The sequence below is a fragment of the Antechinus flavipes genome, chromosome 5, assembly GCF_016432865.1.
Source record: "Antechinus flavipes isolate AdamAnt ecotype Samford, QLD, Australia chromosome 5, AdamAnt_v2, whole genome shotgun sequence".
In the NCBI taxonomy this organism is placed as follows: Eukaryota; Metazoa; Chordata; class Mammalia; order Dasyuromorphia; family Dasyuridae; genus Antechinus; species Antechinus flavipes.
In genome coordinates, this window is record NC_067402.1 from 88635791 (window position 1) to 88779969 (window position 144179).

The following is a 144179-nucleotide window of genomic DNA, read 5'->3' on the forward strand; positions in this document are numbered from 1 at the left end:
GAAAAAAAAATTATATTTGATGCTTCCACTTCCTTATACTGATAGTCAAGTTACCTGGCTTTTGACTCCACCATTCAATGAAGATGCTCTTGGCAATGTTACTGATAATATTGCTAAAATTAATCCTTCTCTCAAACTTCATTCTACTTGACCTTCATAAAGTTTTCCATTCTACAAACTACATACTACAGTCAAATAGAAACAGGGGCCACTAAGCCATACATACACAATTTTGAAATGTAATGTTTTCTTTTATTGTATTTTTATTTGTTTTGTCAAATATTTCTATTCACATTTTAATCTGGTTTCACAAGCCAGGATTTGACAGCTCTGCTGCATAGTACCCCTGCTTCTTTGACTTTCTTAAATCACTTTGACTTCCATCCCACCATTCTTTCCTGGTTTTCTTTCTAATTCCTCTATCTTTGCAAGATTTTCATTCATTTTCAACACCCTAAATGTAGGTGTCCCACAAAGCTCTTTCCTCGAGTTTCTCTCTTTACATTATCTTCCCTGATAATCTATCTGTTCCCATGGATTCAATTTTCACCTCTGTGCAGGTAACACACACACACACACACACACACGTGTGTGTGTTTATGTACATATGTAATTTCTCTCCAGAACTACAATCCCCCTCCACTAATTGCCTGTTGGACATCTCCACCTATATATCTCATCACCATCTCAATACAGTGTGACCAAAATGGAACTCATCATGTGAGGCAGTGATAAATGTGATAAATGGTTAGAGCATTGAGTCCACTATAAGAAAAACAAATTCAAATGCTACCTCAGGTACTTACTAAGGCAAGTCATTTATCTTCTGCCTCAGTTTCCTCAATTGCAAAATTGGCAATAATAGCACTTATCCACAGGTTGTTGTGAAGATCAAATGTGATATTTGCAAAGTAATTAAGTCCAGTGCTTTATAAATAATGGGATCTTAACATCCATTCCTTTATCTCTCCTTCTTTCCTATTCCATCCATCCATTTCATTTCTTTTGATGACACCTCCATACTTCCACTGACTTGGATTCACAATCATGGAATCATCCTAAAATCTTCCTGTACCTCAATCACCATAACCAATCAATTGCTGGGTCTCACACACAACATTTCTCCCATTCATTCCTTTCTCTCAGTACACATAGTTCAGGTATTTTTCCCCTCTTATTTGGACAATTATAATAATTCTCTGTTGTCCTAATTGATTCTCCACATTGCTGCCAAAATAATATTCCTTAGGCAGCAATATCACTGTTATTCCCCTGCTAAAAATCTCTTTACGTTCCCTATTATCTGAAATATAAATTTCTCAGCATGGCATTTAGAGTCCTCAAGAATCTAACACCAATCTATTTCTAGGCTTACTTCATATTGCTATTGTTGCACAGTCATTTTCGGTTGTATCCAACTCTTCATGACCCTATTTTGAGGTTTTCTTGACAAAAATAGTGGAATGGTTAGTCATTTCCTTCTCTAGCTCATTTTACATATGAGAAGACTGAGACATACAGGGTTAAATGTACGTGCCCAGGGTCAAATAGCCAGTAAGTATTTGAAGCCACATTTGAACTTATGATGAGGAATCTTCCTGACTCCAGACCCAGCACTTTACCCACTGCACCACCCAGTTAGCCTAATTCATCTTACTCCAATTAAAGTATCCATTGAACCAGAATAGCTGCCCATTAATTTGACATTCCATCTCCCAACTCCACAATTTTACACAAGCTTAATAAATGCTTTCCAAACTGCAGTAGCTATCTCCCATACCTGGACATATTCAATTCCTCCTCTTCAAATAACTTCTTTTAAGACAGCTCAAATGTCACCTTCTCCTCCAAATCTTTTAATATTCTCTCCCTCCTCAGAATTATGTGGTATTGATTTACCTCTGAACTAGCTGTATTTCACCAATAGAATATAAGTTCTTGGAGGATATGCTTGATGCTGTGTCTTGCAAATAGTAGACAATAAATGTTTGTTGAATCAAATGCCCATCCCAAGGTATAGATTTTTCAGCCTTAATAAAAAGGCTGTTATACTGGAATGAGCCCTGTACTTGGTTTCCAAAGATCTGTATTTCAAATAAGAGTTCTGATTTACTATTTCAATGACCTCTAGCAAACTAACCTTTCTGAACTTTAGTTTCTACATCTGTTAAAATATGAATGTTATGTTAAGTGATGACCAAGGTACTTTTCAGTCCTTAATTTTATGATTATATCTGACTTAACAAGTGAGACTGCTATCATTGTCAGTTATGGTACTGATATAATTATTTTTTCCTCCAATATTCATGCTCTAAGTAAAAGACATTGCAGATAAATTTTAACATTGTAAAATAATTTTCAATTAAGTGGAGAGCTATTTAATAGATAAATATTCTTAATGAGGCTTTCTAGTGGTTTTAAATAAAATGTGCACTCAATCACTCTCATATGTCGCTTTGGCACACCCTGTTTTTTACAAATGAGAAAAGAAAGTGATCATAAAAAATGAATTAATCAGGAGGAGTCAAGATGGTGGAGGAGCATGAAAAAGTATAGCTGAAATTCCTGTAACTCAACTCTGGCAAAAAGATAGAGAAAATATACCAGACTAATCTTGACCAGGCAATCTCAGAAAACAAAACTTAGTGAATCATATTTCCAGTCCACTTCAGCACAGAAAAAAACAAGACCTCTATGGCTACAAGGGATAGGGTCTGAACAATAGTGCACAGTAATGGTGACTTGCAACTTAAAGGAATTGAAAGACATCTGAGATTGTACATCAAGGCAAGATGATATCCAGATTCATAGAGACTGAAAAAAAAATAAAAGAAAATGTGAGGTATCATACAGAAAAACAGATGACCTGGAAAATAGATTGAGGGAAGAAAATTTATACCTCTACAACCATCAGGAAACAGTCTATTTGGGATGCAGGATCTAGAAGGACATTCAAATCATATTCAGTTTGTTATCTTTCTGATCAGTTGAAGGAATAAGAAGGTTTAAAATGGTTATTCCCAAACATAGTACTTTTCCTTTTTCAGTTTAACCAAATGCTACAAAACACAAAGAGCAAGTCAAGGATATGTGATTCACTAGGTAAGTTTATCAATGGCATTTTCATCAGCAATTTGGATAAAAACATAATTGGCAAGTTAATCAAATTTGTAGATGGTACAAAATTGACAGTGGGTTGCTAAAAATAACAGCTTCGTTTGCTTTCAAAGTGACCTGGAATATAGCACATTTCCACATCATACACATGCACACATAAAATCTTCATTTGATGTTCAGGGCTCATTATAACCTGCCCTCCTCCCTACTTTTCTAGTCTTCTTACATCTTATATATCCCCATCATAAGCTCTGTGACCCAGTGATTTTGACTTCCTTGATCCAATCTGGACATTTTGACCAGCTTGTCCTCCCTATCTGGAATGTTCTCCTTCATTATTTCCTCTACTTCCTGGTTTCCCTAGATTCCCTCAAGTTCCAGCTAAAATTTGGCTTCAAAAGGAAGCCTTTCTTAATCTCTGTAATTGTAGTACCTTCTCTCTGTTGATTAATTCAAATTTATCCTGGATATAGCTTATTTATATTTGGCTTTCTGCATGCTATCACCCCCATTTGATTGTGAACTATTTGAAAGGAGGAACTATTTGAGAATCTTTTTTTTTTGGTATCCCTAGCACTTAGAATAGTGCCTGAAACATTGTTATGGTGGTTGTATAGTTTTGTCTGACTCTTCATGACACTATTTGGGATTTTCTTGACAGAGATACTGGACAGTTTGCGTTTCCTTCTCTAGCTTATCTTACAGATAAGAAAACTGGCCAATAGGGTTAAGTGATCTGGCCCGAATCACACTACTAATAAATGTCTGAGGTTTAAACTCAGGAAGATGAGTCTTCTTATCTCCAGCACTCTATTCACTGTGGCACCTAGCTACTTTTCTTCATCTCTCTCCCTTGCCAGTTGCCTATTAATACAGAAGGCACTTTTTAAATATTTATTGAATGATTGCAAAGTGCTTTGCAAACCTCATTTGCTCCCCACAACAATCTTATAATGTAAAAAAAAAAGTCTATTAAAATATTTATTTTTAAATTTTTTTTCAAAGACAAAGAACCCCAATCTAGAAGATAATATTTCTGACGTACTCTGTCTTGGTCAGAATATATCTTTAGTAAAATAAATTATTATGAATACCACATTTGATAAGGGATGTTGATAGGCTGAAAAACACTCTGAACAGGAAAGTGAATGCCACTAAATTGTGATGAAGTAGAATCAATTGGAGGAACTAGAAGTGATGATTATGAATTGAAGCATATTTGGAAAAACTATGAGAGATATCCTCAAGTATCTGGGGTAAAATCATGTGGAAGTGAGATTAGATTTATTCTGTTTGGCCAGAGAGTATCACTAGGAGCAATGGGTAGAAGTTACAAAAAGACAAATTTAGACTTGAATACAAGAAAAACTTTATAATAATTACAGCAATCTAAAACTGGAATGGGCTACCTGAAGTAGTAATGGACTGTCTCTGATTACAAAATCTAGCTGACCACCTATTAGGTTTACTGTAGATGAGGAATGGTTAGAACTAAAGAGAATCTAAGAATCTTTTCAATTCAGATACTGATAGAGTAATGAATCACTCCAGTTCAGCCAATACTTAATTGTGTAGAGCTACTGTACTGTGAGAAAGAAAGAAATCAGCTGTCTCATTTACAGCAATGGGGAAATTGAGAAAGGACAGCTGTAAAGGGAAAGATTATGAGCTAAATTCTCAAACTCTCAGTTTCTGATGTTGTTGGGATAGTTTTATTGTTTCCAAAAAGTATATGTTCCATTTTTCACACTTAAAGAACAAGGCCAAATATTTCATAAAGAAGGAAATAGCTACCCAGTATGGTATTGATACAATGTCTATTACAGTAAAACAAAAGTGAATATAAATTATATAAGAAAAATGAAATAAAATGCAAGTCTGTGAACCTATCCAAAATATCACAAATTAAAAACATACCTTTTGCACATGCGCACAAAATTTTTAAAGTTAGCACTCTATTTTAAGAAAATCATAAAATTATTATTAACACTTTATAAAGAAAATCTGATGAAAGATGAGAACTGAAAAGTCATCTAGCCCAAAATTCTCCTGGGTGTGGGAATTTCCCCAATAAGCTCACTGGATACATAGCCAACTATTCCTCACCTATATAATTCCAGGAATGGAAATGTCATTACTTAACAAAGCAGCCTATTTCATTTTTAGAAAGTTTGTTCTGCAATTTAAAAAATAAGCTGTAAATATCCCCATATATGAATGATACCTATGAGTGGACACACACACACACACACACACACACACACACACACAAACATTTGTAAAGATGTTAACAGCTTTTATTATAATAGTGCAATGTCGTATTCATCCAGTACTCATCAACATCAAAATGTTGTCTTCTATAAAACAGCTTCAGAAATTTCAAACAAAAAAACTAAAATAAATATCAGTTGCAATAATTCTTTACAACACTGTTAAGTATTTCAATTTCATATTACTCCAAACAAATCATAACATTCTCTAGCAGATGTGTAGCAAACATTTTTGTCCAATTTTGTCTTTTTGTCCACAAAGACACTGGCACATGCCTTACAATGAAAAACTCTTTAGAATAGAACTCCATGACAGAAATAGGGACTCGTGCTCATAACTCATCATTCAGTTGTACCAAATACCATAAAATACAAAATGATATGAAATATAAACATCAATTTGTATTGTAATTTTTATTTACAAAAATAGGGTGTGGGAGAAAAGGTTTACATCCCCATTTCCTTTCTAGAGGAAAGAAGATTGCCATTATATCATTTCTCTAACAATTACTTTAAATAATATTTACCCTTTCTCAGAAAATGAGATTTACCTTTTAACTAAAAGCCCACATTTAGGAAGGAAGGATTAGGTAGGCTTAAAACAGTCAGGACATCAATGGCTTTCCTTGAAATGATTTTGGATTGTATGTAGATTCAGTGCTTCATCAACTTTGTGATCCAAGCACTACCATAGTTTATGGACATAAACATCTGATCATATCACTATTTACAGCAAACTTGTATCTTCTGTTTTCAAAGGACACTTCTTGACCTAAAAGAGACTACCTGAATTACTTTTTTTCAAAAGGCAAACACTATGACATAACTCCAAAGACAGGATTGTGACGACAAATGCTAGGGCCATATTCTTCGTAGTCTTTCTTGGTGTGGCAAACTTGAAAGAATTCCGGCTAAGAAAAACAAAAATAAGTTCAGATTACAGACATGCTTCAATAAATAAAATGAATAACTAAAGTAATAACTAAAGTAAATCCAAGTATTTGATCAGGAATAATTTATTCACATGCTTCTCTTTCCCCTTATTACTGTTGTTATTAAAAGCTTTTACTTACAGAATCTATAATACATAATATAATGAGTTTCACAACAAAACTGTTTGATACATAGTGTCAGAATTATTCCCATTTTATAGATGATAAAACTAAGACTCAGGGTAAATCTGAAAAAACACAATTTATTAAGTAACAGAGCTGGGACTAGAATCCAGATCTTATAACTTCAAGTACAAATCCACTACATGGATTCTTTAGAATATTTCACTTTTTTTACTTTTTAGCAGCTTCACCAGATGATGGCTGAAACAAATGGAAAGGAAATCTGCTTGATGCTTGCAGCTTTGATTCACAAAATGATTGAAACTAATAATTAACATGAGATTTTTATATCATTAATGGATTTCATCTAAGCTTTCCCTGTTCCCTAATTAATAAGCATATCAAAAGCTGACTAAGCGAAGGTCATTAATGGCATGACTCATTTTTATGGAGTACAAAGTCAATTATATAAATACACAATTTGAACATTTTCAGAAGCATACTGACAAAATATATTTAAAATCATAAAAGTTAGCATGGAATTTTTAAAAAGCATCTTTCAAATATACTTACAGTGGATGCAAGCATGGAGCCTCCAAACCATACAGCATAGCGCTGCATATGGTGTGTTATAACTTGAACTTCTACAGGCTTAGGCTAGAAAATAAAATATAAAACATTTAGTTCAAACACTATCATTTTTACTCCAATGACCCAAAAGATAGTTCAGTCTGAAAACAAAAAAGTCTGGTCCCTAGTTTGTGTTCCCTTTTTCCTATTACAAGGCGCAATTTTTACCATTATAAAGTAATATTTCTTAGCCATATCTATTTTCAGAACCTTCTTCTTACTCTCTAATGCTGAATAAATTTAAAGAAACTAGTCCTCTGGGTTGTAAACTTAGGCTTTCTCTCCAAAACTCTGACCAATTGAAAATGTAAAAAATTAAATCTAACTGAATTGACTGGATGTAAAATCACTGAATAATATTGCCTCAAACAAGCAGAGAAAATTAAATTCTAAGTGTCATTATGTTCTTATTCCTATAAGTTTTTAATTACAGGTAGTATGTAAGATGGACAGCATTTAAAAGAGGACAAACAGGATGATTGAAAAAGTGTCCAGATCATGCCATGTAAAAATAGTGAAGGAAATAGAGACATTAGTTTAGAGGAGAGAAGACTTAGTGAGACCATAATACTTGTTTTTAAATCTATGAATGGATGTCATAGAAAAAAAGGATCAGATTTGTTCATTTGGCCTATAAGCGTAGAATTAAGAAAAATTAATGGAAGCTGCAGAAAGACAACTCATTATTAGAAAATTTAGGTTTCATGTCAGAAAAACGCTCTAAGAATTAGAGCTATACAGAAATGGAATGGGCTGCCTCAAGACTTCACTAGAAATATTCAAAGGGAAGCATACTGGGGCATGCTATGAAAAGAATTTTTGTTCAGGTATGGAATCAAGTGGATGGCCTCTGAGGTCCTTTCTGATGTATATGTATTTCTTCCTAAGACCAGTAGTTCCAGTCAAAATCTCAAAGAAAGATACTAGAAAGTTATGAAGCATATCTTTGAGAAATACATTCTAATTCCCAGATTATTCTAATTTAAGAGAGTATTCTTAAAGGACTATATATTGTATGAATCTCCTTAGGATATTAGTCATTATCACTACATGCTTGCTATCCCTCAATATAAAAAGGGAATTGCCTTCAAATATGGGTCAGTGACAGCATAAAATTGTTGTTGCTGCATCACTTGATATATCGCTCTTAACTGCATACTTGGAATACATTCAGACAACAAACCTCTGAATGCAATTTCACACTGAGAGTCGGAAAATGATAAAGACTTGTTTTTATTTCACGCTACTAAGCCAAGATTTTTCAGCTTCATGTTATAAGGTAAGAATCACTTATTTTCAACACAGACATTCTACTTATCATACATATAATTCTTATTTTGAACTACCTTTATCCTTCCACCACTGAGCTCCTCACTAAGTTTCAATCTGGCATCCACCACTCTTTTCAAATCTCTCTGCAGTCGACGTCCAAAGTCTCTGAACATTGTGGATCCTCCTGAGAGAACAACATTCTAAAAGGGCAAAAAGAAAAGAGGAAGTCTTCATTTAGAGTAAAATAAATGTTTATTGGGACAAATATAAATTGCTGTAAAATAAATATCGCTACTTGTCTCCCCTCAAAAACAACAACAACAAAAAAAAAAAAATGAACCATTTCATTGAATAGCATGCCTTAAAATTCTATAAAAGAATGTTCATTAGATTCAAAGCTAATGTCTAATTTAAACTAATTTTACACCCCACAAATGTAAATCTAGTTTATCTTCAGAAGCTGCAGGGGCATAGTAGTTAGAAAGCTGGCCTTGGAATAAGAAAGACTTAAATTCAAATCTATCTCTGACACGTACTGGTTCTTTGATCCTGAGTAAGTCCCTTAACTTCTCAGTTAACTATACAACTGGGCAATTCTTTAGAACTAAAAATTGTAAGTTACTAACTTGTAGTAATGGAATTTCTTTCACCTAGGAGTTCTTATACCAAGTCATAGGTATAGTCATCTCCCTAATACTTGTAATACTTTCTGCCATTTAAATTAGATAAAAATTTCCAAGGTGTCACACATCATACAAACTTGCAATATCTTTACACTATGAAACCAAAACAAACCACTAAAATGGATATGTAAATCCTTGTAGTCATTAAAAAATATATGGTCAAATCTAATGGGCACTTAAGATAGGCTGTTCTATATAATCACTGAAAAATTCTCCTCCTGTAGGAAGCAAGAATTATGAATCCCAGAACAACTTTAAAGTTCATTTCAGATTTTGATAATAATGTTCTCCCTATATCATATGATAGCATATTATGGAATGCTCTAATTCTCAGCACTTCTCATTTCATCAGACTTCTAAGTTCATTGTTCTCCTAAAACTGGACTTGTTATCACATTTTACTGGACATGATAAGCTAATAAAGTAACAGTGCTAACCATGAAAAAATATATACTATATGTAGCAGAGTTGCTCTGGGGTGATAAAATTATGTGAAAAAGAAGCAGTCCTATATATTAAATGGAATTTAATGTAGAAAAGTTATTTGACCTCTTTCTTTGACTGAACTACATGTTTCTCTTGAATATAAGTCTGAAAAAGATTTTATTCTTACCATATCTTTATGCCTGTGCCTATGTGTACAGTTTTAAAAGCATTTTTATAAAAAGAAAGCATTGACATTTGGGGAAGAAAAACTCTACAACTGCACAATGGCTCTTTCACTTAAAATCAAATCATCAGTAATTCATGATGTTCAAAACTTTTATTACCAGTTGTCATAGGTTTCCTGACTGTTTGCAATGGTTCATATTACAATAAAAATTTAAAAATCTGTCACAAAGTATTCTTTTGTGGAAAAAATAGAAAAGAAAAGAAATTAATCAGTTCTAAAGAAAAATAAATATGAAATGAGTAAATTTAAAATTTTTAAATGTTTCAGATATTTCTAAAATATGTACTTACATTTTTCTCAAACAAATTACTAAAGGGAGGTTAAAAAACATTTTTAAGTAAATCTATAGGGTGATGAATATGTTTATCAGAAAGATTGACACTTGAATTGTTTTTAATGGTACTTCTTGTTTTTACATCCCCTTTCCAAAAAGCAATCTTGAAACAAAAAAATTTTTAAAGGGGGGAGAGGGAAGGAAAAGTTTAGTAAAACTAACCAATACATTTACCCAATCTAATAAGATATATAATGTTCTTCATCCACAATGTTTTATACTACTTCTGCAAAGAGGAGAGGAAAGTTGTTTCCATTTACACTGTTATAGTATAGATAAAAGATAGTTAGAGTTAGAGACAGAAATATTCCTGGTCTGCTTATTTTACTTTGCAGCAGTTTGTATGTCTTCCCACATTTTTCTTTATTGTTTACATTCAAAATATAATCTTCCATTCCATTCATATACCACAATTTATTAAGCCATTCCTCAATTAATGGACTTTTGCTTTTGTTTCCAGTTCTTTGCTATTATATAACAAACTGCTTTAAAATTTTGGTGTATTGGGGACCTTATGTTTATTTCTGACAACTTTAGTCAAATATGATTGGCAATGGAATCTCTGAGTCAAATGATATAGACATTTTAGTCACTATCTTGTTATAATTCCAAAACTTATTTCCAGAATGCTTAAACTAATTCAACATTTTGCCAACAATGAATAAATACACTGTCTTTTACAATCCCTCCAATGATGCTATAGAGTTTTTGATTAATTACAGGAAAACTGAAACTGAAATAGAGTAAAAATAAAAATAGGACTAAGAGTTTTTCTATAAGAATTTAATTGACTTGCAACAATATCTCATATGAGGATAGTAATCTAATCCTTATCTTATACTCCCCACTATCCCCCATTACCTCAAAGAAAGATAGTAAGAAAACTAAAGTTCTAGAGACTTTTGTTTAGAGTAAAAATTAAATCAGTATATAGCTATTTCTAGAATAAAAATTGTAACCCATAGTTTTATAATATTATAGTTAAATAGCATCTTACATGTAAAACTACATTTGATCTTCAAAATAATTATGTAAATAGTGAGAGCATTTTCATCTCCATGCTATACCTGAGTAAAATAAAGTTCAAAAGGGCTGAGTTACTAGTAAGGGAAGGAGAAGTTATGCCTTGTATTACCAAATTAGTAGTTTTCCAGTCCAGCACAACATTCTAAATAGTACCCTACTGATCTGAAAGATTAAATGCACCTTTTTTCATGGAAAAATTTAGATGGTGTTAATCATCATTAAGAATATCCTGTTAATATAATGAGATCAATTCTAGGCATGTTTAATTTTAGGCACTAACAATACATATTAGTGAGGGTACCTTACAAATAACAAAAAAATAATTGCCTGGAGAGAAGGGAAAAGGTCAGCATTGAAGATTTTTACATTTAAACTCTTTATTGTCATCAAAAAGAAGTGTCTTTGGAAATATAATGGGCCTTTGCATGAATTACATTTCACTAATAAGGCAAAATTATGCCATATTCACAAAGCAATCAGCTTCTTGACTAGTAGAGGGAAAATGTCATCTGTCTCAAAGAAAAGCTAAAATTTTGGTATTTTTAAAAAATAACTAGAAAGCTAAAAAATGGGAAAGTGGTAGACAAAAATGATCACAAATACACATTTTCAAACACCACAAATGTCATTCAGAATATAAAATCTAAAGCATTAGCAAAACAGACATTGAAATTTGTATGAAAGGATATTTATGAGGCAGCTATATGGCTGAGTGAATAAATTTACAGAGTTAGAATAAAGAAGACCTGAGTTCAAATCTGTCTCAGATGTTACTAGCTATCTCATCCTGAGCAAGTAATTTAACTATTGTTTCAGTTTCTTCATCTGTAAAAGGGAGATATCAATGGTCCCTGCCCCCAGGGCTATTATAAGAATATATTTGTAAAGTGCTTTACAAACCTTAAAGCTATATAAATACTATCTATCATATAAATACTATATAATATCTAAATGACAGAAATTATTATTCTCAATTCCAAGAGGTAAATTTACAAGGCAGATCTTATTTGTAAGAGTTCATTAAGTATTTCCTAATGAGGATTAGTTGCTTATGCACTATTATTAATTCACTATTACACTCTCAGAACTGATATAATGAAACAGCTAACATATAGCTAGCTAACATCACAGGTTTCTCTTGTTGAGTATTGTAGAAGATCAAACACATAAGATCAAACAAAAAGATGCTCACACTGGTCCTCTGTACATTGCTCAAACAATAGAAGTCATGAAAAAGGCATATACAAAGCTCTTTGTGTACAGTGGCAAAAGACTCTGGGGAGGTATGGGAAAGGAAAAGGGAAAAAAAAAAAAAAAAAAAAAGGCAGAAGGGTGGGGGAGGAGATAGAGGGTAAGAATAAGGAAGTAGAGAGATAGGGAGGGAAGGAATGAAAGCATTCTGACTTGGGCCCAGGTCAGAGGCAGGCAGGACTTTCTCCTTATAGTCCATTCTAGACCTTCACCTCCCTTTTTATAAAGGGGGTGGAAGAAATCTCTAGAACCAGCATTAACGTTCTCAGAAGCACCAATCTGCTCATTTTTCTTTTCTTTTTTTTTCATTTTTTCAATTACATGTAAAGATATTTTTCAACATTCATTTTTGTTAAGATTTTGAGTTCCAAATTTTTTTCTCCCTTCCTTCCCTCCCCTCTTCTCAAATATAGCAAGTAATCTTATATAGATTATACATGTACACTGATGTTAAATATATTTCAATATTTATCATGGTGTGAAAAAAACCACAAGAAAGAAAAAACAAACAAAAAAAGGTGAAAATAGTATGCTTTGATTTGCATTCAGTCTCTTTCTCCCTCTGGAGGTGGATGTCATTTTTTATTCCAAATGTACTGGAACTGTCTTTACACTCCACATTGTTTAAAAGAACTAAGTCTATCACAGTTGGTCATAAATAATTTTGCAGTATACAATGTTCTGCTCTCTTCATTCAGCATCAGTTCATGTAAATCTTTCCAGTCCACTCATTTTTCTAAGTGAAATCTTAAGTAAATCCTGAGTTCAAGATTTAGATTTAGCTGGAAGAGTTACTAGGATCATTCATAAAACTAAACTTCCTAAGTACCCCCCCCCTTTTAATTTTCTATGACAGACTTCCAGAGTAACCTTTCTAACTAGTGAAATATTCCAAGTCAGAGGGGAGAGCTAAAGTAAAGCTAGAGGCATCATTCTCCCACCCTCATGATCAGAGGTGCTTACACTAATACTTCTCATTTTTAAAAAATGAATCAGCAAAAAAGAAAGACCCTCAACTATAGAAACTTACTATGGGAATAGTGAAGACCAGGACAATAAAGTAACAAGAACTTCTTCTACCCCAAAAAGTAATGTAAAATGGTTCCCTTACCCAGAAAGAATTTACAGAATTTACAAGAATTTAAAAAAAACTTAAAAAGCAAATGACAGACATTGAGGAAAAACTAAGAAAAGAAATTAAAAGCATCCAAGAAAAACAAGAAGACAGAACTAACTTTTTGAAAATTAGAATTGAGCAAGGAGAAACCAGTGAAGTCATAAGAAACCATGGAATAACAAAACAGAATATAAAGAATGATAAAACAGAACACAATGTGAAACATCTTATAAGAAAAAAAAAACAGATTTGGAGAACAGATCAAGAAGAGAAAATATAAGAAAAACTGGACTCCAGTTTTCAACTCCAGCTGTGACCAAAAAAAGAACCTTGACACAACAATATAATGAATAATCCAAGAAAACTGTCCTGGGAGGCAGCTAGGTAGTGCAGTGAATAGAGCACCAGCCCTGAAGTCAGGAGGACCTCAGTTCAAATCTGGTCTCAAATACTTAACACTTCATATCTGTGTGGCCCTGGGAAAGTCACTTAACCCCAATTGCCTCAGCAAAAAAAAAAAAGAAAGAAAGAAAGAAAAGAATAGAAAATTGTCCTGGAATGATAGATCTGAGAAAAAAAATAGAAATAGGAATATTACTGCCAAATTTCAAGACCCCCCAAATGAAAGAGAAAACTTTACAAGACGCAAGAAAAAAAATTCAAATACATTAGAGCAACAATTAGGACTTAATTAACAATTAGCAGCCATAATAAAAGGCTACAGGTCCTGAAATCCTATACATCAGCAATCAAAAGAACTAAGCCCACAGCCAAAAATATCCAGCAAAATTATCCATAATATGGAACAAAGAAAATTGACATTCACCACTACACACCTTTCAGAGTGGCTAAGATGACAGGAAAAGATATAATAAATGTTGGATGGAATGTGGGAAAACTGGGACATTAATGCATTGTTGGTGAAGTTGTAAACTGATCCAACCATTCTGGAAAGCAATCTGGAACTAAGCCCAAAGAGCTATCAAACTGTGCGTACCTTTTGACCCAGCAGTGTCTCTACTGGATCTGTATCTGAAAGAGGTCATAAAAAAGGAAAAAGGACCCACATGTGCAAAAATACTTGTAGCAACCCTTTTTGTGGTGGCAAAAATCTGGAAACTGAGTGGATGCCCATCAATTGAAGAATGGCTGAATAAATTATGGTATATGAATGTTATGAAATATTATTGTTCTATAAAAAAATGACCAACAGGACGATTTCAGAAAATCCTGGAGAGACTTACACAAATTGATGCTGAGTGAAATGAGCAGAACCAGGAGATCATTATATACAGAGAAATAAGGTATGTCATTTGAATATTGTCCTAAGAAAATATTTACTTATTTTTCATTATAGAAATAATTTAAAATTAGCCATATGCTTCATTAGACTAATAATCTATGTCCTATAGATATAGATTAATCTTAAAAAGTAAAACTACTGTTTTATCTTGAAACACTATTCTCACACTTGGGCAAAAAACCTGGGAAAAATATTTGCATTTAATTCCATATCTTTCTTTTTGGTTATTTCTTCCCTTGAGAAATGTACTTTAAGATGCCTAAATAAACAAAAAAAAAGTCTGTGATAAAAATTTGTATAATTATCAAAATAACTTTTCAACCAATCACTGGAGTTTATATTCAAAATGTCTTCCCAATAGTATATCTAAGTGACATAATCTGTTGAACTTATAGTCATTTAAACTGAAGGGTGAGACAACTACAAATAAATAGACCAAGTGGATTCTACCCCTCCTTCCTTCACTCCTTCTTACACCTGGTTTCTCCTATGATATTTTCTATTGTTTAATCTATTCATAAAGAGTATAATTAATAAATTTTTGGAATGAAAAGTCATTCTCTCAACCATGTCATTTTCTCTTATGAAATTTGATTAGATGAAGACAATAACACTATTTGTCATATTGAAAAATTGTTTGGAGTAGGAAAAGTTGGGAGCCTGACAATTGACTTTGTTGTAGATGGCCTCTTCATTTGTCTCCTGACAGAATAAAATTCTGGCCTAGAGGAATAGGATTGGAGCCTAGTAAATTATGTTCCTTTCTGTTATGTAAAACTCTATTGTGTTTTAAATTTAAGAGAAAAGAGAAAATTTAGGGAGGTTATTTCTAAATTAGGATATGCAGAGTAGCAGGCAAGTTTGAATATCCAACCAATCAATTAAAAAGCATTTATTAAGCATTTACTATGTTCTAGGTATCAGAAATACAAAAACAAAAGTCAAACAATCCCTATTTTCAAGGACTATACACTTCAACATAGAAATAACATGTGTATACCTAAGGATGAACAGAATAAATTTCATAAAAATACAAGGTAGTTGGAGAGGGAAGACATGCAGTTTGTGGGATCAGTTAGGGTTTTATGTGAGGTTATTTGAGCTGAATCTTAAGAGGAATTAGTGATCCTATGAGATGGAGATGAAAAATGAATGTATTTCAGGTATGAAACCATGTGTGAGAAGCAGAAATAATGCCAGTTTGGCTAGAATGCCAAATGTGGATTTCAGCATGATATGTACTAAGGTTAAAAAGATAGGTTGAAGTTAGGGTGAAAAAGGCAATAAAAGTTACAAGAGTTTATATTTTATACTAGAGGCAATATGGAGACATTGTAGTTTACTGGCTAGGAAAGGGATATGGGTCAAATCTGTGTTTAAAGAAAATCACTTTGGCAACTATGTAAAGGATGCACTGGAGTGTGACAGACTTGAGGCAGAGATAATAATCTATCTAAATTTTTTTAATTAAAATTTTTGTTTCATGTTTATGATTTCCAATAAAGAAGGGTTCAATCTTCCCAAGTAGCTTTTTCATTAGCAAACCATTTGATATCTATCATATACTCAAAGAAAAGTTAATATTTTATATGTATAGAAAGAGGAAGAGAAAGAAGAAAGGAGAGGAAGGAACAAAGAGAGAGAAAGAGATAGAGACAGCCAGAAACAGAGAGACAGAGAGAGAGAATGAGAATGAATAATATTTGATGGTGGTGTAACAGTTCTGAGTAAATTCTCAGGATCCAAGCCTAAAGAATGCAGTGACCCATTATACTATGCACTGGTTAGATGACATAAAGAATATTGGTATTCATCATTTAAGAGGAATACTGGTGAACTAAAGTAAATTCAGAGAATGAATTGTGAAGGATGGGAGAAGGAAAGGGAGGCCCATAGGGGATGGTTTGATGAACTGAGATGTTTAGCCTGGAAAAGAAAGAAAATAAGGGGACAAAAATGCTAACTTGAAATATCTGAACACCTGCCATGTAGGAGAGGGATTAGACTTATTCTGTATAGCTCCAAAAGACAGAGCTATGGCCACATTATTCCACTACTCAAAAACTATCACTAGCTCCCGATTATCTACACCAAATGAAGTTAAAATTCTTTAGTTTTATAGAAGAGTATGACTCTGATCACTCTTTCTAAATTTGCCCTTATTCATTTTCACATATTTTATACTACAATCAAATTGTTGTATTCATCATCCTCAAAATATATTCTATATCTCACTCCACTTAAATATAATGTTTATTTCAGCACACTGAGTTATTTCCAAACCACATCTATTCTAATGACTAATTTTTTTCTTGTAGTAAAGTTTTTAGTAAATAATAAATCAAAGAAGTAAGTGTATGAAGCAAAATTATATAAGATGTTCCAAAAGCTCTAGTGCATTTTTAAGCTATTAAAACTTAATTATCAAGCTATTAAAGCTTAAAACTACCCTAAGACTTTTAGGACATCTTGTGTAATTATCAATGTAACTTTTCCAACAATCACTGGTTATTATAAAATAATAATTTTAGGAAGCATTCAGAATCCCCTCCAATAGTATATTTAGAAAGCAAAATCTATTGAACCATGACTAAAATGTTCTCTTTAAGGAGTGCTATGGCAGTTACAAAGGTTACTTCTACTAAACAATTTATAAGCTAACTTTCATAAAATAAAATATAAGAGTAATAGTAAGTGTTTACATTGCACACAGATGACTTGGAGATCAAGGAGCTATTAGAATGTGTAACTTGGTCACCAATTTCAACAGTATAAGGGCAGGGAGAGCTCATAGAATCATAGCTATAGAGCTGGGGGAAGAGGAAAGATCATTCTGAAAGTCTCCTAGTCCAAGCTCCTCATTTTACAGAGTAGAAAACTGAAGTCCAGCAAAGGGAAATAGTTTACTCACGGTCAAACAGTTGTTAAGTGCTGAACTCAGAAATAGAGCCAGATTCTCTGATTCTATTTCCAACTCTGGTTCCATTGTATCATAATGACTGTCTAAAATGCACCTGCATGCTGGATGAATGAAAAGGTACCCATAAAACGCAGGACAGAAATACTCAACCTCACAGTACTTCCAGGCTAATCTACACATCAAAACGGTGGTCCAGAGAAAAGGACAAGCTTGTGATCTTCCTAGACCATACTGGAAAGAACTACATGTAGAAATTTTACCACACAATTCATGATAAAGAAAGGCAAAGGTAGAAGATATAGTGAGGGTAGCTTACCTCTTGTAAAATCCATCCATTCCCACAGACAATATGTGGACCATTAAATGTGTAAATTAGAACCCACAGGATCACAAATGACTGACATGAGACTGAAAATTCATTCTGACAGTAATATAAACACTAAGGTTCATCATAAGGACAAATTCTCCAACCTCATATTCAGTGAGGGCCTCTAATTTTTTTATGCAAACACTTATCTTGTGACTATAGTAACTCTTCTACTCTACCCCAATTGTTCTCAACTAATCATAATGGAATATTTCTTCCTGCAACCTTGCCTTTGATCATTCTGTCTTGATTGCCTTTTTAAAGGAAAGAGGGGGAAAGCAATGCAGCAGAATACTTGTTTTAAGACTTGGCTCAAAACCAACTTCACCATGCAATCTTCTCAGTTAGACTGGTCTTTTCCAGTGCTTAAGTCCTACAAAATCTACCATTTGTATTAGGGATGCTGAACTGTGAATCAAGAACAAAATACTGAGGGGAAAAAAATCAATGAAAAGTGAATCATATCTAAAGAGTTCTAGATTTGGAGTCAGATGATCTGGGTTTAAATACTAATTCTGTCACTTAATACACAGATGTTCTCAGGTAAATTACTTAAACACTTACTAGACTTACTAGAGCATTAGTTTCTTCATCTGTAAAAAAGGGTATTGACATAGATGACTTTTAATGTTTCTTCTTCTAAATCACAGATTTAGATCATTTTACTAATTAGGAAAAGGATTACTACCCTAACCAACTTATGCCCCCACTCAAATCATCCACAGTTCCAATTTTAAAAATAATTTCCTAAGACCACTGAAAGAATATTAAAACAATACAGTATAATATCATCTAAATGGAACCCCATAAAAACTTATTTCATTCATAATGAAACAATTATCCTGAATTATTTCTTTTATAGCTCTTTCTACAATAAATGTCTACTTAACTAATTATTCAAGTATGAAGAAGACAAAGCTCCATTAGGAATTTCTAAGTTTGAAAACACCTAGAACATTATCATGAAAAAAAAAAATGGGGAGAAGGAGATATCCCAAGCTAGTTTTTTCTAAAAATAATTTAATTTAAACTGTATGTGGTCTTCCATCATATAAAATTTTTACAATCAGTATACCTTTTAGGTCATAGTAATGAATTCCATCAATAGTCCCATTAAAAATATTTTTCCAATGTTTAATGTTAATCCCTCTAACAAATGTGCTGAAGATTCTGACTTGAAATCTACTGATATTCAAATAATTATTTAATTAATAAAACATTTTGCCAGAAAGTATTTATTTTACAAACTATGTAATCAGAGATTCATTTAATTAATTAAAAATAGACATTAAATACAGTTCATCCAATTCATTTAAAGAGACATTAAATACATTCTCATTTGTCACATCAAGTTAAAAAGAAATATAAATCCTTGAAATAAAAAAATAACTCTTTACTTAAAGCAGAATATCAAAAGTAAGCAAACAATAACATACAATTCAAAAACATGAATTTTATATAAAGTCAATATAAAATTTTTAAATAATATATGTAAAAGTGCTTTAAAATTATAAAGGATTAAATAAAGTAGTACTATTACTCAAGTGATTATGGATAATGATAGAAACAATACTATTCCATGTGTGGATATTTTATTTTCAATTTGATCTTGGAACCATGAATAAAGTTCTAAGTATTTTCATTGTCATAACTGTCATAATAGGAAATCCCCACACAATTTGACACCAGTGACATCTTTGAGAAGTATATGGATGAAATGAAAAGGCTGTTAAAATCAGCTTTGTGATTTGTTGCTATAAAAATTATTCAGGTCCATCTGGCAATGGATATTTCACTAGGGTATGATTACATTATTCAATACTTAAATGAAAAATATTTGTTATTTTTCATAAAAGTGATAATATTAATGATTTAGCATCAACACTACTTACATTTTACAACTATTTGATTTGTATAGAGTTATTTATTCTCTGAAACCTTTTTCCAATTCCCCTTACACATATATGTAAGAGAGCTGGTCTAAGCAAAGAAAGGAACCAGTAGGCATAGAATACAGTGAAGTTTTACAGCTCCCATATGAAGCAACTGTAAGTTTATATCCTTATTAATTCAATTTTATCATCACTGAAGCAAGCCAGCCAGAGACATTATAAGCATGTGATGCTGCTCAAAGACATACAGAAATTTTACAGCAGTCAACATCTCCAAATTGCTAAATGAAGACAGACCAGGACTTTGAACCCAAAAACTCTTATGGATAGGTGACATGGTAACTATATCTGTATGTGTTATAGTCCCCACCTCCTCAAGTAACTATAGCTTATGAAGACACCCCTGCCCCAAAAAATGTTGACCCTAAAGCACTGTCAAATGATTCAACATCAGAAACAGATATAATTTCATCAGGGGAAACAATTTTAAAGATGTATTAACTATCAAGTGTTCATGGGTAGACTGAGCTAATATAATAAAAATGACAATTCTACCTAAATTAATCTAATTAATTCAGTGCCATACCAATCAAACTGCCAAAAAATTACTTTACAGAGCTAGAAAAAATAATAACTAAATTCATCTAGAAGAAGAAAAGGTCAAGAATTTCAAGGGAATTAATGAAGAAAATGCAAATGAAAGTGGCCTGCTGTACCAGACCTAACACTATACTACAAAGCAGCTGTCATCAAAATCATTTGGTACTGACTAAGAAATAAAGTATTGGTTCATAAGACACAGTAGTCAAATAATTATAGTAATCTACTATCTGATAAACTCAAAGAATTCAGATTCTGGGATAAGAACTCACTACTTGACAAAAATTGCTGGGGAAATTGGAAAATAGTATGGCAGAAATTAGGCACTGACCAACACCTAACATCCTACACCACAATAAGGTCAAAATGGGTTCATGATTTAGATAAAATAATGCTATAAGCAAATTAAGAGAACAAGGGATAGTCTACTTCTCAGATCTGTGGAGAAAGAAGGAATTTTTGGCCAAAGACCTAGATGACATTATGAAATACAAAATGGATAACTTTGATTATATTAAATTAAAAGTTTTTAGACAAACAAAACCAATGCAGCCAACATTAGAAAACTGGGGGGGGGGGGAGGGGAAGACTATACATCTAAGACCTCTGATAAAAGCCTCATTTCTAAAATATATAGAGAATTGACACAAATTTATAAGAATACAAGCCATTCTCAACTGTTAAATGCTCAAAGGATATGAACAGATAATTTTCTGATGAAGAAATTAAAGTCATTTCTAGTCATATGAAAAAATGTTCAAAATCACTATTGATTAGAGAAATGCAAATTAAGATGACTCTGAGGTATCACTACATACCTCCTAGATTAGCTAAGATGATAGGAAAAGATAATGATAAATGCTGGAGAAGATGTGGGAAAACTAGGACACTAATACATTGTTGATGGAGTTGTGAAATGATCCACCCTTCTGGAGAGCAATCTGGAACTAAACCCAAAGAGCTATCAAACTGTGCGTACCCTTTGACCCAGCAGTGCCGATTACTGGGAGTGCATCCCAAAGAGATCATGAAAAAAGGGAAAAGGACCCACATGTGCAAAAATGTTTGTAGTAGTCCTTTTTGTGGTGGCAAGAAACTGGAAACTGAGTAGATGCCTATCATTTAGAAAGTGACTAAATGAGTTATGGTGAATGTTATGGGATATTAGTGTTCTATAAGAAATGATTAGCACAATAATTTCAAAAAGCCCTGGAGAGACTTATAATGCTAAGTGAAGTAAACAGAGCCAAGAGAACATTGTACACAGCAACAAGGAGATTATGTGATGATCAACTGTGATGGATGTGGCTTTTTTCATCAGTGAGATGATTCAGGCCAATTCTAATAGATTTGTGATGGAGAGAGCCATCTGCATCCAGAGAGAGAACTATGGGGACTGAATGCGGATCACAACTTAATATTTTCACCTTTTTGTTGTTGTTATTGTTTGCTTATTTTTTTCTTTCTCATTTTTCCTCTTTTGATCTGATTTTTCTTGTGCAGCATGATAAATGTGGAAATATCTATGGAAGAATTGCACGTGTTTAATATATATTGGATTATTTGCTGTCTAGGGAAGGAAATGGGGTAGGGAGGGAGAAAAATTTGGAACACAAGGTTTCGCAAAAGTGAATATTGAAAACTATCTTTGCATGTATTTTGAAAATACAAAGCCTATTAAAAAAAAAGATATATTACCATCTGTTTTTCTGCCACAACTTATGGGCCATGGAATCTTTCCATTTGACTTGTATCTTTTCTACAGTGTGCCTTCTATTAGAATGTGAGCTTCTTGACAGGTAGGTCCTTCACCATCTTTCTATTTGTATTTACAATTCTTTGCCCATGGTAAATGCTTAATAAATGTTCTTTCTTTCATTCATTCTTTTTGTCACAAAAGTTACTTATCTATAGAGACCTACAAATTTATACCACTCTCTTCTGTTTTTTGAATATGTGAGAAATCAGAAGAGAAACAGAGTAGAGGGTTTATTATGGCTCCTACACTATTAGCAATAATATTAAACACCCCTTACAGTAAAATTCAGATTCAGAAGCATCTATTTATTATCCTATGTTAAGGAGGAAGAGCACTATAAAAAAATAACTAAGAGTTAGCTGAACTATAAAACTAAATACACAGTTATCCCCCATAACACAACTTTCCCCATAGCAGTTTCAATATATTGCAGATCAACATAAAAAAATTAAATGAGAATTTTTAATGAGTTTTGAAGAAGCTGCAGACTATAACATATGAAGCCCAGATGATGACACAGAGCCTATGGCCAAATACCTAACCCAAATTTTACAATAAGGTACTATAAACATACCATTGAAGAAAAAGAAAAAACAATTCAGACTTTTCTCTGATACAAAGGCAAAGTCAAAAAGTTTTATGCAGATTTTCCAGATCATATCATTTACCTTTACAGTGTGGAAGGGATAGCTGTAAATACTTTTTAAATGGATCTAAATCTATCAAGGACAAAAAATACTTTTAATAGACAAAGATCCCATCATATGTTTCAAAATGAATTTTTTATTAGGTCAAGTGCCATTGCTCAAGGATCTATTAACATTTACTAAATCCTAGAAATAATCTTTCTGCAAAATATGAAATACAACAAGAATTAGGATCCTTTAAATTAATGATCCGACTACTAAGATTATAAATTTTAAAGATATTAACAAAAGAGAGGAAAGACTTATCTGTACAAAAATATACATGGACCTATACAAAAATTGACCATATATTAGGACATAAAGACCTCAAAATTAAATGCAGGAAGGCAGAAATAGTAAATGCTTTCTTTTCAGATCACAATGCAATAAAAACTACATTCAACAAAAACTTAGGTGTAAACAGACCAAAAAGTAATTGGAAACTAAATAATCTCATCTTAAAGAATGATTGGGTAAAACAGCAAATTATAGACACAATTAATAATTTCACTCAAGATAATGACAATGGTGAGACATCATACCAAAATTTATGGGATGCATCCAAAGTGGTAATAAGGGGAAATTTTATATCCTTAGAGGCTTACTTGAATAAAATAGAGAAAGAGAAGATCAATGAATTGGGCCTGCAACTTAAAAAGCTAGAAAAAGACCAAATTAAAAACCCCCAATCAATTACTAAACTTGAAATTCTAAAATTAAAAGGAGAAATTAATAATATGGAAAGTAAAAAAACTATTGAATTAATAAATAAAACTAAAAGTTGATTTTATGAAAAAACCAATAAAATTGATAAACCTTTGGTAAATCTGATTAGAAAAAGGAGAGAGCAAAAATATACATGGCAGCTTAATTCTGTACTAAAAAAAAAGATGAATGTAATATAAATGTCTAATGATTGAGGAACAATTAGACAAGTGCTAATACATCAATCAAATAGTATATGTTAGTATGATAAATTTAAAATATTTAGAATATGAAGAATTACATGAAATAATACAAATGAAAAAGCAAAAATCAAAACATAAAAATTGCTGGTATATAAAATAAGGTCAACAACAAACTTCAAAAAAGTATGTAAGAAAATATTTTTTAAATAATGATGAAGCACTTATAGAGCTCCTACCACAAGCCCTTTACAAGTATTATCCCACTAGAGACTCATAACTACCTAAGAGGTAGATGCTATTATTCTGAGACAAAGGTTGCACAAGTCCTAAGTATCTGAGGTCACATCTGAGTTCAGCTCTTCCTGAGACCCAAAGATCTCTCTCCTATGCCAGCTGGCTGCTGCCTCCTGATTTCCCTCAAGCTAAAATCCCACCTTCCACAGAGGTGTCTGTAATTCTTCTTCATCCCAGCGCTGTACCTCTTTGTATTGCTTCCAGTTTATCCTACATGTACAGTATTTGTACACACTGTTGGCATGAGGCCTCTTTCATTAGGCTGTGAGCTCTTGCAGAGGCTGTCTTTGCCATTTTTTTGGTATCCTTAGCACTTTGCACAGTTGTCGTAAGCATTTAATAAATGCTTGCTGATTCACTATTTTCTACAACCTAAACTGATTTTTTTCAATTTCCTCTTAATGATCTTTTTATTTGTGCTGCTGTGGTTATTGTATATATATTGTTGTATTAGTTTTGATCATTTCATTCTTCAGTAATTCATATAAATCCTCTCATATTTCCCTGAATTCCTTATATGTATCATTTCTTAGAGCCCAAAACTATACTATTACAGTCAAAGGTTTTTCATCAGTCCCCCAAACAATAGATACTCACTTTGTTTATAATTCTTTGTTCCCACAGGATATATTCTAAAATATTCTGATCCTGGGTCTTTCGACTGCTTTAGCATATATGCCTAATAAGAGAATCTCTTCTTACAAATGGTAAGCTTCATGAGGGCATTTAAGTTCAATACCACACCTTCTAGCATAAAGTTCTACAAACAGCAGGAGCTCAAGAAATGCTAATTAAATTTAGGTATTTTTCAAAAGCAAGATTATGATATCACATAGTATAGTACCTTCATATAGCAGACACACAAGTTAGTCTCTTCTTAGCTTTTCAATATTCTCACACTTTGCTCTCCCTTCCCCCAACAGACTCTATAATCCAACGAAACAAGTCTATTTGCTATCCCTCAAACACAAAGCTATTTCTCCTTTTTCCTACCTTTGTCCTATCTGTCCATTGTTCCTGGACAATGCTTTCCCTCCTCATCTCTGCTTCTTGACATCAACGGCTCCCTCAATACTCATTTCAATTGCAGGAGGTCTTCCCAATCCCTCCTATAACTTAAGCATTCCCCTTTCAGATTACCTTTTATCTCTTATAACTCTTGTGTGTGTACCTATTTACCTACATGTCATCTCCTCCATTAGTATGTAAGCTCTTTGAAGACAGGAATTGGTTTTATCCTGGCTTCTTTCAAGTCTCAGCTAAAATTCTACCTTCCAAGGAAATCTTTCCTACTCCTATTCTAGAGCTTTCACTTTTCTTATTATTTCCAAATTATCTTACATATAATTTGTTTGTACATAATTATGGACATGTAGTCTCCCCTATTAGATTGAGAACTCCTTGAGAACAGAGACTATCTGCTGCCTTTCTTTTGTTTATTTATTATTTTTAATACACATTTCTTTATGAATCTTGTTGGGAGAAAAAAATCAGAACAAAAGGGAAAGACCATGAGAGAATTTAAAAAAAAACAAAAACAGAAAAAAGAAGTGAACATAGCATGTGTCGATTTACTTCCATAGTCCTTTTTCTGCATGCAGATGGCATTTTCTATCCAAAGTTTATTGAAATTACCTTGGATTGCTGAACCACTGAGAACGAAGTCTTTCATGACTGATCATCACCCAATCTTGCTGTTATTGTGTTCAACATATTCCTGGCTCTGTTTGTTTCACTGAGCATCAAGTCATGTAAATTTTTCCAGGCCTTTCTAAAATCAGTTTGTTCATTATTTTTTATAAAATAGTAATATTCCATTACCTTCATATACCACAACTTAATTCCTCAATTGAGGGGTATCTATTCATTTTCCAATTCTTTGCTACCACAAAAAGATCTGCTACAAACATTTTTGCACTTGTGAGTCTTCTCCCCTCCTTTATGATTTCCTTGGGATACAGACCCAGTAGTGTGCCCTTTTTTTTTATCTCTAGTGTTTAGCAGTTCCAGGCAAGTAGTAGACACTTATTGACTAAGTGACTTAATAAATGTTTGTTGATTAACTGATTGATTGAACTGAAAAACATGGAATGCTAGAAATATAAGTTCCTTTGCTTTCTTCTGTTACTTCACGTATATATCACAAAAAGACTAAATTTTAAATAGGAAAAATGAGAGGGAAAAAAATTTAATAGATAAATCAAATAATTAGAACTCAAGAGAATAAGATTCCATTAGCAACTTTGAAAGTATATGTATGTTACTATAACAATACCAAAATATACTTCATTTGAAGAGCATCATACCTAAAATTTTAAGGTTATAATCTAATACAGGAAGATGATTGTGACACCTGGGTTAGCTCCCTGTTGCTCTCAGGATCAGTCAGAGTGAGGATCAGCAAAAGTTCTTGATCTGTAGGGAGAGAAGTAAAGGAGACAGACAAACCTCCATGAGGCTTGCCACCAACCTCCTCTCTCCTTGTTGTCCTCCTCCAAAGTGACTCTGGTCTGTATTACTCTACCCCCCTAATGCCTCCTACAATTATCTGTATACACCAAAAGACTGAGCCAGCACAGAATAGTGAGAAGGGCCATTTTCCAAGCATATGCTAATAGAGTATTGTCCAATAGGTAATTAGTCTTAAGTGCTCAGTTGTCTGATTCCAGTGCACATATTTAGAGTTTCAACCCTTTACAGATGATAATGTAGAAAAAGTAATGTTTTTGATCCCTTATGTTGCTTTCTCCTATCAAAAATAAAATCCAAATTGAAAACTCCTGGCCAGAAATGAAAAGATAAAGAGTAAAAAAACTAATTGATTTCTTGGTTATGCTTAAATCCATAAATATTTCTTCATAGCCTTTATAATTAACCAGAAGCAGCATGGTATTGCATGAAGAAAATTGGAGTTAGAGTCAAAAAAAAAAAAAAAACTAGTTTCAAACTCTAGTTTTTCCATTAACTATCTCTATGACTAAATATCTCCAAAGTCCCTCAAGCTCTAAAGGGGAAGAACTAGGAAAATAGAAGGGACAGAGTTAAAATGGGTTAAGAAGGATAAAACAACTTAAAAGTTTGTTCAGGAAAAGACAGAAAATCAGCCTTCATTAATAAGCACAGTACCTAAGAGAAAAACACACTCTCTTAGCTAGTCTGAAGAAACTAAGGTTAAAAAATAAAAGAGAAAAACAAAAGAAAATGGAATCTGAAGCAGATTCATATGTGACTGGATTAAGAGTAAGATCCTTACTGATGAAGTGAACAATGATATATATTTTTTATAAACTGGATTAGCAAAGAAGCTTTAATCTGCCCCATTTCCAACCAAAGTCAATGCACTCCTACTCGGTCAGCCTTGTAGCCCCCTACTTTCACAGTTCACATAGTGCAGACACTTAGTATACTACAGCTCAGAATTCCCAGGTTCAAATTATCCCCCAGATTAAGCCTCCCCAGAAGCAGAAATTATAAATGTGTGCCATCACTGCTGTTCACACCACTGTTTTAAGAACGAGACTTAAAAGAACAGGGGAAAAAATTATTTGAACATTTCAATTTGGCTCAAGAGTTTACAAAAAGTAGAAGGTAGAAAAGCTACAGGAATCTAAACCCCTGTGTTACATGGCTAAAATGTTAGCTCAAATGAGTCCAAAACTTAACTCATTCTTCCTAGTTGAGAAGTTAAACTAGGAGCCATCATAGAGAGCAGAGCCTGAAAGATCTGAGTTCAAAAAACAGACAAAGATCCTAATGAGCTATACAATCCTGGTCACTTGACCTATATCTGTCTCAGTTTCCTCATCTGTAAAATGTGGATCACACTACCTCCCAGGGTTATTGTATGTACAAAATGATATAATATTTGTAATTTCCCCCTGCCATCTCAATTTGCTCATCTATATTAGAAATAACAGTATTTTACAGGATTGTTATGAGGATAAAATGGATTCATTTATGTAAAGAAATATACAAACTTTTAAATACATATGAATTGAAGTCAGAAGGCTTCAGCTTAAATCCTGGCTCTTCAGTTTATTATCTATATATCCTTAAAAACTATATAAGATGTAGTTGTTATCAAATCACTGATCCACCACTGAAATGTTAGGAAATGATACGTAAAAGAGTGCTCTGTCAAGATTCTTTTGAGTACTTTTGTTAACAAGACCACTAGTAAGTGAATCTGCCTAATATTGACTTCTATTAATTATTAGATAACATTACAAAGTAAATTAATTTGAATTCTAAAAAAGTAATCTCATGCAAGCCAATAATCCAATAATGAATAATTAAAATACTCCTGTGTTTTATACGTAAAAGGGACATAATATATATTTGAAAATGACATTCCATGTGATATATGAGTCCTTAGAGTAATAGTAAGATAAGAGCTTAAGGTTCAAAACAATAACATTGTTCTAAATAGAGCACTTTAAGGTTTACCTTCTTTCAGGTTTTTTGATTCTCACAAAAACTCTGTGGTATGGATACCAGAGATATTATTGTTATTGTTATTATTATTATTTTGCAGAGGCAATTGGGTTTAAGTAACTTGCCCACGGTCACACAGCTAGGAAGTGTTAAGTGTCTGAGGCCAAATTTGAACTCAGGTCCTCCTGACTTCAAGGCTGGTGCCACCTAGCTGGCCCACAGAGGTATTCTTTATCCACTTTTTTAAAGATAGGAAAACTCAAGTTCTGAGAGGTTATATGACCTCTTCAAGGTCACACAACTAATTAGTGTGAGAGGTAGGATTCAAACTCAGGTCTCCTATGAAACCCGTATTCTTTCCATTACACCACTTCTGCTAGGTCATACGTAAAATTTAGAAAAGTGATCTACTATTTTTAAAAAATAGCAAAATAGGTATTCCAATAACAACTATTTCAAATGGGACACTGAAAGACTAAGCAAGATAATTTTTATACTACAAAGATCATTTCTAATAAAAGCATTACATAGATCCTGATAGATTACTGTGGAGGAAAGAAAATTGATTCAGGAGATATAATAAAAAGCAAACTATACTTACCATTATTATTGAGTTTAGTTTTTAAAAGCCATCAGTATGATAGAAATTAATATCTAATAAGATATAAATGCTTGGATAATAAGAGATCCAATAATTATACGGTATTAAATTTCAGTTTAACTTTAGTGACTCCAATCTTGCTTTCATTCTAGAGAACTCTTAGTTTGGCAAACACATAGTGCCATCTACCTTCCATTCAGTATAATTGTAACTACTTCACAATTACTTATAAAAATCAAGATTTCATAGAAAATCTCTCTTTCTCCCTAGCTTTCCAAATTCCAGGCTCATATCACATGGAATATCTATTTCAACGAATATATATTATGTGCCTTTTATGTATAAAACATGGGAGTATTTTAATTATTCATTCCATTCACCATAAATTGAAATGTTTCTATTAGAACCTTCAACCAATGAAATGAAGAATTGGGAAATAGACCATCAAGAAGGCCAGTACCCCTGGACCAATAAGGTATTCATGCATCTTAAAGCACAATAAAGTCAATTTTACTAAAAAGAAAGGAAATAAATGTGAGAAATACTGAACAGGTATACAAGATGTGATTTAGTAATTCATTAGATATAGAGTTGGGAGGAGTCAGAAATGGCACAAAGATTTCAAGCTTGGATGTTAGAAGGGACAATGATGCCATTGAGGAGAGAGGAATAACACGATTTAGAAAAAGCTCATGAGTTTAATATGTTAACTCTGATGTGCTAAGGGATTTCAGCTGAAAGTGCATAACACAGAATCAGAAAGTCAGGAAAAAATCAAGACTGAAGAAAACTGTTGGTGCCAACTGCTTTTACTTATGGTTGAAGCAGTGAGAGTAGGTCATGTAACCCAGGGACAATGCAGAGAAAAAAGAGAAGTTTGAGACAGAACAATGGGAAGAGAAAAAGTGAAACAAGCAGAGCTCATACAGGAGCTCAGAAAAGTAGCAGGAGATCCAATACTGCATCACAAAAGTCCAAGGGAGAAACTCTGAAGAAGGAAGGGGAAAATCAATAATGTTAAATGTAAAAGAAAGTTCAAGAAGAATTAGGCCTAAAACAAGACTCTTGAATTTAGTGAGTAGGAGATCACCAATTGTTAAAAGTACCATCACTATCACTATAATGAAACACTTGAGAAAACAATTTCGATCCCTGCTCTCACTAGATTTCTACAACTTATCTATAGTAATCAAAATACAAAGGGTATCCTGCCACCTTTACTCTTTATGTCTATTTGTGCGTCTCCATTTCCCCAACTTGCATTCATGTCAGAAAGCTAGGACTTCCTGGAGAGGTGGTTGCTACTACTACCCTCAGCAATCTAGGGGTAATCCTGGTAAATGGCATCAATCTTAAGCCCCCACCATTATGTTTACCACTAACAAACAGTCCAGATCATTCATGAACTCTTAACAAAACTATGTACTTAAAAGGCAAAATAAGGACAAAAATTATATAATATTCCACTTATAAATCCTGAGTGTACTCATCTACCAAAGAATAAACTGTCTGTAAAGGACAGTGGATATGAAGCAAGTTTTATGGCAGAGGAGTACAAGGAACATACATGGTTTCTACTTCTTCTTTATTTCTTCTTTTTCTTCTCAGGAAAATCTTCACCAAGTTCCTTGACAGGCGTAGGTCTACACTGGACCAGTCTGTAGTGGCTGCTCTACTCCAAAGCTGGGCTGCTCTCCCTGCTGCTTACCTGTTCTGGTACTGTAGAGCCATGTCATTCTATCTGGAATGAATCTCTCTGCTGCCAGGTTAATGCTGTAGTCATCCATAAAGGCAGCCTACGATTTTCCGCAGTTTCTCCAGTTCTGTTGCCTTAACTAGGCTCTCAAGAGTCTCTACTTCCTAAGCATCAGGTGGAAGGCAGATCATAGCCTTTCTTTTACTAAACTCTAGAGGTTTTTTTGACCCACCTTCTTTTGATTCATGGCTGAATTCCTTCAGTAAAAGAACTTACCCTAGCTTACGCTGCTTATCCAATATATTCCCAAATTCTCATCTGGGTTTACATATGGCTTCCCTAACCAGGAAATATCCATCTACCCATTATTCAAAAAACAAAATAGTTCTGGAATTCAGGGTTCTTCAGTTTTTAAGTTCAAAATTTTCTAGTGGCTTACTTAAGGTTCTTCACATGCAAGTCATAAAACTGTTTTTGTCTTTTCCGTTTCCATCAGCAAACTGAATTTGAAAGGAGAGTTTCCTTAGAAATATTCACGCGTGTATATATGGTATCTGGTTACTATTAGCAAATAAAAAGAATTTTTTTACTACAGCCTTTATTTACCCATCAGAACAAATTTTTTTTTAAGTTTTTACTGTTTTTCATTAATTTTTTAAAATCTTTCTTAAGAATCATCAACAAATTAATTGACAAGTATTAAATCCCTACTCAGTTATCAAGCATTGGACATACAAATGCAAACACTGAAACAATTTCATACTACAATATATTTCAGTTATGTGTTATTACTGTTGTACCAAATCTTTGTTCAAGGTTCTCTCCTAAATGACTCATTAGCTCCTTGTTACTTCCTATTTAACTAAGATCAATCTGCTTTACACAAGGCAAAAGGTTTATCATTACATGTTCACTTTTGGCTCAAAATCTTCCAATCCTTTTTACCAAATTACAACTCTTTTTTCAAATCCCAGCTCAAGTTTTACTTTTTTCCATGAAGTTTCTTCAGACTTTGTCCACTCAGTTCCAGTTATTCCAACACCACAGAACAGTTCTTAAGTATTTCTTTCTGTACAATGTAAATGAATTTTATATATGTTTTATTCCTATTATATGTAACAGATTAGAACTGTGTTAGATGACTGTTCTCATTACATCATCAATCTCATTTGTCATGTTGAGAACAGAACACTCTCATTACTACAAAGTCCTCAAGGGAAAGGGCAATGTCTACTATTCATTGCAACTATGTATTAAGATAATAGGCTGTTCAATAACAGGTTAAAATTCTGACTCTTAAGGCCTGGAGAGAATTACATGATCTGATGCTAAGTGAAATGAGCAGAACCAGGAGATCATTGTGATGCAATTAGTGGCAGTACAAAGCGTTGTGGGAATCCCCTTTTATGGTCAGAGGCACAGGTCCAACGTAAAAGAATTCACAGACCTGAAATATTAATGGCAAAAAAGGAAGTTTTATTGGCACTGAAATGTCAGCTTTGCTAGGAAGGCAGACTTCTTTCGGAGTGGCAAAGTCCTGGGAGGGAAATAGAGGCTAGCACTGAGAAGAGAATGTCTTGCGGGCAAAAGTCCTAGTAGGCAGCTGTGCCAAGAGGTCCCTTGGCAAAAGCCTATTTCTACTCTGGATTTCTGCAAAGAAAGGAGTTTAAAATTGCCTTTTTTTATAAGAGATCTGAGACTGGGGTTTCAATTGAATGAGATTGCTTCAATGTTGTCACTGCCCCCAAAGCCTAGATTTCCAGTTGAATGAGACCACTTAAGTTCCAGCTACTATGAGTGGCCCTGGACTAATTTTTAACTCAATAGAGAATGCAGCTAGTCATCACTAAGATAAGAATGAAGCCACTTTATCTTGATTCCCTGGACAGGCCCCTCCAAAGGGAGAATTTCTTAGAGTTCACACCCATGGCTTCTCCCCCATAATCAGGGAGAACAGTTTCAGGGTTTCCCCCCATCAATTGTACACAGCAATAGCAAGATTATATGATGATCGATTCTGATGAACGTGGCTCTTTTTAACATTGAGATGATTCAGGCTAGTTCCAATGATCTTGTGATGAGAGCCATCTGCACCCAGAGAGAGAATGGGGGACTGAGTGTGGGTCACAACATAGAATTTTCACTTCTTTTGTTGTTGTTTGCATGATATTTTATTTTCTTTCTCATTTTTTTTTCCTTTTGGATCTAATTCTTCTTGTGCAGCAAGATAATTTTACAAATATGTATGCCTATATTGGATTTACATATATATTTTATCATGTTTAACATATACTGGATTAATGGCCATCTAGGGGAGAGGGTGAGGGCAGTCTCCATACTGTCACATTATGGACTAAAGGAACTATATTATAAGTAACACAAGACATTTTCCAATGAATTAAATGCAAGTTCTGAGGAGAAAAAGTTTATGATCAACATTTAAATGTGGATAGGCACCTGATGGGGGTGAACCCTGAAACTGTCCAAACTCTCCTCGGAAAGAGGCCCACCCTTCAGGGCAGTTAAGTGGTCTCATTCAATTGGAGATTGTGGCCAGGAACACAACTGAATCCTGTATTGAGTTGAAGATTAGTCCAGAACCACTCCGAGTAGCTTAAATTCCCAAGATAAGTACTCTTTTCAAATGGAGATCTGAGGGGGAGAGGGGGGAAAGGGAGGGAACATTGTCAACAATGACTCCCAATTAAGTAATCTCGTTCAATTTTGAATTGAATTGAAGCCCCAGACAGCTAATAAAAAACAACTCTGAACCTGAATTTTCACATAAACAGGATTGTGTTTGCCAAGGAAGCTGTCTTCTTAGTAAGCTGTCCTGCCAGGACTTTTTGGTGAAGATAATCTCTTCTCAGTGTTAATCTTTGCTATCTTCCTAATGGGCCCTTGCCAACTAAGAAATCTGTCTTCCTAGCTAGCTGGCCTCTCAGTGCCAATAAAACCCTTTTTGCCACACAGATTTCAGGTTTATGAATGCTTTTGGAAGGGACCTGTGCCTCAGACCAGAGAGGATTTCCCACCCAAATTCTCACACCTCATCACAACTATCACTAACCTCATCATTTGCGTCTTATCACAACTTCATTTCATTTGGAATACTATTGAAAAAAAATTTTCTTTAATGGTATATGCTTCAACCTCACACAAATTCTGCCTTTGTCACCTGCTTGGAAAGCATAGTTTAAATTAAGTACTGAAACACAGAATTATAGGATTCATCACTTAGTCTTAGTATGGAGCAAACAACTCATAGGATTTGTAAAGCCTTTATTGATGGGACCCTGAATATTGTTTTGGACCAAGAGAACAATTCTTTCATTGTTCCCTGAGGCAAGCAGGCAGAAGATTCTGATAGAGATCAGTTTAGCTCCATGGTCTCAGCCTTTGGAAAGGTGGAGACCCACCCTCTGTAGAGGTGCAAACCCACCCTCTGTAGAGGTTTGGAGTAGTCTCACCTTGCCATGTCCTGTCAGGAATTCCAATCATGTCCTTGAAACTAAAATTTCACTATAAGACCGCTTATGGCCCATGACTTTGCTGCTACCTTCCTCTGGACCAATCATGGCACTCTGCCTCATGGTGTCTTTCTTTTTAATCCCTCACCCCCATGCCACAAGGTATCTCCCCTAATAACTCCACTAGGCTTCCCAACCCCACTTCTCTTCCTTACAGCTAACTGACTCTCAGATTGCTGAGTCCCTTTCAGGATTTAGCCTACCAGCTAAGGGTATGCCCCAACTTCATGCTCTCTTTCTCAAGTTCTACTGAGGAACTTGTCTTTTATCCGCTCTCCCACTCTATTTCATATTTATCATGCCCAGTGTCTACTGTATCCCTTCATTTTATCTGTAACCTATTTCCTCTAAATATACTTTTTGCCAAAGAGAATGGCCATTGTGAATTCTTCACATGACTGAACCCCAACTTTTGGTGCCTGCCATCATTTGGTGACAAACCCCACACCATAGTTCACATCATTTATTACCTCAGTTTAAATTAGGTAACTATGAGATCTATCCCAGCAAACATTAAAAAAAGAAGTATAGCTAAAAACTACTTGTCAGAACTTTCTCCTTTTACTTGACTATAATATTTACTTAATCTTCCTATTATAAGTTTTAAAAGAATTACTACAGAAAGAAATGTAGGAAGAAAACACTACAAGAATATCACTTATTCAAAAATCCGATTAGGGACAAAGAAACTAATAATTATTGTCTAATTCTAATATAAGCAAAAGCTTATAACACTATAAAAATACAAGTTCAAATTATATTTAGAATACATAGGAAAATTGTAGAAAACCTAATTATTAATTTTACCTTTTAGTTACATGTGTATGCTCATAATCCAATTTAAAATACAACTTTTCAGACAAAACAATGTTCCTTATTTGCTATGCTAAATAATTTCCAAATACAAAAGTCCTTCTCCATTTTGACTTCATTTACTGTAACAGGTAACTAGATAGTAAAGTGGATAGAAAGCTGGACATTGAGATAAAAAGATCTGAATTCAAATTTTTCCTAAGGAGTATTTATATTTATATATATATATATAATATAAATGAATTATATATATTTATGTTTTCCAAGATATACCATAGTTCTGCTAGAACTGTTAAGTGATTGTTTACTCTGTTTTCTGTTATTCTGATTACTCCAATTTCCTCAAGGAAGAGAGATAATTGGTTTTCCTAGGCAAGTGACATTTAACCTCTATTAGTCTATCTTTTCATCTGTAACATGAGAATAATAGCACTTACCTAAAAAGAGTTCTTATGAAATATTTATAAAATGTTTAAAGTGTTATATAAAATGAGCTAGTATTATTACATTATTCCCCCAAAAAAATTATATTCTTTAATTATAAGGATGATAATCTACTGATTATCAATCCACTTAAAAAGTGAGTGATTAATTTTTCTTTTTTTTTTCTTTCTCGTGGTTTTTCCCTTTTGATCTGATTTTTCTTGCACAACATGACAGATATGGAAATTGTTTAAAAGAATTGCACATATGGAGCAGCTAGGTGGCACAGTGGATAGAGCATCAGTCCTGAAGTCAGGAGGATCTGAGTTCAAACCTGGTCTCAGATACTTAACACTTCCTGTCTGTGTGACCCTGGGCAAGTCACTTAATCCCAACTGCTTCAGCAAAAACAACCCCAAAAAAATTTGCACATATGTAACCTATATCAAAAATTGCTTGTTGACTTGGGGAAGGGGAAGGAGAGAAAAAAAATTTGAATACAAGTCTAATAAAAATGAATGTTGAACTATTTGTACATGTACTTGGAAAAATAAAATATTATTTTTAAAGACTGAATGATTAATTTTGTCGGTAAAAATACTTCTTAATTGAATTAGTCAAACAAAACAGAGTATGAACAGGGCCCATATAGATCTTTGAATCAATCAGTGTCCATGTATAAGAGATTTGTTGTTAAGATATAAGCATATATTTGAAAGAAAGAAACTATCTCAGGAGAACTTAATATGGAGATTCTATATATCTGGATTCAAGAGGATAGAGCAAGCATGACATTTTAGTACACCTTTGAAAAGCTAAGGTAGGATTGGCCTGTGGCAGATAAGACATCTATCAAGGACAGTCCATTCTAATGGCATGTCAGAGCAAAAGCCCCAGGATAAAGGAAATCCTCTTTAAAGGCTGTTTTTTGACTTAACTTTCCTTACCAATATCTACTTATTTACAGACACTGTAATAGAATCTGCTGTTTTATTTCCCAAACATTTCCAGTAAAGTCAACCTCAAAAAGGCCAAGGCTTAACTAAGAATTAAATATAAATATAAAATTAGGCAGAGAGCCCAACTTTTGCCTAACCATTTGGAATTTTCCTAACTAGAATTCAAAGTAATTGTGGCTGAACTTAGAACTTTCTAGAACTTTCTACCTTAAAATAAATTCCCTAAACTGAAAAAGGAAACATATGGATCTCAGGAGCAATTAAATCACCTCCTGAGCTTAAAACAAGTTCATTATTGTAACCAAGTGTTATATAAGATTAATAGTTTTAATGATATTTAGCATTTATATTTGTAAACATCCTAATAATTTCCATCTTTAACTCTCCTCCTGAAACCAAAGCATGTTACCAAGTAGCTTTTACCTTATACAGTGGACGACGAACATCAATGGGACAGTTCTGAATAACTTCATCAACTACATCTGAAATGGACTCCATGAAATCTGGATTAGCAAACTAAAAAACGAATATAAGAAAAATTTCATTATTGTTTCAGAAAAAATAAAAGAACAAAAAAAATTCTCAAGAAAAGTACTGAATGTTAGGAAGAGAATGGATGAAACATAAAATTAAGCCTTAATTATATATGAGCAATGTAAATAAAAAGTTGGCTTCCTCAAAGGATAAAATATGGGAATTTAGTACAGAATTTAAAAAGAGAGATCAACAATGAATCATGAATAAGTAATGAATCACCCTAATAAGAGAAATTAAAATATAAGTAACCTGAATAGCTAACATTTTTTATAGTATTTGTGGAGTATTAATATTATAAAACAATCACTAAAACTGTGTCCAATAAAAGACTAGTGCAAAACTAGGTTAATAGGCTAAGAATTTTTTTTTCATTTTAGAGAGAAGCATTTTTAAATAGAAAAGCATCAATGTGGTAGAATTAGCATTAGCAAGAGAGGCAGTGTGTAGGAAAGGACAGAGGTGTGAAAATGAAGTCAAGATCAGAGTTCAAAATATTATCTCACAAATATCCTAATTTTCTATTCCTAGATAAAATACCTTTCTCAACTTCTACTTCCTTATCTGTAAAATGGATATGAATTAACAAGCTTGAGCCATTCCCCAACTGACAAATGATCAAGGATATATGAACAGAAGGTTTTCAGAGGAAAAAATCAAAAATATCAAAAAAAAATGAGAAATGCAAATTAAAACAAGTCTGAGTTGTATATCAAATTAGTTAAGATGACAGGGAAGAAAAATGACAAATATTGGAGGGGATGTAAAAAAATAGGCTTGTTAATTGCACCATTACTAATGGAGTTAGGAACTAGTGCAACCATGCTGAAAAACAATCTGAAACTATGTACAAAAAGATTTATAACACTGTACATACCTTTTGATCCAGAATACCACCACTAGAACTATTGGGATAGCTAGTTGGTGTAGTAAATAGAGTACCAGTCCTGAAGTCAGGAGGACTTGAGTTCTAATCTGGCCTCAGACACTTAACACTTCCTAGCTGTGTGACCCTGGGCAAGTCACTTAACCCCAATTGTCTCAGCCACACAAAAAAAGAAGAAAAAGAAATCAAAGATAAACAAAAAGAACCTTATGTACAAAAATATTTACAACAGCTCTTTTAGGGAGGATGACAAAAAATTAGAAACTGAAAGGATATCCATCAATTGGAAAATGGCTGAACAAGTTATAGTATATGAATGTGATGGAATGCAATTCTGCTCTAAGAAATGATAAAGGGGATGGTTTCTGAAAAATCAAGGAAGATTCATATGAATTCATGCAAAATTAAATGAGCAGAACTAAAAATAATCTATGTAGCAACAGTAGTATTGTTAAGGATAATCCACTGTGAAAAGTTTATTAACTCATAATCCACAATAATTTCAAAGGATTTATGATGTAAAGTACTATAAACTTCCAGATAGAAAACTGACAGGTTCAGAGTACAATCTTAAACATTTTTTCTTTTTTTTTTCCCTTTTCCTTCAATACTCCTTTGTTCCTCAAACATGGTTAATATAGAATTATGTTTTGCCTGGCTTCATATATGTGATGGGTATTGTATTTTCTTGTCTTCTCGATGAGTGGAAAAGAAATTGGAGGTTGGGAGAGACTTGGGACTTGAAAAGAAAAGAAAATTGAATTTTTAAAAAATCAATCAACATGCTTTATTAAATGCCCAGTATGTTCAAGGCACTGTGTCAGGTTTAGAGAATAGACCCTAGGGACACAAAGACAAAGACAAAACAGAATGTGCTTCAGGGTCTTGTCCTGGATCCTGTTCTCTTCCCTCTTAAACTTCTTAACTCTCTAAACCCTCTTATCAGTGATCTCATCAGGTCTCATGCATTCAATAATAATTTTTAAGCAGATAATTCCAAAATCCATGTATACAGCCTTTCTCTCATTTCTCTCTCCTCATTTGCATTCCTGAAGATCCAATTGCCTTCTGGACATCTCCAACTTGATGCTTTATAAGTATCTCAAACTCAATTATGTTCAAAATCAAATGTGTCATCTTTCCCCCTAAACCCAATCCTCCTCCAAACTTTCCTATTTCTGGCAACACAATCATTTTTCTAGTCACCCACTCTTTCAAGAAAGAGTAATCTATTCTTCACTATCCCACATGACTTTATCATCACACCCACTACCAAGTCTTGTCAATCCCACCTCTTCACCATTTTTTAAATCTCTCTATTCACATCACAACCATTCTAGTTTTCTCCTAAACGATTGTAGTAGTCTCTTAATTGGCTCCCAGCTTCCAAACTCTGCCCTAACTAATCCATTTTCCACCCAGGATGACAGAACAGGAAGTAACCAGCTTAAGGCCCATCTAACCTAGCCCCTTCATTTTACAAATGAGGAAATGTAGTGCAGAGAAGTAAAATGACTGGTCCATGGTTACACAGGCAGTAAGTGACAGAGCTGGGATTCAAACCCAGGTTCCTCTCGAATGCCATGCTCCTTACACTATATCACAAATCTGATCATACTATAATCTTACTCAAGAAGATTTAATGGCTCCCCAATATTTCTGGAATAAAAGACAAAATCTGTCACTTAAGATTCTTCCCAACCTGGCTTCAGATCACTCATTTACATATTATTCTCTCTCCAGTATTCGATATTCTAGCAAAACTGGCCAGAACTCCTGCTCTCATGCTTTTACATAGGCCATTCCCCCATGGCTGGAATGTTCTTTTTATCATGCCCAGGAGGAACTGGCCTGCTGTGGTAAGGGGTGACTACTATCTGAGGCAAACCTCATCCATGGTTCACTTCACACCCTATTCACCCTATATTTATCTCCTCCATAGCCTTTCCAACCTACCTTACTACTGCATCTATTTTCCTCTCCTACTCCCCATACATTCCACTCTTTTCTAGAAACACGAATCAACTTTGCCTTTGTATATTTCAGAACCAAAGTGCCCTTCCCAGATCACGATTCTCTTATGTGTGTCGTCTCCCTTATTAGAATGTAAGCTGTTTGAGACTAAGGGCTGTCTCTGTTTTTTGTATTTATATTCCCAATAATTAAACAAATTATATCCCATTGTTTAAACAAATTATATCCCATTGTTTAAACAAATTAGGGAGCCGAAAGGATCACAAAAGATAAAATGGACAATTTTGATTCTATAAAATATTAGTTTTTAAACAAAACCACTATCAAACCAGAAGAAAAATAAGTCAGTGAGAAAAATCTTTGTAGCAAGTTTTTATGACAAAAGTCTCATTTCTAATATATGTAGGAAACTGACTCAAATTTATAAGAGTATTGATAAATGGTCAAAGGATATGATTAGGTACTCTATTTTTCAGTAATGCTGGCCTACTTAAAAGTTCCTTGGATGTATCACTGCATTTCCCATCTCCACTATACTTGGCTGTCCTTCATGCCTGAAATGTCCTCCCAATGCCTCTACCTTCTCTGGCTTCCCTCAAGATTCAGTTCAAATCCTGCTTTCTGTAGTCAGTCCAGATCCTGGTATCTTGACCTCTCAAAACCTCTTCTATTCATTCTGTATCTATTTTCTATGTACCTAGTTATTTTCATGTAGTTTCCTTCATTAGAATGCTTTTTTTTATCTCTCTTAGTATCACCAGCACTTAGCATAGTACCTGATATATGGTAAGTACTTAATAATTACTTATTGGCAGGCTGACTTACCGGGAGTATCAGGAAAGACCCTCAAGCAAAAAGTGGTGTTTTAGTTGAATTTTGAAGAAACTCCAAGGGGCAGAAGTGAGGAGGGAAAACATCCCAGGCATGGAATGCCAAGATATGGAAATAGAAAATGGACCATCACATGTAAGGAACAGCAAGAAAGCTAGTTTAACTGGATTGTAGAGTACCCAGAAGGGAATATTGTATAATAAATTACAAAAAGATGGGACCAGGTTTTCATAATCTGACTAAATGCAAATAGAGGAATTTATATTTGGTGCTAAAGATAATAGGAAGCCTTTGGTATTTGAGGAAGGGGATAATGACATGATCAGCACTTCATTCTAGGAAACTTACTTTGTTGGTGATACCTACACTGCCTATCTCACAAGGTTATTAAAATAATGTATGTGAAAAAAATGCTATATATTATAAATTATGACACATGTATAGCATATTCTATTAAGAGATGACATTTCTATAGCCTTTTAAGGTTTATTCATAACTTTCTTCCCAGCAATTCTATTATTTTGTAGATGAAGAGATACTCAGAATAATAAAATGACTTGCCTACGAATACATAATTAAGTGCTGGTCAGAACTAGAATGCAGATTTCCTGATTCTTAGACTACTGTTCTCTTCACTGTGGTAGATGTGTGTAAGTTTGAGGAGATTTTGCATATGTGGGTATAACAAAGCCTTCACCAGATACTCAATTTTCTCCATTTGACACTGTTGAACACCTCTCTTTGCACAGTAGATGGTGCTATTGCTCCAAATAACAACCTACAGCTCATACAAAAAATTCTTACCTCTGGATGAAAGAAAATTTCAGGTCCAAGGAATCTTTCATAGCCAACATCTATAATAAATTTCTTCTGGTTGATTGCATTGATGCCTGTGTATTGTTTGATCCACTTTCGTGAGTCTATATCGTACTTAGCAAATTCTTTAACTATGTCAGGGCAGATATAACAGTACTTCTCCTGTATAAAATATGAAGATCACCAGACATTAAGGACTAAAGTATAGTCCAATCAAAAATTATAATATCATTATGCAGCAACCAAATCTCTAACATGCAACCTATGACTGACAAAAAATCAAAGGCTATAATTATCACCATCTATTGTGTTTAAAAATATTCCTTACAGTAATTTATCCAGTTCATAGGAATAACAGTCTGATATTCAACCAGCAAACTTTATGATAGCAAATGTCCTTTGATTTGTAGCTTGACCCTACTGCAATTTGTAACTTAGTTATCATTTCAACTTTAGTTTAATGCCTCTGCCCATCTGAGAATGCTGCCATGGAATTTGATATCATTTCAAAGTACTGTTTCAACTATCCACATTACTGTGTCTCACTTTAGCTTCCCACACATCAAATGTTTAGATATCACACTGTCATCGATTTTTCATATGGCAACAAGCATTCCTTCCATGATGAAGACTGGCTAGAATCCACGGTTTCTTTGTTGGTGGTCTTGTCTGTTCGCTGTCATTCACAGAGGGCACCAATCAAACTATGACAGGTATAACACCTACAGCATGAGTATATCTGGATATACCCTCGGCTTGATGTGGATTTTAGTGACAGTATTTTTTTATCATTTAATATGAAATTATGTTTTAAACATTAATTATATGGTGAGAGGTATGAAAAATTGGTCTTAATTATTTGTTTATAAATTTACCTGATTCTAATGCTGCATACCCTATCAATCATAATCTATAAGTGTTACTTTTAAGGGTGTTCTTCCCTTCTTTTCTCTATTATAATGAAAGACTTAGAAGGCATAAATAAAATTTTAATTTAAAAACAGAACAAAATATATGCAACACTACCACAGACATACATTCTAAGAGTATTCCTAATCTCAGAGGCCTCTCCATCTCCTCCCCAGAAAAACCCCTTACAAATTCCAAAAATTATAAACTCTGTCAATTTGTCCAACTCCCCAGATATTCATTCCCATGGCAAAATCAGTTTGGGAACCATAATATGAGCGTAGAGGTAGCAGGTTCAAAATAAAACATAAGAATTTTAATGAATTTAATTATTTTTTTTATTTTTTTTTCTCCTAAAGATTAAGCGAAATTATTATTTGAGCCACATTTTAAAACAATTGTGAAAGTGAAATCCACATTATACTTTATTTACTCTTCTAGCATAAATAAATATGGTGAATTTTCTTTTCAGTTAAATACTGAATGCAACTTGTTTTCTACCTGAGGATAAGGGCTATTTTACTTTCTAATTTGTATCTCCAGTACCTAAGCACAGTGCCTTCAATTTAATTAGTAGGAGCTAAAAAATTCTGTCAATAATAATTTAATAAGTACTTTCTATATGGCAAGCAAGTGGATATAAAGGCAAAAGACAGTCTGTCTCTTCAAGGAGTTCATAGTTTAATGAGGAAAACATGAAAACAACTGTGTAAAACAAGGTATATCTTTGGAGATTATCAACAGAAGGAAGAAAGTGCCCTGAAGGGGAATCAGGAAAGGTTTCCTGAAGGTGGAATTTTAGCAGAGTGCTGAAAAAAGGGTGGTGGTAGGTTGGGGTCCAAGCCGTGACAAATCAGAATTAAGAGATGGAAAATTAAGGTAGCCAATGTCACTAGGCTACAGGATTTAAGTGAGAGGAGAGACTACAGGGAAGAAGTAAAGTGTAAGACTAGAAAAGTACAAGGGGACCAGATGGCACAAGGGAGAGAGGGCTGGACATGAAGTCAGGAAGACTCATTTTCCTAAGTTCAAATCTATCCTCAGCCTTTTAATAGCTATGTGACCTTGAATATGCCTCATCTTCCCCATCTGAAAAATGAGCTGGAAAAGGAAATGGAATTATTATGCCTGAGAGCCCTAAAAGAAATTTCAAATATCCTATAGGAACCAAGAAGAATTTTCACTCCTCTGAAGTTAAACCAAACTCTTACAGATGGGTCAAGAACAGAGGAGCCTCTTGGTGAGAGAGGGAGAGAATGAGTGCCCCACTATCTATGGGTCCATGCCAATTTGAAACACTTGATATCCAATTGAGCTCGGAACAGAGAGTATCCTTAATAGGATGGGAAGAGGGTTAAGACTCTCAAGAGAAAAATGGTGACAGTAAGAGAACAATTAGCAGCCTCTATAAACTCAGATATCCTGGTCCAGACAAATTATGTTTTCTGGTACTGAAAGACCACAGATTATGGATTTAGAACTGGAAGGGATTTTAGAGGTCATCCAGGCCAATTGATTCACTTTACAGATAAGGAAATAAAGGTCTCTGAGATTAAATGACTTAATTTTTTTCTCTCTCTTTTTTTTTTTTTAACCATAAGTATTTATTCTTTCTCTCATCTTTCCCCAAGTAGGAAAAAGCAAACAAAGCAAACTGAAGCAAAACAAAACAAAAAAACTGATATGCTGAAATGAAAAGATTGTATCAACTATCATATCACCTACTACTGCCTTACAACTCTTGGTAGCATTGTGCAACAGTTTTTCAGAAGGTTTCTGCTGAAGTTTGGTTTTATTTTTATTTTTATTAAGTAACAAAGAAATGAGAAATGAGAGAAATAATAGTCATAATATAACTAGCAATTTGGTGTTCCTGCTCTGAAGGGAATAGCGTGCCACTTCTGACTGCCCAAACTCCTTGCAGACTTTATGGACCAGCACTAAAAAATGATCATTATTACATTTCCAACCTAGTAGCCAACACTTCTGAGATCTCCCGGCTAGAAACCACTCAAGAAAGCAGACTCTTGCCTTTAGAATAAGAATAGAAATAAATGTCTTTCTATCAACTCCTTCTTACTGAGGAGCAATTGCCTAAAGGCCCAAGAAGACTCCACCCAGAAGCCAAACCTCTAGGGATATTGATTATCTTGTTGATCAATGATTATGAAATTTCCAGTTGGCCATAATCTCTCCACCCTGGTAATTTTGAATCCCCAGCTGTCATTATTCAAATTCATCCCTCTTTGATTGCTCTATTATTGTCATTTCTCACAAACCCAACCTCTCATTCCCTTATAGTATCTTGCTCAAAACCTATCCACTCTTTTTCCATTGTTCTGAAATGTGCACTCTTCATAGTGTAAAAATCTTTATCTTTCCTACTCCTTTTATCTTCAGGCTTACACTGAGACTTAGTTTTATCCTGAATAACACAGCTTCTTTGGTTGTTCCAAGTATCGTACTGGTTGTTCCAGTATTTTCTCTCATTCCTCCCGATTCACTGATTGAGATGGAATTGGAAATATTCTTCGCTCCCCTTTGTCACTTCCAAGCTCTTCTGTCATCATAATTCAATAACTTCTTATTTGAGGTTCATTCAACCCATAGCTATCCCCCAATCAAAATTCTGTTAACTGTTGTCTACTGGCTTCCAGGATATTTCCCCCTTTTTTTTCCCTCAAAGAGCTCAATGTCTGGCTCTCTTTTTTAACTAATGCCCTCATACTAAGAGATTTCAACATAGTATTAATATTCCCTCAAATACCCTAACCTCCAAGTTCCTTAATTTATTCATTTCTTATGACCTACTTTTTTTCAGACACACAGTGAGATGATCACAGCCCTGATCTTGCCATCATTCCATTAATACACTATTTTTATGTTTATGAACTCTGAAATTTCTTTATCTGATCTCACTCTTATCATTCCACCTTTCCGTCTGCCTCTCAACTCTAAACCCTGTTTTTTGTCCTCACAATAACTTTTATCTCTTGACTTCTCTTTTTTTTCTCAAGTCCTTTCTGACCCCTTGGTAAACCAGTTAATTCTATATACACTGTAGTCTTCTCTTGAGTTTCTTGCCCCTTGTTCTATGACTGGTCTTGCCCTGACAAGCCTCAGCCTTGGATAACTCCTACCATCTGCTTCCCTCATTTCTATTTGTGGTGTTGAATGAAGCTGGAGAAAATCATGAGTTTGTTTACTGGTTCTGCTACAGGTTTATGTTCTAAAACCTTTTTTTTTTTTAAATAATAAATAGCTTTTTATTTTTGAAATATATATAAAGAGGGTTAGCTAGATGGTGCAATTAGATAGAGTACCAGTCCTGAAGTCAAGGAGACCTCAGTTCAAATCTGGCCTCAGATATTTAACACTTCCTAGCTGATGTGACCCTGGGCAAGTCACTTAACCCCAACTGCCTCAGCAAAAGAAAAAAAAAGAAAGAAAAGAAATATATTCAAAGATAGCTTTTAACATTCACCCTTGCAAACCTTGTGTTCCAAATTTTTTCTCCCTCTTTTCCCCTAATCCCCCTACCCTAGACAGCAAGTAATTCAATATATATCAAACATATGGAATTCTTCAAACTTATTTCCACATTTATCATGCTGCACAAGAAAAACCAGATCAAAAAGAAAAACAAAATGAAAAAGAAAACAAAAAGCAAGAAAACAACAACAAAATTGGTGAAAATACTATGTTGTGATCCACACTCAGTTCTCACAGTCCTCTCTCTGGGTACAGATGGTTCTTTCCATCACAAGTCCATTGGAAATGGCCTGAATCATCTCATCGCTGAAAAGAGCCACGTCTATCAGAATTGATCATTGTATAATCTTGCTGTTGCCAGGTACAATATTCACTTGGTTCTACTCACTTCACTTAGCATCAGTTCATGTAAGTCTCTCCAGGCCTTTCTGAAATCATTCTGCTGATCATTTCTTATAGATATGTTCTAAATCTTACTTGGGACCTCATTGCTGCAAGGCAATTTCTTTTACACCTCCTTTTTGAATCTTGGTCCCACTTACCACAGCAATATCTATTAAACTTTCCATTCCTCCTCCAACTCTAATATAATTGGAGGGCTGAACTCATCTCTCTCTCTAGGACAAGACAGCCAACTTAAAAACAAAAACAAACTTTAAAAAATCCAAAAGAGGTGTGGAGTTCCCCTACCAAAAAAGGAATTAAGTAATTGGAGTTGATTACTCAACATTTCTAGACAAATAGGAAAACATTGTGCCCAGAAATACATAAAAAGCTTAAGCAAATTGTTTGAACTCATCTCACACAGTAAAAGAACTAGTCTAGATTCACTCAACATTTTTTTAATGGGCATATATAATTTTCCAAACTGTGGTCTAGACAAATTTCCAGTCACCAGTATATTCTTTTTAAAAATTCAATTTTATTTTATTTTTATTTCCAAATTCACTTCCTTCTACTTCCACTTCCTCCACATATTCAGAACTAGATAAACAACACCCATTTTTTAAAAATAACATCAAACAAAACCAATTTTTGCATAAGCCCCGTCTAAAATATATATATATACACATATACATATATGCATATATATCTTATCACCCTATGTATACATATATATATGCTTATATATATGTATATCCTTATACATTGTACATGTGTATGTGTGAGCACCCCAAGTCTATCACCTATCAGAAGGTAGATAGTATGTTTCATACTGAGTCTTCTGGAACTATGGTTGGTTATTGTGTTAAGTTCCTAAGTTTTTCAGTTACTTTTCTTTAGAATATTATTGTTGTAGAAATTGTTTTTCTATTTCTGTTCACTTCACTTTGTATTAGTTCATACAAGTCTTCCTAGATTTTTCTAAAATCATTCCCTTCAACATTTCTTATGCATAATAGTATTCTATCACACACACACACACACATACACACACACACACACACCCATTACTTGTTCAGCCCTTCGTTCAATTTCCAGTTCTTTGCCCAGAAAGAGAACAGGTACCAGTGTTTTAGAGATACAATATCCATACTTCTTATGACAATTTTCATATTCATAATGCATATAAAAACAAAGAGGTAATTCATACTTAAGCATTCAATAATGCAAAAGTTATCTCAAAAAAACTGGTAAGAAATAACAGAAAATACACTGGACAGTTAATTATCCAATTATTAAATTTTGGAATTCTTTTAAATGCTAATTTTTCTTTAGTGCATCCCTGCAAGGACATCCAGAAGGATGACCTCCAATAGTCACCCAAATATTCTCCACCGTATAGTACATCCTCTAGGCTCCCTCCCCAAGGATGTTTGTTACTCCCAGGTTCTATAGAATAGGCTGTGGTTCTGTTAATACAATAGTTCATTGATCCCCAATCAGTGTGTACCCCTTAGCAAAGAGTCAGTAGATATAATTAGCAGCAGAATTCATTAAAATGGCATGGTAAGAATAGTAGTTACAAAACATTCCCTCTACACTGAACAAATTCTTCCATTTATATATCCATTGTCCATGAGAAGAGTAGTTACAGAGTAAAAAGACAATGACAAATGCAGAAATAACTGCATCTTGGGACTCCATAACTGCAGAACCTAGAATCCTTTCTTTCCTCAAGCCTCATCCAGAGCCTAACTCTGGATCACCAAGACTGGCATTCTCTTAACTCCGCAGCCAACTACCTTCTCTGCTGCAAGAGGATCCACTCCAGGAAGCTGCTTGTCTTTCTAAACATTTGTCCATCTAGAGTGTGTGTTTCTGCTTCCCAGTGGATATAGTCTCTTCCTACTGGTCAAGTGCTTTGCTTTAAAAGCTACATGGCTAAATCCCCCAAAATTTCTGAATTCATCCAGAGCTTAACTATTAAAGTTCTCCAACAGTAGGTGTTTTTGCTTGTCCAATGAAGTTGCTCCCTTTAATTACATCAAGAAAAAGTTGGACATTATAAAGGAAATCTTCAGGCGTTAGCACATTAATATCTCATTACCTATATTAGTTAATCTTTAGTTTCTATGACTTCATAAACTTAGGAGGAACTAGGAATCCCCTCTCATACCATTTCTGATCGCTCTTCTTCGTGGAATGTGTCACACTTCTACCTATTTTTTCTATGAATTCTTTCAAATCTGCTCTTCCAAAATTCTGGATTTATGTCAACTATATTTGACTTTCTTTTTCTCTATCACCAATTCTAAATAAAAATTATCCCCTGGTTCCCATAATTTTTACACAAGCAACCATGGAACTCTCCCATTCACATGGAATTTCCAAAAACACAGTTTGAGAAATTTAGGAAATTATATTTACCCTTTTTCATTTATATTCTTAGTAACATCCCATGCTTTTTTCTCCTCAAGAATAACCCTACTTTTGCTAATGGTGGATCAATAGCTGTTTAATATTAATTCATACCCAGGGACTAACTGCCATAATAACCACCTGTATTTGAATAATTTCATTTTGGGACTTTTTTTTGAGGAGCTAAGACAAAAGAAACAAAAATTAAAGATTAGGATATGCCAATATCTAAAGTCCCTTCCAGCTTAAGCTTCCTTTCTCAACTCCAACAATTATTCTTCTACCTTTGTTATGAATGAAAAAAAAAATATTTAAAGGACTTCTTGTATTTTTAAATAAGAAAAATTGGATACCATATAAATTAGTATTTTTCTTTAAAACTATTTTTAGTTTTTTTGGTTTTTTCCCTTCCAAATAAAAGCTTTATTTTCAAAATACATGCAAAGATAATTTTCAACACTCACCCTTGTAAAGCCTTGTGTTTAAAACTATTTTTATCTTTTTTTAGCTATCTAAAAATGTGATACCTTTAAAAAAGTCAGTCAGCTAGAAAAATATCACACACTGGAATGCCAGCCTTACAATTAATTAGATATTTCATTTAACCGAGAGTTGACAAAAAAAACTATTTTCTTCAAACCTTATTATAAAAAGATTTTCTAAAATGTTGTGACTTTCTATTCCTTACTTAATAATGAAGTCCAATGAACATAATCAATTCTTTTTGCAATGAATGTCAACACTGATTATTTTTGTATAAGAGTGGAAATGCAGCAATTATGCAATATGGTAGAACATGTACTGACTCCAGAACTATTCTGAAAGTAAAAATACTATGTTGAACTAAATTCATGTCAGTTTTTTTTTCCATTTGTCTTTTTCCTAAAATGTGCTGAAAAAAATCCTAATGAATTGAAAGTTATAACTTCATTAGGACTCATGTAGGTCAAGTTCCAATATGTGTGTTCTTATTCATACTAATGATTACAGTGTCCTGCTTCAAACTTACACTACTAATTTTAGATCCTTAATTTGATTTTTATTTAACACTCTAAAAGAATTCTTTTTAACTTCAGTTTAACCTGGAAAGAAAACCATGTAAAGTATAGAAAACTGACCTACAAGCCAAGAAGACCTGAATTCAAGTCCTATATCTTTAACGACTATCTCTATGACTCTCAGAAAATCACTTAAACTCTTTAATTCTTTTACCCTCATTTTAAAGCTTTTACTTTTAAATGTACTTAAGAATGGTGATAAATTCATCTATATATTACTTTCAATTCTTCCTCCTCCCCATTCTTTATTATTTCCATTAATAAGATTGACATTTGTGTAGCATACTTGCTTATTCCACCCTCTTAGGGCTAAGGGGTAGTAAGGGATAGGGAGGAGGGAGAGACAAGGCTAGAGCTTAGGATTCAGACCTCTGAGATACAGTTCAGAGAAGTTTAAGGTTACTAACTGTTGTATTTCAGCTTCACAGAGGCCAACAATATTATTTCTGCTTCACAATGATTTAAAGTTTTTTTTCCCCCCCTGGTCTAGCCTGGAACCCTGACCACTATTTTAAAAAATTGCTATAGAAAATCTATTTTGAATTCCAAACAACAGACTGAAAAATAAAATTTTAGAATACATGCCACCCCTAAATTCATTACTGCTTATAGTTACTAAAAAATTGAAAATATAAGAGAGGCATAATTCAGAAGGAAAAATTATAAACCCCCAAAAACCCAAAACCCATCTCTCTCATCCCCAAACTGATCAATTTTACATTAATTTTACCTTAATGGCTTTTGCTGTCTCCAGTGATTGCTCAGGAGGAATTCCCACCTCCCTCTCCCTTAGGAGCTGTTGAATGAAATATGTAATATCTCTACCTGCAATAGGGATGTGTTTGATGCAGCTTCCAATTACATAACCTTCTGCCTAAGAGAGAAGAAATGGCTTGGTTAAAAAAAAATCTTTTTAAAGTTCTTCTATTCAGTATAGTTTAGTTTACTTAGTCATTAATCATTTACTAAACTCCCACTATGTGCAAAGTATTATATTAGGTGACTTAAAAATTACCTTATAAAAATTATTTTATAATCAAAACTGTCAATAACCTGAGAAGCCATTAAAAAAATACTTCCATTATGGATATTTAAACAAAAATTATGTGAGACATTCCATTACTTACAAGATAAAATATCCAACAAATACAAATTTTTTTCTCATTAAAAATAAAACTGTTCTGCTTATAAAATGTTAATTCAATTGACTGAACACCTACTGCTGATTATACTTGATATAGTTGAAAAGCCACTAGATTTAGGAAAAATCCTGGGTTCTATATGCTAACTAAAACTTACTACTTATTCTACCTTTCTGAGATTCAGTTTCTTCTGCTATAAAAATGGAATAGTAGTACTTAAATTATCTAATTCACAAGGTTATTTCAGGAATCAAATGAGATATGATATGATAAAGCTTTATAAATTATAAATTATTATAGAAATATGAGCAGTTATTAATAATAATAAAACTGATAACTGTTATCATTCAAAAGTAAATAACCCCAAGTACTAAGAAACAATATGTTTTCTATTTAAAACAATGAGTCAATGTTACCTTAAGCTTTTTTTGGTTGTTTTTTTTTTTCCCAATCATGTCTGACTCTTCATATCATTTGGGGTTTTCTTGGCAAAAATACTGGAATAGTTTGCCATTTCCTTCCCTAGCTCATTTCACAGATGAGAAAACTGAGGTAAGCAGGGTTAAATGATATGCCCAGGGTCCCACAGCCCCATTTCAACTCAGTTCTTCTGACTCCTTGCCCAACACTCTATCCAATGTGCCCCCCAATTGCCCAATTTACCTTAACAAAAGTGGTCCCACACTTAAAAAGATTCCCTAGGCACCATATTGTGCTATCTACATATGGGAACTATTATCTATAAAACCATGAGAAAAAAGTAAGACATTAAACCTCACAATGCATTAACAAAAGTTCCTCAATTTTTGAATACTACTGCTTACAAGAATCCTAGTAGTAGCCAGTGCTGATTCCAAAACAGTAGCATTAGCAGTAATCCAAAATTAGTACCAGAAAAATCAGAAAAATACAAAGGCATCTCTCCAATAAGAGTTCAAGTTTAAATAATGTTAGATGGGGAAATATTTAAAGTGTCTCCACATTGCTCAGAGAAACTTAACCAATAATAGATATCTGGAAGAATCCATGAATTTGAATTTTTAAAAAACCTTTATTTTCACTCACCTCTGATTTTCTTTGTAATACTGTGTATTTTATTTTAAAGGGGCAGAATCAAGATGGTGGAGTATAGGCCAGGACCCAGCTGAACTGTCCTACCAATTCCCTCCAAACAACTTTAAAATAATGCCTAAAATCAAATATTGGAGTGGCAGAACCAACAGAAGTTAAAGTTCAGAGGGTGACAATCATCCAGCCTAAGACAATTTAGAAGGTCTGCAGGAGAGGTTGGTATAGGCCCGGAGTACAACAGGAGCATTAGTAGTAGGCCACAACAGCAGCAGCAACAGCAGCTTCAGGAAATCTCAGCCCAAAGGAGAGAAGGAGTTTGGACAATTAGTCAGAAAAAGCTTAAAGAGGACCCTTTGTTGCACTGGATACAACCAGTACTCATTGGCAACTCAACTGCCCTTAAGCAGTTCTAGGTCACAGTTCCCAGTGGAAAGGAGTGCTAACACTTGCAGCTCCAGTGGAACAGGGACCATGACACAGACTGGAGGCATGATGACAACATATCTTCCCAGAAGACACCACTTTGGAAGCAATGAAAATTTAACTAGTTCTAATTCTAGAACTAGTTCTGAAAACAGCAGCATGAAAAAGCTTGATTCTTGACACAATGCTTCCCCACACTCAAGGTGAACACAGCCTAACTTTAACATAAAGTTCAAAGTTAAGAAACAAACTGGAAAAATGAGAAAACCACAAAAAAATTAATTTGACTAAAGAAAGCTACTAAGGTGACAAGAAAGATCTAGACATAAATTTAGAAGACAACAATGTGAAAACAGTTACAAAGCAAACCCTCAAAGAAAAATGTTAATCAGGCCCAACAAGAATTCCTGGAAGACTTAAAGAAAGCAGTAAGATTGAGAGAAGAAAAATTGGAAAAAGAAATGAGGATAATGTAAGAAAATTATTTTTTAAAAAAACAGTTAAGAACTTAATAAAAGAGGTACAAACACCCCCCAAAAAAAAATTTTTAATACTACAAAAATCAGAATTGATCAAATGGTAAAAGAGGCATAAAAATTTACTGAGGAAAAGAACTTCTTAAAAAGCAGAATTGATCAAATGAAAAAAAGCACAAAAGTTCACTAAATAAAATAATTTCTTAAAAAGTAGGATTGAGCAAGTGGAAACCACTGATTCCATGAGAATTTAGGAAACAATTAAACAAAGTTAATAGAATGAAAAAAAATTAAAGAATGTAAACTATATTGTTGGAAAAATAACAGACTTGGAATATTGATTGAGGAACAATAAATTAAGAATTACTGAACTATCTAAAAGCCATGATCAAAAAAAGGTGGGGGGAGGGTCTAGACATGATATTTCAAGAAACTATAAAAGAAAACAGTGCCTGTATCAAATACAGATAAAATAGAAATTGAAAGAATTCACCATTTAATTTAGTGAAAACCCAGAGAAATATTTTAGCCAAATTCCAAAGCTCCCAGGTCAAGAAGAAAATACTACATTTAGAAACAATTCAAATATCATGAAGCCACAGTCAAGATCCCTCAAGATTTAGCAGCTCTCATGTAAATGGAACAGAGAAAATCTGGAAGGAAGAGGAAACTAGGATAACAACAAAGAAAACCTGCCTAGCAAAACTGAGTATAATCCTTCAGGGAAAATGGACATTTAATGAAATAAAGTATTTTCAAATATTCCTGATGAAAAGACTAGAGATGACAGAAAATTTGACGTTCAAACAGAAGACTCAAGAGAAGAACAAAAAGATAAGTATGAAAGAATAATCATAATGGACTCAATAAACTGTTTAAATTCCTGTATAAGAAGATGATACATGTAACTTCTAAGAATGTTATCATTATTAGGACAATTAGGAGACGCCTACATACAGGGCATAGGTGTAAGTTGATTTTATTAGGATGATCTCCAAAAAAAAAAATAGAAAACATGGGATGAGAAAGAGGGATGCATTAGAAGAAAGGGGAAGGGAGAGATAGAATGGGGAAATTTTTTTTCCACACAAAAAAGCAGAAATGAAGGGATAGGGGGAGAGCCAAGCAATGCTTGAACTTCACTCTCATCAAAACTATCTCCAAGAGGGAAAAAAATATATACAAAGACATAAACGTGTATATTTATATATTTCACACTAAATTGAGTATAGAGATATATTTACCTAATAGGGAAACAAAGGTAAGAGGATAAAAGATATTGCGGGTGGGGAGGAAAATGAGAAAGGAAGAAAGGAAATGTTGAGGATGAGTAAAAAAAAAAAAGGATGGATTAAAGGAGGGTGGTCAAAAGCTAAACAGACTATTGAAGAGAGACAGGAAAAAAACAGAGAAGGATAAACAGAAGAAAATAGAATGGAGGTAAGTTAATGATCATGCACAGTTGGTAATATTAATTGTGAATGTGAATGGAATGAGCCAACCTGTAAAATAGAAGCAGGAAGCACAACTGATTAGAAACCAGAATACAGCAATATGTTGTATACAAAAGACACACTTAAAAATAAAGATACACACAGAGTTAAAATAAAGAGCTGGACCAGACTCTATTATGCTTCAACTAAAGTTTAAAAAAAAAAAAAAAGGGCAAGGATAATAATCATTTTCTCAGACAAAGAAAAAGCAAAAATAAATCTAATTAAAAGAGATAATCAAGGACACTACATTTTGTTTAAAAAAAAAAAAGTACCATGGACAATGAAGTAAATATAAAAAAATTTTTCAGCAAGTTTCTCTAATAAAGTCCTCATTTCTCAAATATATAGGGAACGAAGTCAAATTTTTAAAAATAAGAGTCATTTCCCCAATTGATAAATGGACAAAATATATGAACAGACAGTTTTCAGAAGAAGAAATTAAAGCTACCTGTGATTATATTAAAAATTCTCTAAATTATGATTAAAAAGAAAAAAGCAAAATATAACAACCCTGAGATCTATCAGAGATGACAAATGCTGAGGAAATGAAGAAAAATAAGTAAACTCATTTATAAGTTTATAAATTGATGATGAAGTAATGAACTAGTTCAAATATTCTGAAGAACAGTCTGGAACTAAAACCGTGCATACTTTTTAATCCAGTAATACTTCAAAGGGATCCCAAAATGAATAATACTCCTAAGTCAATACCCCAAAGATATTAAAAAAAAAAAAAGACCTATATGTACAAAAATATTTATAGCAGCGCTTTATGTTGTGGCAAAGAATTAGACATTGAGAGGGGTGTTCATCAATTGGGGAAGATCTGAACAAGCTATGGTATATGATTGTGATGGAATACTATTGTGCTATAGGAAATGAGAGGATTACTTTCAGAAAAACACAAAACCTGTATGAACTTATAAAAAGTGATATAAGAAGAACCAGGACATCATTGTGCCTAATAACAGCATTGTTGAAAGACTAAGCTGCTTTGATCAATACAATAATCCAAGATAATGCCAAAGGATTCATGATGAAAAAATGCTATACTCCTCCAGAGAGAGAAGATTTAGTGCAAAGTGAAGAATAATTTTCTAATTCTTATTTTGTTTGCTTTTTTTACAATATGGCTAATATGGAAATGTGTTTTTCATGATTTCACATGTACTGTTGATATATATATATATATATATATATATATATATATATATATATATTTGCCTTTTCAGTGGGTGAAAAAAGTAGGGAAAGAATCTAGAACTCTAAACTTAAAAAGAAAAAAGTTAAAAATAAAAAGTATAATAAATTTTAAAACTGAAAAACAAAACAAAACAAAAAATACCTTATTTTGGGAAAAAGACCATAGGCTTCACCAAACAGCCAAAGAAGGTTATGACACAGAAAAGGTGAAGGGTCTCTGTACTAAACATTCTGAAGACTTGATACCATTAGGTAAATGCTAAATGTAAATGATTACAAAAAACTGTTAAAGGATCTAAAATGTTAGCAACTTTCTAATATCAAAATTGTTAGTTGTAATGTCTACACACTAACATATTAACAAATATATTCTTAATAATTATCAATATTAATATATATTTACATAAATATTAAAAAACCAGAATGACCACAGAACAAAATTAACAGAAAAAAATTTAATCAGTATAATTTTTTAGATTTTAGAGCCTAGGATAAAAATATGATATAACACATTAAATAATTCCTTGACAATTTCTAGATAATTCCTTCAAGATTCCTTGGGGGGAAGGAGGGGGAGTGTATTTTTTATTGCTTATAAGGAAGCCAAGGAACAAAGAGTAACACTCTCTGAATGTCCCCTATCACCTGCCCCTCCTTTGGCTTCAATAATATTTTGTAGGAATCACAGATCAAGAAATCAGAAAAACAGCCCAAACCTTGACCTGGCGCGCACACATACACACACACAAATCTATGTTTGGTCACAGCCATGTAGTTAGTAAAGGTCTATAAAAAGGATTGAGGAGCTTTTTGATGTATTTAAAAATTTTCACATTCCATGACTATTTCCTTAAAGGAATAAATGGAAAAAATCAAAGCAAAATTTATACTTTTATCTTTAAGTTTTATAATACTCACTGTGGACTAATTAGAGAACCTAGAGACTTTAAACCAACTTTAGGGATCTCTGTTCTATTATTTAAGGAAAAAATAACTATCAAAACCACTAGTAATTTTATGTGCAGTGACTTATAGCTAAGAAAATTTTTAGTTTTCTTTTATGTTATTACTCTCTGTATCTTAAAATATTTGGATAAATTGAAAAAAATACATTATTATATAAAGCAACCAATTAAATCTTTCTACTTTTTTGAGTAGACAAAAAAGAAAAACAATTATAAAATGACCAAAGCCTACTTTTGCCCCCAAACCTATATTCAAAGGGCATACCTTTAATTTCTTGAAATCACATAAAAAACAATGGTTTTCTTTAGTGAAAACCCTGGGAGTTTAAGGTTTGGAGCCTAAATATCCTAAACCACCATGAGAGACATTTATCATCATAAAGCTGTCAAGATGACAAAGTATCATCCTATCTTTACCACAAACCAGAGTTTTATATGATTCTTACTACTTTTTTTCTTTTTTTTTTCTTTGTGCATAAGGAGAGTACAGGGATGATAGGACAATAAATAGGTGGGCCAGAGAAGATAGGATCTGGTAATATTCACATTTTAATTTCACTGTTTAAGAAAATTTCAAGTATGGAAATTGCTTCAAAGAAGATGAAAAATTCCTAGAAAATATAGTCTTAAAACAATTGACTAGAATCAGTGAAAGGTTGTGACTTGCCCAAGATTACAAATCTAATGGGAATGATAGGCTATCTATCTTTTAGTCTTCCTGAATCTACTACACCATGCTGCCTTCCTTTTGAGTATTTTAGGATTAAAGGAAGAAGAAAAAAGTTAAAAAAAAAAAAAAAACAAACAAACAAACAAACCCTTAGCATTTAAAGAAGTATTTATCAATTGTGGAAAGAATGAACAAATTCTGTAAATGAGTATAATTATTAACCAGTATAAAATCACAAAAGAGATCATTTTGGAGAACTCTGAATATTATTTACTAAGTAAAAAAGGTAAAAAATTAACTAAGAGAACAATAAACACAAAATAACATCTTAAATGAAAAAAAAAAGAAAGATTTTAAGAACTTTGTTTAATGCAAAAATCACCCAAAGTCTCTAGAAGATCCTCAATGAAGGATATTACTCTTCTGACAGAACTATGATAGACTGAAGATATAGGAAAAGAAACAAACATTTTTTGGACATAGCCATTTTATAGATTCATTTTGCTTAACTATTTTTATGAGTTACAAGGATTTGGATTTTTTTGGTTTTTATTTGGGGAAAAACGGAAACAAATATAAAGAACTATACAGATAAACAGGTCAGGTTTTAAGTAATGTGGAATTCAATATAATTTTTTAAATATGCAAGTGGTATTAAATGGAGATTCAAAATTTCATATATTATCTTGGTGTTTTGTTGTATATGTGAAAATGTTCTTTCTTTAGTGGTTGAGAATTTTTGTAAAGAGTGCTACCATAAACAAATAAAAGACATCTGAAAAAATATCTTTCATTTTAAGGAAAATTTAGTGAGGTTTTTCCCCCAATTTCTCCTCCTACCCCAATCAAAGAGCCTATTTACCAATATTAGAACAAATTAGAACAATGTGCTTACCACTGGGATGACATGAGTTACTCCATCCCCACTGTCAATGACTATTCCTGTCAAGGTGCGCTCACCAACTTGCCGAGATGTCCAAGATGCTGCTAAAGCTAATACTGCCTAAAATAATGAAAGAAAAATTAGTGGATTATGAGGAAGAGAAAAAAGCATGCTTAACCTGCTTTTCCCCAAGAGTAGTCAGAAGTAGTTTCTCCTGTGATAGCAGTACTATCAAAGTCTCTTTCCTTTCTTTATCGCTCTCTTCCTCAAAATCTCAGTTCAAATTCAGTCAATAACATCCTGATCAAATAATGATATTATTTATCATGGACCCAGCTTTCAATAAATGCAAGATCAAAAATTCTACAATTTGTACAACATCCTTCACCACATTCTTTACAGATGAAATTTATACACAGAAACGCAACAGACAGAAAAATCTTTTTCTCTTGCTTTACTACAGAATGAGAGAACATCAAGTGTAATTTAATCTAATGTTCTAAATTTTAATCATCATATCTAACATAAAATCAAAAATAAATACAAGTTAGAAAAATGGACTAAAAGACTCCCCCCATAAAATAAACATGAGTTTTCTTGGTTTTAGGATTTCCAAGAAATAACAAAAAGAAAAAATAAAAACTATACAACGTAAACCAACATAGAAAAAAAATCTATCAGCATTTTACAGCATTTGTAGTTGCAATGATTTTGATAGGAGAAAAAATAAGGAGCACCTTTGTCTTGGTGCACATAACTAAATACTATACTTCCCTGCTTTCACTAAGACAAAGTTGGACAAAGAAAGATAATATGCCATCAAAAGGTACAACAACAGAGTGAAATGTTCCAGAAAGTATAATTTATAGGATATGTTTACGAAGAAAGTCCAACACTTTTACACTTTTCTTCTACACTGAAGATAGACAAAAAAAAAAAATCTTCTAATAATGACACTTTGAAATTCCCCATATTTTAGCAGTCTGTTACACAGCTAAGAAGATTTAAGATAACAAAGAATACATTTTTTTTACCTGAACTGCAATGTATAGTCCTGGCACATTAAATGATTCAAACATGATTTCTGCAAGGTATTCTCTATTTTCTGGTGTGTTCAGTGGAGGTTCTGTCTGTAAAAGAATCACTTTAATCACTTCCAAATCTCATACAATTAAAGTAATAAAATTTTAGAACTAGAATAGTAACTTTAAAGTGACTATCACTTTCTCAATATAAATGAATGGCTTAAGTAATTTAACTATGAGCTAATCTCCCATTTGGCTACTCCAGGGATTTCTATACAGAAACTAGATTGATAGCCTATAGAATATCCCCAGAAGTAAGGTCTACTCCCTATAAATAGAATTAATTTATTTCCTGTCATAGGAGAAGTGGTAAACTTTTAAGTTATAAAGATTATTAAAGCTACATTTTAAAAAGCTAATACATAGTGATAGCCTAAAATTTCTTAGCCAAATATTGTTTTACTTTTAAGATTAATTTCACATAATGAACATACATACATATATATATGTGTATACATATTTTTTCATGTATTTGTATACACATATGAAATAGATTCTGACTACAATGACTATACTATTTATCATAATATGTTTGGTGAAAATAAGCTTCAAATAAAAAAAACTTTAAATACTCTAATTTAAGTAGAGACAGACTTCATCAACAGAAGCCTCTCATCTTAAATACAAATATGAAAATCAGAATTGGTTACAAGAAGGTAACCAAAGCTAATAACAAAAAAACAAAATCTATAATAATTTCTTTAAACTACAGAGGTTTAATTCTTCTCAGGGAAGATAAAGCAAGCATGAAGATTTGAAAAACTATAGATATTGGGCAAGAAAACTTTCCTACCAGCCAAAAGCTAACAAATTTCTACTTTAGCTGGGCTTCTAATTTAAAGTTCAGTAAGCAACTATATAGCTCAATTATATTATAATAAAGTAACAAGTAAAGGTTGGAAGGAATTAGCTAGAATTAAATTTTCATTCTCCAAGTTTAGATTCCTTAAATAAAAATTTCCCCTAGTTAAGACCCAGGCCATCAAGAAGCTTCAGACCATACCCAAAGATAAGGGAACAGCAGATAGCCAAATCTTGTGAGGACAAGGCCAAGTTATTATATTTTATAGTTTGTTTCCACCAAAAACACTGCTTAAAACTTGTAGCTCTAGCCTCTTCTACTGTCACATTTTTTTTTCTCTCCTTCATGCTGTTCATAACTCTTGGTTCTAGAAATGCTGGCTTATCATATTAAAGAGATATTTATAGACTGAAATGAATGAAATGATTAACAAATAGAGATTTAGTAAGAGAAAATCATAATGTTCATAAAGGCAATCATAAAATAATTTATTTAATATTATATTCAGAAAATTTTTAATAGTAATCAAATCTTTTAGAGGTAGCATAATGTATAGAATATTTACCTCAGAGTTCCAGTATTGCCTCTGACATTTATAAGCTATATAGCTTTGGACAAGTAATTGCCCTATGCCCTCAAGGACCTCTTTAAATCCCTAAACTGGTCAACAGCTACTAACCTATATAGACAGGGCAAATTTTCTCACTAGGGTGCTCTCCTATACTTATGAAATCTCAGGTCAACATTTTCCCTTACCTCCTCGCAAAAAGTGAGACATATTTGTGAGAATGATAATGAGAAACAAGGAACAACAATAATAACTAGAATCCACAAATAACCTCAAATTTTATTCTATCCCTTCTTATGGTTCTCCAACAAACTTAAATAGCAATGATTATACTGACTGCTTTTTTCCTATTCTTGCTTCTGCTGTTCAACACTTATACAAGGAGCAAAAGAGAAGTGATAAGAACAAAAGGAGAAATAAAAAAGGAAAAAAAGCAAGGGATTTATGAAGTAGAGGGGGAAATTGCATAAAACAGCCTAAGACTTCAAGAATAGGTTTTATTAAACTATGCATACCCTTTGATCCAGCAGTGTTACTACTGGGCTTATATCCCAAAGAGATCATAAAGAAGGAAAAGTATAAATTAGAAATTTGTGCACGAATTAAAATTAAATTAAATTATGTGAAATTAAAATATGTGCACGAATGTTTGTGGCAGCCCTCTTTGTAGTGGCCAGAAACTGGAAACTGAGTAGATGCCATCAACTGGAGAATGGCTGAATAAATTGTGGTATATGAATATTATGGAATATTATTGTTCGGAGAAATGACCAACAGGAGGATTTCAGAAAGGCTTGGAGAGACTTACACAAACTGATGCTGAATGAAACAAGCAGGGCCAGGAGACCATTATATACTTCAACAACAATACTATATGATGATCAATTCTGATGGACCTGGCCATCCTCAGCAATGAGATGAACCAAACCACTTCCAATGGAGCAATAATGAACTGAACCAGCTACACCCAGCAAAAGAACTCTGGGAGATGACTAAGAACCATTACATTGAATTCCCAACCCTAAATTTTTGTCTGCCAGCATTTTGGATTTCCTTCACAGGCTAATTGTACAATATTTCAGAGTCCGATTCTTTTTGTACAGCAAAATATGGTTTGATCATGTATATTTATTGTGTATCTAATTTATACTTTAATATATTTAATATTTACTCATCATCCTGTCATCTAGGGGAAGGGATGGGGGGAAGGAAGGGAAAAATTGGAACAAAAGGTTTGGCAATTGTCAATGCTGTAAAATTACCCATACATATAACTTGTAAATAAAAGGCTATTAAAAAAAAAAAGAGAGAGAGAGAGTAAGTTTTATTGTAATAGCCCAGGTTTTACAGGTATGACAACAACTGGCTTCCAGCTTCATTACAAATAGTAGAAGATGTCAAGAAGAAATTGTCAAACCTGAACAGATTCAGTCTTACTCTTGGGTTCAAAAGAACCATTTCTCTACTATAGGAAAGTGAAGGGTATTTAAAAAGCAGCATATATATATGTTTTAGTGGACCAAAGTTTCTAAAAGAATCAATAGTTTGATATAGGATAGTGTCCAGAAACAAGGATGAATGTTTCACACAACACCCTAATATTCTAAATCCCATATTTTAAGAAAGATTAATAGGCTAAAGAGCATGTAGAAGAAAGTGGCTAGAAGATTCAAAGGTTTCACCTCATATCATATGAGGACCAACTGCCAGAACTTGAGATTTTTAGCCCAGAAAAGACTTAAGAAATATCCAATTGTTTTGTTTTGTTTTGTTTTCTGAAGGTCTGTCAAGCAGAAAGGCTCTTAAACTTAATCCTGGTTGGCACCAAAGGGAAAACTAATTGCAACGAATAGAAGTTGCAGAGAGATACCTTTTGAATCAACCTAGGACAAGCTTCCAAACAATCAGAGTATTTTTGATAGCTAATGAATGAACTGCAAAATGAAGAGGTCTACCTCATAGAAAATTTTCAACAAAACTTGGATAACCCCTTCTCAAATATACATTTTAGGTTCAGATACTGGTAGGACTGAGGTTCTTTCCAACTCTTTGATTTTTTATTTCTATGAACAAAAAGTATTTTGAAAGCAAACTTTCTGCTACCTTTTTCTCTCTTACAATGTATATACATCATAGGTATAAGAGAATAAAAAATAGATTTAGGCCCAAAAAGCAAACTAAATACTTAGCTTAAAGATCTTTGTATTATAAAAAAGATGTTAAAAATCAGATTATCCTTAAAAAAAATCAGTGAAAATGATAATGAGCATAAAGATTTATTAATTATAGCAATATCACTATAAACATTTAATGATAAAATAAAAATGCCATAAGTTCTAACATTAGAAAATAAAAATTAAAAACTCAAACTTGAAATATCTGACAATATATCTACATGGAAAAACTACAATAATAAATTATAGGTAGAGCTAGACTTTGAATCAGAAGTCCTAGGATTCAAATTCTAGCTTCAACTTAAATGTCTAGAGAGAGCAGGTAACTTGTCCTCTCTCAGTCTGAGTCTTTTCATATAGAGAAATTAAGAAATGAATATAGATAGATTATAAATTCATTCTAGCTTCAAATCTCTTTTTTTAAGATCATGTCTCATTTTAAATATTTGGATCCTGTTACATGAACTTATATTCTGTAACATAAACATTTTTCATCATGAAGCTAATTTTATCCTCAAAAAGATATTTCATGTCAATACATAATTTTGCATATGATTGTTAGATCTTCTATTATCAAACTAAAATCCTCTCATTTCTCTGTAATTTTTTAAATTTTGTTTAAGCAAAAGGAGTCAGGAACATATTCATATCTTGACAAATTCAGTATATATATTCTGAATGAAAGATATTTTAAACAACTATTTTCAAGTACATAATAATGCATCTGATTCTAATTGTTGAAATAAATAGAACTATTATTGTAAATAAATTTTAAAACAAGATTTTAATTGTTACTCAATAAAATCTCTCATTTGCATTTTTCTGTGGGAAATATAGTGGGAAAGTATAAATTGAGAAAAACTACAACTAAGCAGGGAAGACAAGTAAACAGGGATACCAAGGAGCTTTCCCATATATTATGATATTAAAAAATACATTAATAATACAGAAATTAATAATACAGAAAATTTGATTGGTTTGAGGAAAATGTAAAAATTACAGAAAGCATAAGTTTCTATTGGGTAAGAAGGGTTTCAGGGGACATAAAACTTGACAAAAAGTGCTTTAAAATAAGCAAATTCCTAAATAAGTAAATGACTCCTTATGATAACATGGAAAATTTTTATTATAAGGGATGGGTCTAAATTTTTTTTTATTTAAAAGGGATAATTTTCTGAATAGGGAAAGAGTATATTTAGAAATTAGGATAATTTAAAAACAAAGATATAACTTTTTTAAGGTTTAAGAAAATGTGAAAAAAAATGACATCTTGCCTCAGTTTCCTTTACTGTAAAAATAGAGAAAATTCTTGTCATCCCCATTTGGATGCCCTTAAGAGGAGTTTAATATATCCTCAAAATTTCTCCAAAGTATGCTAGCTTTTTAAAATTTCATGTCATCTTAAAATTTGTACAGTTTAGCATTCATAAAAATTATTTCATTTCCCTTAATTCAAAATACTCACCATTAAAAAATAATGATCTTCAGGTTCAGCTCGAAGGTATTTAAAAATTACTTGTTCCATGAATCTTTCCATGAGATCCCAATCTTCGATTATACCATGTCTTATAGGCCACTGATGGAAGATAAAGCAAAAATATGCAAAATTTTAGTTCATATTATTGAACAATTGCCTAACAATAATTAATAGTATAAAAAGTTGTTTATGAAAGAGCCAAATGTCTATTTTATGAAAATTAAATTTATATATGAGAATATGTAAAAGTCACCAAAAACAATTTATCTTTATAACCAGATTTATTCTATCTACCTCTATGTTTTTCCTCATCTTCTCAGCACTAAGTATTATTATATAATGCAGTGACAACAGGGACTAGCATATTCCTAAGGCAAAAGCAACCCTACTCTCTTTTAAATTATTAAAGAAAATCTGTTATTTCTTCATGTTCAGCAAATATTTAAATCTATGAAGCCAATTTCACCTGCAATCATAAATAAACTCTTCAAAAGTAAGAGAAAGTGAGTTTAAATATCCCCATAACACCTAGCAGAGGTAATGTAATGATGACACTCAAATGTTTATTAATTAAATGAACCAGATAAGAATCATAATAGCATATTAGATAACAGGACATAAGATTGAAATAACATATTAAAAAGATACCTGAAAGAACACAATTCATCTTCCCCCAAAACAATGACACTTTTATCTAACTTCCCTATTTCTGATAAGGGTAACTACTATTCATCTAACAACCCAGGCTTAGAACCTCAGAGTAACCACTTCATTCTCCCTTCCTTCCACCACCATCCAATCTACTATCAAATCCTGTTCTTCACAAGTTCTATGAACTTATTACTCACATAGATCACTTCTAAGATAAATATAAATTTTTCCATTAGTCATTTAAGGTCCTTCATAATATGGTTCCAATCTATTTTTTCCATTTTTTTCATATTATTTCCCCTCACACACTCTATATTTCTATTAAACTAGCCTATTTGTTGTTTCCTGTATAAGAAATTCTCTCTTGAACCTCCTTGCCTTTGTACATGTCTAAAATGCTGTCTGGAAATGTCCTGCTCTCTTCAAAACTCAGGTTGTGTCATTTCTTCATACAAGATCTTTTCTGACCACTTCCCTCCCCTAATGGCAAGATTACTATATACATATCTTAAATTTTATATATATATATTTATGTGTGTGTGTGTATCAGTTTTCTTCCTAACAGACTGTAATTTCTGTGAGATCAGGGAATATTTGCCTGTTTTTGATTCTCCAAAACCTAATTCTTGGTACAAAGTAAGCACTTAATAAATGCTTGTCAAGCTGAATTAACTAGAAGATCTCTCAAGTCTCTCCAAGTTTTTTTTTTTTTTAACTTCTAATTTCATAGATGAAGAAATATTAAATGATTTGCCAGGGTCACACAGTTAGCAAGTGTCTCAGGAGAGATTTCAACTCCCAAAGATAAGTCTTCTGATTCCAGACTCAGAATTCTATCTGTTGTAGTACCTAGCTGCCCTTTATGTTAAATAGCATTTTAAATTCAATCCTAATAACTCTCACTGTTAACAAACCAAGAAAACATGATGGCTTAACATTAAATGAGTATACATGTGGTTGGAAAGTCTAACTCAGAAAAATTTCCATAATTTACTATCAGTTGGTAAAGGCAGGTAAAATGTAGATTAAGGAATGTTCCAGAGGAAAATGGTCTTAGGTTCCTATACTACTAATATTGTGTTGGAGATCATTAAAAAACTAAATGAAGTGTCTCAAAACCTTTGAGATAAGATCAGAATTGAAAATTTCTCTGACAAACATCAATAATAAGAGAACAAATGCATTGATGTTTAACAGAGAAATTCAAAATAATTAACTTAGGATAAAGCAAAGCAAACAAATAAAAAACACACAAGTTGGGGGAATGATTAATAAGTATTCCAAAGCATGACATGAAAAAGATAATTTTAAAATAATGTAATAATAACTAGTAGACGTAGCCATTTTTATGTACCACATACTATGTTAAGTACTTTACAATTATTATTTCTTTTGATCCTCACAACTACCCTGGGAGATAGGTGCTATTATTATCCTCACTTGACTTTACTAAGCCTCAGTTTCTTCACTATAAACTGAAAAACTAAGGAAAACAGAAGTTAAGTAACTTGCGCAGGGTCACCCAACTAATCTGAGTTCACATGTGAATTCAGGTCTTCCTGATTCCAAGCCTAGCATTCCATCCACTCTGTCACCTAGCTGTCTTACAACGAGAGATGTATAAGTACACAATATAATAAAATGGTTGTAATAAGGTAACCATTATAAATTCATTTATAAAAATTACTAATCATATGCCCTAAAACAAATATATACATATGGTAAAAAAAAAAAAAAAAAATAGTGATATAACACACCTGACTAAAATACAAGTCTATTTCTGTTTCTTAATATTACTGAAACTGTTTTTAAAAATGAAGAATGAAACCAGGCTATATAAAGAATAGAATACATATCATTAATCACCAAACATTTAAGCACTGGTCATGCACTAATTACTAAGAAAACAAAGAAATGCAAAAAACAAAAACAGTCCCTGACCTCAAGGAAGTTATTTCCTAATAGGAGAGATAACATATAAACAAATAATACTATATATATAGTCAATATATTATATATATATATATATAATAAGTAGAAAGGTAACCCACTAAACTAAATACTTGTCATGCATTTTAATCTTTTCTAGGACTCACAATCTGAGAGAGATATAGTAAACTTCAAGATAAAACACAAAGAAATAACTACATTAAAGAATTACATGATAAAATCTGTGAAAACTGCAAAAGAAATCAGGATTAATGGTCCCAGAGAATAGGGAATTTAAAAATACCCTCAAGTATATAAAATGATAATGAATAGATATTGATTAAAATATTCTAGTTTTCTACTGTAGCACTGTCATAAAACAGAATTTAAAATAGTCTATTTTGATAGCTATTCAAAAATATTTGATTCCTAAAGACTCAATCAAAAGGAATTTGATAAAGTAAAGTTTATATAAAGTCTCATATGTCACAGATTAAAAAAGAATTTGCTCATTTTTTAAAGACAAAAAAATGAAATCAGGAAAATATTTAGATATCACATAGAAATTCTACACTAGAAAAGTTACTTGTAACTGGAATGTTTTGGCAAAAGTTACTAAATAGTTTCTAAAAAGATATCTGGAGACTTAGGTAAAATAATGCCTAGAAATAAGAGTCGATCACTCACAATCACTCCTTTTCAAACCTCCAATACTCTCACCTTGCAATGATTATCCAACTCAACAAGCAAGGTGATCAAACTTCAGGTCAAAGAGTATGACTACACAAAATACTAACCACTTCAATTCTGCCAAGAATCCTCCCAGGCCAGAAACAAAACTTTAGTAGGGTAACTAATAGTTTAGAGAGGATAACTTTGAAAAGAACAAAACATTTTTCGAGAGGCTGTTGGTTATTTAACTAAGGCAGGAGTAAATATACATGATATTTCTTCAAAGTAAAAAAATGAAAAATTATTTATACACATATAAAGGAAGTATGTATTATTATGTCGGCAAATAAGCCTTCTAGAAGATGCTACTATCATTCAACCATACAGAGATATAATGTGATGTAGGGAAAGCCCTGGATTTGAAAAAAGGATTTGTATTCAAATCAGTTTGTCTAGACCAGAAAGTGAAAGAGATCTTATAAAAATCACTTAATCTGCTTAAGTCTGTTTCCTCATCTATAAAAAGAATATCGGATTAGATGACCTCTACACGGTTCCTTTCCCTCTAAGGCTATAAGCAAGCCTATGATAAACAAATATATATATATATATCAACTAGAAATCCTAGAAGCTCACAAATAGATCCATCTTGTTTAAAATTTAAATTGTATCTAGTGTATTTTTTCAAATAAAAATGAAATGGTTAGTTTTGAACTAACCACATAAATGGAATAACATGCTTCATAATCTTATTGTTAGTGTTATTTCCTAGGTGAGATATACATATTTTTAAAAATAATTATATAATAAACATTTCAAATTCCTCCCAAGATCCCCCCAAAATTACCTACCATTTGGCATCAATCATTCTCTGGTTCCCTTCCATTAATGTAATCAGGAATCAACTCCACACTTGAAATAAGTAAGCTTTTGTTTCAATTTTACCTTTGTAGCATATGTAGGTTTATCTATGGCTTCATCTCCTATGAAAAAGTCAAGGTCATCAACTCCCCTCAGTACTCGCCTTTGGGCCTGGTCAACTACTTTTGCTGACTCTCTGATAGCAATACCTTAAAACAAAAGCACAAAAATGTCTAGCATGAACATTAGTCACTTAAATGAACAAAGCAATACAATATAATTCTTAAATACAATGTGTAATTTCAATACATTACATTTCAATCATCATTCTTTTTCTTTCTCCTTACAACCAACCCCTCCTCCAAAAGAAAAATCACTCAAAAAACATGCTACAAAGAGGTTCATGAAAACCATCTGTTATTTTTAGTATAGTTCAAAAGGACTAATCCAGTCAGCTGCTATTAATGTCAACAGAAGACACACAGTTGAATCTCCCATTATTATTCTGAAAACTTCCTTGTAACAAGTAAAAGTTCCTGGGTTATAACACGTCAAGCAAGCTAGAAAATAAAAATACAAGATAAGTGAGTATTTTAAGGATAAATAAAGAGAAAAAAAATGCTTGAAAATCACCATCCATTAAGTATGATTCTGAGCAAATCCAAATCAATATAGGTTTTTAGTGTATTTCCAAAAAAACCTCTGTTTTAAAGAAGAGACCCAGACCAGCCATGTCTTCTTTTCTCTCTAGACTGTACTCCAGCCTCCCAGATTTTCTTCACAAGGTATTATACCAAGTAACTTCATATTTACTATCCAACCCCTTTTCATCTCCTTTTTATGTATTATCTTCCCCTTTTAGAGTAAAAACTTCTCGAGAACAGGACAGCTTTCTTTCTGATTATATTTGTATTCCCAGCCTTTTAAAGCACAGTGATTGTCACATAGTATGCAGTACTTAATAAATCTGCTTGCTGACTTGACCTAAACCTATGTACATGTAGAAATTTCCCATTAAAAAGAAATAAATAGCACAACTTGACAATAGTCAAGAGGGTTTTAAGCCACCAGTGATCCAAGATAAACAACAATCAAAGTACTGTACTATATAAATGCAGTTATTTATACTTTCATGACATTATTTTAAATAAGCTAATAATCCCATGCATATATATGGCAATGTATAGACACTGGGCTTCATCTCTTTGTAAAATATCTCGGGTGTAAAACAAACTGATTTAAATAAAAATGTAGCGTTTAAAACCTGCCAATCTTCTCTTCATACTACTTCCTACTCTTTCAGATTCTATTCCTGACTCTCCAGATTTTGTTCTCTATAATGTCCCAGCAGCCCTCTCAACCAGCAAAATCCCTGGTCCTCTGAATCATTTTCTGCTCCATCATAAGGAAGTACCTCGGTCAACCATTTTCACTCTTCATTCCTCTCCAAGCTTAGCTCTTGACTCTACGAATTTTATCCCATTCCATATTCCAAACCCATGTCAGTGTCCTTTTTACACCTTATCTTTCCCCATTTGAATGAAAGCTCCATGAGAGGAAGAATTATCATTTTTGTTTGCAGTTTTTGCATACTTAATGCATAGTGCATAGTACTGCCTTGACTCCATCTAGTTTCATGGCCTTATTTTACACTATGTTCCTTCATACATTAAATATTTCAAATAGTACCACCCTTGCCTTGATTTTATCTCACACTTCTCTACCTCCACATGGTCCACATACGGACATCCTTTTCCACTTTGCATGCTTCAATCCACTCCTTTTGAGGCTCAGTTTGAGAATCCTGATGATCCACAGACTTCTTATCCCCTGAACTCCCAGATGAAAAAAGCTCTCTACCAAAATTGTTCAAGAACACATTTGTTCTCTACAACATTTTACTTTACTTTATTTACCTACATGTCCTGTTCCAAATATTCCCTCTCCAATTGGGCTGGACAAATCATACTTTATTTGCCTACATGTCCTGTTCCAAATATTCCCTCTCCAATTGGGTTGGACAAAGTTTTTGTCACAATGTAGCATACTATGTAGATAATTAGTGTTTTAAATTAAGCTACAATATGAGAATTCATTTAACTGGCCCCAAACAAAAGATGTCAAATGATTTTGTAAAGTCAAAATACTCTGACTGGAAAGTATTCTAATAATATTTAATTTTAATTAATCGCTACATTTAACAATCAAGCCGATTTTGGTTTGCCATATTCCTGGGAGATTTAATTTGTGATTGTGGATTTGGGATTTGTTTGCTTGTTTTTCATACTGCCCACTATTCGGATTTAAAGATCTAAATCAAAGAGAGTGTTGTCTGAACACTAAAGATATTATCACAGAGAGAATTATTAAGTCATATTTCTATTTGTGTTCTCTGCTAGCACAAAGTACATCGAAAATCTGTTTATCCTTGCAGAATCATGCGTCTAGTGGAAAGGTTTTAATGCAAACTTCAGAAGTGCCTGACACACAGTGTCAAACTTATTCACTGTTTGCTATTACTGAGACAAATGAAATGATAATTGGATCATACTTTGAAATAACTTTACAAAACATTTTTCTAAAAAACAAATTTCCAGGGCATGAAAAAACTGCTAGGTTATCTTAAATTTTCCACTTCATCAAGGTTAACTATCCACTTAAAGGGAAAAATTGAGGGAAAACTAAAGACTTCCTGACCAAAAGGGGGGAAAAAGTACCTTAAAGTGAGATAGGAATAGGAAAATATTCTTCCTTAAAGAATAGGAAAGATGAAGAACAACAAAAATCTCCCAGCCTAATTCCCCACTTCACTATAGCCTCTAAATGTACTACTATTTCTATAGTCTTTGAGATTTAGATCTGAAAGACTGGGGAGGCAACAAGTAAGGATATATGAGTTGGACAGTGGGTTTAGTGCCTAAATTAAGGGAAACAGTAAAGTGATGCTCTGGATAGAATGCCAGGCCTAGGGTCAGGAGGACTCATCCTCATGAATTTAGACCCAGCCTCAGATACTTACTAGCTATGTGATCTTGGGCAAAAGTCACTTACCTCCGTTTGCCTCAATTTCCTCATTTATATATAATATGAGCTAGAGAAGGAAAGTAGCAAAGCATTCCAGCCTCTTTGCCAAGAAAACCCTAAATGAGATCACAAAAAGTCAACAGAACAAGAAATGACAACAAGGGATATACTAATGAGAATGGTGAAAGAAGTTAGTGCCAGAATTAGTCTAGAAAGCTGGACTGAAAAATAAGATTTAAGTCAGAAATTGGTCGGAGGGTACAGAAAACAAGAGTTATGAATGAAGAAAAGAGAACACTCAAAATTACAGGCAAATTATTGGCTAAAGTGGTCTACTGAATAAAAATCAAAAGATACATATAAACTAGTCGTTCCATTCAGTGACAAAGAACTTGTGACAGACACTAACCAACTAGAACATAAGCTCAAATTAAATTTCTCCGCTAGTATTTTGTAAAGCAGTTATTTTCAAATATTTTTGGAGACTTATCTTCATTCTAATTTAAAACAAATTTTTCGGCATATAGCTTCAATGACAAATATTTGTAAATTACATATGCATGACTGTATTATGAATTTAAAATTATAAAATATACACAAAGCCTCCATTTAGAAAAGATAAAATTAAATTAAATAATGTTTTCTGTTTTAATGTATTTAATTTAAATTTTAAAAATTAATGTGTTCTCTTTTGGACATGGAAAGTTTGAAATACCTATGGGACATTCAGTTTAAGATGTACAAAATACAGCTTTTGACAGTTATATATACATATATATATAACAACTTTTAACATAAATATATACATATATTATATATGTATGTTTTATATATATGTGCATATATATAAAACTATAATTCACAAGAGAAACTATTTACTGGATATAAAGATCTAGAAATCACATGCATAGAAATGTTAGTTGAACTCACTGGAGTTGATAAGATCACTGAATAAAATAATATAGCTGAGCAAGAACCCAAGACAGCTTGAAAAAATAGTTGGCATGACACAAAAGAATCAGAAAGAGAACAAATGGAATAATGAGGGGAAAAAAGAGAACTAGCAGAGAGCAGTATCATAAATTCAAAACAACACAGAGGTTAAAAAAAAAATTTGAAAAATGTCCTTCTAACTTCTATTTCTAAATCCCATAAATAAGAAGCTAAAAAGACCAAGAGTTCAGAAGTAGCAAATTCTCTTAAAATACATAGAACTCAATAGAAAATTTTCACGAGTTCATAAAATGGTTCTGCATCACAGATTTGATATGACAATAAAAATAAAGTTTCACCTACAAAGCCAATATATTTATTCATTAGGACACTTGCTTCTACCTCCAGAAATGCTAAGACTAATTTCTCCAAAAGATAAATTGTAATTTTCCAAAAATGACAACTGTTCAAAGAAAACAAGCACATCAATAAAATGTTGGTAGAGTTGGAATTGATCCAATTATTATAGAAATCAATTGGAACTACAAACCCCAAATTACTAAACAGTGACCCAGATATATCACTAATAGGCCTATACCCTAAAGTGATCAAAACAAAAAAGGAAAAAGGACACATATGTACAAAAATATTCATAACCACATTTTGTTATGGAAAAGAGCTAAAACCTAAGGAAAAGGGGATTAACTAGAGAATGGCAAATGACTATAATGAAATCTTACAGTGCTGTGATAAATGATGATAAGGGATAGTTTCAAAGATACCTGGGAAAGCTTATAGGAACTGATGGATAACCAGAAGAACAATTAAACAATAATAACAACACTACAAAGACAAGCAACTTTGATTAAGAACACTGAATAATTTAATGAGTAGTCATAATTCCAAAGGGCCAATGAGTGACAGACTCAAGATGTAAACTTCAATAAGCATAAACCTGCACTGGCTTTCAGAGTACCCTTTATCTTAGGACACAGCCAATGTAGGGATTATTTTTTCTGTTTATTTGTTGTTGTTGTTGTTGGGTTTTTTGCTTTTTGTTTTTGCTAAGGCAATTGGGGTTAAGTTATTTGCCCAAGATCACACAGCTAGGAAGTATGTCTGAGGTCACATTTGAACTCAAGTCCTCCTGTCTTCAAGGTTGGTGCTCTATCCACTGCACCATCTAGCTGCCCCGACTATATTTATTTGTTACAAGGGGTTTTGATTTTCTTTTTTCCTTTTCCAATGGAGGGGGAAAGGAAAGAAAGAAAAATACAAGTTATTTAATTAAAAAATAATAATGCTGAATTTTTTTTTCAATTTTTCAATGGAAGGGTCAGAATAGGGTAGTCAATAATAAAAGGAAAAAAAATCACCAAACATGTTTAAATACACAGAAGACAACAAAAGGGCAGAAATAATCAAAGACAAGCAGGACAACTTCAAAAGTTATATGCTGAATTTATTATATATTTTAAATGAAAAAACAAACTATACAAAATAGAGATTTGCAGTTTCTGGTACAATCTTCTTTTTTTGTTCTATCCTTTATTTCCAAATATAAATTCTCATTTTATTTGATGTTTTTTAAGAAATTTTTAAAAAATAAATTTAAATTTAAAAAATTAAAAAGAAGTTAACAAAATAAAATAATGTAAGGCTAGGATATCAAGCTCTTTTAAGTTAGGCTTCACAAGGGAACTGCAGCCTGGAGGATTTGCTATGGTCATGGATCTCTCATCTTCTGATCTGCAGAAATTCAGAAATTCAATTTTATCAGCTTAAAATAGATAACAGGTAACTGACAATGATACTGTGACAACCAACCTTACAAGAAATTGATTTATAAACTGAAATGGGAATTTGTTCATTTACAATAAGGATATGTCTTTCTGGTAACCAAAACATTAATATGCATTACATAAAACACATTTTCCAAGAATCCAAATAACTATGAAACCAAACTACCATTTAGATGATATGGTTAGCATGGAAGCAGAATAAAGAGAATTAAATGTTCAAAAGGGATATATTAACTCTATACTATATGAGAGTTCATTGAATTATATTTGGCCCCAGTGTAAACATGATTTTTTCCTGACTAGATCAATCAGGTTTATCACATGAGATGTCTTTTCCTTAGCTAAGCATTAACAAAATTTTGTTCTTTAACTTTTTTTTCATAATCTTTATGTCAAATGTATTTTCTCCTTTAATGTACAAAGGAGATATAATCTTCGGGGCCTCCATCTGTGAGAGTCTATACTCATCAATAAGTACTACCTTTCCAATAGCTAAACAACAATGTTGACCACTCACCCCATCATCTACAATTGTACAATGCTCTCCAGGGCCACAAGTGTTTGTAAGAAATTACCTGACTTGTGTATCATTAGTACAGGTAGCCTAGATCTAAAAATTAATATCACCTGGTAAAACCTCAAAACATAACTCTTATGTTAGCTAGAGGTCCCAGGCCCTACTATTTTGTTAGAAGTATCAAGTTAAATCTTACAGAGTTTCCTCTGATAAAAACTTCAATTAGCTCATGTTTGATCTGAACATCCACTGATGTCTTAGAAAGATGAGCAAATATCTCCTATAAATCCGCTAGGCTTTCCCATTGGCCCTCCCAATGTGTTCTCTAAACTACCATTCTTTGCCATATAGCCTACTCCTGCACCTACTCTTGAGAAAACAAGGCCTTCATTTCCAAAATATATAGAGAATTGACTCTAATCTATAAGAAATCAAACCATTTTCCAATTGATAAATGATCAAAGGATGTGAACAGACAATTCTCAGACGAAGAAATTGAAACTATTTATAGACATATGAAAATATGCTCCAAATCATTATTAATCAGAGAAATGCAAATTAAGACAACTCTGAGATACCACTACACACCTGTCAGATTGGCTAGAGTGACAGGGAAAGATAATGGGGAATGTTGGAGGGGATGTGGAAAAACAGGGCCACTGATACATTGTTGGTGGAATTGTGAACACATCCAGCCATTCTGGAGAGCAATTTGGAACTATGCTCAAAAAGTTATCAAACTGTGCATACCCTTTGATCCAGCAGTGTCTCTACTGGGCTTATACCCCAAAGAGATACTAAAGAAGGGAAAGGGACCTGTATGTGCCAAAATGTTTGTGGCAGCCTTGTTTGTAGTGGCTAGAACTGGAAAATGAAAGGATGCCCATCAATTGGAGAATGGTTGAGTAAATTGTGGTATATGAATGTTATGGAATATTATTGTTCAGTAAGGAATGACCAGCAGGATGAATACAGAGAGGACTGGCGAGACTTACATGAACTGATGCTGAGTGAAACGAGCAGAACCAGGAGATCATTATATACCTCAATAATGATATTATTTGAGGATGTATTCTGATGGAAGTGGATCTCTTCGATAAAGAGAGCTTTAATTGATCAAAGATGGACAGAAGCAGCTACACCCAAAGAAAGAACACTGGGAAATGAATATAAACTGTTTGCATTTTTGTTTTTCTTCCCGGGTTATTTATACCTTCTGAATTCAATTCTCCCTGTGCAACAAGAAAACTGTTTGGTTCTGCACACATATATTGTATCTAGGATATACTGTAACCTATTCAACACGTAAAGGACTGCTCGCCATCTGGGGGAGGGGGCAGAGGGAGGGAGGGGAAAAATCGGAACAGAAGTGAATGCAAGGGATAATGCTGTAAAAAAAAATTACCCTGGCATGCATTCTATCAATAAAAAGTTATTTTAAAAATAAAATAAATAAAATAAATAAATAAAGAGAAAACAAGGCCTTATTATTCATCTGCCTACACACTCCTCCAGATGGCCAGATAGGGTCATTCACCATGCTGCTCTGTCACAAATCTGAGCTCTAAACCATCTAGGCAACACCTGAAAGATCTATATTTATCACGGTATACAGTCTTACAGCTGTATCATCCTATATCCCCCTTATTAAAATGTGAGCTCCTTGAGGACAGAGACTATCTCCCTTTTGTAGTTTTTCCTCCAGCATTTAGCACAGAATTTGACACACAGTAAGTGCTGATAAGTATTTTTTCATTAAGTTATTCATTATTTTCTTTGCTCCCATTTAATCATTATGAACACCTAAATCTGAGCCATTTCTAGTTCTCCCATAGTAGAGATCAGTCTTTTCAGCAATCAATAATCCTCCAAAGAACATTTGGTTATATATAAAAGTTGATACCACTAGACCCAGATACCTAACACACCACTCTCCAAAAGCCCACCTTTGGAAAAAGGCAAAGGAAAAAAGAAACATAATCCTTCCCTCACCAAAGAATGTCAAGACAAGTTGTATCCTTCATCCCAAGCCTTACTTGCAAATCAAAATACATTTTTTGTTACTTACATTTTGAGTACTTCTACTTCAACATTTATCTCCAAATAATGCATTATTTAACAAACAGAATTTTAGTAAAATCTGGGCCAGTTTATCAGAATAACTAATGCTCTCCACTATATAAAGAATGGTTCTTGTTCTTTTAATTTAATTCAATTCAATATACATTTATTAAGTACTTACTATGTGCCAGGCACTAAACTACGAAGTGCTGCCACTTTACTAAGCTAATTACAAAGCCTTCCTTGCTGATTTTATCCCTAAAACAGAAAGGTCTATCTATTGTTGTTGTCACTGTTGTTACTATTGTTATTTAGTCATTTCAATCCTGTTTGAAGATTGTTGAACATTGAAATCTGTTTGGCTCTTTATGATCCATTTGAGCTTTTCTTGGCAAAGATTCTAGAATAGTTTGCCATTTCCTTCCCCAGCTCATTTTACAGATGAGGAAATTAAGGCTTACAAGATTAAGTGACTTGCCCAAGGTCACAAATAGTGTGTCTAAGTCTTCTTAACTCTAGACTTGGTACACTAGTCACTATGCCACTTAACTGGCCAGAAGGTTCTATGGGCCCTCTTAAATTTACTGACTAAATGTGTGTGTGTGTGTGTGTGTGTGTGTGTGTGTGTGTGTGTGTGTGTATGTATGTATGTAAGGACAGAGGAAGACAGAGACAGACTGAAAGAAAGAAAATGCACTAATCTGAAAGCGTAAGAGTTCCTTCAATTGGGTAAGCAGTGCAAACCAGACAAAAAGAGAATTATTTTTTAATTTAAAGTTACCAGTTCATTTCAAGAATAAATAGACAAATTTTCCAGGTCTTTTAAATAATTCTAATTGAAATTATTGATATTTCTAATTGAACCTTAATTTAATTTATAGGCTGAAGTCACAGGAACCATGATTAAGGACAACTGAAACAGAAGTAAAGAAAAATTAGGAAACTATCTCTAAAGAGTACTTATAAGATCCTAAGGGTAAATTCAGGATGATAAAGAGCAGGGGAAAATACTATTTTCTAGCCATCAAAATAATATATAGGAAAATGCAGAATTAATTAGTTCATTTGAAAACCAGTGTATTCAAAATATTTTCAGAAAATATAATCTTCATGAGTGTAAATTTTAAGTTTCTACTTACATGATGGTATAATGAATTGAGGTTCGGTGTTGCCTGCATAGCCAAGCTTGGTATACCTACAAGCACAAAATCATTGAAAGATGTTTAAAGGACAACCATTTTCACATTTCCATAGCCCTGAAATTCTAAGACTTAACTCTACAATGAAATGGATGAAATATTTGATCTCAAATTTTTAGACATTTATAAAAACCAAAAACATTATTCTACTAATTTTTAATTTTATCCTAATAAATTTTCTCATTTCACATATTTCATTATTTTGTGAATCTTCTATTAAATGAATTTATAATATTGTATCTAGTCTATGGGGCAGATAGGTGAGTAGAATGCCAGGTCTAGAATCAGAAAGATTCCTCTTCCTGAGTTCAAACCTGGCCTTAAGATACTTATGAGCTATGTAAACCCAAGCAAGTTACTTAATCCTGTGTGCCTCCGTTTGCTCATCTGTAAACCTAAATGACAACAAAATTTAATCTATTAAATGAGTCTAGAATAGACTAAAAACATTTCTTTATTACCTCACTCATTTCAGAATTACATACAAGTTTCTATTCAGAAACTCCATAAAAGAAATTAAAGGAATCTTAATGAAAATAAAATGATAATATGCTACACCTTATTCCACACACATTTGTTCAATTCAAAAGTGTGTGTATACCTCTTTTTAAATGGAACCATCTGCTAGATATAAGTTGGAAAGCAAGAAGTAAATTGGAAAGCCTCATCAGCTGTTTCCATCTTATTAGGACTTTTGCAGTTTATAGCAATACTTAACGAATTCTGGACAATGATCTGTATTCTTTACTAATGTTTGGAATGTATAAAAATTTGTCACAGAAGCCATATACGCAACTAACTATAATTAGCTCCATTTTGCAAGTTATTTCAAAATATGTTCCATTAAATTCTAAAATATGGCAGCATTATAGCCTACCCTATACATAATTTTTTAGAAAATAATAAAGGCATTCTGAGCTAAAATAGCAGAGTAGAGGTAGCATTACAGCTGAATCCTCCCAACATTCCCCTCCAAACAACTTTAAATTAACATATCAAATACAATTATGGAGCAGCAAAGTCAACAAATGGTTTTAGAGAGATATTTTTCCAGCCCAGGACACCTTAGAAAATCAGTAGAAGAGGTCTGTGACATCAGTGTGGTTGACAACAGCAGCAGAGGACTTTGAAGGCAGCTGCTCAGTTCAGAGGCAGTTAAGAGGATGAACCAAATGGTCAGAAAGAAATTACAAGGGATACTGAGCTGACACTGGGCATAGGCAATACCACTGCGGATGCAGTTTGGGATCCTACTCCAGAATGAAGAGGAAAACTTGAGGTCAGTCACAAAAGTGGCAGTAGTACTTGTGGGTTCAGCAGAGCCGAGGCTCTTGCTGAGTAAAGACCAGAGCACAGGCCAGAAGGATTCCACCCTCTCCTAAGAAAATGCCACCTGGGAAGCACCAAAAACCCTAGAACTAGCTCTGAAAATAGCATCTTGGAAAAGCCTGAAGCTTGGCACAAAGCTTCCCCATCCCCAGGTGAACCCAGCCCAACTTAACAAAAAGTTAACATAACCCGGCCCTATTTAACATAAAGTCAAATGAGCAAACAAAAAGAACTCGACCATCAGAAGCTACTATGGTGGCTAGGAAAATCAAAATGCCTCTTCAGAAGAAAATAATGTGAAAACAGCCACAAGCAAAACCTCGAAGAAAATTGCAATTTGGACACAAAATTTTCCAGAAGAGTTAAAGAAAATGATAAGAAAGGGAGAGGTAGGGAAAGACTTAGCTGCTCTGTTCAATACAATGATCCAAACCAAAGCCAAATGACTCCTAATGAAAAATTCTATCCACCTCCGAAGAATTGATGAATTCTCAGTACAAACTGAAATATATTTTTTTTATTTTCTTGCTACGTGGCTAATATGGAAATATATTTTGCATGATTTCAAAGGTATAATTGATAGTTTGTCTTTTCAGTGGATGGGGGAGGCTCATGAGGGAGAGATTTAAAACAAAAAAATGTTTTAAAAGAATGTTAAAATAAATAATATTTTCTGAAAAATAATGTGGGATTTAAATGTACTTAGTGATCCATTGTTAATAATAATTTTAAAAAGTGTTTTTAAATAAAGGTATATTAATAGGGGAAAGCAAGCTAATTCCAGTTATGAATATAGTCATCACCCCCCAATACATAGCAATCTTAGTTCTCACTTAGCATTCTAAGGTGTACATCAGTGTTAAGAGTCACACTCATTCCAAGAGTTCTATTCTTGACCTGGTCTATATAGGCAAATTAGAAGATATTAAGGAAGACAGTTCAATTCTACACCTATTCTAATCAACTTCTAAGAACATTCTACAATAAAAAAAAAAAATAGGAAGAAAGAAAATTTTGTCTCAGATAAAAGTGAATCACAATTTGGCTTAAGCAGCCAGAGTTGCCACACTTTTTAAAACAAAAAATAATGCTCTAAATCACTACTGACTAGAGAAATGAAAATTCAAATTATTTTACAGAACTAGAAAAAATAATAATAAAATTCATCTGGAAGTACAAAAGGTCAAGAATATCAAGGGAATTAATGAAAAAAATAAAATAAAAAGGATGGTGCTTAGCAGTACCAAACCTAAAACTATATAATAAAGCAGCAGTCATCAAAACCATATGGCACTGACTAAGAAATAGAGTGGTGGATCAGTGGAATAGATTAGATAAACGTGATACAATATCAAGGCCTATGGTAATTTTGATAAATCCTCAAACTCCAGCTTCTATATAAGAACTCACTATTTGACAAAAATTGCAAGGATCAAGTGGATAGAAGGAAATGAAAGGGAACTTGAAAATACCTGTTGACTCACTCAGAAGACCCAATTATTCAGCACAACAAAAATATTTCCTTGAATCACTTCACACACACACACACACACCTCAAAATAAGCAAATGAGAGATATATATATTTAGACTATTTTTACTCATACATCACTAATATCTAAGAAATGATGACAATAATATTTGTGGGGTTTTGATAATAATATTTGTGATAATGGGAGGGAAGAAGTAGGAATGAGAAACAGATTTTTGTTAAATGAAATTTTTTTTTAATTGATGACAACATAAATACATACTGTCCAGGTACAGCTGCTGCAAATTCTAGCTTCTAGAATCAAAAAGATCATCCAAACTGACCATCCAACTAGCCACTGAATTGCATAACTGCTTTGTATTAAACTACCCAGAGCAGAGCAAATGTATTCCATGACTGCTCAACAACAATATTGAAAATAAGCATTCTTACAGCATGATCAATTTATTATTTATTTACCTGTCTTTTCAAGACAAATGAAAAAATGGTCTTGTTTAAAAGAGATTAAACTGGGAAACTAAACTATGCCAAAAGGCATGAGATGGTTAATATCAATACTTAATATGTATGTACCAAATGATAATGCTACAGGAAAAGCTAAATAAGGTAGAGAGAGAAATAAACAGTATAACTCTTATAGTGCTGAACCTCTATATGCCCCATTTCTAAGATAGACAATTCTAAAAGTAATAATAACAAAAATAAAGGATCTGAATAGAATTTTAGAAGAGTTGAACATCTCAGATCTCTATAATCATAGAATGGGAAAAGAAAGAAGTACATTTACTTCCCAACTTGGAAAGGCACGTTTATAAAAACTGTACACATATCAAAGCATAAAAACCTCAAAATGCAGAAAATACCAAACATTCATTATAAGCCAAAATTCAAAAAATTATATTCAGTGGGGGAGAAAATGTTAAAGAAATAATTAAAAACTAATCAGAGACTAAGTAACTTAGTCATAAGGAATTTGGGTCAAAAAACAAATGAAAAAATCATCAAATAACTTCATCAAAGAAAATGGCAATAAGGAAACATCATATCAAAATATATGGGAACAAGTAAAAGCAGTCATTAGGGGAAACTATCTCTCTAAACATTTTCATCATATAAAAGAACAATTTGTTAGACAAGCAAATAAAAATATAAGAAAACCAACAAATGTGAAAACCCCAATTAAACACTAAAATAAAAATTTTTTAAATCAAAAAATATTATCAAAAGTGAAAGTTTTTTCTTTTTTAAGTAGCAAGGTTGAGGGTTATTTTCTTTTATTTTCATTGGGGTAAGGAAAGTTTGGAGTCAAAAAGATAAACCATAAGCTACCAATGAAATTTTACTGTTTATATTATGACTTTATTATCCCATGGTCTTCTTATATGCTGAGACCATCTTCTTTTCCATTCATCTAACACTTTATAAGATACAACCTTTGCAGCAAATTTCTTAGATAAAGGTTTCATATCTAAGATATATATGGAACTAAGTCAAATTTACAAGAATGAGCATCATTCCCCCAGATCCAAGGATATAAAGTTTTCAGAAAAGAAATACAAGTTATGAATAGCCATATGAAAAAAAAAATGCTCTAAGTCACTAATAATTAGAGGAATATAACTTAAAACAACTAATACCCATGAGAAATTAAGACAAATAAAAAGGAAGAAGAAAAATGCTAGAGTACATGGGGAAAGTAAATTATATTAAAGACACTGTTAGTGCAGGTATGAACTTGTTCAATCATTCTGGAAAACAAAAGGCTATAAAACTGTGCCAGTCCTTTGTTCATGATACTATCCCCAAAGGGATCAATGAAAAAAAGAAAAAAACACATACATACAACAATATAAGAGCTCTTTTTATAATGACAAACAACTGGAAACAGAGGGGATGTCCTGTAATGGGCTGAGGCTTGAGTTGATGCACTGAGGTCCCAAGCACATGAGGCTAAATAGTAATTGGACCATAATCTATTAATATATAAGCTTGGAGAAAGAATGGCCCCCCGCCCATTTTTTGTGCAAGTCCTGATATGTTGTATAGGAAATGACGATTTTGGTGGGTGGAGGCAGGGGAGTGGAAAAGGAAGGGGAAGGAGAGACTTTTTGCTTTTGCCATTGCAACGACTTTTCTGTTTGTTTCTCTTCTTCTTTTTGCTTTTTGCTGAGGCAGTTGGGGTTAAGTGACTTGCCCATGGTCACACAACCAGGAATTGTTAAGTGTCTAAGGCTGGATTTGAACTCAGGTTCTCCTGACTTGAGGACTGGTGCTCTACCCACTGAGCCATCTCCTCCCAAAACAAACAGAAAAGTCATTGCAATGGCAAAAGCAAAAAGTCTCTCCTTCCCCTTCCTTTTCCACTCCCCTGCCTCCACCCACCAAAATCGTCATTTCCTATACAACACATCAGGACTTGCACAAAGAGTGAGCAGGGGCCATTCTTTCTCCTAGCTTATATATTAATAGATTATGGTCCAATTACTATTTAGCCTCATGTGCTTGGGACCTCAGTGCATCAACTCAAGCCTCAGCCCATTACAATGTCCATCATCTCCAAATTGATTAAACAAGCTATGTATATAAATGTGATGAATTACTAAGGTGTCCTATAAGAAAGGAAAAGGATGATTTCAGTAAAACAGGGAAGACTTGTACAAAGTGATACAAAGCAAAAAGAGCAGGACTAGGAGAATAATTTATACAATAATAGCAATACTGTAAATATAAACAACTATTGAAGAGTTAATCTAATCAACCAGAATTCCAAAACACTAATGAAAAATGCTACTTCCAAATGGATAGCTAATGAATTCAGATTGAAATTTGAAGCACGTTTTCTTCTGTCTTTCTTTTCCTTTATTTTTTGTTTTCAATATGGCTAATGCAGGAATTTAATTTGTATTAACTATACATAGGTGTAATGGATTTGGGTTTTCTTGCTTCAACAATAGGCAGGGGAAGTAAATAATTCAGAACTGAAAATACAATAAAACTTTTAAAAAGATAATGTGTTATAAACCACTTATTCCTACTATTCAAAATAAAATGGATAACCATGCAAGTCAAAAGGATTTTATTAAGGAGTACACTTTCAAAAAACTGAATGATAGTTCACCTGAGAATAGGAAAGCTCCAAAACTTTAACAGGTTAGGTTCAAATTAGAATTTTGGCAGGCCAAACAAAAATGACAATTCCTTTTTTTGTTTGTTTTGTGGGTTTTTTTGGCCCACTGATTTAGTTCTTTATTTTTCCCCAGTTACATGTAAGAACATTTTTAACATTCATTTTTAAAACTTTGATTTCCAAATTCTCTCCCTTCCTCCTTTCCCACTCTTACTCTCTACCCCCATTGAGAAGGCAAACCATTAGATATATAATGATCCAAGACAACTCTTCAAGACTTATAATGAAAAATGCTATCCATTCTGACTGAACACAGAATGAAGCACACTTTTTTTTAAACTTTATATTTTCTTGAGGGGCTTTTTGGTTTATGTTTTCTTTAACATTACCATAGAAATGTTTGGCATGACTAAACATGTATATAATCTATATCAAATTGCTTGCTTTCTTAATGGAGGAGAGGGGATAACGATGAGAGAGGAGGAAGGGCGCTTATTTGGAACTCTCAAGTTTTAAAATGAGTATTAAAAAAAATTTTACATGTAACTGGGAAAAAAGCAAAGTATTAAATCAATGAGCCAAAAAGGAAAAAAAATTGTCATTCTTCTTTGGCCTGCCAAATTTCTGGGAGCATCCTATTCATCTTTTCTTATAACACAGTAGTGTTCCATCATAATCACGTACCACAATTTTTTCAACCATTACTCAGTTGTTGGACATTCCCTTAATGTCCAATCTGTGCTGTCCCAAAAAGAGCCACTATAAATATTTTTATATATGTAGGTCCTTTTCCTTTTTGTTTTTTAATCTCGTTTGATAGAATTACAATTCTTACAAAAGACAAAAAAAAAAAAAAAATGAGAAGCTACTTAAATATATTAAGAGAATGAAAGCTGGCAAAAAGAAGCAGTGGTACCCATGTAATAATGACAGTACAAGATTGATAGATTTTAAGTTTGCAGCAAATGAGTTATGACTGAAGTTGTCATAACTAAAAAAAAAAATCCTAGATCATGAGATATTTAAAGAGACATAGACTATACAAGGATAGTTTTATTAAATTTTTTTGTGCAATAGGCTATATAGATCAAAATCAGAATGGGCAATTGGAGAATGGTTGAGTAAATTGTGGTATATGAATGTTATGGAATACTGTTCTGTAAGGAATGACCAGCGGGGTGAATACAGAGAGGACTGGCGAGACTTACATGAACTGATGCTAAGTGAAATGAGCAGAACCAAGAGATCATTACATACCTCAACAACGATACTGTTTGAGGATGTATTCTGATGGAAGTGGTTCTCTTCGATAAAGAGAGCTAATTAAGTTTCAATTGATCAAAGATGGACAGAAGCAGCTACACCCAAAGAAAGAACACTGGGAAATGAATATAAACTGCTTGCATTTTTGGTTTTTTTTCCCAGGTTATTTATACCTTCTGAATTCAATTCTCCCTGTGCAACAAGAAAACTGTTCGGTTCTGCACACATATATTGTATCTAGGATATACTGTAACCTATTCAACATGTAAAGGACTGCTTGCCATTTGGGGGAGAAGATGAAGGGAGGGAGGGGAAAAATCGGAACAGAAGTGAATGCAAGGGATAATGCTGTAAAAAATTACCCTGGCATGGGTTCTATCAATAAAAAGTTATTTTAAAAAAATCAGAATGGGTAAACATTTTGGGGAAAAAATAGAAAATTCGGGAAGAGAAAATAAATCATTTTTAGCAATGATTTCTAATCATGATTGCCTGTAAACCTCAACTATATTGAAAATTTCTTGATCACAGAATTCATGTCTACTTTTATCTTTTTATCCCAGTGCCTAACACAAAGCTTTATACATATTAGACACTTGCCTTATAACTTAATTCAAAAGTTTATTCTTTTATAGTCCCTATATGTATGTTGAAATACAAGTTTTTCAGAGATAAATTTTTATAATATTTTTTATTTTTCAAAATATATACAAAGATAGTTTTCAACAGTCACCCTTGCAAAACCTTATGTTCCATATCCTGCCCCTCTTCTTCCCTTCCTTCTCCCCTAGAAAGCAAGTCATCCAATATAGGTTAAACATGTGCAATTCTTCTACATATATTTTCACATTTGTCATACTGAACAAGAAAAGTCAGATCAAAAAGGAAAAAGAAATGAGAAAAACAAACCAAGCAAATAACCAAAAAAAAAAAAAAAAAAGAAAAGATTATGTTGTGATCCATACTCAGTTACCACAATTCTTTCTCTGGGTGTAAATGGCTCTCTTCATCACAAGACCATTGGAACTGGCTTGAATCATCTCATTGTTGAAAAGAGCTGCGTTCATCAGAATTGATCATCATATAATCCTGTTGCCCTGTACAACGATCTCCTGGTTCTGCTCATTTCACTTAGCATCAGTTCAAGTAAGTCTCTCCAGGCCTCTCTGAAATCATCCTGCTGATCGCTTCTTATAGAACAATAATATTCCATAACATTCATATGCCATAATTTATCCAGCCATTCTCCAATTGATGGGCATTCCTTCAGTTTCCAGTTTCTGGCTGCCACAATTTTGCACATGTGGGTCCCTTTTCCTTCTTAAGATCTCTTTGGGATACAGGCCCAGTAGTAACACTGCTGGATCAAAGGGTATGTACAAAGGGTATAGCTTTTTGAGCATACTTCCAAATTACTCTCCAGAATGGCTGGATCTGTTCACAGTTCCACCAACAATGTATCAGTGAGCCAATTTCATTATCTTTTCTTGTCATCTTGGCCAATCTGAGAGGTGTGTAGTGGTATCTCAGAGTTGTCTTAATTTGTATTTCTCTGATCAATAGTTCCAATTTCCTCATCTGAAAACTGTTCATAACCTCAAAGAGATCAGTTTGATATGAATGTTTGCTTTATAAAAGGATTCATACACATGATTACTTTCAATGATAAAATCTTAACACATTTAGAATTATTCTCTTAAAATCTACTCAAGAACTTGTTAGGGACAGAACAATTATGAAAATAAGATCTCGATTCACAATGAAACATAATTGTTACTAATCATCTTTTTTTCATAGCTGTAGGAATGAAAGATTTTTAGTGTGCTATTAAAATTATGTAGCCATGGATTATATACTGGTAAACAATTACCTATCCTACAGAAAAACTGCTAAAACATTATTATTTTAAGCCAAAGAGAGGTTAAGGAAAAATTTACTGCTTAGATTAGGCAGAAAGCTCTCATCAAATAGTCCAAAATACTATTACTTCTAAATGTGAAGTTTTTAAGATATATTTTTTAAAATCTATTTTCTTACTAAGCCTTTGTTATAATTATTCAAGTGTTTTTTTTTTCTTATACAAAATCTTTAAACATGTTTGAACTCCTTGGTACCTATTATATTTCAAAGAATAAAAGTCATGGCAAAAATAGTTGACTTTCAGATTACTATTTTCAGGTTAAAGATGCTAACGGTATACTTCAGTTATGATATAGATGAAAGAAGCTTCCATTTTGATACAATATTATATTTGCAAAATTTCCCAGAGTTCTAATAAGAACTACAAAACCTGTTCTTTCAAGAAACTATGATTGAAATTATAAAAATAGTAAAAAACGTATGATGAAGTATCATATAGGAATGTAGCAAAGCTCACTGGGCTACACTTCAATCAATGCTTTCAAGAATTTCAAAAAGCAAAAATAAACAAATAAATAAATATGTAAATAAGTAAATGAATGAATGAATAAGAATTTCAAAAAGCAGTCATAAATACTAAATTGGATTTCCAAAGTTAGTTTTATTTTTCAGAAAACCATTCACAAATTCAAAAGCATTCTTTGCATCAGTTTTGTCAGACTACTTAAAATTCTTAAAACAAGATTAGCTTCATTTATCCCAAATCGAACCTTACAAACTTTTAAAAAAACATTATTTACAAGTTTTATTGAACCAAAAAAAAAAAAAATTAGGAAATTAGAAAAACAAGGAAGTAGTAATTTGTGAGCCATACAAGAAAACTAACATAATAAAATCATATCTACTCACTGAAAACTAAAACCACAAATGAGAAATCCATAGAAAGTAATGACAAGGGAACTTCATTTTGATGCTCAGATATATCTGTGACATCACTGGTATTAGATGATTCTACCAGCACAAACTAAAATTCTTTCTTTTAAGAAATTCTACTTGTCTGAATGTTTGGTAAATTTTCAAGAGGATCCACTCAAATACTTTGAAGTTCTTGCTGAAAATATTCTGTTGTGTTTTTGCTTTTTAATTTGAGTGTTACCAGTGTAGCAATAAGGCTGTCATACCATATCTTTGCTACACAAATTGGTTGGTCTCCTTTTGTGGTTATACTTGACTTTGATACATCCTTTTTACCCTGCCTTAAGATAATATGTATTACTAATTATAATAGCTTATTCTGAGCCACCATTTCATCTTTCTCTTGTACTTTAAATCATTCTGAAATCCTTTTTTTAACTTAATAAAATGAATAACCATCAACCAATAAAAATTCAGACCTTAAGCATTTAACAAGGTAGAATCAAATGAATTAAGAAAACAAAATATTTTGATTGTCCCACTTTTGGGTGTATCTCAAGTTTAACTATCTCTGGCATGTTCTTCATTCTTCTATAAAATGATTACAGACAATGTGTGCAGAGTACTGATCCTGCTAATCTCACTTTGTACTACTTTATTTCCTTGTATCTCATAATTTATTATTCTTTTTGACACAGGAATCTTCTATTACATTATCGTACCATAATTTATTCAACCTTTTTCCAAATGCTGGATATTTAGATGTTGGAGTCCAGCTCCTGTAGTGAATTAAAGGTGTGAATTTACCAGGGCCAAGTGGAAAAGTTTGAATTATGAACTCTTCAAAGTTTATTGATCACAAAGACAAATATTATACCTCAAATGCTCATAAACAATACAAAGTACATTCTTTGAAGTTCCTATGGTCTTCTCTAACAAACAAGTTCTACTGAGATATAAATGATTAAGCCCAGAGTCTTGGTTACTTAAACAGAGATGCAAATAGTTGAGATACACATCAGGATAAAGTTTATCACACCATTGTCTCAAGTATATTTCTCCCAAATGCCTTTATTCTCTATTGTGGGCTGTTTTTCCTATCCTAAGTTCAAAGGTTGACTTTAATCCAAAAAGCAGTATTTACATTTTACTTCAATCACTAGATTATTAATTTATTATATTGACAAGAAGTCTCTGCTATTTCAATAAGAAAAGGAAGTTTTGGTGAGCCAAGTTACTGTAAGATTCAAGAACCTGGAATGGATTCCCGGCCCTCTACATTTAGACTGCTAACAATTTTTTTTCACCATTACAAATAGAACAGCAATGAATATTTTTGTCAAAGATCTTGTGACAGAAGAAATATCCTAAGTGTTCTCTCCCATGCAATCTAGGCTATTTTTCCCCCTCAATTGGCATTAAATCTATCCTTGAGGCTCAAGGGACTTCAGGCCTAGGCTGTTCACCTCATTTTCTGGTCATTTAAATTTTTTTTTAAAACCCTCCCACCAGGGACTCCAGGTAGTTTCTAATGCTTGGCTGGCAGATCACCACGGTTAACTCATAGACAAGGGAGTTTCATTTAGCTATATGAACTGGATTCTTCTTGACCCATGGATATCCCTGTTGCATATTTCTGCTATAGTTAATTGTTGAATGACAGTGTCTCAATCTGTTCCAGTATTGAACATAAACTACTAGGGAGCTGACCTGAATCAGGCTCAGAATATAGTATGCTGTTCTTTCCTTTTTATGGTACTTTCAACAATAAAATCACTGGATCAAAAAGGATTACCAGGTTTTCAATCTTACTGCAAATAGCTCTATTCCTCTACAAAATATTCATATCTATATAAAGTCCCAAAAAGAAAAAAACTCCTTGGATTTTTTATATTTAACATTTCTTAATAGCATCTAACATGGATTTTTGCTCAGAAAGTACTATGTAGGTATATGTACGTATATGTATATATGTACAATATGCCACACTTTATTCTACTATTCTTCAAATTCTGGATACACAGAATGTTTTAATTTTTTGTTATTATAAATAATGAAGTCATGAACATTTGATCACAGATATGTTCTTATCTGATCCTTTTTTTCTTTTTTGAGATAGAGTCCTAGAAATGGAAAGAACTATTCAAGAACAGTTAAGATGTTTTGTGACATTAGCTATTGCTTTCCAAAATATTGTAGCAAATAAACCAACAATTTATTAAAGTACTGTTTCCCTGTAGCTCTACCCACATTATTTGATCAGAAAGTTTACAAATTTTTTATATGATTACTAGTAGTCTGTGTATTTTTCCTCATAAGTTCTTTGTATCCCCTAATCACTGCCCCACCATGGAGTATGTGTTAACTAGCCTCATAGATCATTATCACCATACAGGAAACAGCATGGTACTTGAGTTCATATCCCATCTCTTCTGTTTACTGCCTGTGTTAGCTTGAATATGTCTCTTAACGTCTCTGGTTCTGTTTCTTCATCTGTAAAAAGAGGAGTTCAGATTTAATAATCTCTAAAGACCCTTTAGTTTTAAATCTATAAGGCTATGCAATATGTGTTAATTATTTATGGATTCTGGCTATCTGACTTTACCTGATATACTTATTAAAAATATTTTTCTAATAAATTTCTTTATATTTTAAACATGATTTTATTTATATAATCAAAATCAAATACTGTCAGCAATGATGTCTATTTTTGATTGATTATACTTTGCCTCTTCAGAAATGAAAAAAAAAAAAAAATTATCTCCTTTTCCACAAAAAAAAACCTTACATTATTTATATAGTCACCTATGACTCATCTACTACTGCAGTCATTACTTAAAATGTTCTGTGAAATGTAATAGTGTAGAGTAGGGTAGAAGATATGAATCTAACCTAATTTTTTCCAATCCAACTATCCAGTTTTCCCAGCAGTTTTTATTAATAATTTTAATACCAGCTATCTGAGAATGGTCACTATACTAATCTTTTATGTTAAATATGTCACTACATTAATCCTTTATGTTACTTGAATTTCATTTCTAATAAGAGATTTAATATGGATTTTTGCTTAGTATTTTTGCTAAGAAAACTACATAGGTTCTCAAATGTGATCTAGTGCAATTTCTTCCTCACTTTAACCAATTCTGAACCTTGCAGATTGTTTCTCTGAAGCAGTGTAGATGTGTGTGTGTGTGTGTGTGTGTGTGTGTGTGTGTACATATATATGTGTATATATATATATATATATATATATATATATATGTGTATATATATATATATGTATATATATGATATGTGTACAAGAGGCAGCACAAGAAGTAGTACTGGAACAATGGGATTTGTTGACAGAAAACAATTCAAATTCAAATTCTGTAACTTACTATTTGGGGAAAAAAAATCATCTTTCTCATCCATAAAACAAGAGGATTAGATGAGGTAATTTTTGAGGTTTCTAATAGTTCTAAATACTACAATTATTGCCCTAAAGTTATACCTTATTTATCTACTCCTGGAGTAACTCAGTACACTATCTCACCACATTTCATAGTCTAGAAAAAAATGTATTTTTATTTACTTTATTTTCTCCAATTTGAATTATTCTTCTGAATAATTACAGTTATTACTGAAAAGGAGCTCTTTGGTTATTTCCAGGGCTTAAAGCAATTAAATATGAAGTCATTTTTGAACAGGCATATTTGAAGAACTTCCACAATGATAAGGAATTCTCTATTTGGACTCTGTACAGGATAAATTCAATAATACCAATGAATAGCTTTAGTAAACAATGTATCCTGCATGCCTCGCTTTATGTTACTATTCAGAGAGTCAATGAAAAAAGAAAATTATGGCACCGGAGTTAATTTAATGCACATGACCTTATAGAGCTCTACTGTTTTACCTTAATTTTTTTTTAAAGCAACTAAAAACAAACAAAATAGGATCTTATATTTTCTACACTTCAAAGTGAGTTGTATGATTGTAGAGGTATGGTCTGCTACAAAAAATAACCTTCAAAAATCTACCTATCATTTTCTTATGCTTCCAAGAATGCCCTCATGCAGAGACCATTTCCATATAAAGATCTCGATGACCATAATATGTTTAGATGAACTGCACATGTTTAATCTAGATTGGATTACTTGCTGCCTAGAGAAAGGAGGAAGGAAGGAGGGAGGGAGAAAAATATGGAATACAAGGTTTTGCAAGAGTGATTGTTGAAAACTATCTGCATGTATTTTCAAAAATATAAAGCTATATTAAAAAAAAAAAGATCTCAAGGAGGCAAGGCAGTAGGTAAGTGGGTCAGTAATTACAGTAGAGCACCTTTCCACTGTCCAGATAATCAGGAAAAAAGAAGTTTTTCTTACAGAGAGAGAGAGATGGGTTGGAGATAGAGGAAGGTGGGGAGGGGTTTAAATGTCAACAAAAACAAAACAAATTATTTTAAGAGGTAGGAAAAATCCTAACTAAAATCAGAAAAACTAAGAGTGAAATAAAATCATATAAAGGGGAAAGGGAAGGAAAAAAGGACCTTGAAACATATGAGGCTAAAAAATGGATAAAAGATTGCTCTCATAAAACTCTGGAGCAAGTTCTAGTGAGTGGCCCCTACTTGTATTCTAAGGAATGATAATGTGGGTCCATAAAAATTGTTCAGTATGAAATTATACAATAAGAGTCAAATGAAGAAGAGATTTGTAGTCATAGTTAGAAACTCCCAATTTAGGGGGATTAAGGTAACTCTGTGTAAATCAGACAACAAAAGAGATGTCTACTGCCATTAGTAACAAGAAACTCCTAAAGATATGTCAAAGTAAATTACTACTATATATTTCCAATAAGTGACATGACACAATTGATTCTGCCTGAAAAAATTGAGAAAAGTACTGCTAAAAATTATAATGCTGGATAAGAAACATGGGAACATAAAAGGGACTTTCATCATTGCTGCCCATCAAAAGTAAGATCTTCAAAAGAGAAAGAAAGATCTAAAAGTTAACATCTCCTTAGGAAGATAGAGGATAAGAATGGGATATAGATTTCTGGACCATAGCTAAAAAAAAAAAAAAAAAAAAAAAAACGGAAATGACTATATAGGGATAGCTTGCTCTAACAAGGACCAGTAAAACAGCATTGACTTTTAAATGTAATCAAAAAAATAAAAATAAAATAAAATAAATGTAATCAAAAAGATTTTAACCTAAATAGGGAAAAGGAATAGAAGGAGAAAAGGGGAGAAAGAGGAGAGACAAGGAAAGAGCAAGGGAAAAGGAGAGGAAAGGGAGAGAAACAGGGAAAGAAAGAGGGAGAAAGAGAGAGACAGAGAGAGAAGAGAGAGATAGAGACAGAGAAGAATGAAGGAGGAGAAGAAAAGAAGGAAAAGAGAGGGAAGGAGGGAAAAAGAGGGAGGAAGAAAAAGGAAAAAAGGAAAAAGGGAGGGAGGAAGAGAGAAAGAGGAAAGGAGGGCGAGAAGGAATAAGGAAGAGAAGGAAAAAGGGTGAGAGGGAGAAAGGGAAGGAGGGAGAGAGAAAAGGGGAGTGGAGAGGGAAAGAGAAGGAAGAAGAAAGGGAGGAAGAGGAGAAATAGAAAACTAAAGGCAACAATAACTTAGGATCTGTGGACTTCTTAAAGAGATATTTTAATTGTATTTTAATTGAATTTTAGTTTTATTTCTAATTCTACATATTTTGTGAATTTTAAGACATTATTCTGAGAAAGGATCCATCTTCATCAGACATCCAAATGGATTCATAACATCTAAAAAAGGTTAAGAATTCTACCATAAATTGTTAATTACCAGATAGAAAGAAAAGTGTACAAATAGTCAAAAACTCAGAACTAGCAAAATCAAGGAAAAGAAGCAGGAAAAAACAAAAAACAAAAAAGATGACTCCCGTGTCTGTAAACAAATGCACAAAATAGTCTGGTAATAGCTTGAAAGGTGTTGATAGTAACTCTTAATTCATTCCCTCCAATATTTTAATAGCTTTTTTCTACAATGTCTCTTTAACAGCAATAACATATTGATTCTTTAATTCTGCAGTATCAGGTGGATTATTCTAACTGCTGTCAACTCAACACATTTATCCATAACTGGAACGCTTCCCACAATCATGTACTTTAAGCAGAAGGTAACTTGAAGTGAACTCAAATCATTGCTGTTCAGAAATCAAAGTGTAACTTCTTTAATCTGGATATAAAAAGAATAATATGGTTACAAAAGAAAACTTTCCTTGTTTAATAGATTCAAAAAGTAATCACCCACTATTTCAGGGGAAATTAGTGAAGTAACAACTAGCCATTCTGATGTAGTCATTAACTGTAGACGCATTAGGGGAATCAACTAATACAAAAATTCATTTATAATTCTACTTGGAAATAAAAAATTTTCATTTATATTTTCTTTGCCTTATGGATTTAAAAATATGTACTGCATAGACTGGCATAGAATGGTCCTTAGGCAGTCTTAAATTCCTTCCAGTATTAAAATAAGAATTCATATATTATATGAAAATATTAATATATTCTTTTACAGGTATCTTTGATGTTGATGGTAGGCTGAAAAGAAAACTGAGAAATCATTTGAACTCTCTCTAATACATATATATGTGTATATATGTTTTCCTTCATCCAATTGTCCTCTTATTAACATATACAAGGTACAGCAGAACAGTATTTTATTCTTGAACTCAAAGGCTGAGAAAAGATCGAGTTGCCATACCAAAAAAAAAATGAAGCAAATGTAAGGTTCAATTAAAACTCATTCATCCTACAAAAATTAAAAAGTTTTAGCCTTTTTGGAAATATAATGCTAGATAGGAATTCATAAAACCCCACACTGGTTACCAGAACTGTGTGTCTATTTCAAACCCTCTGGGGAAAACTCTGACATTATTACTTCTGGGCACTAGAATAATAACTACACCAGAAACAGCTTTATTTATTCATTAAAATAATACAGATCACATCTTCTTGATTATTTTTTCTCAACAACAACAACAACAAAAACTGTAAGTAAGCAGTACAGTTTGGGTATTTGAAGCAATTACATTGAAACTATTTCTCTGGCAATAACATGCATTTCCTTTCCCACCCACCAAAAAAAATTCACATTTTGAAATTCTACTTTATCAAAAAAAAAAAAAAATAACTGGAAGTGGATAGTTAACAAGAAATTAAGACATTAAACGTCTATTAGTAGACTCTATTGCCATCTTCCATTAATGGTTTGTGATGAAAGAAGTATTACAAATCCAAAAATAAAATCAAAGTTCTCAAAAACAAATACTAATTTGTTAAAGATCTTTTACCATTGTCTTCATTCTTTCAGTCTGATCTCCACTAAAGATAATAACACTCCAAGGGAAAGTAAAAGAAAGAGAAAATCAATCATTTCTTCCCAGGAGTTTAACAATACTGACCTATATTTGTGTTTTGCATACCAAATTAACTTTTGGAAAAAAAAAAAAAACCTGCAAAAATTCCCAGTACACAATATTTCAGGGATAATTATTAATATAGATAGTATTCAAAAACACAAGTCCTAGTTTTAAAATCTAAAGAAAAATATGATCAGATTGAAACAGATTGTAGAAAATTTTATAAAAATTATGTCCCCATAAGTTGAAAGAAAGTCAAAAGGAATCAGATCTATTTAGTGACAAAAATGATTCAAAACTTCCTTAAAGTTCTTTAAATGTTTATTTAATACCAGGCTATTTTACTACAAGCCTCATTCTTACATAAGAATATAAACTGGAATTTTCAAATTACCAAATTTGAATATATTTGCATTTGAATATGTATATGAATGTCTATACATATGTACATATATGCATGTATGCATATATACATAGATATACATGTGTGTGAAAACCAAGAGAATGAGAATTTACTTTTAGTACTTCATCTGTCTAAATCAGACTATCTCAGGCAAGTAAAAATACATGAATTCCTTAGAATTTAAATGAGTTGAGTTCTTATGAACTCAAATATAGAATCTTCTTACAGTACTATTTTAGGAGAAGTAATAACACTGAAAATTAAAAAAAAAAAAAACCTAATAATATGAGCTTTCACAAATGTAGATTTCCCCAAAAATGGAATATGTCATTTTCACCCACTACATTTTAAGGTCCTCAAAAGTGTTTTAAATAAACCTAAGACAGGAGCACTGTAATAACCAACCTTTAGAGTATGTGGTTTTAATATTGGACCAAAATAGATTAGAATATGTTGTTTTAATACTGGAATTCAATGATGGAGGAAGGGAAGGAAGAATAGGGAATAGCTTGATATGTTTATGTCATTGGAAGAGTACTAGACAGGAATTATTAGGAAAAAATGTGTGGTACAATGGGAAAAATGCCAAACTTAGAGTCAGAATCTGCATAAATCCCAACTCTGTCACTGTTATCTGTGGGACCTTAATGAAGTCACTTCACTTTCAGTTTCTTCATCTGCAAAAGGAAGGACTATCACCAAATCTATTTAGGATCCTGCAGTTAGGGTAAGTTAGTGACCATATTACCCAAGATGCTTTCAGGGATATAGGAGAAGCAGAAACTGCAACTTAGTCCATAAGAGAGGAGGAAAATAAAGCACAGAAGTAACACAAGCAGAAATGATTCACACTGTTACTGAAGATTAAGGCTAGTAAATGGACAGCAATCCAATGATGACAGAACATCTTTTCTACCCAGTGAATGAACAGGACTAGTGATGGGTCACTAGATTTGGGGGTTAGGAAGAACTTTCAGTGCAGCACCCCCAAAATCTGCAGATGAGAAAATTGAGGCTGGGGAAGATAATGGCTTTCCAAGGTCAAAGTGGTAGTAAGTACCAGACCTAGATTTCTGACTCAAGTTCATTGACTACAAAATAATAGCACCTTCTCACCTTGAACAAGATGAGAAAAGAATGAGGCTAAAAGACAAGCTCTCTTTATTCCAGAGGTTCTTAATCATTTTTGTGTCATAGACTACTTCAGCAATTAGGTGAAACCTATGGACCCCTCAAAATAATGTGGTTAAATGCCCAATCAAAATACATATAATTACAAAGGAATCCAATTATATTGGGAAACAGTAATCAAAATATTAAGAAAAAAATTAAGATTCCAGGTTAAGAATCCCTTCTTTAATACTATTTGATCCATTAAGAGGTGGGAGAAAGGACACAATGTAGGCACAGTTAAATTAGGTACTATCTTACTACATTTCTGACCTAATACATTTTTTCTTTCTCTCCACGTGGTCCAGTGAATGCCCATTTCCAATGGCTATGTGAATAAAGCCTTGAATGGCATGTGTAAGAATTGGATTTTGAGGGGGGAGGGAATAATTAAGTTCCTAGATAAAAAGGGAAGTGGTTAAAAAATTGCGGGAGAGAGAGGGTTACTTTTATGCTTCCTCGTGTGTTTAGATAATCGGAAGGTATAGGACTAGGGATGGAAATGGAGATGGAGAGGACAGGGATAAAGGATAGGGGTTGGGATGGGGATGAAGGTCTACCTGAGAGAGAGAGGAGGACATGGAAACAGAGGTGAAGATGAGGACAGGGATGGGAGAGGGTGGGAATGGGGAGGGAGACGGGGGATAGGGGATAAGGGATGAGAGGCAAGGATGAGGATAGAAACAGGGATGGGGATGGGGATAAGGGAATGGGGAACGAGAATGGAGGATGCGAGAGGGGTGAGACTGGGGATGGGAACGAAAAAGGAAGGAAATGGGGGTGGAATGGAAACGGGGATGGGATGGAGGAGGGGCGGGAGACGCTGCCAAGTGAGAGTCCTGGCCCCTCACCTGACGCCTCGGGCTGCAATTCGGGGGCGAAGGACAAGGGAAAGGTGGCGCGGCGAGGTGAGGGACAGGGAGCGCAGGGAAGGCCCGGGTGACGGCGGGGGCGAAGATGGGCGAGGACGAGCGGCTCTTACCCGGTGCCACAGTCCACCACGCAAGGAGGCAGGTAGCTCGCCATGCTCGGCAGGCGCTGTCACCGCACGCACCTTGCCCCGCAGCCGGGTAGCCGACCGCCGCCGGGGATCCCAGGCAGGTTTCGCCGACAGCCTCCCCGCCCGCCGCCTGGCAAGATTCGCTCCTCTCCTCAGCCCGCCCCCTTCCTTCCCTTCCCCCCGGGGTCGAACACCCCCGAGCCGCCTAGCGCTGCCACAGGCGAGGCCGCACGGGAGCCCGGATGAATCCTGCTCGCGCCGGTACCATGTGACACTCCGCTCCGCCCCGTCCTCCCCCAGCCGCCGGGAGGTGGCCCTGCGTGAAGCCAGAATAGCCATCTTACTTGAGGGCAAGGAAAGCTCTTTGCCCGTACCTTACTGACTTCATTCATGGGAAGGATGATGGGTCTTTATAGTAATGAAGATCCCTTTTGTTTCAGGATCTTCGTAAAACAGTCATCATAAAACATTGGTATCTGCCCCAAAATATACCCACCAAAAGCCTCCTGTGTATTCCCATCTTTAATACCTCTTTTTGATGTAAGAGAGCTTCTGCCTTGAAATCAGAGATACCTGGGTTCAAACCTTGCCTGGAAAACATGCTAATTCTGTAATATAATGTATATATATTTTATTATTATTAATTATATATATATATACACATACTGTATATATCTTGCACGGTCATGGGTGTTTATATGTCGTCTCTCCAATTCGAATCGAAAATCAACAGGAGGACCCATGTTATTGTCTTTTCTAACTCCAAGGCCCTTGGCAAATAGTAAGTGAGCACTTAAAAAGTATTTGACCGACCACAGACAAGTCAATTCATTTCTCAGTGAATAAAAAAAAAAAAATCTAAGATTAAACTACTTGTGTTGCCAAACTGTCTGTGCATGGAGTTTCTACACTGGAAATTCACTTATGGAATCAAAGTTCCTAACCCACCCTCATCCCCCCCAAAAAAAAAAAAAAATCTTTCTGAAGGAAAAAAGTATTGTAACAAAAAGAGAAGTAGACAGGGGAGATATTTGCGCATGAGTATGTCCTGCTACTTACATGACTTCTAAGTCACCAAGTCAGTCTATTTCCATTTACTCAACAGTGGAATGAGGAGCTTGGATTAGGTCATCTCTAAGATTTCTAGCAGTTTTGATGGTGAATTTGAATTAATGCATCATGCTACCTAACACTTGGAGTTAGGAAGAGCTAGCACCAAATTCCTTACAGTAGCTGGATGTCCCTTAGCATTGCTGTATACTTGGAAAACTTCTCACTCTGAAAGTTCACTGTTAACCCCGCAGTTCCTTCGCATATCAATGTTATATGTGAAGCAGCTTAGACCATCAGCAAAGGTTTTGACTAGAGGCTTACCAAAAACCAACCTTGCCCACTTTACCATTGAGTATGCAGATTATTCCTTCCTATAAGAGTATTCCCACACCACATGAGTGTTCAGCAGAAAATGAGTGCTCGATTAATGATGACAATATTAATAATGAATGGATCTCTGATCTCATCCATTTCTGTACTCTCACCAAAAGGAGCAATCATAACTCCCTCGTGCTTTCTCTTTTTGTGCAACTTCTGCCGAAGTCCTACAGTAAATCTTCAGGGCTCCAGCTAGTCGGCTAGAGCAGACTCTTACTATATTAATCACTGACCTCTATTTGATGGTGTATTTTATGACAACTTGGCTCACAGTTTTTAACTGGCTATACACACAAATGTGAATCCTTAGAAATCATAATGTTCCATGATCCACAATACATGTACAATATGTGAATTGCCTGTGTGTATCTAAGCTAATCAGCACACTATATATAGCTACATATGCATACATATACTTAGCCCCTAGGTGTCACTATAGTGTCTGGCTATCTGTGTCCTTACTCCTGTCCCTCCTAAGCCAGAGTCAAAAACCTTCTGGACCATTTAGGGCAGGACTAAGTCGTCTAGTCCCCTCCTCCCTCACCATCCTTACTCCATTCTCTCTCTGTCTGTCTCTGTCTCTGTGTGTCTCCCTATCTCTGTGCCTGTGTTTGTGTGTCTCTCTGTCTGTCTCCCTGTGTGTGTGTGTGTGTGTGTGTGTGTGTGTCTCCACACAAATACACACATGGACCCATCAACTTCTTTCTCTTGCACTGAGCCATATCTGATAATTACAACCAAAAAAAATAAAAGACAAACTTGTTTAAAGGGAAGATGAGAAAAGAAGCCGCAGGTTCCTTGAAATTCTGCTTTTATGAGTATAGCTATAAAACATATAGAATAAAATAACTCAAAAATATACCCTCAGGGGGTGCCCTTGACCATCAAATCAGGAACAGAGTCCTAGCTGATATATTATGTGATATATTCAGAGCTGCCTCCCCATCACATTATCATACCAGGATTACATTTTCTGTTGTACTCAGCAAACAATGGAACAAATTCCTTATTTGAATGAATTAAGATTAATTCATTAATTAATCATTACACAGTGAAAGATTTGTAAAGGGAGTAAAAAGCTCTAAGTAGAAAAAATGTCTTGGAAAAATATAAAGGGGAGCAAAAGAGTGAAAAATGCCTCCAAACATTTGCCTTTGCAGCTTAAGGAGGTAAAATCACTCCTATTCCTGCTCCATTCTGGTTGCCAGTGATCTCTCTCTCTCTGATTGGGAAGCTGAACTCATTTTAACGATTTCTAATTTGTCTTCACCAATGGCTTGGTACCTCCACATTTCACACAATGATAAGATCTCATACTCTCTTGCTCAAACCCTGTACATTTTCAATTGTAAACTCCTTTCTCCCAGAGTACTATCCCCTTAATCACTGAAAGATTGTGGGAGATGCTAAATATAAGTATATAAGCATCATGAAAGGATAATATATTTTTTTTAATTTTTGTTATAAAAATAAGTTTGGGATAAGTGAAAATATTATTCAATTCCTCAAATGCAAGACAATTTTTTTTGGCTGTTCAAATCTAGTTCCATATAATCTGCAATGTCTGTTTAAGATGTATGTCCTGAAAACCAGTTTTATAGACTATCCATCTACCTGCTTATAATAATCTAAACAATAGGCATTCTTCATCTACTCATTCTTTCCTATGTAGATAGTTATACTGAACTTTTCTGGTTAGGAATCTCACTTGGGAGTTTCAATAGCAGGCATTCTCAACCTGAGCTCCATTTCAGGATTAGAATTTCAGGATGAGAAAAATATTATTTTTATTTCATTGATCTCTAACTGAAATTTAACATCTTCTCCAATTATTTAAAAACCTTATCTTGAGAGAGGATCCAAAGACTTCACTAAACTACCCAAGTGTTCCATGTCACAAAACAAAAAAAAAAAAAAAAAAGGCAGTTTAGAACTCCTACTCCACAGTGTTCTGATGCTTGATGAAATCAGCACAATGTCATGTGTACCAGGAGCATCTGGAAAGCCTCACTGTGTGAATCAGACATCTTCCATGATAACAGCAAATGCTTTGATGAACATATGTCTCTCTGTTTGGAGTTTCACTAGTTACCAATGATTGTCACTAATTACAATGATTCTCTAGCTTAGCTCTTCTCAGCAATGCAGTGATCCAAGACAATTCCAATAGAGTTGAGATGGAAAAAGCCACCCTCATTCAAAAAGAGAAAATTATAGAGACTGAAAGTGAATTAAAGCATAATATTTCATCCTTTTTGTTTGTTTGTTTACTTTTTCTTTCTCATGGTTTTTCCCTTGTGGTCTGATTTTTCTTGGATGACACGACAAATATGGAAATATGTTTAAAAGGACTGTACATGTATAACCCATATCAATTTGCTTGGTGTCTTGGAGATGAGATATGGGAGGGAGGGAGGGAGAAAAAAATTGGAATACATAATCTTGCAAAAATAAAGGATGAAAACTATATTTACATGTATTTGTATGACAATACTATTGAGAAAAACATTTAACTCAATAATTCTCTAAAATAAAACATGCTGCTTAACAGTTTTCAAAGTATTATAAAATCATAAAATAATTTTTTTTTAATCTTAGTGATCATGTAGTACATCCCTATAGTTTTACAGAGGAGGACACTGAAGCCTAAAGCCATGCAGCTCATTAGTGATAGAAACAGGACTGGTTTTCACATACATAATTGCATGTCATCCTCCAAACAACCCTGAAACAAATATATTAATTGTGTGTTACAGAAGAAGAAATTGAAACTCAAAAAATCTAAGTGGCTTAACCAAGATTACATAGGTATTAATAATGATGGAAATGAAACTAGAACTTGCACTTGCCATTCTACTCTGCTACTCTATGATGCTTCTTAATTATAATACAATACTGTCTTTATTTGTAAATGATGCTGCTTCCCCTGTCCTCCCAATCATAATCATTTCTTTTTTGCTCTAACCCTCTATTTGCTCCTACAAGTGCTGATCAGCTTCTTCTACTGATTAGAGAAAAGAAATTAATTTGAGAATACTTTGATGATCCTGTGCTTGAAGTATTTTAATATGTATAAGAGGCCAATAGTAGAATTCCAAACAGGCATTTTTATTTTAATTAGCAGTGGTTTAGGAACAAGAATTCATTAAGTTGACTGGCTAGCATTGACTTAATAAGGATCTTCCATAAGCTTGGCAAGAACCATGTCAACAAATGGGAAAAGTATTGTTTTTTCAAATGACTAATTATGGTTAAAGAAAAGGATCTTTTCATTCAAAAATATAAGAACCAAACAACTCAACTGACTTCATTCCAGACTGACCAAGTCTCCAGTGATAAGCAAACTGAAGTACAAGACAGCTATAAATTATAAAGTCCAGCTGAGTACTCTCCAAGAGAACATCATCTTTGAAAGCACCCATACACTGCTACATAAATGAGCTTATCACACTTCCATAGCTTTATCATACTATGTGAGAGAGATCAATGGCTTGTCAGCATCCTTGTAACATGTTTGTGCTTCTATTACATGTTTTGTTTTGGGGGTGTGTTTTTTTGTGGGGGTGAATTCTAAAACTAATGTTTGAATTTAGCTTTCAGAAAGCTAACAAATCAGCTCATTATACATAGGATACTATTATGTAGTATGCTGGGCAGCTAGGTGGCACAGTGGAGAGAGTGCCAAGCCAAAAGGTAGGAAGACATCTTCTTGAGTTCAATTCTGACCTCTGACACTAGGTCACTAACTGTGTGACTCTGGGCAAATCACTTAATCTTGTTTGCCTCATTTTCCCATCTATAAAATGAGATGGAGAAGGAAAAGACAAACCACTCCAGTATCTTTGCCAAGAAAAGCCAAATTGGGGTCATGAAGAATTGAACACAACTGAAATGACTGAACAATATATATGTATTCTACATAGTATGCTTACCTAAGTAAGCATTTAACAAATGCTTTCACTTCCTCCTTAAATTTTCCTAGAACACTTTGTACAGATCTCTCATTTGTGCCTCTCAGACTCTATCTCCTACTATATTTTTCTGTGTGCAAATATAATATTCTTCCTAGGAAAATGTTAGCTCCTTGAGGGCATAGACTAGTTCATTTTTAATTTTTGAATTCTCAATGCCCTGACTATAAATGGCACTAAGTAAATGTTTGTTGTTGGTTAAGATTTTGGTAAAATTAAAAAAAAAAAAAAAACAATCTGCCATATAAAATTGAAAAGTAAAAAAATGAGCCTTAGATATCCTCCCGTCTAATCCTATTCAGACATGAAAAGCCAGGCAATTTCCTTATGTCTATCTGAGCTGGGCCAAGAAGGAAGGAGACATCAAAAGCTAAAGTCTCCCTTCAAAAAAGGCTGAGCCACCAGCACTGAAAATCTTAAATCTTAGAGCTGTGAGCTGTAGCACTTTGTGTGTTCTCAGTTGCCATGAGGATGCATGCAAAGCTAAGTGATCTCTAAGGCAACCAAGGTCTACTCATCTAAGAAGTGGCCCTGAGCACCCCATTCTTTTCAAAGCAGTTGGCATCTAGTACTGTCAAAGGAGGGCGGAACTGTCACAGGCCACAATGCACTGTGCCAATAGCTCTCGGCAACAGTGAGGGGCAAGGATCCAATGTGCAGGATATTGTCCCATTCAATAACTCCTGAACCTTGTTTAGTGTTGGTTGAAAATCAGAGAGATAATTTAGGCCAAGAGCTACAAGGCAATGAATTGCTGAGAAAAACAAGACTTTGTCTATGTTATTTGGCCCTCAACAACATCCTTCATTAAACTCAAAACAATTCTTTAAGTCCAGGACTTACTTAAAGTGCAATTTTTACCTAAAACTAGATCAGCTACTCAGAAAATTAATTCAAAATAATTTCTCAAGCACCTCTAGTTTGCTCAGTCCTATGCCATAGAAAAAATTCCAAGTTTAGATAAATAAATCACAATGTAGAACAACTTGGGTTTACAAGTGCTTTCCTTCCCAACAAACCTAGGAAATAATTTTAAGTACTACTTTCCACTTTTTGATAGATGAGGGAATTGAGACTCCTAAAATTAAAGTCACTTACCCAGGATTATACAATTAAAGAGCATTTAGCTGGAATTCAAAGGTACATTTTCCTATCTGGAAATACAGAATTCTTTTTACTGGTAGAGTAGAAATTCTTCCTCATGGAGCTTATTGAATAAAATGAGTGTGTCATATATACACATATCAATATTGTTCAATATAATATATGAAAAGTATATTAAGTATTTACCAAGAAAATGGCAGAGTAAAAGATTGGAACCAAATCAAAATTTTCTTGCTGTTACTCCCTTCAAAATAAAAAATTCACCAAATAAGGTGAAAGAATAACACTTAAAAGGAAGAAATGGGAAGAAATTCCAACCCAATAGTCCCTGAAGGAAATTAAAAGAGGAAAAAAAAAGATATGTTTAGTCCCATACTTTTCCAGATAGCTTTTTTTTTTTTCTCCCTGGCCTTCAACCCAGATTCTGGCTTCTGGCTAGCTATGATAGCTACTGACTATAGTAGCTGGCTATGGTAGTTGCTGAATAGTTTGAAAGTAAATACAGATGATAGGAACCATCACTAAGAACCTTCACTCTAGAGTCATTATGACAAAGTGGATTGAGTATTAGATTTAAAAGGAAGAAGACAGGTTCATACACTGCTTCAGATTCTTACTAGCTTTGTGAACCTGAATATATCAGCCTTTCTGAGTCTCAGTTACTTCATTTGTAAAATGGAAATAACAATAGTATCTATTTTAAAGGATCATTGATCAACAATGAGATGATTCAAACCAGTTCCAATTGTTCAGTAATGAAGAGTCATTTACACCCAGAGAGAGGACTGGTGGAAACAGAGTGTGGACCATAACATAGCATTTTCACTTTTTTTGTTATTGTTTGCTTGCATTTTTGTTTTCCTTCTCAGGTTTTTTTTTTCTTTCTAGATCCAATTTTTCTTCTGCAACAAGATAACTGTATAAATATGTATACATATATTGGATTTAACATATATTTTAACTTATTTAATATATATTGGACTACCTGCCATCTAGGGGAGGAGGTGGGAGGAAGGAGGGAAAAATTTGGAACAAAAGGTTTTGCAAGGGTCAGTGTTGAAAGATTACCCATGCATATGTTTTGTAAATAAAAAGCTATAATAATATAAATTGTTAAAGGGTTATTGAGACGATCAAATGAGATAAAACACTCTGCAAATCTTGAAGTATTATATAAATTTGTGAGTTATTATTGTAGTCAGGAACTCTACTTTATCCACTCCATTTAAGTATGAATTTCCTTACTCTGATTAATTCAATAGCCACTGATTAAAAGAAAGATTGAAATTATCTGCTGGCAAAGACCAACCAAAGGCCTTTACCAATCATTCCTATTAGAGTTTGCTCTCAAAAGCAATTCATTTGGAGTTTTTCATCCTTCAAGAGGTAGAGAACATAACTATGAATACTCTGAAAAAATAATAGACAAAACAGAACTAAAAAAAAATGAGTCATACAAGAAAATCAGGGCAAAATAAAACAAATGTAGAAAAATTAGAATATGTTATATATCTCATTAAAAATAAATGACTTAAAAAAATAAAAAATTAAAAATGGCTTAATTCAAATAGACTTGTGATGGAGAGAGCCATCTGCGTCCAGAAAGAGAACTATGTGGATTGAATGTGGATTACAACAGAATACTTTCACCTTTTTTTGTTGCTGTTTTACTTTCTTTTTCATTTTTTTTCCATTTTGCTCTTTTTTTCTTGGGCAGCATGATAAATGTGGAATTATGTATAGAAAAATTGCACGTTTAACATATATTGGATTACTTGCTGTCTAGGGGAGAGGAGGGGGGGAAAGGAAGGAAAAAAATTTGGAACACAAAGTTTTTCAAGGGTGAATGTTGAAAATTATCTTTGCATTAATTTTGAAAATAAAAAACTATTATCAAATAAGAAAAGGAAAAAAGATCTAATCAGGAACACTATGTTTTCCTTAAAGACTCTATAAATTTTTTTAAAAAGTAATGTGAAATTTACATATAATACATGGCATTTCAAATAAATTTTTAGAGGAAAAGATAACTGAAATATAAAAAAGACTGAGACACAAAATAATTATAATAATAAGATACTTAAAGAGGCCTCTAACAGAACATAACACATAAAGCAGAAAGATAATGAAAATATTAGATGAAATTTGATAATTTAGATGGAAAAAACATATACAAATAATAAAGAATGTTGTATTCCTATTAAAAAATAATTGACCTGTAAAACAGGGCATAGAAATATATATAATATAGAAAAATCATATATATAAAATATGATATAATATATTAGAGAAATATATAATAGAAAATCATCACGCTTCCAGTAGAGCTTAAATTTTTTAAACCTTAAATAAGATATCTCAAAAAATGATAAAAGAAAATATTGTATCAGTAATTGCATCAGTAATTGGTACTGAATTGGTAAAATACTCCAATTACTTCAGATAAATATCCTTATGAAGTGTCACCTAGAGCTTCCAGATTAAAGAAAAAAGTTTTTGATGCATCTGAGAAAAGATGGAAAAGGTACCATTTATTCCTATTAACTATGCTATAAAATTGCATATTAACTAAGAAAAAGGAGAACTAAGATTGGAATATGATGATGTAAAAGTCCAAGGAAACTGATTTGCTATCAGTAATAGATTTATCCTGGCAAAGTCTAGTATAAATCCATAGGGAAAAAGTGAACTTATAATAGAATCAATTACTTCCAAGCTTTCCTGTTGACAAAGCCAAAACTGGATCAAGACTTCAATGGATAAGAGAAAAGGAAAAAATAAACTTAAGAAAAGTTAAAAGTTTAAACAATTCAAAAAAGCTAAATCATGGCTAAGCACATCCAGCCTCCAAGGACAAAAAGACATTGTCTCTAACAGTTACTGAGGAAACAGAAAGCAGATGTATAGGCAATAATGTCAAGTTCAAATTTTCAAAGTATGAAAATTCAAATCAAAGTATGATTTCTCATTCTTAAAGATGAGGTGAACGACCAGCAGGATGAATACAGAGAGGACTGGCGAGACTTACATGAACTGATGCTGAGTGAAATGAGCAGAACCAGGAGATCATTATATACCTCAACAATGATACTGTTTGAGAATGTATTCTGATGGAAGTGGACCTCTTTGATAAAGAGAGCCTTAATTGATCACAGATGGACAGAAGCAGCTACACCCAGAGAAAGAACACTGGAAATGAATATAAACTGCTTGCATTTATGTTTTTCCTCCCGGGTTATTTATACCTTCTGAATTCAATTCTCTCTGTGCAACAAGAAAACTGTTCAGTTCTGCACACATATATTGTATCTAGGATATACTGCAACCCATTCAACATGTAAAGGACTCTTGCCATCTGGGGGAAGGGGTGGAGGGAGGGAGGGGAAAAATCGGAACAGAAATGAATGCAAGGGATAATGCTGTAAAAATTACCCTGGCATGCGTTCTATCAATAAAAAATTATTTAAAAAAAAAAAAAAAAGATGAGGTGAATAGAAGAGTGAAAAGGAAGGCTTATTTTTTTTAAATTATGCAAATAAGCTAAAGGGAAGTAATAACCAAAATGAAATTAAGGAGAGGAGTACGCTTTAACAGGAAGAAGAGAAGAATTTAAAAGAAAATCCAAAGAAGACTTAAGCAAGGGGGTGGAGGGAAAAGAAAAAATTTTAACAGGATTTAAAGGAGATAAAAATAAGTTTAAGAGAAACAATTGTGTTGCCAGGTATGATAACTCATGATTGTAATTGCTGGCATTTTGGATGACAGATGCTTGTGGATTGCTTGAGTTCAGGAGTTTTGATCTTCAATAGAAGTAAAGCTAATCAAGTATCAGGATTAAGTCTAACACAAAGATAGGGTGCCCCCGGATGTGGGAAAAAGTAGAAAGTGGGGAAGGGGAGTCAACAGATTGACTAAGGAAGAAAAAACAGATTCAGGAGAAAAAAAAGGCAGAGTAAAGCTTCTATGACAATCCATATTAGAATCAGACAAGTGAGTGACCACAATATTTCTAGCCTGAGCAAACATTGAGATCCAATCTTTAAAAAAAAAAAAAAAGAAAGAAAGAGGCACAACTATGAACATGAATGGAATAACCTTACCTGATAAATGAAGCAGGGTTTTGAAATGAATCAGAAAATCATAATAATTCAATTTGTTATTTATTAGAAAAATATTTAACACATAAAAATATATACTATGCTAAAATGAGGGATCAAGGTAGAATTTATTTTAATTCAGCATCTGAAAAAGCAGGTGCAATAATCTCCACTTCAGACAAGTCAATGGTAAAAATCAATAAAGTTAATAAAGACAAGAAATAAAAATAAATTATACCTAAGGACAATATGAAAGATGAAACAATATGGATATTAAATATGTGAGTAAAAAAGATCCAAATTCAAATCAGACTTTAAACACTGACTAGCTGTGTTATCCTAAAAAAATTACTTTACTCTAAATGCCTCAATTTCCTTATCTATAAAATGGGGATAATAATAGCACTTATCTCCCAGAATTGCTACAAAGATAAAGAAGATAGAAAATTAGAGGTGTATTTTTAAATAAGAGATAATAACTATTCTAGAAAATAACACAAACATTTAAAATTATGTAAAAATTGTTTTGAAATTTAAAGGTAGAATTGTTCTTGTAGAAAAAAAAATCTTCACATCAAATTTCTAATAAAAGTTTGATATGGAAGATGTATAAGTAACTGACACAAATATATAAGCCACAAAACCATTTATTCCTCAGTAAATTGATGATCAAAGGAGATCAACAATTAGTTTTCTAAAGAACAAAAAATTATCAGTAACTATATTTAAATGTTTCAAATCACTAATAATAAGAGAAATCCAAGTGAAAATAAATCTGAGGCTTTATCTTGTCATCAACAACTTTGACAAAGATTATTTTTAAAATGGAAATAGCCCATGTATCCCAAAGAGATCCTAAAAAAGGGAAAAGGATCCACATGGGCAAAAATATTTGTAACTCCTTTTTTTATATTGGCAAAGAATTGGAAACTGAGTGAATGTCCATCAGTTGGGTAATGACTGAATAAATTATGGTATATGAAAGTAATGGAATATTATTTTCTATATAAAAAATGATGAGCAAGCTGATTTTTAAAAGACTTGGAAAGTTTTACTTGAACTGATGCTGAGTGAAACAAGTAGCACCAGGAATACCTTATACACAGTAACCACAAGATCATGCAATGATCAACTATGGAAAACTTGACTCTTTTCAATAGTTCAGTGATTCAAGGTAATCCCAATAAACTTTAAATAGAAAACACTATCTGCATCCAGAGAGAGAACTATGGAGAATGAATGTAAATCAACAAATGCTGTGTTCACTTTTTTCTTTTTCTTCTCTCATGATTTTCCCTCTTTGTTTTGATTTTTCTCTCCCAACATGATTCATAAAGAAATGTGTATTTTTTTAATTATGCAAAATTTTTGCCATGTTTAACATATATTGGATTACTTGCCATCTAGGAGGGAAGGTGGGGGAAAGGAGAGGAAAACTGGAATGCAAGGTTTTGCAAGGATTAATGTTGAAAAATTATCCATGCATATGTTTTAAAAATAAAAACCTTTAATAAATATATTATATATATATATGTAAGCAGAAAAATTAAAAAAACAATAAAAGTAAAGTAAAAATTAAATTAAATTTTAAAAGTTAGAACAGGGCAAAGGGAAGCTAATGACTCTATGAGACATTAAGATTCAATCAAACAATTCAAAAGAAATTTAAAAAGGAAGAAATTGTAAAATACCTCTGACTTGGAGGAAAAAGCAACTGATCTGGAAAATTGAAACAGGAGTGACAATATCAGAATCATCAGATTGCCTGAAAGCCATAATCAAAAGGAGGAACTGAATAGCATCTTTCAAGAAATTATTAAGAAAAACTGTCATGATATTGAGAAATTAGAAGGCAAAATAGGTATTTAAAGAATCCACTGACCATCCCAGGTAAGAGATTCCAAAATAAAAACCCAGGAACATTGTAGCCAAATTTCAGAAATACCAGGTCAAAGAAAAAATCCTATAAGTTGCCATAAATAAACAATTCAAATATTTGGGCGTCACAATCAGGATTACATAGGACTTGGCAGCTGCAACATTAAAGTATCAGAGGTCATGGAACATGATATTCCAGAAGACTAAGGAGCTTAGATTACAACCAAGAATCATTTACCTGACAAAATTAAGCATAATACAGCAATGGGGAGCGAGGGGGGAGCGGGGATGGTCACTGAATATAGTATTCGAAATGTTAGCTTTAACAATTAAGAAAAGAAAAAAATTGAAAAAATTATAATAAACAATGAGAAAACAAAACTATCACTCTTCATAGATGATATGAGGGTATACTTAGAGAATCCTAGAGCAACAACCAAAAAATTACTTGAAATAATAACTTTAGCAAAGTTGCAGAATATAAGACAAAGTACAAAAATCATCATTTTTTAATATAACTAACAAAGCCCAGCAGCAAGGGGGGGAGGGGAGGAGGGGTGAATCCATTTAAAATAATTGTAAATATTAAAAAATACTTTGGAGCATACATAACACTTTTCACACAAATAAAATCAGATCTAAACAGTTGGGAAAATATCAATTGCTCATGGGTAGATCAAGCTTATATAATGAAAATAACAATTCTTCTGCTTAAACTAATTTATTTATTCAATGCCACACCAATCAAACTAACAAAAATAAATCTGATAAAGCTAGGAAAAAATAACAACAATATTCATCTGGAAGACCAAAAGGTCAAGAATACCAACGGAATTAATGAGAAAAATAAAAAGGAAGGTGGTTCAGCAATACCAAATCTCAAATTTTGTTATAAAGTAGTAATCATCAAAATGATCTGGTACTATATGTATAACCTATAGCATATTGCTTGCTGTCATAGAGAGGAGGAAAGTGGCAGAGGGAGGAAGAAAAAAATTGAAACACAAAATCTTGCAGAAATGAATGTTGAAAACTATATGAATTTGGGGAGGGGGGAGGAAAATACTATTAAGAAAAAAAAATCTGGCACTGGTTAAGAAATAGAGTGGTGGATCAGTGGAATAGATGAGGTATACAAGACACAGTAATTAATGACCATAAAAACCTAGTGTTTGATAAACCCAAAGACCCCAACTTTGGGATAAGATCTCATAATTTTATTAAAGCTTTTTCATTTCAAAACTTATGCATGGATAATTTTTCAACATTGATCCTTGCAAAACCTTGTGTTCTAAATTTTCCTCTCCTTTCCCTCTCTCCCTTCCCTAGATGGCCAATAATCCAATATATGTTAAACATATTAAAATATATATATATATTAAATCAAATATATGTATACATATTTATGCAATTATCTTGTTGCACAAGAAAAAACAGATCAAAAATGGGGGAAATGAGAAGGAAACAAAATGCAAGCTAACAACAACAAAAGTGAAAATGCTATGTTATGATACACACTCAATTCCCACTGCCCTTTCTCTGGGTATAGATGGTTCTCTTAATCACAAAATCAATGGAATTGGCCTCAATCATCTCATTGTTGAAAAAGAACCATGTCCATCAGAATTGAAGATTTCATAATTTGAAAAAACTGCTGGGAAAATTGGGAAACAATAAAACACAAATTAGGTATAGACACTGTGTACCAAGATAAGGTAAAAATGGGTGCATGATTTAAATACAAAGCAAGGACTTAATGTCAGATCTATGGACCATGAAAGGAAATTCATGACCAAATAAGATAAAGAGACCTTTACAAAATGTAAAATCTATAATTTTTATTATATGAAATTAAAAAGCTTTTGTACAAACAAAACCAATGCAACCAAAACTAGAAGGAAAGCAGAAAACTGGAAACAATCTTTATAGGACGTATCTCTGATAAAGATAATTTCTTAAATATATAGAGAACTGAGTCAAATTTATAAGAATACAATCCATTACCCAATTAATAAATGGCCAAAGGATATGATTAGAAAAAAATAGAATATAAAAGGATATGCTTTTTAGATAAATAAAAGCTATCTGTTGGGATATGAAGAATCTTCTAAATCACTTTTCATTAGAGAAATGCAAATGAAAACAATTCTGAGAAACCACCTCATACTTATTAGATTGGCTAATATGACAAAAAAGGAAAATGATACATATTGGAGAAGATGTGTAAAAATCAGGACCCTAATGCACTGTGGGTGGAATTGTAAACTGATCCAACCATACTGGAGAGCTATTAAGAACTTTGCTAAAGAGCAATCAAACTATGCATACCCTTTGATCCAGTCATACTACTACAAGATCTGTACTCCAAAGAGATCATGAAAAAGGGAAAAGGACCTACATGTGGAAAAATATATATAGCAGCCTTTTTTTTAGGTACTAAAATACTGGCAATTTTAGGGAATCAATTGGGGAATGGTTGTACAAACTGTAGTATATGAATGTAATGAAATATACTATAGTACAATAAGAAATAGTGAACAGATTTCAGAAAAACTTGGAAAGACCTATATGAACTGATACAAAGTAAAATGAGCAGAAACAGAAAAACATTATATATAGTATCAGCAACACTGTATGAAGATCAACTGTGAATGACTAAGATCTACTCAGTAACACAATGACCTAAGACAAATAACAAAAGATTTAATGGAGAACAATGCCATCCATATCCAGATAAAGAACTGATAAACTCTAAATGCAGATGAAAGCATTTTTTTAACTTATTGTATTTCTAAGAATCCCCCCCCCCATCTATTTCTTCTTTCACAACTGTGAATAACATGGAAATGGTTTATCTGATAGCACATGTATAAACTACATGAAATTGCCTAACATCTTCAAAAGAGGGAAAAGGAGAAAAGGAGGGGGAAAAAATTTGGAACTCAAAAATCTTATAAAACTAAATGTTAAAAAAAAAATTGACAGTAGCTGGGAAGAGAGGGGAGGTAAGGAACAAAAGTTATTTTAAAAAGAAAAATAAATTAATAAGCTATGTGTACCTTCTCCTAATATCTCACTACTTCTACAAATAATCCCAAAGAATCAATGAAAGAGGAAAAAAAGTTCCCACAAATTAAAAAAAATATTATGCATAACACAGCACTTTTTGTGGGAGGAAAAATCTGGAAACAAAGTGAATGACCATGTATTGATTGGGGACTGATTCAACAACTGAATATAAAATGCAATATATGAAAGTTATTGTATTATTTTAAAAAAGACAGGAAGATTTTAATGAATTAATACAGAGCAAAGAAAACAAAAACAAATGTTTATGTATATTTGGTATAAATGAAAATTAGACTGAAAAGGAGAAGGATCCAAATTAGCTTCAAAGAATAATTCTGGTTCTAAATACAAAAGATGTAATACACATGCCTCTCTCAGTATGAAGAATATTATATAAGTTGTCAGTCTTAGTTGCTTTGTCAGTAAATTGTATTTAACTATTTTTCATTATTACAAAGAAAAATTCAATAGTAGTTGGAAAGTGGTGAGAACTTTATTTGGAAATGACTGGGATTTTTAAAAATCAATAGAATTAAACAGGTGTACAAGAGAGATACCTTAAAAAAAAAAAAAAAAAAAAAGGTAAGATTTGAAATAGAACTTGTTACTAATCCAGATCAGAGAATATTTCTTTGGGGGAATAGGAAGTATAGTAGAGTTATAATAGGGATAAAATAGGAAGGGGAGGGAAAGAAAAAAAGGAGAGAAAAAGACAAGGGGGGGGGAGGGAGAGAGGGAGAAAAAGGGAAAGAAGAAAAGAGGGAGAGAGGGGAAAAGAGAGTGGGAGAGGGAGAGGGAGAGAGGAAGAGAGAGAAGGAGAAAGAGAAAGTGGTGGGAGAGGTAAATCAAAATGGTCAACAAGCATTTCAGTGCCAGAAACTCTGCTAAATGTACTATGCATAATGAAGGGGGAGTGAATAGCGATAGGTCATTTCAATTGCATGATCAAAGACAATAAAAAGAAAAAGTAGACCATGTTCAGGTTACATGCGATTGAAAGGTGTTCTCAGTTTTCATTGTTAATTATACTACATTTTGTTTTTCACAATGTCAGTATGGTCTAGCGGATAGAATGATGGAAATGTCATCAGAAAGATCTGAGTTCATATGTCCAATCTCCTATTTTCAATAGCTGTGTGAACATGGGCAAATGACTTAACCTCTGTGAAGAATCAGGCAACTATTTAAGACCTATATATACCAGATTTTAATTTGTTTTACAAAGGAGGTCTTACACTTGCAAAATTAGTTCCTTGGTAAATTAACATATACATTTTTGGTGCTGCATTTGCCAAAGACTGCTACATAATATTCAGCTAAACTGAATTCTTATTTCAGTTATACCAAAGGCTATGTACTTGGTTGAGAAAGGTCGCTAATCTTTAGTGTTAAGAGAGTATTACTTTCAGTATTCCATAGCATTCTGGCATCATAGGGGTTTAACAATACTTTCATAATTCTCTTTATGTATCATTTGTGCTGTTTTTTTGTTGCCCCCACTTCATTCTTATCTTGTTAATTGGGCAATAAGTATCAAAAAGATAAGAGAAAAAAACACTCCCCTCCTCCCCAACTACACTTCTTTATCTGGCTCAATTAGTTTTAATTTTTCTGAAATCATGACAGCCTATTGCTGTTTAATTTTCTAATACAAGGGTATTCCTTTCATTACTACAAGGGGCTGGATTCAATTTCTTTTAAGTACTATAAAGAAGCATAACTCATTTAATTCTGAAACATGTTTGAGAATTTTGTAACATTGGACCAAAGTTGTGTTAGTTGTATTGGGTTGTATCAGCTATTGAGCCAATTGTTAAATTTTGAGTGTTTTTCAATTTGAGCTTTTATGATTTGGGAATCAGCAAACACTATCAAGCAGAGCTGGAATTGTTGTTTTATTGATTGTCTAGAATTAAGAAAATTATGAAGAAAATGTTAATAGTACAGATTAAACTTAAAAGTATTCTACTTGTACTTTTTTTTTCTTCTGCAGAGCTAATTGTTTAACATTTGCAAGCACACCACTGTAACATCTGCTTGGGATAACTAGATAACTAGAACTATCCAAGAATGTTCCATGTGTAATGTGAGTGTCCCAGAATTTTAGAAATGAAAAGGAACATAGAGATTGTGCATTGTCACATACAGTCTTTTTACAAATTCAAATATGCTTTTCTGCTTTTGAGATAGTTGAGATATTTACAATGGTTTTTCTGTTTCCACTAGCATGTACTCTATAATTAAATCAGGGGGTTTCTATATATTCTATATATTTTAGACACTGAGTTGTGCCCAATAAAAATCAAATTCTGCTGCCGACAGAGAATAATATTGCTGAGTAACGTAGTTAGACTCCATGCAATGTGGACAGAGCTTAATTCCCAAAACTAATTCTCAATATTTTTTGTCATTGTGTAATCTCAAAAACAATAAGTTTCAAAGGCAAGAGCTTCCCAGGGGAACCTTTCTATCTTTCCTTATATCAATTCCAGAATACTTTTAGCAATGATAACAGCAAGAGCTATCACATGATTATGATTGAATGAATGAAGCAAAACTTTGCTAAGATAGAACATCTTTACTAGATAGCAGCAATTCATTCCTTTCATCCAGTAAAAGAAAAGAAGGTAACCAAAGAGGTTAGCCAGGTATGGCCTATATATCAAAATTGTTGACATTAATATGTAATATGTTGTAGCCTAACATTAGACATAAAATGGTAGAATTCCTGTCTCAGTATCTTGTACATGGAAGATATATAAAATATTCTTTTTTTTTTTTCCTGAGGTAATTGAGGTTAGATGACGGGCCCAGGGTCACACAGCCAAGAAGTGTTAAGTGTCTGAGGCCAGATTTGAACTCAGATGTTCCTAACTTCAGGGCTAGTGCTCTATCCACCGTGCGACCTAGTTCCCCCTAAAATACTCTTTTATTTGATACATTTCATTTTATATAAAATGTCATCATTTCTATAACAATCACTAAAACATATCATAAATACATTAGATGAGCATGGGGGATCACAGAATTCTAAAACAAGATTGAGAAAGAAAAATCGAAGTGAGGAGATATTGAACTTGACACACTGAACAAATGATACTCTGAAATTCAATATCAAATTATTTAGTATAACCGAATAGCTGGAAAATCAAAGTAGATCAACAAATAACTGTTCTGCTGCTAAAGTTTTAGATCTTTTCAAGCAAAGACAACCAGTAGACTATAAGACCTAGAGACAAAGTCTCGAAGAACCAGTATCTGCTAAAATTATAGTCAAAGTCTCAAACCAAAGGCCAATTGTTGATGAGTACTCAATGTGACTCCTGGTCTGTTATGGGCCAGAACTCTGACACAAGGATTCTTACAAGGTGTTAAGTCAATGGAATTAATAAAGACAATGGTTATAATTTTGCATGGTGCTTAATAGTTCTCTAGTTCAGTACATGTACTTAGTACTTAATATAGTTCCACAAGATTCACACCAATGATAATGGAATTGTAAGAGAGCATATAAGCTGGGACAAACTCAAACAGAGTAGGAGCCAGAGAAAACAAACTGACTGGAGGCGGGACTTAAGCTCTCAGAGCCAAGAAGAGCCAGATTCATTCATTCCATCTTCATCAGCCTTGTGGTGGTGGACCTGTCCTCCTGCTCCCTCACTGAGACCAAGGCTGGTCTGAAAGGCTCTAAAGAAAGCTGGCCCAGACCCCAGGCAAGGAAACTAGACTGTGAAGGAGTTAATAAAGTATTAGGACTTTACCACCTGGCTACTCTGGTGGTGGTTACTGAAAAGAAGGCTGCCCCAAGACCTCCAGAAAACCACCAGGAACATTACACTGGTCTCACTTTTCCATGGGCATAGTTGAATAATCAACATCAGTAGCATAAACTTTGAACAGATGACTCACACATTATTATAATAATCGTTGCAATTTATCTAGTATTTACTGTTTATGAAGCACTTTCATCATAACCCTACAGGGTAGGTATTTACCTTATTATATATAATACTCATAAAAATGAGGATGAGTAAACGGAGGCACAGAAAGCTTAACCAACCTGCTCCTGGCCAAAAACAGTTGTTGGAGCTAAAGGTTTATGTCAGGTGTCCTCACATTTGTGATTCTGAGTTCACTGATCTTGCCACTCACTGTATTACTCTGCATAGGGAGCCTATGCAGTATAGTGGAAATTGTCAGAATCTCAGTGTTCAATTTCCAGCTCTGATATTTTGAGGCATATCAACCCTGATTAAGTGAGTCAACTTGTTTGCTTCATTTTCTTACTTCATAAAATGGGAATAATAATAATAATACACAAAGCAGTTTTGGACCAACCTCCAAATAGCCTAAATTCTGAGAAAGTTTTAGTGACCTTCAAAATCATTAGGGCTATTAGCATAAACTCGAATCAAACAAAGTATGCAACCCTTTCCCCCTAATTGTGGATGGTTGTTTTTAGAAACTCATTACAGGTTTAAAGTGTGAATACTTTAAGTACCTGTTAATGGAATAATTGCCTAGTTTAGAGCTAGTCAAAGACAAGTTGAAATTTGTTTAACCAATGGCTCTCTTTCAAAATGTGTTGACACTTCATTTTGTTTTAAATGGTCCTAAATCAGCAATGAATGGAAATGTCAAGAGGCATCCTTCTAAGAAAGGGAGAATGTTTACCTGGGAAAGGAAAAGAAAGATTACTGTAGAGAGTTGCTGGCTGAAGAAAAAGATGATGAAAAAGAAATTGGTCAGTAAGTTGGAGGTGTAAGTGAGTGTTATTATTAGAATTTGGGATTGCTTTTAAAACATATGTGATTTCTGTTTTCTGGGGAAAGAAATATAGCATGTGGTATCAAACAGGATAATTTCTCTGAATGATTTTGTTTAACCAATTTTCTTTGTATTGAGGGATGAAAATATATAATCTATTAGGAAGTGACGGGGGGAGGGAAATGCATAAATAAAATTCAAAAAAACAAAAAAAAATTTGTGTCTCCACTCCAAGGTTCTGTCCTAAGGCATCTTTTCCTTCTACTTTCTTTCTCTTGATGATCTTTTGAGCTCTCAAGGATTTAATTATGGTCTCTCTGCATATGCTGCCCAGATGCATACATTCAAACCTAGTCTTTTAATTGAGTTTCACTCCCATATCACCGGTTACCTACTGGACATTTCCAAATAGCTATCCATAGAAATTTCAAACTCAACATATCTAAAACAGAACTTATTGTCTTTCCTCCCCAAACTCTACTTTTCCTTCTATCATATAGCAATTTCCTGAGGGGGGAAAAAAAAAAAGAGAAAGCATTTATTTAGTCCCTGCAGGGAGAGGCCCAAGCACACCCAGGCAGACATCTCAGCTCCCAATATGTGCTCCTGGACCTGACCAACAGGAAGTAGTTTAGCTGGTTAAATAGCAAAAGAACCAAGCTTTTTCATTGGATAGACTAAGAGGAAGTAACCATCATTGACCAATGGTCACCAATGTTGTCTGCTTTCTGTGGGTCGCTTCACTTCCTGTCACTGACCTAAGGTCTTGGTCTTTAGAGATCTCTAATCTTCCAGCTTTGGGAATAGGGATCACGTGACTTACCTGTCGATTCCCTCTGTATATGCTTAATAAGTGCATGTTAACTGACAGATCCTTTGCTCCTTTTTTTTTTTTTTTTTTTTTTTTTTTGCTGAGGCAATTGGGGTTAAGTGACACAGCTAGAAAATGTTAAGTGTCTGAGGTCACATTTGAACTCAGGTCCTTCTTTATTCAGGGCTGATGCTCTATCCACTGCACCACCCAGCTGCCCCTTTTTGCTCCTCTTTTAAGATAAATGTTGTTAGTTTTCTTACTTCTGCCCATAATACAACCTTCTTTCCTCAGTTCTGTGACCTTCAATCATTTCCTATCTATCTTGTATCTTTAATCTTTTCTACAAATTCTCCTTGGCTGATAAATATGGTCAGATCTTTTCTGTCTTGAAAAAGCTTTTTGGTGGTATCTGTCAACTAGTGAAGGACTAAACAAAATGGGATAAATTAATGTCAAAGAATGCAACCACATTAAAAGAAATAATGAATAGGACACATAGCAACATGAAAAGATTTGTATGGACTAAGACAGCAAAATAAACACAATAAATAGGGGCCATGGCATAGTGGATAGAGTACCAACTGTGGAGTCAGTAGGACTTTCAAATGTGGACTCAGACACTGAACACTCACTAATTGGTTGACCTTGGGCAAGTCACTTAACCTCAACTGCCTCTCAAAAAAAAAAAAAAAAAAGGCAAAATAAACACAATAATGTAAATGGAAATAATACCAAAGGCAAATAAATCCTCAGCAGCATAGATACAGAGCTGAAAAGGACATCAGAAGTCCATTCTTTTGTAGATGAAGAAATCAAGACTCCTCAAGGTAATATAGATAATAAGTGGATGCAGAGTTTGAACTGAGGGGCTCTGTTTCCACTGTGCCAAAGAGTATTCTGGTAAATGTTTAACACAGACTCTGGGGTGAGGAAAGGGTGGGGAGAGTCTAGACATAGGACATACTTTTCAAATTTAACTTACACAATTGACATTTTCTTCATCACTTTTTTATACATAAACAATCAACAAAACAATCATTTATATCATTTGCTTATACCCAAAATGCAAATACTCATAATGAAAACTTGGCAATTGTCACAAATATACATATATACATATATGATTGATATATATATAATTTATTAATATTGTTTGCAGTTGTGTCTAAAAATTGTCTAACCCAAAACATACAGTAGAGGTCAGGCTGACCTCAGAGATGTTCTAAGGAAGTTGGAAATTGCCTTGAGTAGTGCTTGGTTGGGTCCACCCAAAAGATGGTGTTTTGGTTGGTTCCCCTAAATCTTCCTTTCAGTCCACCCAAACCTTGTGTTTTGGCTTTGCTCAAATTATACTGAACATTTATTCTTGCCTACTGATGTATATGTCAAATTGCCCTTTTCTGGATACTAACTGGGGCCAACCAGGCAGTCCTTATGTACTTATTTGAATTTTATATAATATAATCTCCCAGAAGCTGGAAGAGAGCCATACCATTTCTGATTTCTCTCCTTTTGCCAAATAAACAGGAAGATAGTTTCTTTAAAAAAAAAAAAATTCTAGGTTTTAGTATTTGTTCTCCATTGAACAACTGGTTCTCATGACCTGTTAGAATTTGCTGTTGGAGAAGGGTACACCTAATTATATCACATTCTTTCCTTTAATTGCAATGATCAATAACTTGTTTCAGGAAAACAGATGACAGAGCACCCTCCCCTCTTCTCAATAGAGAGACTGGGGATTACAGGTGTAAAATCCCATGCATGCTGTCAAATGAGTATTTTGTTCTTTCATTTTTGCTTAACTATTCTCTGCTGTAATGAAAGTACTAGGGGAAGGGAGGGATGATACTGACTTGGTGGTGATTATAGTATTAAAAACCAAAAGGTACAAATTAAACTAAAAGAAAGCTCTTCCTTAAAGGACCCACATGTGCAAAAATGTTTATGGCAGTCCTTTTTGTAGTGGCTAGAAACTGGAAAATGAAGGGATGCCCACCATTTGAAAAATGGCTAAATAAGTTATGTTATATAAATGTTATGGAATATTATTGTTCTGTAAGAAACGACCAACAGGATGATTTCAGAGAGATCTGGAGAGACTTACATGAATTGATGCTGAGTAAAATGAGCAGAACCAGGAAATCATTATACACTTCAACAACAATATTATATGAGGATCAATTCTGATGGAACCAGCAATGAGAAGATCCAATTTAGTTCCAATTGATCAGTGATGAACAGAACTAGCTATACCCAAAGAAAGAACACTGGGAAAGGAATGTGGACTGCTTGCAATTTTGTTTTTCTTCCCAGTTTATTTTTACCTTTCTAAATCTGATTTTTCTTGTGCAACAAGAGAACCGTATAAATATATACACATCTATTATATTTAAGATATACTTTAACATTTACCATGTATGAGACTGCCTGCCATTTAGGGGAGGAGGTGGAGGTAAGGAAGGGAAAAGTTGGAACAGAAGTGATTGCAAGGGACAATGTTGAAAAATTACCTATGCATATTTCTGTCAATAAAAAGCTATAATTTAAAAAAAAAAAAAAAAAGTAAAGTCTTAATGACAAACAGTGGCTATCCATTAGGTGATGAGTTCTTTGGCTGTTGTCACCCAAGTAAACAAAAAAAAAAAAAAAATAGAACAATAAACCTACTTTCCATTTTAAAATTTTTGTTTCAAAAAACAGTTTCAGTATGATGCCATGTTTTGAGGGGAGTGGTATTTTTTTTTTCAATTTCTAAATAGAATTTTATTTTTCCAAATGCACATTCACTTTTGTAAGATTTTGTATTCCAAATATTTTCTCACTCTCTTGCCTCCCTCCTCACCAAAAATAGGAAGCAGTCTCATATAGGTTATACTTTTAAACATGTTTCCATATTTGTCATATTGCACAAGAAAAATCAGGCCAAAAGGAAAAAGTCATGAGAAAGAAAAAGCAAATGACAACAACAACAAAAAAAGGTGAAAATAGTATGCTTCAATCTACATTCAGTCTCCATAGTTCTCTTTCTAGAGGGAGATATCATTTTCTATCCAAAGTCTTTTGGAATTGTATTGGATTACTGTATTGCTGAGAAGATCTAAGTCTATCATAATTGATCATCACATAGTCTTCTGTTACTGTGTACAGTGTTCTCTTGGTTCTGCTCACTTTACTCAGCATCAGTTCACATAAATCTTTCCAAGTTTTGCTGAAATCAGCCTTCTCATCTTTTCTTATAGAACAATAACATTACATCACATTCATATACCATAACTTATTCAGCCATTCTCCAATTAATGGTCAACCACTCATTTCCCAATTCCTTTATACCACAAAAAGGGGTGCTACAAACATCCCTCTTTTATGATCTCTTTGTAATACAGACATAATAATGACACTGCTAGATCAAAGAACATGCACAGTTTTATAGCCCTTTGGGCATAGTTCCAGTTTGTTTTCCAGAATGACTGGATCAATTCACAACTCTATCAACAATGCATTAGTCTCAGTTTTCCCACATACCGTTCTGCATTCATCTTCATCTTTTCCTGTCACCTTAGCAAATCTGATAGGTGTACCTCAGAGTTATTTTAATTTGCATTTCTCTAACCAATAGTGATTCAGAGCATTTTTTTTAATATGGTATAGTTTCTTCATCAGAAAATTATCTGTTCATATTCTTTATCATTTAGCAATTGGGAAATGACCTGTATTCTTATAAATTTGACTCTGTTCTCCAAATATTTTATTTTTTTATTAAAGCTTTTTATTTATAAAACATATGCGTGGGTAATTTTTTAACATTGATCCTTGCAAAACTTTCTGTTGCGAATTTTTCCCTCCTTCCCTCCACCCGTTCCCCTAGATGGCAAATAGTCCAATACATGTTAAATATGTTCAAATATATGTTAAATCCAATATATGTATACATATTTATACAGTTGTCTTGCTGCACAAGAAAAATTGGATCTAGAAAGAAAAAAAAAGCCTGAGAAGGAAAACAAAATGCAAGCAAAACATCAACAAAAAGTGTGAAAATGCTATGTTGTGGTCCATACTCAGTTCCCACAGGCCTCTCTTTGGGTGTATATGGCTTTTTTCATCACTGAACAATTGGAACTGGTTTGAATCATCTCAATGTTGAAGAGAGAGACACGTCCATCAGAACTGATCATTGTATAGTCTTGTTGTAGCCATCTCCATACATTTTAAAAATGAGGTCTTGATCAGAAACACTGACTGTAAAAATTGTTTCCCAGCTTTCTACCTTTTTTTTTTTGGGGGGGGGGGGGGAGCGGGCGGGGGGGGGGATGTTAATCAACAAAACAAACCATAAATAAAGTTTTTTTTTGGAAGTGACTTTAATACTGGTATTCTCTTAGTTCATAGTCAATGTTGGGATGAAATGAGATGCTTGCAAGTAATTGGTTAGTTAACAAAACCTTTTCATTGCTCCCTCTCTCTCTCTGTCTCTGTCTCTGTCTCTATGTCTCTGTCTCCGTCTCTCTCTCTCTCTGTCTCTCTCTCTCTCTCTCTTTCTTTCTCTCTCTTTTCCAAAGAAAGTAAGAAAATCTTTTTTGATTTCTCTGTCAGAAGAAAATAGAGTCCATATGATTTCTTTGACAAAGAGAAGATCTAACTCAGTTTCAGTTGATCAATGATGGACATTTGTCCTACTGTGCAACATGATAGACTGGTATTGAGCTTTTCTGGATGGAGATCCCTTTGTCTCCATATGGAAATGTGTCTGATCACAAGAATAGGATATGATGAAAGAAATGGTGACTCATGAGTTTCTCAGAAATACAACAAATTGAAAAATTGTACATTGTGTAGGATTTTTTATTCCCTTAGGTGACCAGGAAGATGCTTCAGGGAAATAGGATAACCAGGGGCTGGGCATTTGTCTCTTTTTTTAGGGAAGACTAATCCCTCTCACAAGAGGAAAAAAGGAGTGGGTGAGTGTAATCCATGTTGTAAGGAAGTGCTGGTAGATAGTAGTCCTATTACAACATGAAATTGTGGTGTTGAGGCCCTAGAAGGTTTAAATCCACCATTGGTTCCAAGGACAAGCCTGTATCCAAATAGCCAACTATCAGTAATGGTGAAATAAATAGAATGCTTTCATAACTCAATTATGTTTGAAGTCAGTAATTTACAATAATAGGAGTTGGTTTTTTTTTTTTGTTTTTTTTTTTTTATGTATTTTACTTTTCTCTTAATAGGCAGTTGTGTTCCCGTTAACAGTTGTTGCTTTCTTCTGGTAATTTCCCTGAATATTGAACTTGATTGAGTCTATGTATGGCATGTATCCCAGTTCACTAGTTCTTTTTTCAACTGAATGCAATTCATATAAAAAGGAAAGAATGAATTAAGCTTATCCAAAGATGGTTGTACAGATCTTGGATACAGAAACCCAACCTCAATAGGGTTAAAGATGCAAGTTGTTTATTAATAGTGGAGTTAGCTCCTGCTGAGCCATCCACACTCTCTTGCCAGGTCTATCTTGTAATTAACAATGCTCATTTGCCAGCTTGAGCTATATATGATTATAGATTGTAACCCTGAAATAGAGGTTTTCTCAAACAATACAAGGATAAATTGACAGCCTTTGTCTAATCTGCACTGTCCTTTAAACCACTGAACTAATTAACCCTCAATAATATAAATGAACATTGACAAACCAGATTTTTTCCCTAGACTTTTCGTTCCAAGAGAGTTGCAACACTACTGGCTTTCCAAAAAAAGAGAAAAAAAAACAAGGCAAAACTTGTTTTTTTGATGATTAAGAATCACAGAGAGTTGTTTGTTCCTTTTGCATTTCTCAAGTCAGTGCCTTCTTGGCACAGGTTTTAGCTCCCACTGTTAAGAGATATCATGAATACAGTCTCACAATTTCAAGTTGGCCAAAACTCCCAGATATAATCCAATCTGTCAAATGTCTAGGAAGTTTGTGAGTTTTCAGGTAGAGTGAATGTTCTTATGTACACACACAAAAAAAACACATATGCACACACACATTTCTCAATATCCTGACTCTTTTTAATTTTTTTAACTAAAACATTTATTATTAATTTCTGAACGTGTCCTATAAATAAAATTCTATTAAAAAAATACAAGTTTTTCTTCAATAAAACAGTTGTAGTTTCCTTTTAGGGGATAATGGAGGATAGTTGTGTTAGTAATTTAAATTATCTTGAGGTTACTTGACAATACTTAGTTATAGCACAATCCAGAAGAGAAAATGCATGCAATTCCATCAACTAGTAGGTTTATAAATTAAACAAATATTTATCAGGATGAGAAGTCAAATCACATTTCAAATTATATGGACTATATTTTCTTTTTTTTTCCTTTTTTTTTTTTAATTATAACTTTTTATTGACAGAACCCATGCCTGGGTAATTTTTTACAACATTATCCCTTGCACTCACTTCTGTTCTGACTTTATCTCTCCCTCTCTCCACCTCCTCCTCCCCCAGGTGGCAAGCAGTCCTATACATGTTAAATATGTCACAGTATATCCTAGATACAATATATGTGTGCAGAATCAAGCAGTTCTCTTGTTGCACAGGAAGAATTGGATTCAGAAGGTAAAAATAACCCAGGAAGAAAAAACAAAATGCAAACAGTTTACATTCATTTCCCAGTGGTTCTTTCTTTGGATGTAGCTGCTTCTGTCCATCATTGATCAACTGAAACTGAGTTAGATCTTCTCTTTGTCAAAGAAATCATATGGACTCTATTTTCTTCTGACAGAGAAATCAAAAAAGATTTTCTTACTTTCTTTGGAAAAGAGAGAGAAAGAAAGAGAGAGAGAGAGAGAGAGAGAGAGAGAGAGAGAGAGAGAGAGACAGAGACAGAGACAGAGACAGAGAGAGAGAGACAGAGACAGAGAGAGACAGAGAGAAAGAGAGAGAGAGAGAGAGAGAGAGAGAGAGAGAGAGAGAGAGAGAGAGAGAGAAAGAGAGAGAGCGCAATGAAAAGGACACTAAACCTCATCAGAAATCATACTTTAAATACTGTGACTGTGGAACTCATGTAACCTCCCTCAGTCTCAATTTTCTAATTTATAAAATAGGAACAATATCAGTTCTACTTCATAGAGTTCTTTCAAAGAAACACTTAATTGTTTTACTAGGATCTTTAAAGAAGCCTTTTATTTTGAGTGAAATATTTCATCTAAAGCAATATAAAATATAAATTATAGTCAGATATTATCATCTAAAGGATAGACATCTTTCAAAAGTTGAAGAGTAAGAATGGAAGAGAAAGGAAAAATCCCACTAATTTGCTTTTGTGATAGTTGTGAACATTATGAATGGAGTATGTGTGTCACATGCATGCATATGCATATACATATATATGGAAGGAAAGGAAATAAACATTTTTAAGTGCCTACTCTATGCCAACCACCGTGCTGAGAACTTTATAATGCTATCTCAGTTTAATTCTTGCAACAACCCTTGGAGGTGGGTGTTATTATTATCATATTAATATGTTTAATTAATATTATTATTAATAATTGTGATTCATATTATAATAATTATCTTCATTCTAAAGATGAGGAAACTGAGGCAGACAGAGGTGAAGTGGCCTGCCTAGCATCACACAGCTCATAAGTAAATGAGGCAGAACTTGATCTCTAGTCTTCCTTACTCCAGCCCTATGCTCTATCCACCTTCTTACTTAGCTGCATCTCTCTTTAGTATAAGCTAACTTGACTTCTCCCCAATATGATTGCTTCCCAGGGTCATGGCCAAGTGGCCAGGTCCTGATTAATGTATAAGAAAGGTCCAGAATTATCATCCCATTTTACATTCCCTGGTGATTCCTCTTGTCAGAGGACACAGCATATGAGAAACTTAGGCAGAGAAAAGTACTAGGGATTTGTAATCTTAACATGGAGCATGATTTGGGATGTGTTCCAAAGCACAGCAAAATGAGAGCTTCTTCCTTTCCTGCGGCTTATTGTGGGTAGTAAATGTCCCACATGATAACAGGCTGTGCAAAAAGGGTACAGAAAACAGCCCTCTCCAAGGGATCCAGAGTGTAATTTTGGCTGTCTTGATAACTTTATGCAGAAGTCTTTTCCTCATGTCATGGGGTGAGCTCTTCACTTCATTTCAACACACAACATTGCTTTCCTTTTCAATGTATTATATATGACCAGTATCCAAGTCATTATGTCCACAGGCTTGCTGCGGTAGTGTGATTGAAGGCAGCTTTACCCAGCAGTAAAATAAGCAGTCACATCAACTGTATGATATGAAGGGTACCAGAAAGGGCACCTTCCCCCATCCTCCAAACTTTTCTGTCTCTGACCTGACATGATACTTCCTTTGAGTTAAAGCAGTGTTTTCCAATCAAGCTGCTTTCATCGTCACATCATTTCCCACATGTGCATTTCCTTCTCTCCATTCACATGGAATTTTATTTATTAAAGGTTCTCAAACCTTCTCATCTATTAATTGGTCTAGATGCCTCGAGTATCTCCCAACTCCAATCATTCTTCACTCAGGTGTCCAACTGATTTTCCTACTTCATTAAGAGCCATCACCTCCCCTGAAAGATGATGTTCAATCTCACTGGGGAGTTCATTCTTGGTTGTAACCTCTGGACCTTTGCCTTCCAGAATATGGTATTTCAGGCCCTCTGATCCTTTACTGTAGATGCTGCCAGATTCTGGGTAATGATAACTATTGCTCCTTAATACTTGAATTGTTTTTGTCTGGCAGCTTGCAGTATTTTTGCCTTGAGATTATAGTTAAGGAGTTTTGCAACAATGTTCCTTGGGATTTTCCTTGTGGGATCTCTTTCCAATGGATTATTTCAATGACTATTTCCTCCTCTGTTTCTAGAATCCTGGGCAAATTTTAATGATCTCTTGAAGAATGATATCCTGTTAGGGGAGCCACCTGCTAATGGCTGCTGGAGATCTAATAGAGAACTGATCTGCCCCCTTCATATTTAAGTGTGGTCCTTAATAATATCCAGGCTCTTTTTTAGGTCATGGCCTTCAGGTAAACCAATAATTTTTAAATTGTCCCTTCTGGATCTATTTTTCAGGTCAGCTGTTTTTCCAATTTTACATTTTCTTCTATTTTTTCATATGCTTTAGTTAGTTTGATTGAATCTTGATGTCTCATAGAGTCATTAGCTCCCATTTGCCCATTCTAGTTTTTAAAGTGTGATTTTCTTCAGTTAGCTTTTCTATCTCTTTTTCATTTGTTTAATTCTGCTTTTGAAGGTATATAGTTTTTTCAGTGAATTCCTTTTTGCATTTGGTCAATTGTATTTTTTAAAGAACTGCCATCCTACCCACACTTAACACCATATACCAAGATAAGATCAAAATGGGTCTATGACCTAGGCATAAAGAACGAGACTATAAATAAATTAGAGGAACATAGAATAGTTTATCTCTCAGACTTGTGGAGGAGAAAGAAATTTGTGACCAAAGATGAACTAGAGACCATTACTGATCACAGAATAGAAAATTTCGATTACATCAAATTAAAAAGCCTTTGTACAAATAAAACTAATGCAAACAAGATTAGAAGGGAAGCAACAAACTGGGAAAACATTTTCACAGTTAAAGGTTCTGATAAAGGCCTCATTTCCAAAATATATAGAGAACTGACTCAAATTTATAAGAAATCAAGCCATTCTCCAATTGATAAATGGTCAAAGGATATGAACAGACAATTTTCAGAGGATGAGATTGAAACTATTACCACTCATATGAAAGAGTGTTCCAAATCATTATTGATCAGAGAAATGCAAATTAAGACAACTCTGAGATACCACTACACACCTGTCAGATTGGCTAAGATGACAGGAAAAAATAATGATGAATGTTGGAGGGGATGCGGGAAAACTGGGACACTAATGCATTGTTGGTGGAGTTGTGAACGAATCCAACCATTCTGGAGAGCAATCTGGAATTATGCCCAAAAAATTATCAAAATGTGCATATCCTTTGATCCAGCAGTGTTTCTATTGGGCTTATATCCCAAAGAAATACTAAAGAAGGGAAAGGGACCTGTATGTGCCAAAATGTTTGTAGCAGCCCTGTTTGTAGTGGCTAGAAACTGGAAAATGAATGGATGCCCATCAATTGGAGAATGGCTGGGTAAATTGTGGTATATGAATGTTATGGAATATTATTGTTCTGTAAGAAATGACCAGCAGGATGAATACAGAGAGGCTTGGAGAGACCTTCATGAACTGATGCTAAGTGAAATGAGCAGAACCAGGAGATCATTATACACTTCGACAACGATATTGTATGAGGACATATTTTGATGGAAGTGGATTTCTTTGACAAAGAGACCTGAGTTTCAATTGATAAATGACGGACAAAAGCAGCTACACCCAAAGAAAGAACACTGGGAAACGAATGTGAACTATCTGCATTTTTGTTTTTCTTCCCGGATTATTTATACCTTCTGAATCCAATTCTCCCTACGCAACAAGAGAACTGTTCGGTTCTGCAAACATATATTGTATCTAGGATATACTGCAACATATCCAACATATAAAGGACTGCTTGCCATCTAGGGGAGGGGGTGGAGGGAGGGAGGGGAAAAAAATCGGAACAGAAATGAGTGTCAATATAATGTAATTATTAAATAAAAAAACTTAAAAAAAAAAATAAAATAAAATAAAGAACTGCCATCCTTTTCCAAGCTGTTGACTCTCTCTTGCACGCTTTATTTCTTTCCTCATTTTTGGTTCTATCTCTCTTATTTGTCTTTTAAAGTCTTTTATGAGCACTTCCAGGAAACCTCTTTGGGTTTGAGACCAATTCATATCTCTCTTTGAGATTTTCTCTATGGACATTTTGTCCTCATCTAAGTTTTGGTCTTCTCTGTCACCATAGTAGCTTTCTATGATCAGAGTTCTTTTCTGTTTCTTACTCATTTTCTTTCCTTTTTTTTTTTTCTTTTTTTTTATTTAGAGATTTGCTTGTGGGATAAAGGAGGTGCTGTCCCCAGCTTTCTGTGCAGTTCTGAGCCTTGACTTTGAGTACAGGGGCTTCCTAAAGATCGCTTTACCTGCTCTTTCTAGGAAAAGCATGATTTCTCAGAATTTGCCTTTTGAGGGGACTGGAGGCCATCCCACTGGTCTACTCTACTACTAAGCCAGAACCAAGAGTCTCAGTTGCTGATCTGCTGGCTTTCTCAGATTCTAAGTTGGGCTGAACACTCTTTTCACCCCAGTGAGACTGACCTTTCTTGAACTTTTTCCAATCAGTCTTGAGCTAGAGAGTCATTTTATTACATCAGACTGTTCAGAAGCTTGTTTTCATGTGATTTTTGAGGGAAACTAGAAGAGCTCAAGCAGCTTCTTGGCTTCTCTCTACCATCATTCTACCACTCCTCAAACTGATTTTCCTAAAGCACAGGTCTGTTTTTGTCACTCCTACTTTAAAAAATACAGAAGTTCCCTATTACTTCCAGAATCAAATTTAAAGTCCTCTGATACTTAAAGTCCTTCACAACTTCCCTCTACTAACCCACCAGACTTTTGCTATTTATTTATACTTTACTCTTCTCCATTTACTTCATGATTAACCTCACTTGCTTATTTGCTGTTTCTCACAAAGAATATCCCATCTACCAATCCTGCATTTGTACTAGCTAACCCCAGGCTTGGAATACTTAATTTTCTTGACTCCCTTCAAGACCTAACTCAAACCCAATGACTACAAGAGGCCTTTCCTAGTTCCCTCAGATAGCACTGCCTTCCTTATGAAGATTATCTTTTATTTATACTGTATATCTTTTGTAAACCTAGTGTCAAGCATGTTTCTCTCCAATTAAAATGTGAGCTTAAAATTGAACAGGGACTACCTTTTTTTTTTTTCCATTTCTTTTATTCCCCTCATTTAGCTCAATGCCTGGCACATAGCACTCTTAAAAAATGCTTGCTTACTCTGTTTTCTGATTCTCTAAGTATTCCATGTGTCACCAGAGAATCTCAATTTATTAATTAGGATAGCAAATAATAAATCAAAGTCAGTGGTTTCTCTTGGTGAAAAAAAGACAGAAAAGAAGTCTTTGGTTCAACTTTAATCTGGTGCTTTACTTTTGATGGGGACATCTGAAACCTTGATTGGTGGATATTTAATGAATTCTCAACTCTTGTTCTTAAGAAGAAGAGTAAAGGCTGAGAACTGTGGCTTGTAATGAGAATCAAACTACCTCTAACAACTGGGGCAAGAAGAGATACCTCAATCAAAATGTCCTTGTTTAAGTTTCTCCTTCAAGGCCAGATTGCCCCCAAATCTGATGCAGGGAACAAGGACACACTAGAATTGCTGATTATCTCAGTTTGGTTTCTATTACAGGATAAACAAAAATACCCAGCCCAGGTCTTCTGAGAGGCAGGAATGTGATGACATTCTTCAGTTAGAATGGACTGACTAGGTTTTCTCGATAAGCTAGTATGAGATGGCCTTTTCAACCAAGAAAGAAATATCACAAATTAAATAATAATCAACTGATACAGCATTAAAATTAATTTTCCTCATTTCCCTTTTTGAAACACTGAGAGATCTGTTTCCTTAATGAATCATTAACTGGTATGACAATTATAAATCTTGGGTTGGACTCGCCAAGATCTGAGGGTATTGAATACTTCTAGGGTTTTTAAGTATGAGGTTTATCATGATGGTGTTAGCATGAAGAAAAGAAAGGAAGAGAGATTGACCAACATGTAGACAGGAACTACTGGGAGCAGTCCCTTTAGAGAAGCAGGCCTTACAAAGAACTATGGGATATGGGGAAGGAATGGGAGGGAAGAGTAAACAGTGTCTTTCTCAGTAACCCTTTTCCACAGTCCATTTCATCAGTTCATCATATCTTCATCTGGAGCAGCTATCTGAACATCTCCTGCTGCAGGTGTCTGGTCTTCTGGAAGTCTCCTCTCTTAGTCATTATGGAATAGTCTGGTTCTCAGAGCAGCTTCTAGCAAATCTGTTTCTCTAGTTCAGATCATTTGTAGAGATTCCCTTTCTGTTAAAAATCTCTTGCAAAATAGATCTTAAAACAAATTTAACTAGTTTAACTTTATGGCTCTAATAACACACACACACACACACACACACACACACACACACACACCCCTTTTAGCACTTCAGCCTCTTGATTGAAGCTCTCCAAGTTGCAATGTGATTCCAATAAACGTTGAAGATATTCCTTCTCTCCCACAATATAATTATTACCTTACATTTTAGCGTGTACTTACTCAGTTAAGTAATCTTGTGCCAGAGGACCTTAGCAGCCTTTGTCCTTTTGTGTTTGTTCTCCTGATTGTAGCTCACTAAATAACAACCTCAAAATGAATATGTCCAGGCAACAATTCTGTAAGTTCCAAAAGGTCAGGATGTCCTGAGAAGTTTGCAAGGTATCAATAACAACATATACTAGAGAAGGGTTTCTTAAACTTTTTTCATTCATGATTCCTTTTTGCCCAAAAATTTTTTATGTGACCCTAAGCATATAAGTATTTAAAATAGGTATGCAAATCAAACATTTTATAATTTAAAATTAAAATGATGAAAAATTATAATTTTGTGACCTTCACAAAAGTTACGTGACCCCATCTGGGATCATGATCTACAATTTAAGAAGCTATGTATTAGAGCAGTAATGGCATCTATTGTAGTGTCAGTGGATAACAACAAGGAAAGTTCCTACATCTGAGAATTTGGCCCTTATCAGAAAAAAATTAGGGGGGAAAAAAGCAAAATTGGGTGTCAAATAGAGAATATAAAAGAGAGATAAAATCTAAAAGTGGCAAAAAAAAAAAAAAGCTAAAAGTGACTAATTAGGATCCCTTCCAATTACCAGCTTCCTAGCAAATTATACTGGCATTATAACTAGGTACCAAATTCTGCCCTAATCATTCTGTTCATGTACTCTAAGATTAATTTATTGTTATAATTTTCTATGTAGGAATAAACTTTCTGTTCTGTTTGGATTCATATTTTACATTGGATCGCTCTTATTTTCTCCTCTTTTGGGGGAAACTGGAGCCTTTCAAAAGAAAAATGAACATGGAATAATAGGTGAGAATGTGTGTATGAATGGAGAGATTATTTTCATGAATTACTGGTCAGACTTCCACATGAATGAATACAGAGCAGATGTCAGGAAGTGGTGCAAGGTATCAGTCCTAATAAGTTTTAGCCAAGTGATGCCGCAATATCAAATATAGAACAATATATTTTAAAACCTTATAAAAACCTTTTCTGGTGCTCTCCCCAGTTAATTATTAATGTGTTTTCTCCTCAGATTACCTTACATTTAGACATGTTCATAGTTTATCCTCTTCCAATAGAATATAAGTTTCTTGAGGCTACAAAATATTTCACATTTGTCTTTGTATCCCCAGTGTCTACTGAACGGTAAGACTTGAAGCACATTAAGCTTTTGATCAAATGGAATTGAATGAAAAACAAAGTTTTAAATCAGTTGTAACTATGACACAGAAATGAATGAGAACAGACAAACATTGCTCATAGAGATCTAGAAGTACTAGATGAAAAGTTGTGATGATATTTTATAAACTGATAATAATTCTTTATAATGTAAATAGCTTTTAAATAAACCTGTTTCATTGTATTTATTTTCTATACTAAGTATACAATAATTATTTTTTAAAAACACATAAAATGTCATCCTAATGTGGAGAATAACATTTCTGAAAAAAGTTTTGGCAGAGAAGAGTAAAACTGCCCAGACAATGCTATGTATAGCATACATAGGTGATAACCTTTTACCTACTCCCAGGTTTTACCATGATTACTTCAGGGATGATAATTAACCAAAGCCTAAGTCCTCACATGCTGTGTTATTCCTCTTGCAAGGTATACTCAATAAACATACATTCAATGGCAAAAGATTCAATTAAAACTTGAAACATAGAAGCAAATCAAAGAGTGAAAACATTCTCTGTGCCTTTATGCAAAACAGATCTTTATTCCCTATATCTCCAAGAAAGTTATGATTTTATTCCCTTCTTAGTCCTCTAATTTACCAAAATAGTATAGTCACTTCTTTGTAACTCTTACTCTTTGTGATGGAATCTTAGAACCACTGAAATAGATGGGCTCTTGTTTCTTTATAGATACCATCAAGACCCAGACAGGATTCTTGGGTTCAGGACATGCTAACTGTTCTCTTACATGCTTATCATTTCTTTGTCTACCCCAAACATTGTTTTGCATCTTGTTGCTCCTTTCTGCTTGTCTCCATCATTCTTGTACCACTTTTTGAACCTACTTTAACATCCTCACCAATCAGAGTTCTTGTATGGTGACACTTGATAGATGCTCCTTCTAAGAAAGTAAATCCTACAGATATAAACTTCAATACTTCACATTCCTTCTTTGGAATTTGAGGAACTTTGTCTTAAGATATTAAATAGTTTATCACCTAGAGCAATGTTTCCCAAACTTTTGACATATGTGTATCCCTTCTATAATTTTCCCAACGCTGAGTACCCCTCGTCAAAAAAATATGGATGTATTTTAATAACAATCAAAATATATTTATTTTTTCTTTTTTTGGTACATACACAAAATAATAAAGAAAAATAAAATTATTCATAATAAAATATAAATCCATGCCAGAAAGTTTGTCGCATGCAGAAGAGCAATTGTTGGAATTGGCTTCAGATGGATTATTGAAAAATAAACATAAGGAGTGTACTTTAACATCATTCTGGTTACAAATGCAACATGTGTATCCTGTTTTAACAGAAAAAGTTCTGAAATACATCTTGCCTTTTCCAACTTCATATTTATGTGGAGTTGCTTTTTCAGCATTTGTAGACATTGTCAAAAAAAGGAACAGACTATTGGACATGGAGCCTCATCTCAGATTAAAATTAGCAACCACAGAACCAAATTATGACGATTTGTTATCTCAACACAATTCTATGTAAAAATAATCAAAATCAGTGGGACTTACTAAAGCACATAACAAACCTTTCCTATAAGAAAAATCGCACAAAAGCTAAAAATACACAGGCGCCTGGAGAAGCCACTAACTATTAAGTAAATTGTCTCTGTAATGAATTGCGGTATATTCACTCTGTGTCACACTGCACCATCTCATGCCTCACAAGATTGTCTTGATTTGACTCATGAGAACGTAGAATTAGGGCAGCTAAGCACAGTGAATGCATATTCCACCAAACTCCGGTGCAATGTGTACCCCCACCAAACTCTTCCCATACCCCTGGGGGTACACGTACACACTTTGGGAAACACTGACCTAAAGCATTACTGCAGGAAGAAGTATCCTCAAAAGGCATTTCATACAGTCTACAGCAACAGAAGACCTCACAGCAATTCAGATAGAGCCAAGACCTTCATTATAACTGCTTTCACTTGAAGAAAGAAAAAAAAGAATTCAAGCTATTATGTATCTGTTAATTAAATGGAATTACACATTTAGATATATTGCCTTTTAAAATTTATATCTGATACTTTTTTGGATAAGAAAAAGAGACTGAAGAGAATGAAGGAAGAGGAAAATAAGTAAATCTTTGGGAAAATATCAGAAATTGATAGGGAGAAGGTATAATCTATTAAAACCAGTTTATTATAAAACTGAAAGCAAGGTGATATTTTCAAAAGTTTTTGTTTTTACACAACAGTTCTTTCCCCTTTACTCATCCTTCTTTCCCTTCACTAAATTTCTCTAAATTTTTTTCCCACCTTGTAACAAAAAAAAAAAAAAAAAAAAAAACCTTTTAAACAACAAATTGATACAGTGACCACATCTGGTAATATGTGTCATATTGCACATCAATATCTTTACCTAAGGAGGACAGTATGATTCCTTCCCAATTCCCTAAGAGAGAAATTGTCCTTTACAACAATACTATGCATCTATTAAACTCTGATGAATTACAATGATCAATTTCTCTAGGAAGTTCAAATGGAATAAGACTGAAAAACTAGTTGCAAAGCTTAAAACTTGAATAAAATATCAGTGGTTTCTGTTGCTACTAAAGATAGTCAAGAAAAGTTTCAAAGAAGACTGAACAAAAATGAATATGAAAATTTTTACATGTAATTAGACATAAAATCAAATATTACATAAAAATAAAATCAAAAATTTACATGTAATTAGACATAAAATCAAATATTACATAAAAATAAAATCAAAAGACAAAAACGTAAGATATATACATACACATATATAAACATATGTACATGTGTACACATATAATACATGTATATATGTGTGTGTGTGTATATATATATATATATATATATATATATATATATATATATATATATAAAATTTGTCCCACTTCATCTTCTAGAAATAGACATCTCAAACTCAACATATCCAAAATGTATGATTATATTTTTCTCAAATCTCTTTCAAATAGCCCTGGTTTTATTAATAGAACCACCAACTTTCAGGCACCCAAATTTTCAAGCTTGATGTCATTCTTGATTCTTTTCTCTCCCGTGACTCTAATATTCATTCATTTGCCTAGTTTTGCTGATGCTATCCTCCAACAATGTTTCATGCCTTTCTTCTCTCTATTCATAGAACCTCTATCCTACTTTAACTTCATCCTCTCCCACTTGGACTATGTCAATAATTTGGTCTACTTGCTGCAAACCTCTCATATCTCCAAACCATTCTCCACATAATTATTTCCATACCAATACCCTAAAACACACCACCCCGTCCCACTCAAAAATCTTTAACAGATCTTTATTGCCTCCAAGTTAAAGTCAAACTCACTCTAGCATTTGAAGATCTTAGCAATGTGAATCCCATCTACCTTGTTTTAATTTTTGTCACTATTTTCCCTATATAATATGTTGCTGGCCTGCTAGCTAATCCCTGTATAAAACATTCTAGTGCTTGCCATCATGCCTTTGAACAAATGCTCCCTCTTCTCAAGTAGTTTTCATTTATGGTTTCTTGAAAGATAGTTCTGAAAAAAAAAAAAAAAAAAAAACAGGCTTTGAAAAAGCCCATTGTGATTCAAATAGAACTACTAGACTATGTCTTTAAACCAAATCACTCTGGCTTTCATTGATTGAGCAACAATAGGTCTCAATTCAGGCCTGTCTTGTCATTGGGTTTTGATGGCCCAGAGTAAGTGTACATAACAATTGTTTTTTGTTCTGGACAGAAACTCTTAGAATTTTTGCCTTCCAGACTAATTCTTTGGCAAACTGGGTCATATTTTCGTCTCAATTCTCTAATTACTGAATGGGTGTTGCCTCAGAAAAACTGAGACTTGGGAAAGACTTAAACTTAGACCAAACTCTCCCACTGCATTCTGGGCTATAGTAGTTGTCTTGACTTATGTCTTGTCACAGGACCCCAGTCAATCTGGAGGAAAGAATAAGACTGATGATTTTGTACAATTTAGCCTCATTTAAATCCAATTCACTTGGAGGTTCTGGGAACAGGAATAACAGATGTGTATCACTAAGTTTTTCAAACTAATTTTGGCCTTTTTAACCCTGTATTGTTTACCAACAAAGTCACAGAAAAAAATAAATGTGATATTTTGTGTTACATTTCCAGTACTGGGTTGTGTTTAATCACCTATACTCTCTCTAGATCTTTTCATAACCAGAACTGCATATTTGTGAGCTGACTGAGATTAAGTCCTGTACATTTCTGTGAAACAGACAGATCATCTAAATTCTAAGATCACATCCTATTTAGATCAGGAGGCCTGGAGATGGCTCTGGATGCAGTGGGAGACTTTGGTCTTTTTAAGCTAAGGCCTTCAACAGGTCTCAGTTTGATTGAGGCTACAGGCCTTCAGTGAATAAAGCTAGGTAAGCAATTGAAGCAAAGAATCTCTTCTTTTACCTAGTCAAAAAAAAAAAAATCTAAATAAATAAATCTGGGATTTCTGGTCAAAGCAGAAATGATTGCTATTTACATTTAGTCTGAATCATTCAAGACTCAAACTATGACCAAATAAAAACGTTTTTTTTTTTTTTTCTTTTGGATTTCTGAACCCTCCCAAGATATCTTGGGGTTTATTGGCTAGATTTCTTTCTTAAGGACCATATCTTTAATTGGTATCAAATGGGTTAATGTACTCCTAGGTGAATATTTACATTTCTATCTTTACCTATGGAGAAAGTAGTTTACTTCCCCAAAGGCTAAGTATTTAATTATGAGAATTTTAGACACCATGAGAGGCCAGTAAATATTTTGGAGGAGGCAAAACTGCTGGGATCATTCAAATCATCCTACATAGTCAGCTACGTACTGTGTGAAATGATTCCTGTATTGAAGAATTATAAGATTTATATGTCTAGTTAATCCTAGCTTTGCCACAAACTAACTATATAATGTTGGGTGAAGCACATAACATTCCTGTGACTCAGTTTCTTCATATGTAGAAAGAGAGAGCAATTAAATATAAATACAATATAAAATTCTGTTGTTTTTTCCTGATTCTATAATATGTATAAGTTTGTCCAACAAACATCAGCCATCAGTAAAAAATGTAGTCATCTACAAATTTGTTGTGAATTTATTTTATTATTTATCCATAAAATTATTCCTTTATAGAAGGCAAAAAAGTAAATTACAAACAACATATTTGTCTGAATATAGGTAATACTTCTAAAAACTTGGCTAATTTAAATCTGAGTTTGAAAAATAATAATTACTGTTATTTTCCTATGAATCAATCACTCATGCAAATATATGCACATACAAACACACGCATATGCACGACATTTAAACACAAATATATACATAGACAGGTAAAATAGATATATGTATATTTATGTATAGATATGTGTATATATATAGATATAAATATATGTGTGTATGTATACATCTATACATACACATAATTATCTTTTTCTTTAAGACTCTTAAGTCAAAGGCTCTGAATTCAAACATTGCCTCTGACATTATTTGTGTGACACTGTACAAATCAGTTCATTCATTTGACTTCATTGTCCTCATCTGTATAATAACAAGGTTGGAATACATGATTTCTGAGGCCCTTCCAAAGGGTAAAAGTCCATTGAAACAATCAATTATTTCCACCCTACTAAAAGTTAACTACTTTAATCAAGTAAGAACATCTCTATTGAATCAAATCAATCCATTATAAGCATTAAATTAGATGAAAAGGCATTTAATCAATTTGGAAGGAGTGAAAGACATACCTCACAGTAAATGTATTGAAATTAGCTGAAGAGATTCAGTCACATCCTTTGGGTTTTGGATTGAATAGCAAGTTGTTAAGAGATCAGGCATTAGTGGTAGTAATAGACCAGGCCTAAGGGAGAGAGATATCCAGTAGGGTCCTTAAGAAGGAATCAGTTAGGGAGCAGCTAGGGGGCAGCTAGGTGGCTCGGCGGTTAGAGCACCAGCTCTGAAGTCAGGAGGACTTGAGTTCAAACCTGGTCTCAGACACTTAACACTTATTAGCTGTGTGACCCTGGGCAAGTCACTTAACCCCAATTGCCTTAGGAGAAAAAAGAAGACCAGAATCTGTTAAGGGGGTGGAGAAGGAAACATTTGGACCTAGCAGTGATGTCTGATCACAAGGTCTGTCTGGATAAGCAAGATACACTGATGGAAAGACACTTTCATGGTTCTATAAATTGCCAGGTAAATAAGAGAACTTCCTGAGGAGAGAAAGGACCTCTAGCAACTCAGCCCCGAGTTACCCATTATAGTTATTTCCTTAGAGAAGAGCTACTGTGCTCTCTAAGCTTATGTCCACTTCCCCTAGATTTTGTATGTACTTGTGGGAATATGTTTTCTAGACTATGAGAGGTAATGTTCGTACCAACTATTCTTATATCTTAGTAAATACTCCTAACTAAAATCGAATTAAGTCTAGCTAACTAATTGATATCAACTAATAATAAATGGAGTAAACACTAGTGGAAGATTATAGACTACATTAGAAAGACTCAAATTTTAGGATTATTTTTAAGGGAATGGGGGAGGGAAGAGAACAGGAAAAAGACAAAGAGACACACACACACAGAAGATTTCTTTATAAGGGCAAGGTAGCAAAGTCTAGAGAATCAAAAGCACAAACAAGAAGGGACTAAGAACATGACCTCCCTGGGTGCAATCTGAAAATGGAGCTCCTCCAAAGGAACCCACCAGCGGGAGAAGGGGGCCAGCAGGAACATGTTCCAGAGTAGGAAGGTCCAGAACCTGAGGGAATTTTAAAGGTAAGTCATGGTACTGAAGCCCACAGAATCAGAAGTATAGACAAAAGGGGGAAAAAGTAGTAGCCTGAATTCAGCTTAATATGTGAAAAAAAAATCAAATATTTGGGAGCTCATTATAGTTCTCTCTGTCCCAATCCAATTGTACTCACCCTTATTAACAATAAGCTGAGAATTAGTTTTCACAATTTGCTAAAGAGTAGGCCATTAAGAATATAAAGTAAATAGTGGAAATCAAGATATGTCTGCCTATTGTCTGCCTTCACTGAATGACCAACTCAGGATAGTTCCTCTTATAAATTTGATCATTCTAAAGAAAAATAATCTTCAAAATGATTTTCAGAGTAGTTTTTCTAAAAGTTTATTTTTAATTATTTATTACAATATTATTTTATATAACTACATAAATTTTTTTATATAACTAAAATTAAATGCATGCAGATTTTTAGTTGTTCTTGCTCTAAAATCTCTCTTTGATTTGTAACTACAGGCACTACGTTCATCTTTTTTTTTTGTACCTACCTCTATTTTGCAGGCATTTTAAAAAATAATAGCTAGTGCCCTTCAATCATGTCAGTCACTTAAGTCCTCAGCATGGTATTTCTAGGGCAATTCATGGCTACCCCCAGGAATCCAATATGCCAGCATGAAGCATACCCTCCCACAATATAACTTCTGTAATTCATTTTTACCAGGCCTCTTATGGTGTCAACAAAAAACAACCAGCTGAAGGGCCATACAAAGGCTCTTAAGAAGCAAATTTTATCCCTCCCTCTTAAAGGAATACTCACAAAGTACTTAGTTTCTAAGTTGCATGCTAGCAATAAGAAGGGGATGCTTGCCTGACTGTACTTGGCTCATTGCATCCCTTCTTCCTAAAATGTCTTTCTCCAGATGTCCCCTTCTGCATCTTTGCCTACTGAAACTTCTACCCATGTTCAAAACCTAGCTTAAATTCTTCTCTTTCATGAAACTCTCCCTGATTACCCAGCCAAATGTAATTGCTGACTCCTCTGAACTTCTACAATATTTCTGTGTGCCATTTTTATGGAATGTGTTATATATTGGTTTGTACTGATTAATTATGTACAGGATTACACTTTTGCTTCTACTACTTGTCTGACTGCTCTTTCTCAGTCTCTTTTGTTGGGCCTTCAGCCATTACATGCCTACCTACTGTTTGTGATCCCTAAACTGGATCCTTTATATTACCTAAACTGTCTTCTGACCTGTTCTTTTTTTCTCCATATTCTTTCATTTCATTGGTTCAGGGGTTATCTTTTTGAAGATAATATCCAACTCCAACATATCCAACTCCACATTATCGTGAACCGAATGTCCTAAAGACTTCTTGAACTCAGCATATTCTTTTTTTTTTTTAATTTTACACTTAAAAACGAAATGAGAAAAGGGGAAAAAAAGAGCCACATACATTGTAGATCATAAAAGAGGATTCAATATAAAACAATATATTTCCATTTCAAAAAAATCTATATAATCAATGCTACACACTGTTTTCATAACTGCCAAGTTTTTCTTTGCTTCCTTGTTGGCTTTCTTTTTTTCTCTGATACATACCCTGAGAGTCAAACGCTATTATCATCTCCCTTCTAAAAAAGTAAACATTCAGAGGCTAAGTGACTTGCTCAGGATCACAAAGTAGGTAAATGTCTGAGATCAGATTTAAACTCTAATCTCCTTTTTTTTTTTTTTAAATTGGCTGGACAACTGGGGCTGAGTGACTTGCCCATGGTCACATAGCTAGTAAGTGTCAAGTATCTGAGGCTGGATTTGAACTCCTTGTGCCAGGGCCAGTTCTTTAGCTATTGTTCCATCCAGGTGCCCCTTAAACTCTAATCTTATTGGCTAACAAGTCCACTGTGCCATATAGCTGCTTTGAAATACATCTCATTCTTAATGTACTTTTTAAAAAAATACTTGGCCTACCTTCCTTATATATTCAAACCACATTTGTGAAAATTCTCTCTATATGTCTTAATACTAGTTGTCAAGGGTTTTAAAAATTTAATTAAACTCAATAAACATTTATTAACATATTGTTAATGAATACAGAGATTGTAATATAAAGGTAAAACTAGCAATCTTGGTTGTCAAGAAGTTTAAAATATTCTGGAAGGAATTAAACAGATACACAAATAATTCTACCTTCATACACACATACATATATAACAACTGTCATATATGGTATATATATAGTAAGCCTATATATAATATATGTATATATTCAAATGTATATAATATATATATAATATTCAAATGTAGAGTGGCCCAATATCTATGTGTATGCATATATATGCATGTGTCTTTCCATCATATAAATACACATATATTAATGTATATGATCAACTGTTGTGCATGTATGTTTGTATTTGTATGTATATATGTGTGTATATGTGTGTGTATGTGTAAAGACACAGAGAGAGAGAGAGAAAAACTATAACCAGATGACATATAGATAATTATATGTCTATATGGTCCCATACACACATGTACATATATGTATGTGTTTACATGTACTATATTACACAAATTATATATAATATATGTTTAACTATATAAACATATCATTATAATACATATATATAGTTAACTATATAATGTTATATATATCCTATAGGCATAAGACCTTTAACACATCTTTTAATTATTCATGGTAATAGAGACAGAGCTTTTCGTCAGTTTGGGAAATTCCCAATAAAATCTTCATTCAGCCCTTTCCCTGAGTCTTGTAAGCTTAGAGTTGCTTGGAGCTCTGAGAGGCTAGTTGACATGCAATGGTCCCTTGCTAAGACCGATCAGAAGCAGAACTGAATCTAGTCCTTCTTGACCTTGAAGCTACTTCTCCATTCACTATGTCAGTTTTTAACCATGCCCCTCCCCAAAGGTCCATGGATAGATTTCAAGGAGTCTGTGATGGGGAAAGACTGAATATTGTTGTTAACCTCAAACAGAAATTTGCCATTTTCTTCCATTATGAATGCAGGCAACAAAACATTTTTTTAAGAAAGACTCTGTAGGTTTCATTAGAATACTAAAAAGGTCCAGGAAACAAAAAAAATTAAGAATGTCTATACAATGCTGTGTTTCCTGTTAGGATGAGAGAAGTAATATAAATAGTTAATACATATTTTAATGGACCCACTTGGTCAATCAGTCATGAGTCTTTGACATAATGAAGCAAGATATAGTTTCGAGTTGGGTTTTTTGTTTGTTTTGGGCAGGATGGAATATACAATTTTTCATAAAATCTCTTTGTTTCATACCAAGAGTACTCTTGAAATATTTTGTTCTCTTAAAAAATAGGCTTTTGCTCCCCTGCAACTATTCAAGTGAACTTCAATATTCTCAAAACATAAGAGATTAATTTTTCTACCAAACCTACCTCTCCTCCTAACTTTCCTATACTGGTCTCACCCATCACCAGCACTCCATTTATACAAGTTTGCCACACAGAGGTCATGCTCAACTCTTCTTGCTCTTCTACCACTACCCCATAGCCAAACAACTGCCAAATTTTGTTGATTCAGCCTGCTAAGAATCTGTCATAACCAACCCGGAATCATTATTCTCACCATTAACATCCTAGTCTAAGCACACATTACCTCTTATCTGAAGTGGTCCCCTTGGCCCGTGTTGTTACATATTAGTCTTACCTAGTCTGTCTACTGAACATGAAAATTAGAAAAATATGACAAGATTTGTTCTCAAACTTGTGTTTTCTAATTGATTGATTGATTGATGTCAGCTAGTGATGTACTCTAGGTCAATATCTTAGCTGGATAAGTGGAAAATTAGAGGGTTATTTGAATCTCAGGCAAAGTATGTTAAATTTGTTGATATTTCAATGTTCAAAAAAGCTATGATTTCAT

The 144179-nt window shown here is 33.5% G+C and overlaps 1 protein-coding gene across 3 annotated transcripts; it reads right to left on the minus strand.

Annotated features, from left to right (window-relative positions):
• Positions 1-5392: 5392 nt before the first annotated feature.
• ACTR3B (actin related protein 3B) lies at positions 5393-98105 on the minus strand. Of its 3 annotated transcripts, none has more exons than XM_052000580.1 (12): positions 97918-98104; positions 77940-77995; positions 68548-68672; positions 64339-64449; positions 59279-59374; positions 58257-58364; positions 50646-50789; positions 41643-41816; positions 37037-37129; positions 8419-8544; positions 7016-7099; positions 5393-6298 (listed from the first exon to the last, which is right to left on the minus strand). In XM_052000580.1, the coding sequence occupies exons 1-12, from the start codon at positions 97959-97961 to the stop codon at positions 6203-6205; spliced, it is 1257 nt and encodes a 418-aa protein (XP_051856540.1). In that variant the 5' UTR covers positions 97962-98104; the 3' UTR covers positions 5393-6202. The 3 variants fall into 3 exon arrangements, with proteins under 3 accessions (XP_051856540.1, XP_051856542.1, XP_051856541.1); XM_052000582.1 differs by lacking the exon at positions 97918-98104 and adding an exon at positions 97787-97911; XM_052000581.1 differs by lacking the exon at positions 50646-50789 and having other exon boundaries at positions 97918-98105.
• Between the last annotated feature and the right edge of the window lie 46074 nt (positions 98106-144179).

Excerpts from the sequence above, each read along its gene's own strand:
- ACTR3B (XM_052000580.1), bottom strand. The coding sequence starts at position 97,961 with ATGGCGAGCTACCTGCCTCCTTGCGTGGTGGACTGTGGCACCGG. Across the intron at positions 68,673-77,939 it reads TCAATTCATTATACCATCAT|GTATTGCTATCAGAGAGTCA; the intron begins GTAAGTAGAAAC and ends TTTTGTTTTAAG. Across the intron at positions 8,545-37,036 it reads TTCGTCGTCCACTGTATAAG|AATGTTGTTCTCTCAGGAGG; the intron begins GTAAAAGCTACT and ends TTGCCCTTTTAG.